The following is a 121,896-nucleotide window of genomic DNA, read 5'->3' as shown; positions in this document are numbered from 1 at the left end:
ACAGTGACAATACTCACCTCATAATCCCCAGTGTTCTAAAAGCATTATGTCAAAACAAAAGTATAAAAAGTATTTTTTAGGGTGGTTTTAATGTAACTAATTTAAGTTCAGTAACTGCTGTTATCCAGTGAAAGCTGTTGGATAATTAAATACATCTCTATAATTTTCTATTACAGTACATTGTTTTTGCTGGTACATACTGACCTCTAAGCAATACCACACACAAAAAAAAAAACAACCATCCCTAGGGTGGTTTGCAAAATGGCATCTTCCATTTTTCTGTCTTCCCAAGACAATAAAGTACTGTTTGTGGCAAAAAGCCTCCTAGCAATCTTTACGTAATCATTCAAAGCATCCGTGAATAAAAAAGGAAAAACATATCTCCTAAATCCAGCATGTGAAACATCTGTGAATTTTTCCACAATATCTGCCAAGCCCTGTCCTTTAAATACCAGGACCCCACTGTAGCTGCTAAACTGCTCAGGAGCAACCTATCCAGAATGTTGAAGCTTCTGTTACTTGCTGCATTTGTCCTCTGTGGTAAGTTATAGCTAGCAATTAGAATATATCTATTAGATTACCACATGACTTCTAAATAACCTGATCATACCTTGTTTTTGTGGTTCTTAATCTATTTGTTTTCATTGTTCCGTACCCTGTCTCCTTTGCTTTAAAGTGACACATCACAGAATCTGGACTTTCATAGCAATGGGCTATGAAACCAAACACTGGTAATAGTATTTTGTTTTGCTTGAAGCAAGGAAGGGTTGGAACCATGTCTGTCTCTTATTTTTGCTTAGGCCATTTTTTGGGGACTGTAAAGTTATGTGAAATCCTTGTGAGCGAGGGATTTTATTGCTGTATAGCCTTACTGTCCTGTGGACTCCCTGTGTTAACATAACTGTACATATCATCGAAACTACTTAGTGTATACAGATGGATCACACCTTGTTTTTTTAAGACAGATTGGGCTTTCATTTGGTGGTAAATGTTAATAGGTATTGTCTGATTTTGTCTTGTTATGAAAGGAAAACTGGCCCGAAATAGTAAAAAAAATCATCCTTTAAATTTTAGCCTTACAGTGGGTACGGAAAGTATTCAGACCCCCTTAAATTTTTCACTCTTTGTTATATTGCAGCCATTTGCTAAAATCATTTAAGTTCATTCTTCTTCCTCATGAATGTACACATAGCACCCCATACTGACAGAAAAACACAGAACTGTTGCCATTGTTGCAGATTTATTAAAAAAGAAAAACTGAAATATCACATGGTCCTAAGTATTCAGACCCTTTGCTCAGTATTTAGTAGAAGCCCCCTTTTGATCTAATACAGCCAGGAGTCTTTTTGGGAAAGATGCAACAAGTCTTTCACACCTGGATTTGGTGATCCTCTGCCATTCCTCCTTGCAGATCCTCTCCAGTTCTGTCAGGTTGGATGGTAAACGTTGGTGGACAGCCATTTTTAGGTCTCTCCAGAGATGCTCAATTGGGTTTAAGTCAGGGCTCTGGCTGGGCCATTCAAGAACAGTCACGGAGTTGTTCTGAAGCCACTCCTTCGTTATTTTAGCTGTGTGCTTAGGGTCATTGTCTTGTTGGAAGGTAAACCTTCGGCCCAGTCTGAGGTCCAGAGCACTCTGGAGAAGGTTTTTGTCCAGGATATCCCTGTACTTGGCCGCATTCATCTTTCCCTCGATTGCAACCAGTCGTCCTGTCCCTGCAGCTGAAAAACACCCCCACAGCATGATGCTGCCACCACGCTTCACTGTTGGGACTGTATTGGACAGATGATGAGCAGTGCCTGGTTTTCTCCACACATACCTCTTAGAATTAAGGCCAAAAAGTTCTATTTTGGTCTCATCAGACCAGAGAATCTTATTTCTCACCATCTTGGAGTCCTTCAGGTGTTTTTTAGCAAACTCCATATGGGCTTTCATGTGTCTTACACTGAGGAGAGGCTTCCGTCGGGCCACTCTGCCATAAAGCCCCGACTGGTGGAGGGCTGCAGTGATGGTTGACTTTCTACAACTTTCTCCCATTTCCTGACTGCATCTCTGGAGCTCAGCCACAGTGATCTTTGGGTTCTTCTTTACCTCTCTCACCAAGGCTCTTCTCCCCCGATAGCTCAGTTTGTCGGACGGCCAGCTCTAGGAAGGGTTCTGGTCGTCCCAAACGTCTTCCATTTGAGGATTATGGAGGCCACTGTGCTCTTAGGAACCTTGAGTGCAGCAGAAATCTTTTTGTAACCTTGGCCAGATCTGTGCCTTGCCACAATTCTGTCTCTGAGCTCTTCAGGCAGTTCCTTTGACCTCATGATTCTCATTTGCTCTGACATGCATTGTGATCTGGAAGGTCTTATATAGACAGGTGTGTGGCTTTCCTAATCAAGTCCAATCAGTATAATCAAACACAGCTGGACTCAAATGAAGGTGTAGAACCATCTCAAGGATGATCAGAAGAAATGGAAAGCACCTGTGTTAAATATATGAGTGTCATAGCAAAGGGTCTGAATACTTAGGACCATGTGATATTTCAGTTTTTCTTTTTTAATAAATCTGCAACAATGTCAACAATTCTGTGTTTTTCTGTCAGTATGGGGTGCTATGTGTACATTCATGAGGAAGAAGAATGAACTTAAATGATTTTAGCAAATGGCTGCAATATAACAAAGAGTGAAAAATTTAAGGGGGTCTGAATACTTTCCGTACCCACTGTATATTTTATGCCATTACCATGTATCCCCACCAAAAAATCCTGCAAAGTAAATTCTCTTACTCCTGACAATCGTGGTGACCACATATGTGTGTGTAATTTGTTCTTTGCACCTGTAGTAGGGCCAAGAAACAATAGTATGCATTTTCATTTTTTGGGAGTTTTTTCCCACCTACTCGCACTGAAACTGTCACTAACTGCCATTAACATTGCCACTAACTGCCGCTTACACTAAACGGCACTGACACTAATTGCCACTAACACTGACACCTACACTCACTAGTCTAGGTAAAGTATTGAACTAGGTAATTTTTATTCTCTTTAACCACTTTCAGACCGGAGGATTTTCCCCCTTAATGACCAGGCCACTTTTTTGAACTTGGCACTGCGTGACTTTAACTGACAATTGCGTGGTCATGCAATGTTGTACCCAAACGAAATTTACGTCCTTTTTTCCCCACAACAGAGCTTTCTTTTGGTGGTATTTGATCACCTCTGCGCTTTTTATTTTTTTTGTGATATTAATAAAAAAAGAGCAAAAATTTTGAGAAAAAATTTAATTTTCTACTTTGTCTTTTAAAAAATATCCAATATACTAAATTTTTGTCATATATATTTGGCCAAAATGTATTTAGTTACATGTCTTTGACAAAAAAAAAATCTCAAAAAGGGTATTTTTATTGGTTTGCGGACAAGTTATAACGTCTACAAACTATGGTGTAAATACTGGAATTTATGCAGCTTTTACTTTCTGACTGCCTATCTCATTTCTTGAAGTGCTAAAATGGCAGTGCAGTACAACCCCCCCCCCCCAAATTACCCCTTTTTGGAAAGTAGACATCATAAGGAATCTCCCGAGATGCATGTTGAGCCCATTGGATATTTAATGTTTTTGTCACAGGTGTTTGAATATGACTAAAAAAAAACATTTTTTTTTTTTACACAAAGTTGTCAATGAAATGATATATTGCTCACGCATGCCATGGGTATATGTGTAATTACACCCCAAAATATATTCTGCTGCTTCTCCTGAGTACAGAGATACCACATGTGTGAGACTTTTTGGGAGCCTAGCTGTGTATGGGACCCCGAAAATCAATCACCACCTTCAGAATTTCAAAGGGCGTAAATTTCTCATTGCACTTTCTCACTACCTATCACGGTTTCGGAGGCCCTGAAATGTCAAGATAGCACAAAACCCCCCCAAATGACCCCATTTTGGAAAGTAGACACCCCAAAGCTATTTGCTGAGAGGCATGTTGAGTCCATGGAATATTTTATATTTTGCCACAAGTTTTGGGAATATTACATTTTTTTTAAAAAAAATGTTTTTAACACAAAGTTGTCACTAAATTATATTTTTCACATACATGCCATGGGTATATGTGAAATGACACCCCAAAATACATTCTGATGCTTCTCCTGAGTATGAGGATACCCCATGTGTGAGACTCTTTGGCAGTCTAGCTGCGTACAGGACCCCGAAAACCAATCCCTGCCTTCAGGCTTTCCAAGGGCGTAAATTGTTGATTTCACTCCTCACTACCTATCACAGTTTCAGAGGCCATGAAATGCCAAGAAAGCACAACCCCCCCCCCAAATGACCCCTTTTCGGAAAGTAGACACCCTAAGCTATTTGCAGAGAGGCATGTTGAGTGTTTTGCAGATCTTACTTTTTGTCACAAGGTTTTGAAATTGGAAAATAGAGAAAAATAAATGCACTTTCCTTATTTTCCAAAATAAAATATAGCTGCAAAATGCTCACCATGCATTTTAGCAAATGCCCTGGGGTGTCTACTTTTCGAATAGGGGTCATTTGGGGGGGGGGGGGGTTGTTCTATCTTAGCATTTCATGGCCTTCAAAACTGTGATAGGTAGTGAGGAGTAAAATCAACAATTTACGCCCTTAGAAAGCCTGAAGGCGGTGATTAGTTTTTTGGGTCCTGTACGCGGATAGACTGCCAAAAAGTCTCACACATGGGGTATCCCCATACTCAGGAGAAGCAGAAGAGTGTATTTTGGGGTGTCATTTCACATATACCCATGGCATTTGTGAGCAATATATCATTTAGTGACAACTTTGTGTAAAAAAACAACAACAAAAAAAATGATTTTCCCGAAACTTGTGTCAAAATATAAAATATTCCATGGGCACTTCCGGTTCCGGCACTCATGCAGGAGGAGTGAGCCTCTGCAGCCTCGCTACACCCGACTCCGATCCGCCTAAAAATACAGGGACTGAGGCCGCCCGGAGAGCACCTACCTCCGCACTTCTCATCCCGCACACCGAGGGCTCTGGATGGACCGCTTTGTGGAGCGCCAGCGCCCGCCATCTTCTATCGGCACGGATCGGCCTGACGCAGACACTGCTCCTCCCACAGCTTCCAATATGGCCGCGGCAGCTAGAACAACGCGGGAGGGGGAGGTGAGTGACTCCCTCTCTCTCTCTCTCAAACTGCTTCACAACCCTCGGGTCTCCCGCTGCTCACCCCAGCCGCAGACAATACTCAGGCTGACCCGGCATATATAAAAATGGCAGAGGCTGTGGCACATATTCTATCCCCCACAATCAAGGCAGCTATTGAGACGGCCATTACACAAAGCCTGTCACAGCTACAGAAGGAACTGAGCTCTCACAGACATCAAATCCAGGAGGCTGAGCAGAGGATCGCCTCCCTGGAGGAAGAGACCCTGCTTAACAGCAGGGATATTAACAACCAAGACAAGGTGCTTCAGGCATTGCAGGACAAAATTGAGGACCTGGAGAACCGCTCCAGGAGGAATAACCTCCGGATCATTGGGACACCTGAAGCGGTTCAGGTGGCAGAGCTCCTTACTCTATGTTCAGACACAATTCCTAGAGCCCTGGGCCTGCCATCCCCCTGTATTGTGGAGAGGGCGCACCGGGTGGGGGCCCCAAATGAGTCCCGGAAAAATCCGCGACTCATTATTGCCCGTTATTTAAACTATGCGGACAAGAACGCCATTTTGATGTCATTCAGGAAACAAAGACCCATACACATCAAAGGCTCCTCTATTCTACTCTTCGCAGACTACTCCGCTGAAGTGTCCAGGTGATGTAAGGCATTTGCTCAAGTATGCTCCTCTCTTTTTCAACAGCAAATGCGTTTTACCTTAGCATACCCTGCTATCCTTCATGTTACTACACCTGGGGGTGAACGCCTGTCTTTCCATACACCATCTGACGCGGAGCACTATCTTTCGTCATTATCCACGCCGATGGAAGAATCCTCCTCCCAATCCAGACAAGATTTCTTGTTCGCAAGGCCCAATTGACACCTGATTAGGAACCCCCCAAAAAGGGCAAATACGGTCATTCCTCCGCCTGCATATCCATCATGTGAACTCTGATTGCCAAGTTCCAAGTGGACGACCTTCCTCAGGTACTGTTATACTGTTATACTACTAGCCCCAAGCCTCCTGCAAGACCAGACCGTTCGCAGGTATCTGGTTGGAACTTTATTGCCTGTTATAACACCCAGGTATCACATCTACCCTTACACCTGGTGTAATGTGTCATGTTTACGAGTTGGCTCATTTGCTTGTTATGTATTTGCTTAATTTTTGTTTCTAGTCCCAAGTTCTCAGAGGGATGTTAGTAGTTATCTCCTGGTCCCGTGTACTGAGCACCCAGTACATGGAATCATCGCTCCCCGGAGCGTACTCATGCTCTGATGCCCTTAAACACAGGCATATAGGTGTGAGGCTACGCTTGCACACTACCTTCTCACTGAGAAAAAAAGCAAAGTCTCAAGATTAGTTTCCCCCTCCCAGTACAACCTGAAGCACACCTTTCCACTGAACTCCTCTTCTGGAGCTACACTATACCCCGGCAAGGGCTCCTATCCCTTACCTCTCCACCTCCTGTCTTACACCTACAGCACTTGCCACATTATGTCCCCCCCTCCATGAGATTCCCTGCGACCGGTACATTCTTAACACTACCATCCTTTATCCATGGCCACCCTGAAAGTTATATCATGGAACGTAAAGGGCCTTAGATCACTGTAACGACACCCCAAATATAACAGGGGTTACAGTCGTCTAGGATAATCCGCTCCCGAACACCAGGACAGCTATCGACCACTCCAATCCGCCATACATGAAGCCCATCAATAATTCCCCCCAAGTACGAGACAAGGCTCTGTAGTGAGGTTCGATCAAGAGTAACTCTCTTCTACTTTATTGAAAGAAACACAGCATTTATATATACTTTGAGAATACCACATGCCTGTTTATTATGTATTCGGTATGACCAGACTATCGAGGTTGAGCAACCCTCCCGACCCCCCCACACACACCTGTACTCAATCAGTGTCCACCATCAAGTGGATATAGGAGGAGTCCCCTGTAGTGCATTGGCACAGCTTTCCCAGCAAGGAGTTTTGTCTCCAAGGGTTAGAAAGGTTGGATTCATCTCTTTTTCATGGATAGTGTAGGACCCACTGATAATGGGGTTCTTTGACGCAGTAGTGGGCTTGAGCACGATATGGCCATATGGTGGGACCAAACCCCCATTTTTATTTATGGACTCTCTTCAGATTTGGTAGTAATTTCTTTTGCATTTGCGCGCTATTCTTTTTTAATATACATGTCTTTTGGTTCATAGCTGCAGCAGCTTTGGAAATACATGGGTATGCTCCCCCAAATTTTTTGCCTGTTTATTATGTATTCGGTCTGACCAGACTATCGAGGTTGAGCAGCCCTCCCCACCCCCCACATACACCTGTACTCAATCAGTGTCCACCATCAATTGGATATAGGAGGAGTCCCCTGTAGTGCATTTGCACATTTTTCCCAGCAAGGAGTTTTATCTCCAAGGGTTAGAAAGGTTGGATTCATCTCTTTTTCATGGATAGTGTAGGACCCACTGATAATGGGGTACTTTGACGCAGTAGTGGGCTTGAGCACGATATGGCCATATGGTGGGACCAAACCCCCATTTTTATTTATGGACTCTCTTCAGATTTGGTAGTAATTTCTTTTGCATTTGCGCGCTATTCTTTTTTAATATACATGTCTTTTGGTTCATAGCTGCAGCAGCTTTGGAAATACATGGGTATGCTCCCCCAAATTTTTTACCTTCAAGTAGATGTCGCCAATTCTCCAGTGCCAGTTTTATGGCATGCAACTCCTTTTCACCCACTGGGTAATTCACCTCTGGGCTGCTTAGTGATTTTGAGAAGAAAGCAACTGGGTGGAGTGGTGAAGTATTTGTTGGTCGTTGGGAGAGAACTGCTCCTACTGCCATATTTGACGCATCTACTTCCAGAATATATTGGAGGGATGGGTCTGGATGGCGTAGTATGGGAGCAGAAGTAAAGCTTGATTTTAACAAGCGGAAAGCTCCATTTGCTTCTTCTGACCATTTTAATGGTTTCTTTATACTTGTAAGTTGTGTGAGAGGTCTCACAATAGCAGAGAAGTTCTTGATGAACTTTCTATAGAAGTTTGAAAATCCAAGGAATCGCTGTAATGCCTTACGAGTTGTTGGTATAGGCCAATCCAGAATACAGGATATCTTGCTCATATCCATCTTGATTCCGGTTTTGGATATGATGTATCCTAAGAATAATATTTCTTCTTTATGGAATAGGCATTTTTTTAATTTCACGTATAGATTGTGTGCGAGTAATCTGGATAACACAAGTCTTACATGTTTTATATGTTCAGACAGAGATCGAGAATAGATAAGTATATCGTCCAGATATACCACAACACAGACATCAAGTAAGTCTCTAAAGATGTCGTTTATGAACCTTTGAAAAGCTGCGGGAGCATTACATAACCCGAATGGCATCACAAGATATTCGAATAATCCGTATCTGGTTCTGAATGCTGTTTTCCACTCATCTCCGTCACGGATTCGGATTAGGTTGTATGCCCCTTTTAGGTCCAATTTAGAGAAGTAGGTAGCCCCACGCACTTGTTCAATGAGTTCAGGGATGAGCGGTAAAGGATAGCGATCCTTTATTGTAATGGTATTTAATTGCCTATAATCGATAATAGGCCTAAGACTTAAATCCTTATTGCGGACAAAGAAAAGTCCTGCAGCTGTGGAAGAAGTAGAGGGTCTGATGAACCCTTTTGTCAAATTCTCATCCAAGTATTCCTTGAGATGAGAGAGTTCATCCTGTGAAAGAGGATAAACATGACCGAAAGGCAATTTGCTGTTAGGGAGTAGATCGATAGTGCAATCATAATCCCTATGGGGAGGCAACACTTGAGCATTTTTCTCAAGGAATACTTCGGACAGATCCTGATAGCATAGTGGTGCAATCTCGTCTGACACCACAGACAGGATCTTTCCATAAGATGGGAGGTTACACGTAATCTCACAATAATGAGAAGGGAAAGTTAAAGTCCGTCTTTTCCAATCTATGATTGGTTGATGTGTGTGTAACCAGGGGAGTCCCAAAATAATGGGAAAATGGGGTGAAGATAGTATATCAAAGGAGGTGGTCTCCATATGACACTCGTTAGCAGTGACAAGGAGTGCTTGTGTCTGATTGGTGATTGGACCAGAAGATAGCGGGATACCGTTAATGAAACTAACAGAAACAGGTTTAGGTTTTTAAATAATAGGTATTTTATTTAAGGTAACAAAACGTGTATCGATATAGTTTCCACAAGATCCTGTGTCGATCATAGCCTTGGTAGTAATCCTAGTCTGGTCCCACTGTAATGTTAAATGAACAAAAAGATAAGGTTTAGAAAAGGAAGTCGTTAATCCCCCTAGCAAGACATGTGAACACTCACCCTCTTTTTTGCGGACAAGGGGACAAACGCTTATCGAATGATCCGGGGATGCGCAGTACATGCAGAGATTACTGGATCTTCTCCTGGCTCGTTCAGTAGTTGATGAAGGTGAGCGTATGGTTCCTACCTCCATAGGAGTAGGGTCAACGGCCGAAATCCGAGAAGGACTAGACAATGGCATTCCCATTTTTTCAGCCTTTCTTTCTCGCAGTCGCCTGTCAATGTTGATACTGAGTTGTATTAAGGCATCCAAAGTGCCAGGTAAATCCGCTCGGGCGAGCTCGTCTTTAACGGCTTCTGACAACCCGAGTCTGAACTGAGTTCGCAACGATGTATCATTCCACCCTGAATCAAGGGTCCATCTTTTGAACTCTGCTACAAAGTCTTCTACAGGTCTCCTTCCTTGTTTTAAAGCCCTTAATTGGATATCAGCAGTACTCTGCCTAATGGGGTCATCATATAAACTAGCGAGTTCCGCTAGGAATAAAGGATAGGAGTTGAGAAGCTGATCATTTTTCTCAAAGAGAGAGTCTGCCCAGGCCCGTGGATCACCCGTTAAGTATGAAATGACGGTACAGACTTTAATTTGATCAGTAGGGTAAGTACGCGGTTTTAGCAAAAAAAGCAATTGACATGCATTTTTGAATTCACAAAATTTTTTCCGATCACCGGTAAACACTAGAGGAGGGTTTATTTTGGGTTCAGGGGGCTGAGCAACAGTAAGCTGGGAAAGACGGGTTACCTGCTGTCTCAGAGTCTGATTGTCTTCTTTTACTTCAGTAAGAGCAAGTATTAATGCATTTACTTGTTGTGTTAATTGTGTCACTTGAGTGGGTAATTCTGCTGAATCCATTTTTTTTTTTTTTTTTTAAGGTTCGTTCAATCTGTAATGCTCCTGCGTTTTTATTGTAAGCTGGATTTGCAGCTGCAGAATCTCCACTCAGTAGTCATGTAGAGATGTGTTGGAATACCAGATCCAACTCTCCAGACTCATCACTGTGGGCCTGTCTGCTTCAGCATACAGATATACACACACTCAATAAGATGTTCCTGGAGTGATAGGATGTATATGATAGTAAGGAGGTGATGTGCTGAAGGGACAGGTGTGAGCAGTGACAGTAATGGTAAGCACTTGATAATAATATTCAGGAGAGTAGTAGATGGTAATAGGTAGAATGCAGATAGGTTAGTAATCATGTATGGTAACAGGTGGTAAGGACAGCAGATGACATAGACAGGATAGACTAACCCAGTGCAAGGATAGATGGTAGTAGACTCAAGAGCTAGCAATCTATGTAACAGTGCAGATGGTAGAATTAGTATGCATAGATAGTAACAGTCCTTAATGTGCAGAAGATGATAGTGTAAGTTAGTTATGGAGGATTGCCCTGTGGGGTACTTATCACTAGTGAGGTTTAGTAAGTAGAGGGGTCTAGTAGTGAGGGAGTGATCCGGTAGCGAGATACGGGATCAGTTGCGAGGTTCCGGTCTGTTCCAGGTAAAGGCAAATAGCTGGAGGTTCCGACAGCAAGACAAGGCTTGTGAGCATGTAGACACACATTGAACGAACAACGTGAGAGAGAATGCTGGCGATTGAAATAGCCGCTCAGCGGCGCTCAGCGATGACGTCATCCGTCTTAAAGGTGTATGCGTTCCACCTAACTAAAAAGGTGGGACGCAATGTTTTGAAAGGAAAATGCGTCCTACCAGAATCTTACAGTAGGAGGGGAGTAATTTTCCCTGGCGTCGCTGCTCACGGACAAGCGCTTCTTTCCAGAGTTCCCAGTGAATTAAATTACCCAAACGTAGTAGGACCTGTGCTGACCCTGGTTCCCTGCGATCTACTGGTATCTCTCGCAACCTCCTTTCGAATTCCGCTTCCATGGCTTGTGTCCTCTTGTAGCTGTCCTTCTGGGCTGTGGAAATCATCCCGCCGCTTGCCACCAATTGTAACGACACCACAAATATAACAAGGGTTACAGTCGTCTAGGATAATCCGCTCCCGAACACCAGGACAGCTATCGACCACTCCAATCCGCCATACATATAGCCCATCAATAATTCCCCCCAAGTACGAGACAAGGCTCTGTAGTGAGGTTCGATCAAGAGTAACTCTCTTTTCCTTTATTGAAAGAAACACAGCATTTATATATACTTTGAGAATACCACATGAACAATGACTGTGTAATTACCTCCCTTAGTAGACAGCCAGGTGAGCTCATTAACATGCTTATCAATAGTCTCAGACCCAATTAACATACTGTCCTATTTTAGACAAAAGCACATTCTTTAGGAGGGGCTGCTGGAAAAAATCCCCCCCTCTCTCTGCAGCTAATACACATGGATTAGCAGACACGGTTTCTCTCCTATTTACTGGACGCCCAAATTAGTAGTTGCACTTCCTGTGCCTTACAGTGTACAGGAATAAGGTAGATCTCCATATTTCCTGAGAGATATGGGTAATGCATATACTGTCCCATTTGAAATAGTCCAAACCATATTCTCAGTGTACACCACCCTCCCGGTCACCCTGCATCCATAAAAGATGCAGGGTGACTTAAACATAAGAAAGCCACACAAGGCTGGACATGGTGTCTCCCAGCCTCTTTAAAGAAATTTGGGGTCCACAACCCCCATGCCCAAAGTGACTCCTGTCACAATCACCTAATAAACGTATGATGATATTGCGCCATCTCAAGCGCTTGGGGGCGGATGTCGCTCTCCTCCAGGAGACTCACCTGGGGGAGGGAGACACGCGATTCTTGAAGAAGCTTTGGGTTGGGGAGGCGATATGCTCCCCTGCCACAGATCGCAAGGCTGGAGTAGCCATCTTGTTAAATAAAAAGATCCCCTATGAAATCCTGGACACTAGCCGGGATGATGCCGGCAGACGACTGTCTTTATTGATCAGACTCCCTACCCACACTGTACGGTTCTCAAATGTGTATGCCCCGACACCCCCTTCCGCCATCTTCAAAGGTGATACCGTGACATGGCTGCTTCAGAACCCCACTCCCTTTCATATAATAGGAGGCGACTTTAATGATGTCATGAACATGACGGTTGACCGTAAACAACGTAGGACGAGGTCCCAAATCTCCCGCTCCGCACATCACACTAAGGAAACCCCCCTGCACTCCATGATGTCTGCCCTATACTTGGTGGACGCGTGGCGCCTTAGCCACCCTACAGATCACGAATACTCCTTTTATCCCCCCCCCCCCAGGACTCCATGGCCAGACTGGACTATCTATTCCTTACCCCAGAACTTATAAGATTTCGGGACATACATGATATTGCCATATCAGATCATTCCCCGATATCCCTATCTATTTCATTAGCAGCTACCACCCCTCCCATAGGTACCTGGAGATTCCCAGTGTTTCTCATACATAATAAGGACTTCCAACATCACGTGCAATCAACCTGGCGGGACTATGCTACCCTGAACCAGGAGCATTTTACTCACCCTATCCTTTTCTGGGAAGCGGGCAAATCGGCCCTTCGAGGACATATTATGTCCTATGTCTCTACATATAGGAAAGCTCTTGCTAGATATTACCTAGAGGCGAGCGAAAAACTGCACCGAGCCCAATCCCTTCTCACCACTTCACCCTCCCCAGAGCTCAAGGACGAGTGGCACGAGGCAAAAAAGCACTTTGACCACTGGGCAGAAAAAATTGAGGAATCTAAATGTTCCTGATTTATGGCATCCTTTTACTGTTTCGGGAATAAACCGTGAAAATTACTTTCCAGACTGATCAGAGGCACCTACAAACCCACGCATATATTGACACTCAGGAACGAGTCAGGAAAGCTAACACATTCACCAACTGACATTAGCAACATTCTGGAAAACTACTACAGCACCTTATATAGCAAAGACCCGGTAAACCTTGAGGCCGCCAAAATTTTTCTGGACAATGTTTCTCTCCCCTCACTTACAGAAGCCCAATTGCTAGCAATCAATGCCCCAATAAGCTCGGAAGACATAGCTCACACCATAACTCATATGGCGTCCCAAAAAGCGTCGGGTCCAGACGGCTATTCGACTGAATTTTTTAAAACTTTTAAAGATACCCTCTTGCCCACTCTCACTGCACTGTATAACAATATGTGGCAAAATGGCACTTATCTTCCCACAGGCTCTCAGGCATACATAAAACTATTATCCAAGAAAGGCAAGGACCCCACTCAACCAGGCTCATACCGGCCAATATCCCTTTTAAACATTGATGCTAAAATCCTATCTAAAATAATAGCTTCCAAAATAGCACAGGTTCTCCCCACACTTATTCATCCTTCTCAAGCAGGCTTCGTCAGGGGTAGGTCGGCTACTGCAAATATACGCAAGGTCCTGGTGGTCCTAGAACATGCTAAGGCTAACCCTACTGGTCACTCGGCCATAGTGACTTTAGACGCCGAGAAGGCCTTTGACAATGTCAATTTGGACTGGCTCTTCCTGACTCTGGCGAAGTTAGGGTTCTCTGGCAAGATAACCGACTTCTTGAAAGCTCTCTATGCCTCCCCCTCAGTGCGTATCTTCACATCTATAGGCATATCAAACCCGATTCCGTTATACAAGGGCACACGTCAAGGCTGTCCCCTATCTCCCTTATTGTTTAATATGGCCATAGAGCCCCTTTCCAGACACTTGTTAACCTTGAATACAATTCACGGTATCCCACTGGGTCAAACAGAGCTCAAAACTGCCCTTTTTGCTGATGACTTGCTCATTTTCACATCCCAACCTAGTACTGACCTTCCTGTGTTCACTGTTAAAGGAATTCAGATTTATTTCTGGGTTAAAAATTAATTTCGACAAAAGTGAAGTCCTCCCGCTAACGCAACCGGTCATAGACCACTGAGTTCATTCCCTCCCTTTCCCTCTAAACCACCAATACATCACCTACCTGGGCATCAAGATTGGCAGACATACCTCTACACTTTACCAACTGAACTATGTTCCACTTTTAGAAAAAATTATTAAAGAACTGGAATTGTGGATGACTCTACCCCTCTCGTTTTTCGGAAGGTGCCACCTGGTCAAAACGGTCAGTTTCCCACGTCTGCTTTACCCCCTCCAAGCCCTCCCTTTCCTCCTCAAACATAAAGATATTAACACTCTGAATAAGGCCGTTACGGCTTTCCTCTGGAATAAGAGGAGACCAAGGATATCCATTGCCAAACTGCACCTTCCGAAGAGCGAGGGGGGAGCTGGCTTGCCCAATATTAGGTTGTATAATTTGTCTTGCCTACTACGCTATGGCCTGGATTGGATCACCAAATCCTCATTGAAACTCAACTAGCCCACCCATTGTGCCTACCTGGAGTGCTACACAGCACCTTTACAGCTTTGCCCGTACACTTTCAACGACATGTTCTCTTTCGAGACACTATGATAGCATGGAGGGAAGTAAGGAAACGTCTGGGAGTTCCCTCAACAATCTCCAAGCACTTGCCCCTCCATGGCAATCCATTATTTCCGCAATTTATGGACTATGCATCGTACTAACTCTGGGAGCAGAATGGATTGACATTGGCTCATTCTTTAGTCCGATCCTCTGATCTTTCCATAAAACCATACACGGAACTTGCAGGGGAATACCACTTGCCCTCATCCCATCTAGGGATGATCGAACGGTTCGGGTCGACCATCGGTTCGACTCGAACATTGGCTGTTCGAGGTTCGGCCGAATTTAGAACTTTTTGCTGAAAAAGTTTGGAATTCGGCAACCAGAACCGACCAAAATGCAATGGGACAGGAAATGGGCTTTAAAAGCCCGTGATTGGACCAGGACCATTAGTAACAGCCAATTGAGGGGGCAGGAGAATGCTAGGAATATGATTGGAGTGACTAGGGGGTCCCTAGACCAATCATTAGTGAATACGCCCCCCAGTATATAAGATAGCCCCGGCAAATTCCTAGCATTGTAATACAGGGACATGGAAGAGAATGGAAGCAGTTCTGTTAAATTTGCTTCAAAAGTGTCATTTAGCATTTATTAGTGTGAGGAAAGGGATATCTAGTGTAGTTAGAGTGCTCTTTTACACTTTAGTTAGATGCAAAAAATTTGTTTCTGTAGGGAAAGTGTTAAGTGCCAGGGTGACCGTAATGTAGTGTAGGGTGAACTGACACTGACTGCTATGGCAGGGTGACCAAACCCTTCCATATCAGGGTGACCGCTATAGAGAAAAGATCGTTTCTCTTAAGTCACATTCAGTGCACTAATATGGCTTCTCACCCGTCAGCTTGCTTTTTGGCTGCAGGCGTTGATAGGGATTTTTTGAGGACATGTTTGGAGTCAGGCATGACATCTGAACATGTGTATAGGGGGTATATATACACACCCATGTATGTATATATACACCTGCACATATATAGGTGTGAAAGGAGCAGAACACTATACTTGCGCTAATTAAATCATTTACATTAATATGGCTCTGCTCCTATAACACCTATATACATATGTGTAAGTGTAAAATACATATAAGGGTGTGTGTACATATATACCCCTATACAGAAGTTCAGATGTTTTGCCTGCCTCCAAAGAACCCAAGAAAAATGCCCAAAAAAACGCTAGCGCCAAAAAAAAAAAAAACGCCCAGGTGTGTTGTTGCAGGCATTTTTTTGGGTTCTTTGGAGGCAGGCAAAAACATCTGAACTTCTGTATAGGGGTATATATGTACACACACCCTTATATGTATTTTACACTTACACATATATAGGTGTTATAGGAGCAGAGCCATATTAATGTTAATTATTTAATTAGCGCAAGCATATATTCCTGCTACTATCACACCTATATATGTCTAGGTGTATATATACTGTGAGGGATTAGCTCGGTGGTAGGCGTGGATGACCCCTTGGGGAGTTCGTTTTCACAGAGAGATAGCCGAGAAGTGCTTGCAAACAACAGTTTGGTTGATTAATGCAATTTTCTTCACCAGACTGCAAGCGTTAAAAACAGCAAAATAAAATAAAAGACAAAATAAATCCTTGCCTCTGTGGGTGGCTACCTTCTCACACTGGAACCTACCTAAGAGTCTGTCTCCAACCTACTGTTGGGCAGACTTTCTTATCCTACAGCGGATACTCAACAGTCCATGTTTTATCTTCCCACAACAAATGTCCATTGAACAGGTCCCTTTACTCTTCACAATGAGAATGTCTCTTTGCTTGTCTCTTCACATGGCAAACATTCCTTTATTTCTTCCACATAGAAAGAGTTCGTTTTCTCACCTTGAGAAGTCCTCACAACTGGTTACCCTCCTTAGCGCACATCACTTCAGGGGGTCTTCTCCCATGCTCACACAGCTTGTCGGGAGGCACACGTCTGACTGTCCTCCTCTCCCAGCCCACACGGCTTCAGGAGACAGCTTCCGGAGGCAGCAATCCTTAGACTTCCTTTGGAGAAATTATAGAAGCCTTAACTTTCTCATTCCGAACAGCTGAAGTCTGTTCAACGTCTTTAGACCTTTCTGCTGGCTTCTGCAGCCGACACCCTATAGTAATTGGTGCATTGTATCTCCCATCTGTGACAACACTCACAGATTTACCTGACTTCCTGTCACATTTACTTGACGTCCTGTTACAATACATATAAGTATGTGTGTATATATACAGTACCCGTATACACAAGTTCAGATGTTTTGCCTGCCTCCAAGGAACCCAAAAAAATGCCCAAAAAACGTTAGCGCCAAAAAAAAAAAAAAACACCCAGGTGTGTTGTTGCAGGCATTTTTTTGGTGTTTTTGGAGGCAGGCAAAACATCTGAACTTGTGTATAGTGGTATATATACACACATACTTGTATGTATTTTTACACTTACATATATATATATAGGTGTGAAAATAGCGAAGCCATATCCCTGTTCTATAAGTGACATAATACAAACAATCTTTTTTTTTTCTGGTTCTGGACATGCTACAGAGCTGAAACTTCACAGGTACACTTTTTAGAACCCCAAGACACTAAATCCAAAAAATCTCATTTTTTTTTTTTTAATAATTGGCTCTCTATCAAAAATGACAATTTTTAAGAACTTTTTTTGTGTGATTAATAGTCCCTGGGGCATGACCCAGAACCCTAGGCACTTTTTAGGGGCATTTATTGGGTTTAAGGGCTTCAAAATGGTGTTTTTTGATTACCGAAGTTCGGGTCCCATTGATTTCAATGGGGTTCTGAAATCCGAGCCGAACTTTCCGAAGTTCGGATGTTCTGGCCGAACCGAACTTTTGAAAAGTTCGATCATCCCTAGTCCCATCAGCTATACTATCATCAGGCAATAGCCTATGTTAAATCTTGTTCACCCAGCACTGCTAAAAGTTTCCAAAAGTCAGTCTTGGATGATTTCATCAAGAACAAAAGTTACAACATTTCCATTGTCTATGATCAACTGCTTATACACTCTAATAAACTCTCCATGGATACCATGTTTGATAAATGGGGTACTGTCTTCCCCTGGAGGATATCACTCCGAAAATACTGCAAGGATACCTACGGATTAGAAAAACCGTGCTGATGGAGACCTGGTCTCAATTCAAATTGATTCACAAAGCCTTCGTCCCGACTCTGTATACCAACAATTAGAGAACTCCTGCAATCTACCCCCAGTGCGGTGGAGATAGACCGACGCTAGCCCATAGATTCTGGCATTGCCCCAATATTTTACAGTTTCTGGGACCAGGTGCTGACCTTTCTACAGGAGGTTCTGGGAATCCGACTGGAGAAATCCCCCCGCTTGTTCTTATTTGGATGCGAAGAGCCATCGCAGCCCTCAACTGATCCAGATTGGATAGGTAAATGGCTACCCCCTTGGACCCACTTATGCACCTTGGCAGCCAAAAAAGCAATTTTAAAGACCTGGACTTCTAACACTCCCCGGACGATCTCCATGGTTTGCAATAACCTCAAAGCACTTCTACATATGGAAAAAGGAAATCTGGACATTGATAAATTCTCGTCAATGGAAACATTTTTCTCCAGATGGCGCCCATTCGTGCAATATGCCTTCCATGCAGATGAGCTGAAAGCTATGATGATAGCCTTCCAATTCACGGAATGGTATTTAAAGGCCTCAATATCTAATACATTAGGAAGGTTGAGTGTATAAGGCAACACCTTCCACGTTCCCTCCTTCATAGGACCGTACCTATCACTTGTTTACTGGTTGCATCAAGCTGGATCTCATGGATACCACTATCCCTCTTCCCCCTACTCCCCCCCCCCCTATTTAAATTACAATGTCATAATATGAGTAGACTAGGTGTATTGTTCAGCCAGTAAGAGTCATCTTTTCTGTACTTAGTTATCCTTCCTTTACATAATTGACGTTCTCCTCACGTCCCATGCGAGAGTGTCAATCTCTTTCCTCATCCCGACTCCCTCCAATCCCTCCCCTCTCCCAGTGTCGTTCACACTACGTTCACTAATACCCTTGTGTATAATATTTGTGATACTGTTATTATAAAATGCAAGCACACTCTGAATGTTTACATAATTTTTTTTGCTGTTCTACGAAATGTGCTATTTTGCTGCACTACAGATCTTGTAACTGTTTCATATGTTCAATTAAAATATATTAAAAAAAAAAAAATATTCCATGGACTCCCCATGCCTCTCAGCAAATAGCTTGGAGTGTCTACTTTGCAAAATGGGGTCATTTGTGGAGGTTTTGTTCTATCTTGAGATTTTAGGGCCTCCGAAACTGTGACAGGTAGTGAGGAAGAAAAAAAAAGCAATTTACGCCATTAGAAAACCTAAAGGGGGTGATTGGTTTTCGGGGTCCCGTACACACCTAGGCTCCCAAAAAGTCTCACACATGTGGTATCCCTGTACTCAGGAGAAGCATCAGAATGTATTTTGGGGTGTAATTTCACATATACCCATGGAATGCGTGAGCAATATATCATTTAATGACAACTTTGTGTAAAAAAAAAATAAATAAATTGTCATGTTCCTGAAACTTAGGGCAAAATATAAAATACTCCATGAACTCAATGTGCTCTAAGCAAATAGCTTTAGGTGTCTACTTTCCAAAAAGGGGTCATTTGGGGGGTGTTTGAACTGTCCTGGCATTTTATGCTCAATCTTAGCCACACATCACCCACTCTTTTAACCACTTGAAGACCAAGCCTTTCCTGTGACTTTTTGTTTACATGAAAAAATATATATATTTTTTTTTACTAGAAAATTACTTTGAACCCCCAAACATAATATATTTTTTTAGTTAAATCTTATTTTATTGAAAGAGAAGGGTTTTACAGAGTTAGGGGAGAAGCATGGAGCATGAAACATACAGTAAAATAAGTTGTTCAGGAATGACATAAAGTAAACCGTGAGTAAGTGCATACAACAATCAACATCAATAAATGCCAATATGGAACCTAAATCACCAGGTCCATTAGAACCTGGCAGCAGCACAAGAACAAAATAACAGGAACTTGGGGTGTCAGGTGTTAACATAAATAAGAGAAAAATCAAAAGGCCAACACCGGTATAAACACTTTCATGGCTGGCGTCACTTGGGAAGAATGTGGAAAGTGTGGTAGGCATTGTTAAATATCTCGGTTTTCCAGTAAGAAACGCCTAAAAACAAAAAAATAAGCAAAGAGGATTGCCTTATGGTGTCAATGGTATAGCCAGAGAGGAGAATAGAGCTTAGAGGATGGGATAAAGCAGGAGAATGTAAAGAGGTATGCCAAGGGGGCAAAGAAGGTGGATGAAATCAGGAGGGGTCGCCCACGTCCCACTACTGCCCCCCAGCACCGGGTAGCACAGACGTCTCGAGCCAGGACTGAAAGGCATCCGAACACCGAAACATGTCCCAGGACCTCCAAGCAGCAGAGAATCGGTCCTCCCTGCCCCCCTCCCGCGCCAACAGGTTTTCCATGTCCCTAAGCCGGTCCAGTTCCAGAGCCCACTCAAGTTTAGAGGGTACGTGCTTGGTCCTTCAGTGTCTGGGTATCACCGTCCGAACAGCCACCAAGAAAAACCTCAGAACGTCTCTCTTGATCGACCGGAAGGAACCGGGTAACAAAGACAACAAGGCCAGTTCCGGTGTCGCAGGAACAATGGTCGCCTGGAGCCTGCAATACAGAGCTATGATTCCTGTCCACAATTCATGGATCTGGGGACATTCCCACCAGATATGGATAAGCGTTCCCCTCGAGGACAAGCACCGCCAACATTGGTCCGACTGGATTGGGTCAATGTAGGCAATCGAGGAAGGGCACCTGTACCATCTGCTTAAGAGTTTGAACCCCTTCTCCTGAACTTGGTTAGCAGGAGACAGCGAGTGGGTCATCGCAAAACATTTGTGCCAGTCGGTAGATGAAAGGGTTCGGCCCAGGTCCTTGTCCCAGACAGCAGTATATGTCGGCGGGTCAGGGCGGAGGGCGCACAGTAGCAAGGAGTATAAGAGAGACACCGTGTGCGTGTGGGGAACATCCTGGTGCAGGATAGAGTCCAACTCCGAAGGATCTCCCCTAACATCAGTCAACGAGGGCAGAGTGTGTATATAGGAGAGGGCCTGGCGGCGCTGCAGCCAGTTCACAAGATCACCACTGGGTGTGGCGGATGCAGGAGAAGTCAACAGGGACGGGTCAGCTCGGAGAATCTGGGCCACCCGTCGATGGTCCGTCGCACTCCAGGGGCCAAATCTGGAACACGAGGCCGCTGGAGGGAATGCTGGGGAACCAAAGAAGGGTGTCATGGGGCCCTGAGGACTTGACAGACGTCCCGATTTATTCAGTCAATCCCAGACCCGCAAGGTCTGACGCGTTAAAGCGCCGAAAGAAGAAGTGTGGCCACGGAGATGCACCGGGGTCCAGGGGAGTGCCCTGAGATCGAAAGGGGCCAGAAGGTGTTCAAGTTGCACCCACAGTTTAGTTGGGGCATTGTGAAACCAATCCACTAAGCGCGTCAAGGTCGCCGCTCGGTGGTAGAGAGCGAAATCTGGGATACCAGTGCCCCCTCTAGACTTTGGAAGGGTGAGAGTCGCATATTTTAAGCGGGGTCGGCTATGAAACCATACAAATCTCGAGAGTGCTTTGCGTAGCTTGTCAAAGAAGGAGGCAGGTATGTGGATAGGAAGCGCTTGAAAGAGGTATAAAAAATGAGGTAGAACGTCCATCTTCAAAACATTGATCCTCCCAAACCAGGACAAGCGTTTCGTGGAGTAGGTAGATAGGTCAGATAGGGTTTTAGTGAAGAGAGGGGCAAAATTGTCAGCGAAGAGTCGTGTCGGGTCAGAAGGTAGCTGGACGCCCAAGTAGAGAACGGAGGAGGATCCCGTCATAAAGGGATAAGCATCCGAGATACGCTGGAGAGTTGAGTTAGGCAGGGAGATATTTAGTATCTCCGATTTAGAGTGATTAACTTTAAAGTTGCTCACAAGGCCAAATTTGCGGAACTCGGTCAGGATCGCGGGCAGGGACTTTTGAGGAGAAGTGATATAGAGCAGTAGGTCATCGGCAAACAGTGCCAGCTTAGAATGTATGGGGCCAATGGTCAGTCCGCAAACATTGGGGTTGTTGCGAAGTGCAACGGCCAAATGTTCCATAACCAGGACATAGAGGAGCGGAGATAGGGGGCAACCCTGGCACGTGCCGTTGTGTATGCTGAAAGCAGGGGACAGGGAACCGTTAATTCGGAGCCTAGCGGAAGGCGACTTATAGAGGGCCATAATTCTAGCTAGCATCAACGGGCCTACACCGATTTGCTCCAGGGTAAGATGTAAAAAATGCCAGTCCACGCGATCAAAGGCCTTCTCCGCGTCCACTGTCAGCATGCATAGGGGTACAGCTTGGGAGCGGGCATAATCAGTAAGCAAGAGGGTCTTCAGGGTGTTGTCCCTAGCTTCTCGGCCCTGGACAAAGCCCACTTGGTCCTTATGGATAAGGTCTGGCAATAAAGGTTTCAGTCGGGTCGCTAGGATCTTAGCATAGAGTTTAAGGTCAATTCCAATCAAAGAGATAGGCCTGAAATTGGCGCACGAGGCGGGGTCTTTCCCCGGTTTTGGAATTAGAGATATGTGGGCCTCTAACGTCTGAGGTGGAAATGCAGAGCCGTCCGGAATCGAGTTAAATACCCGGGCTAAAAAAGGGGCCAGAAGGGAGCCAAACACCTTATAAAACTTAGCAGTAAAGCCATCGGGGCCAGGACTTTTACCAGTAGGGGAGGATGCAATCGCCGCCATAACCTCGTCAGCTGAGATCGGCACTTCTAGGTCTGATACGGCTTCATCAGGCAAGGATGGGAGGGCGGTCGTCGACACATATGCGGCCTTGTCGTCGAGGGAGGCCCCTGGGGCACCCTGGGGTAGGGACGCAGAAATATTGTAAAGCGACTGGTAGTAGGTTGCAAAGGATTGACCAATTTGCGTTGGGGTCGTCGCCAGGGACCCTGTAGGGTCACGAATCTGGGTGATAAACGTAGAGGCAGTGCGTGGGTGGAGAGCGCCAGCCAATGGGCGTCCACATTTATCCTGGGACTTGTATCTGTGCAGGGCCAGTTTCTGGTCAAACGTGTGGGCAGAGGCCACATATAGGTCTCTAAGTTGGGAGCGGGCCGTAGAGAGGTCTGCTAGAATGGCATCGGAAGGGGTCTGGCTGTGCTTTGTTTCTAGTTCGCGGAGCTTTAGAGTCGCAGCTGCAATGGAGGCTGATCTTTCTTTTTTAAGCCGGGTACCCATCTGAATAAAGGTACCCCGTAGCACTGCCTTGAGCGCCTCCCACTGACAAGGAAGGGGCGTAGGGTCATCAGCGTGGTCCGAAAAGAAATGGTTAACGACAGTGGAGATTGTGTCCACACAGCCCGGTGTCGCCAGTATAGAGTCATTAAGCCTCCAGGTCCACTCTCTCAGCGGAGTATCCGGGGGGGATAGTGTGAGAAAGATCGGGGAATGGTCGGACCAGACCAATGTCCCAACGCTATCCTCGGGGGACCAATCAAGGCAAGCATGATCCACGAAAAAATAGTCTATCCTGCTATAAGATTGATGGGCCGACGAAAAGTGAGTGTAGGTCCGAGAGGTCGGGTGGAGGATCCTCCCTACATCAACAAGGCGCATGCTGTGAAGGGCACGCTTCAGGGCGCGTAACTTCGTATAGGAGAGGGATGAGCGAGAGGAGGAGGTATCCAGCAGCGGGTCCAAAGGAAGATTGAAGTCGCCACCCAGGATGACCCTCCCCTCCGCGAACCTCGCAAGCAGTTCAAGGTATCGCAAGGCCGAGGCGACCTGATTAGTATTAGGCAAGTAGAAGTTGGCGACCGTGTACGTCGTCCCCCAGAGTGCAAACTTAACTAGCACGTACCTCCCCTGTGGGTCTGTAATCTGGTCAACCACACTGACAGGCAGGGATTTGTGAAAAGCCACAGACACCCCTTTGGACTTCTGAAGCGGATTAGAACTGTGAATCCATCGGTTGTAGTACCTGTTGGAGCAAGCAGGGACAGAGTCGGAGCAAAAATGAGTCTCCTGGAGTAGCAAGATATTGACATGGTGCTTATGCATATGATATAGAACTTGCCCCCGCTTAGAAGCTACATTGAGGCCCTGTACATTATAGGAGCCTAGGGTCAGTCGGGGGCGAGCACTTACCGTGTGGGCCATAGTGGGACGCGAGCGGGCAGGTAGAGGGTAGTAGGTAAACCTGGAAAATAGGAAAAGAAAAGAAAAAGAAAAATAGAGAAGAAAAGGAGGGGAAAACTAAGTGGTACACTGAGGAGTAGACAAGGGGGACTCCAGGAAAGGAGCCAAGGAAACTATGGTGCCTGAGTACAGCACACTGTACGTTACATACGATACGGGCACAGAACCGTGCTCAACCTATGGGCGGGTGGAAATGTGAAGAGGGAGTTAGAAGCACATGAGTGAGTCCGGCAACACAGCAGACCTAAAAGAATCAGTTATGAATACACCAAAAAAAAAAAAAAAATTGACAATATCAGAGCTCAATACAGGGAGAATGGGAAAGACGCAGAATTGCGGCTATCGGGGGTGAAGGTTACAACCTCATGACATATGGCAGATCAACAACGAAATAGCAATTGAAATACTATCTGATAAGACCAGATCCAACGGAATCATGCGGCGTCAGGTGCCCCCCCCCCCAAACCCCAGCTGGTCAGGATAACAGCAAAGGGCAGGGGTAAGGGCAGGTTAAAACAGTAAGTGCAGGAAGCCATGGGGCGATGAGCAGTAAATATGGAGAAAAAATACGTATACAAATTGTCACCAACAGGAAGCATCATCATTGTATATCAAGTAATACCAATAACATGGAACATAAAAATAACTAAGGACTGGTGGACCAGAAATCCCCAGCGGTAACGGTCTCTCCGCAACCCCCTCAAACCCCAGCCAGATATAGCAATAGCAAAGGGCAGAAGTAAGGTCAATCTCCGACGGTTAAGGCTGGTAGCTGTGGAGAGAAGCACGGTAGAGCGGGAGAGGGAAAACAGAGGGTCAACAGATAGGGTCCGGTCACATCAGGATAGTCAGTGTAGAGTGCGGTATATGCGGTAATCAAGCTTCCGGGGACTGAGGGCGGCTGGCCCCACTCCTGGGTATGGCAGAGCGCGAGCGGGAGCGCCTTCTTCTCTGAGGAAGAGGGCCAGATGTCTGTGGTCGCACCCATTCAGCAGGAGGATCCAGCCAGTTCGGAATGTCCACTGGAGTGTGACCCAGGAAGGAGAAGAAGTCAGTCAGTTGATCAGGATCCGCCAGCACAAACTTCCTGGAGTTGAAAGTAACTTTAATGCTGAAGGGGTGCCCCCATGTATAGGTGGCCCCAGTTTGGCGTAGCAAGTCCAGTAAGGGACGGACCACTCTCCGCATGTGTAGGGTGTTGCGGGATAGGTCGGGGTATAGGTGGATGGAGGAGCCATCAAAGTCCAGAGGACCCTGTTGCCAAGCCTTCCTCATTATTTCTTCCTTCAGGGTATAGTAGTGAACCCTACATAACACATCACAGGGACGATCATCACCCCTACCTCCTGGGCCCCCCACTCTGTGCACCCTGTCTAGTTCGATGGTTGTGGTAGGAGCTCTACCGAGAACCTGATTGAGAATGGCAGTCACAGTGGGTTTAAGGTCCGTACCAGAGGTGGCCTCAGGGAGACCCTGAATCCTAATGTTGTTCCTGCGACTCCTGTTTTCGCCGTCGTCAACGCGAAGTTGTTGCTGACGCAGGCGGCGGAGGTGGTCACGGGAAGCAGCCTCCAGTGCGGAAATGCGGGACTCGTGGGCTGCTTGAGTAGCGGTGACGGAGGCAACAGTGGAGTCAGTAGTGGAAATCTGCTGACGGATCGCATGTAATTCAGCATGCAGGGAGAGTTCCATTTTAGAGGCCCAGGAGTCGAAGTCCAACCTGAAGGCCGAGAGAAGGGAGGCTGCCTCCGACCGGAGGGTTCCTCCACAATCCGGGGCGTCTGGACCCCCATTTAGTGCAGAAGAGCTGGGCAGGAGAGATGAGGAAGAGGACATTGCTGGAGAAGGAGGTCGATCCGCACAACCCGCATCCACACTAAGGGAAGCCGGCTGAGACGGTGGAGGGGGGGTTTAGTTTTACCCACCGCGCGACCGGTCGCCATCTTGTCAGGTCTAGGGGAGCGGGGTTCCGTTGGCGCAGTGCGCAGTAGGTAACGTTGCATAGAGCTCTGTTGAAGGTCTGAAGGGTCGGCGGGGTGGGAATTGCCCGCCGACATGTATATGGTAGGTGTAGCTAGGCTAACACGTAACTGCTGGAGCCGGATGATCTCGTGGCTCAGCACCGCATGACCAGTGTCTTCAAATCAGTTGCAATGAAATCCACACGGGAGTGAAGACACGGGCAGGTAGTGCAAGTCTGTCAATGTAGGATAAGTTCGAGCTTAGCAATCCACAGCAAAAGAGGAGCAGAGAGACAGATGATCTGGTGCAGGTATTCGTGAGGCAAGGAGTGGAGGCCTGGTGCAATACTCTGCAGAGCTATGAGGATGTAGCTGAGGAGCCTCAGAAGCAGCAGATAGGTCCTTGTCAGGCTGAGGGGAACTCAGCAGGGACTGTGAGCAATACTCTGCAGGGGCTGTGAGCAATACTCTGTAGGGGCTGTGAGCAATACTCTGTAGGGGCTGTGAGCAATACTCTGCAGGGGCTGTGAGCAATACTCTGCAGGGGCTGTGAGCAATACTCTGCAGGGGCTGTGAGCAATACTCTGCAGGGACTGTGAGCAATACTCTGCAGGGGCTGTGAGCAATACTCTGCAGGGGCTGTGAGCAATACTCTGCAGGGGCTGTGAGCAATACTCTGCAGGGACTGTGAGCAATACTCTGCAGGGGCTGTGAGCAATACTCTGCAGGGGCTGTGAGCAATATTCTGCAGGGGCTGTGAGCAATATTCTGCAGGGGCTGTGAGCAATATTCTGCAGGGACTGTGAGCAATATTCTGCAGGGGCTGTGAGCAATATTCTGCAGGGACTGTGAGCAATACTCTGCAGGGACTGTGAGCAATGCTCTTAACTACGTTTTGCTGCCATTTGCAGCACTCTAGCCCTTTCCATTGGTGTTTTAGAGCCATTTTAGTGCCTGAAAGTCCGGGTCCCCATTGACTTCAATGGGGTTCGGTGTCGGGGAAAAGTTCGGCAAAAGTCCGGGACACGGACCCGGACTTTTTTTTTAAATTCGGCCGAACCCGCCGAACACGGACATCCAGGTGTCCGCTCAACTTTAGCCATCACTGGTGCGTGGCTGGGGGGATATGGAGGACACAGAGGATACACCTCCCACAGAGGACAGCTTTTCATTGCCTCTGGGCAGCCTGGCACACATGAGCGATTACATGCTGCAGTGTCTCGGCAACGACCGCCGAGTTTCCCACATAATAACTTGTGCTGATTACTGGGTGGACACCCTGCTGGATCCCCGTTACAAGGACAATGTACCGTCCTTATTTCCCTCACTGGAGCGTTATCGGAAGATGCGCGAGTACAAGCGCACGCTGGTAGACGCGCTGCTGGTGGCATTCCCACCTGATAGCGGGGGCACAGTGGAAGCACAAGGCCAAGGCAGGGGAGGAGGAGGAAGAGGTCGTCAACGCTGCCAGGGCACCGCCAGCACCTCATAAGGCAGGGTTAGCATGGCCAAAATGTGGAAAAGCTTTGTCAGCTTGCCACAACATGCAGCAGCACCAGCAGCTGATATGGAACGTCTTAGCAGGAGGCAGCATTTCACTAACATGGTGGAGCAGTATGTGTACACACGCCTAGACGTACTGAATGATGGGTCTGCCCCCTTCAACTTCTGGGTCTCCAAGTTGGGCACATGGCCTGAGCTTGCCCTTTACGCCTTGGAGGTGCTGGCCTGCCCTGCAGCCAGTGTATTATCTGAACGGGTATTTAACACGGATGGGGGCGTTATCACAGACAAGCGCAGCCGCCTGTCCAGAGCTAATGTGGACAATCTCACGTTCATTAAAATGAACCAGGCATGGATCCCACAGGACTTTTCCATACCTTGTGCAGAATAGACATGTATACCGGCCTTACCCAGCCATTGCTGGATTTGATCTTTCTTACTCTTTTGGGGTGTACCCGAATTTAAAATTTTTTTTTATTAAAAACCAAAACCAGTGATGGCTACCTCGTCCTCCTACTCCACTGCCGCCGCCACTACCACCTACACCGCCATATCCACTGCCACCTCAACCTCCTACTCCATATGGGCCTCGTCCTCTCCTACATCATTCAAGATGAATATTTTTTATTTTTCTGTTTTTTATGTTATTTTAACCACTTTACCACCGGAGGATTTTGCTGTCTTACGTCTGGGCCACTTTTTACGCGATTCGGCACTGTGCGAATTTAACTGACAATTGCGCAGTCATGCAACGCCGTACCCAAACGAAATTTATGTCATTTTTCCCCCACAAATAGAGATTTCTTTTGGTGGTATTTGATCACCTGTGCGATTTTTACTTTTTGCGCTATAAACAAAAAAATAGCGACAATTTTGAAAAAATAACAATATTTTTCACATTTCCAAATTTGTTTTCTGCTACATATTTTTGGTATAAAAAAATCGCAATAAACGTATTTTGATTGGTTTGCGCAAAAGTTATTGCGTTTACTAACTAAGGGAAAGATTTCTGTCGTTTTTGGTGGGTTTTTTTTTAACTAGTAATGGCGGCGATCTGCGATTTTTTTTTGCGGGACTGCGACATTGCGGCGGACAGATCGGACCCCTGACTGACATTTTTGACACTTTTGGGAGTACCAGTGACATTACTACAGTAATCAGTGCTATAAATATGCACTGTTACTGTAAAAATGACACTGGCAGCTAAGGGGTTAATTTTATTGGAGAGGGAGGGGTTAATGTATGCCTTACTGACATGTGTGGGGGGAGGTGACTGAGTGACACAGGGACAGATCGCAGGTTCAGCTATGCTGAACCCTGCAATCTGACCCTGCCTGTCACTTAGGAGATCCGCCCGCTGTGTTTACACAAGCGGGCGGATCTCCAGACTCGATTCCCCGTGCGCCGCCGAGAGAGGGGAATGTCTGGCAACGTAGGTCTACGTCGCCAGACGTTATCGACCACTTTGCCGCAGTAGAGCTCTAGTGAGCAGCGGTAAAGTGGTTAAGTTATTTCCCTATCCACATTTGTTTGCAGAGCACTTGCCATGCTCTTAAGATGATTTTGCTGCCATTTGCAGCCCTCTAGCCCTTTCCATGTTTGTTTTAGAGGCATTTTAGTGCTCAAAAGTACGGGTCTCCATTGACTTCAATGGGGTTCGGATCGGGGCAAAGTTCGGGTTAAGTCCGGTTCACGAACCCGGACTTTTTTTTCAAGTTCGGTCAAACCCGCCAAAACCAGACATCCAGGTGTTCGCTCAACTCTAGTCATTGCGTATTCTATCGGTCACTTGCATATACCGTATATTCATCATATCTCTATCTATATATAGTGCTATTGATTACATCATATCAGGTCATTGCGTATTTTATCGGTCACTTGCGTATACCATATACCCATCACATCTCTATCTATAGATATAGTGCTATTGATTACATCATATCAGATCATTGCGTATTTTATCGGTCACTTGCGTATACTGTGTATCCATCACATCTCTATCTATATATAGGGTTATTGATTACATCATATCAGGTGATTGACTACATTATCGGTCACTTGTGTATACCGTATATTCATCACATCTCTACCTATATTTAGTGCTATTGATTACATCATATCAGGTCATTGCGTATTTTATCGGTCACTCGTGTATACTGTATATCCATCATATCTCTATCTATATATAGGGCTATAGATTACATCATGTCAGGTGATTGAGTATTTTACCGGTCACTTGCGTATACCGTATATCCATCACATCTCTATCTATATATAGTGCTATCGATTACATCATATCAGGTCATTGCGTATTTTATCGGTCACTTGCATATACCGTATATTCATCACATCTCTATCTATATATAGTGCTATTGATTACATCATATCAGGTGATTGAGTACTTTACCGGTCACTTGCGTATACCGTATATTCATCACATCTCTATCTATATATAGTGCTATTGAATACATCATATCAGGTCATTGCGTATTTTATCAGTCACTTGCGTATACCGTATATTCATCACATCCCTATCTATATATAGTGCTATTGATTACATCATATCAGGTCATTGTATATTTTATCGGCCACTTGCGTATACTGTATTTCCATCACATCTATATCTATATATAGGGCTATCGATTACATCATATCAGGTGATTGAGTACTTTATAGGTCACTTGTGTATACCGTATATTCATCACATCTCTATCTATATATATAATGCTATTGATTACATCATACCAGGTCATTGCATATTTTACCGGTCACTTGCGTATACCGTATATTCATCACATCTCTATCTATATATAGTGCTATTGATTACATCATATCAGGTCATTGCGTATTTTGTCGGTCACTTGCGTATACCGTATATTCATCACATCTCTATCTGTATATAGTGCTATCGATTACATCATTTATTTATCAGGGTGAAGGCGCCTAGTTTTCCTTTCTAGCCCTATGTATGCTCTTTTTTATTTTATGGTAAAATACCATAAAAACAACAAATGTTAAAACTAATGAAAAAAATGAGCGCTGGTAATATGGTGGGCTTGTGTGTATATCTTGTGATGATAAATAAATATATATTCAAGATAAGTGATATAAATAGTATCTGTATCAAAAATGTATAACCAATGTATAAATTGTTTATGATACCTAATAAAATGATAAAATATACCAAATGATATACACACTGTAGTAATATATATTGTGACTTAGGTGATGATTTAAGTCATAAATGTGACAATGGTGATAAAATGTAAATAATTAAATTACTGGATTTGCATAAAATCGCTTGTGACTTAGGTGATGATTTAAGTCATAAATGTGACAATGGTGATAAAATGTAAATAATTAAATTACTGGATTTGCATAAAATCGCATATGGCTGACAGTACAATCCTTAATATATAAAATTATTAGTGCAGCTGGTGAAATAGTCCATGATAGTAAATAAATAAATAAATAAATAGAAACTTCAAAGTACTTTTGTGCTCCAATTTTGTGCTCTTGGTAAAAGTAGGCAATTTTTGCTTCTTACCAGATCGCTTTAGGTCGCAAGGACCTAAATCGCCTTTGATCCCTTTAAAGGATAGCATACAGCTGTCTTCAAGGGATGGTTTTGATTCCCCAGAAACCCCAGGAGTTGTACGTGGTTGGGGAGAGGTTGCTCCTGCTGACAATGTCATCCTTAATGACCCAGAGGACTCAGAAGCTCAAGCCTCCTCAAACTTACGTTACTGGTTGGTAACCCTTCTAAATCCGTATTACAAGGGTAAAGTTGCAGAGCTCATCCTGCCTTCACATAGGGAGCAGATGATGAAATATCTTGAGGAGGCCTTAAAAAAAATTGTGTACCACCTTTCCAGACACTGGGAGGTCAACATTCTCTGGACATATTTCTGAGGCATCGTTCAACCAAAGGAGGAGTGGTGGAGAAGGCAGCCGGTGATCGATGCCTTTAACCACTTGCCGACCGCCGCACGACTATCTACGGCGGCGGTCAGCCCCTCACAGGCAAAGTGACGTAGGTCTACGTCGCTCGCCTGTGAGGGTTTAGGGAGCGAGCGCGCGCCGCCGGAGGCGCGCTCCCGCTCCCGCGTGGTCACGGACCCCCCCGCGCGTGTGACAGGCGGACCCGATCGCCGCCGGCCACTCTGCGATCGGCGGGGGAGAGGGAGAAAGTCAGGCAGCTTGTGTAAACAAGCTGCCTGTCATTCTCCTCTCTGTATGAGAGATGATCACATGGATCTACTATGTAGATCCATTGATCACTCTGCATACAGTTGAAGCCACAGCCAATCACAGTTAGAATCACGCCCCTAGGGACACACACAGCCCCTCCCTCTCAAATAAAGTTAACCCCTTCACTACCAGTGTATTTTTACAGTAACAGTGCATATATATAGCACTGATTACTGTAGAAATGTCACTGGTAACCCCAAAAGTGTCAAAAATGTCAGTCAAGGGTCCGATCTGTCCACCGCAATGTCGCAGTACCGCAAAAAAAATCGCAGATCGCCGCCATTACGCGTTAAAAAACAACAAAAATGACAAAAATCTTTCCCTTTGTTAGTAAACGCAATAACTTTTGCGCAAACCAATCAAAATACGCTTTTTGCGATTTTTTTTACCAAACATAGGTAGCATAAAACAAATTGGCCGAAAATATTAAAAAATTTTGATTTTTACATTTTTTTTTGGGGGAATTTCATATAAAAAAAGGGAAAAATATTGCTATTTTTGCAAAATTTACGCTCTTTTTTTGTTTATAGCGCGTGATCAAAAAATCGCACAGGTGATCAAATACCGCCAAAAGAAAGCTCTGTTTGTGGGAAAAAAAGGACGCCAAATTCGTTTAGGTACAGCGTCGCACGACCGCGCAATTGTCTGTTAAAGTCACGCAGTGCCGAATCGCAAAATACCCTCTGGTCGTTTAGCAGCCAAATCCTCCGGGGCTTAAGTGGTTAAACAGTTCTTTCGCCCTCAGCAGCACCCAGGGCTGTTAGGTTAAAGCAACCGTCGGCAGCGTCTCCATAATATGCGCTAGGGGTCTGCCATCCCTTGAAGATTGCATATGCTGCCTATCCTATAGTGTATTTATATATATTTGTATATAAAAAAAAATTTGTGTGTAAAAAAAAATATATATATATATATATATATATGTTGCAGGATCCACACAAAAATCAAGCACAAAGATCTGATTGCACCGGGACTGAAGTCTAATGTCCTTTACAGAGGAGATCCTTTTAGGACTCCCAGGGATTCTTTTGCCACAGACATTTATTCTACAAGGATGTCTCAAAAGCTGCCAGTTCTGGCTGTTCTGTCTGGCAGGGGTGCCTCAAATCACAAAACTGGCAGAATAACACATTTTTGGTAGGTGGAAGCAAGGTGCTGAAAACAAGATTTCAGTAGTTCCCCCCTCTTTTCATTTTGGGGTATACCTGTAATATCTGGGGCGAAGTTTTCACCTCCACGGGACAACAGGGAGCCAAAGAACTGGGGGAACATCCAGTATAGACACAGTTGCTGGTGGAAGGATATCCAGTGGTTATTTATACCTATGCCTTAATTTGATCTGGTAAGAAGATATACACTCTTGATTTTTCACGAGGTGGGCAGAGCTGGTTTGTCTTTATCACTGCACTTATGCTCGTTTGGAGATTCTATTGCACCTTATTTTCACCGTCTGGTAAGGGGAATACCTGCACTTTTCAAAGCAAGAATTTTTGCTGCTGAGTTCACTTGTTGGAATGGGATCCTTCATATAAGCACCGATGTGATTAATTGCACTTTTAGGACTTTATGATTTTTTATGGACAGTTTGTGTTCAAAATCCCAATTTATTAATTTCAGTCATTTGGTTGTTACACCTACTCTATGCACTGTTTATAATTTTAGCGCACTATATATATATATATCAATTTGTACACATATTTATCCTACAGGGTAATCGGATTTAGTTGCAGCTTATACATATATATATATATATATATATATATATATATATATATATATATATACTGTATATATACAAATACACACTGCAAGTTCCTTTTCGCTACTTGTAATTGGGACTTTGTAGATCATAAGATGGCCAATAATGCTGGGCACATGTCCATAAGCCCCGCCTCCCAGAAGAGCCAATCCTAAGGTGGTCACCTCATCCCTTAAAAACATAGCAATTACACCCGTTCGGAGGCAAATGGATTGCAGATCCAGCATCGAGGGAGTTTCATTAACACAGGAATTTGCCACAGAACCTGTGTCATTAATATGTGGATGTTTTTAAAGGGATGTGGTGCCAACCATAGCAAACCCCTTAATTTGACATTGGTAGCCTATGCCAAGGGGTTAAGGATGTGCTACGTCAAAACAGAAAAGCCAACATTTGCATTTAAAAGTGTGTCTGGGCGTTCGCCTTACTCTAATTAGAAAATGCTACTGTATCTTTACCAAGTGTCACCCAAAATTGCATAGGTAAAGATTCCTCAAATTTGAAAGAGTGGCTTTTTCATGACAGTAGAAAAAAAAAAATTCTCAAACCCCCTACCCCCATCAATAAAGATGGTGGCCTTTGTTGCTTGTATAGCTTTTAAGAGAAAACCCATGCCAAAAGGTAGCATAAAACAATGTCATGGGTGCCCCCCCCCCCCCCCAAATCCAGAGCAGACCTGCCATCACTACCTGTCATGAATCAGTTAAAAATCCACAACTGATACAATCCACCTGTTCCCATACACGTGTAATAATATCTCTCACCCACAGGTGGTTTAGTGAGTTTTTTTTTATGCAAAGATGGCTGCCGCATATTCAATGAACCATGTGTTTGTGAGGGATGTGTAGCCATGTGTTGATGACCTCACTCACAAAATGACCTGTGAGTGGTCAAGAGGAATGACCATATCCTGTGGGTGGTCTTTTGTATACAGGACTATAAAAAGAGTAATTAGCATGAAAAAAGGCCTCTTTGGGTCTGAGCTGTGGATCAGCCATGATGCAGCCAGGATTTCTCAATGCCTTGCTTCTCCAGAGATCCAATGGAAGCTGTTGAATTTCAACTACCAGAGCTAAGTATTTATTTGATATTCTTGGGACAAGGGTTGCTTTCTTTAAGACGTGGTAATTTTAGGCGTATTTCTGCTGTTTACAGACCATAGGCTGTTCATTTGTTAGGCAATGTTATATCTGCCAGTTTTGTATTATGTTCCTAATATTGTAATAGTTTGTATGTACAGCATGTTTTGTATAGTAAAAGCACATTTATACACTGCAGAGTTCTGAGCTTCCTTGTTTATTCCACAAAGTAACCTTGCTAGATAGACGCAAGCAAAACAAAGCACTTTGTCCATATGTTGATGGGGACATATGTTGATGGGGACATGGGGCTCTTCCCTAGAACCTAGGCCAGTGGTTATGTCAGCTCTGCGCCCAGAAGACTTTGGGATGTCTGAATGCCTCCTTTAACAAGTGTGTTACCAGATCATACCTTCTCCCTCGTGTGAATGAGTGTGGGTTGTGTTAAGCAACAGCTAACTAAAGGAGTTATTACACATGGGGGGCAGGATATGGGTGACACCTTGTAAAGGGGGCTTGATGATCCATGAAAGCCCCCCCCCCCCCCAAACACTGCCCAAAGTGATGTGGAAAAGCCTCCACATGGGGACAAGATACTTTGAGGTGGGTGTTTAGGGCCCCCTTTCCCCAATGCAACCCCCTATTGAGGTCATCACCACTGTATGGTAACATAAGGCATGGAGATAGATGTTTACATAGATGTATGTGTATCACTAGAAACTGTAATCATTGGTCACAAATCTTATGTATGTTTTAAGCTTTGTTAACACATTTTTATGGTCTTTTAGTAAAACATAAATTGCTGTTTCCACAGACCCTCCTCCTCAGGCGCTATGATGGGTACATCAAGCTCTTCGCCCAGCAGACCATCATGCGGGCTCTCCAGATGAAGCTGTGGAGGAGATTCTGCCACCGCACATCAGTGCAGGACCTTCAGCGCTCTTGGAGCAATGTCAAGAGGCGCAACCCAAGAGCACTGAAGAAGGCCGTGACGAGAATCTCTGGTAAGTCCATATGTGGAAAAATTATGCCAAAAGATGTGTGTGTGTTCACAGCCTTTTGAACTCCCTTTAGAATTTGTCATTAAATGATATCCTCTTTGTCTTCTTGTTCTAGACACAGCTGATGGGGACAAGCGGTGATCTGTTTGGTGAAGAAGGGGAGGAGGAGGACTGAAACAATGGAGTATGTGGCCCCAGGGAGTGAGCCATTGGAGTGGCTCTGATTTATTGATGGTAAGCAGAAGCACGTTAATTTTAAGATGTTTATTTCTAAACATGCCCAATGAATCTCATTGATGTCATTGCTCCTGTATGTACTGAATTGTAGGGGCATTGAGTGTAATGCTACCATGTGGCTAAGTAGCTGGATATTTGAGTCCTAAAATTGTGTCTAACTTGTGCTGTTCTTTTTTGTAGAGACAAGTGAAGATGAGCAACAGGAGACTCATCCCTCTCAGGCCTACTGTAAGTACTTTGACTGTGAATGTGTTCTGTGTCTTTGTTCTAACTTGGAGAACTGCATTTTTGGTGTATTTTTTCTCTTTTGTGGTTTATGTAGCTTCAGCGAAAGGTGAGGAGGAGGAGGGCGAGGAGGAGGAGGAGATGGAGGAGGTGGGGACGAGGGAGCGGAGGAGGAGGAGACAGATGCTTAGTGGGGTGAGGAGGACACCTGCCCTGAAGGTGAATGTAATTACCCTCCATGTGTTTGTGTCTTCTCTGAGTCCCTGTTTTAACTGGAAGGGCTGCAATGTTTATGTTTTTCTTGGTTTTGGTTTATGTAGCAGCAGACATCTATGATGTTGGGGAGGACAGGGGAAGAGCAGAGGCTGCCTACCCAGCCCACTGTAACTACCTTCAATGGGTTGGCCTACTTTCTGTGTCCCTTTTCAAAATTGCTGTTATTAAATGATTTTATTTTTTCTTAGTGTTTCTAGTATCTGCCACGTGGTCACCCCGTGGGGGGGAGGAGGAGGCCGATGGAGAGGAGAAGGAGGCAAGCTCCCCTCAAGCACACAGTAAGTACATTCAATGGGATTTTCACATGTAATGTGTATATGTGCAAATTTAAGTTTATGGAAGATCCAGTGTATTTTAACTAGATGTGACAGGAAGGTTGAAGTGGAGTTTGACATGGAGGATTATGAAGGTCAAGGATAGAGAATATCCCATGAGGGCCAATGTAAGGCCGGCCATCCTGGATTTTTGAGGATCTTCTAACAATGACCACTAATTGCAAGTTTATTTTGGGCAACACAGTCAGAGTGGAGAGGGTAGTGGTTAACTTTCCCTATTGGAAGGTGGTAGTGGGGAGCATTACTGGACATTTTAGTCTTTAGTCGGTTTCCTGACGCCACCCTCTTCTAATTTTTGGTTGGTTTCCTTGAAGTGTACATGCCGTATTTTGTAACTCTATGTTCTTTTTGGCCATGTTAACCTCATCTTGTCCTGGTGTCTACAACATTTAAAACGGAGGTGGCTTGGCTTCAACATTGTGTGTGTTCTTGAGTTTCTAAATGCTTAGCCCCTGGAATCTAACAAATTGGAGTTCACATTTTTTAATGTTTTTTTTTAACCACTTGCCGACCGTTCACTGAGCTGGTACTGCGGCGAAGTGGCTCGTTATCGCCAAGCGACGTAGACCTACGTCGCTGGACTCCTCCCCTTCTCGGCGGCGCGTGCGCACCACCGGAGGCTCGCTCCCGCTGTATTCAGACACAGCGGGAGTCGGGCCAGGGGAGGAGAGGCGGTGATCACCGCCGCTCTTCCCCGATCGTCGGGGATCGAATGAGGAAATCCGCCCGCTGCTGTAAACAAAGCGGGCGGATCTCCTATGTGAAAGGCAGGGACAGATTACAGGATTCAGCATAGCTGAACCTGCGATCTGTGCCTGTGTCACACAATCCCCTCCCCCCACACACGTCAGTAAGCACCAGGCATACATTTAACCCCTTGATCACCAATAATGTTAACCCCTTCCCTGCCATTGTCATTATTACAGTAACAGTGCATATTTATAGCACTGATTACTGTAGTAATGTCACTGGTACCCCCAAAAGTGTAAAAAATGTCAGTTAGGGGTCTGATCTATCCGCTGCAATGGCGCAGTCCCGCAAAAAAAATCGCAGATCGCCGCCATTACTAGTTAAAAAAAAAAACAATAAAAATGACATAAATCTTTCCCGTAGTTAGTAGCTGCGATAACTTTTGCGAAAACCAATCAAAATACGCTTATTGCCATTTTTCTTACCAAAAATATGTAGCAGAAAACAAATTGGCCTAAAATGTTAAAATATTTTGATTTTTACATTTTTTTGGGGGGGGGGGGTTTCATATAAAAAAATGTGAAAAATATTGTTATTTTTTCAAAATTGTCGATCTTTCCTTGTTTATAGCGCAAAAAGTATAAATCGCACAGGTGGTCAAATACCACCAAAAAAAGCTCTATTTGTGGGGGAAAAAAGTACATAAATTTAATTTGGGTACGGCATTGCATGACCGCGCAATTGTCCATTAAAGTAACGCAGTGCCGAATCACAAAATATGGCCTGGTCAGGAATGGGGTAAAATCTTCCGGTCTTAAAGCGGTTAAAAATACGCTCATTGAGAATTTTTTTGTCAAAGACATGTCGCTAAATACATTTTGGCCTAAATATATGACAAAAATTTAATATATTGCATATTTTTTAACTGTCAAAGTAGAAAATGTAAATTTTTGCTCTTTTTTATTAATATCACAAAAAATGAAAAGTGCAGAGGTAATCAAATACCACCAAAAGAAAGCTCTGTTTGTGGGAAAAAAAGGACGTAAATTTCATTTGGGTACGGCATTGCATGACCGCGCAATTGTTAGTCAAAGTTGCACAGTGCCAAGTTGCAAAAAGTGGCCTGGACGTAAAGCAGGAAAATCCTCCTGTGATTAAGGTTCTGACAACCAGAGGCCATCCACCTCGGAGGCCCATGGCCAAGTGGTTGAAGGTAAGTAATCTGTGCTTTTGCTAGAATGTCCAAAATTTGTTAGGGTCGAAAGTCTAAATGTGTATGGGACAGAGCAGACTTAAAGTGGTTGTAAAGGCATCAGTTTTTTTCTCTTAATGCATTAAATGCTTTAGGATTAAAAGTCTGTTGTGTGCATCAGCCCCCTTATACTTACCTGCGCCCATCTCACCCAGCAATGTTGCAGGAGAAACTTGGCTGGTCCAGACTCTCCCTCCTCCTTGGCTGAGATGGCAGCATGGCAATATTGCCTCCTGCTGCTGTCAGTCCAAATCATTGAGACAACCGGGAGAGAGAGGGGGCAGGGCCGGTTCACAGCTAAGTGCCTGAATGGACACAGGGAGCTTGATTTGATCTCAGGTGCCTCCATAGCAAGCTGCCTGCTGTGGGGGCACTCAACAGGAGGGAGGTGCCCAGAGGGATGTAGAGGGACCTGTGAAGAGGAGGATCAGCGGGTAAGTCTAACCAACAGATTGTTTTTTTCAATTGTCAAAAAAGGAGATAGTCAAAACACTTTGATGTTGTTGGTGCCTCAGCCACACCTTTTCAGAGAACCACCTTCAGCACAGAAGCATGGAGTACATATATTTAAGCCTACATGCTTCTCCCTGAAGCAGGAAGCTTGCAGTTAAGGTTGAGCGGACACCTGGATGTCCGTGTTTGGCGGGTTCGGCCGAACTTGAAAAAAAAGTCCGCGTCCGTGTCCCGGACTTTTTCCGAACTTTACCCGGACACCGAACCCCATTGAAGTCAATGGGGACCCGAACTTTCAGGCACTAAAATGGCTCTAAAAGACCAATGGAAAGGGCTAGAGTGCTGCAAATGGCAGCAAAATGTAGTTAAGAGCATGGCAAGTGCTCTGCAAACAAATATGGATAGGGAAATAACTTAAAACAACAAAAAAACACAGAAAAATAAAACAATTTTCTTCATCTGTGAAGGACGAGGCCCATATGGAGTAGGAGGGAGGTTGAGGTGGCGGTGGATGTGGCGGTGTAGGTGGAAGCGGCGGTGGAGGGGGACGAGGTAGCCAACACTGCTTTTTTTCAGTCATTTTAAATTAGGGTGCACCCCAAAAGAGTGAGAAAGATCAAAAATATAACAATGGCTGGGTAAGGTCGGTATCCATCTCTATTCTGCACAAAGGTACGGAAAAGTCCTGTGGGATCCATGCCTGATTCATTTTAATGAACGTGAGCTTGTCCACATTGTCTCTGGACAGGCGGCTGCGCTTGTCTGTGATAACGCCCCCAGCCATGCTAAATACACGTTCAGATAATACACTGGCTGCAGGGCACGCCAGCACCTCCAAGGCGTAAAGGGCAAGCTCAGGCCATGTGCCCAATTTGGAGACCTAGAAGTTGAAGGGTTCTTCTGAGGTGCTGGTGGTGCCCTGGCTGCGTTGGCGACCTCTTCCTCCTTCTCCTCCTCCCCTCATCTGCCTTGGCCTTGTGCTTCCACTGTGGCCCCGCTGTCAGGTGGGAATGCCAGCAGCATCGCGTCTACCAGCGTGCGCTTGTACTCGCGCATCTTGCGATCACGCTCCAGTGAGTGAATTAAGGATGGTACGTTGTCCTTGTAACTGGGATCCAGCAGCGTGGCCACCCAGTAATCATCACAAGTTAGAATGTGGGCAACTCGGCGGTCGTTGTGGAGACACTGCAGCATGTAATCGCTCATGTGTGCCAGGCTGCCCAGAGGCAACGAAAGGCTGTCCTCTGTGGGAGGTGTATCGTCTGTGTCTTCTGTTTCCCCCCCAGCCACGCACCAGTGATGGCCATGAGCTGGCCTGGGTGCCACACTGCTGTGAACATGGTTCCATCTCCTCCTCCATCTCCTCCTCATCTTCCAGAACTGTGCCCCTGCTGGACAATTGTGTACCTGGCGTTTGTGGGTGCAGGAACCCACCCTCGGAGCCACTTGTGAATGACTGCCCTAAAAGCCATGGAAATTATCCCTCTTCCTCTTCCTCCTGTGCCACATCCTCTTCCATCATCGCCCGATGCGTTTTTTCAAGGAGGCATAGAAGTGGGATAATTAAGCTGACAACGGCGTCATCGGCACTGGCCATGTTGGTGGAGTACTCAAAACAGCGCAACAAAAGCACACAGGTCTCGCATGGAGGCCCAGTTATTGATGGTGAAGTGGTGCTGTTCCGCAGAGCGACTCACGCGTGCGTGCTGCAGCTGAAACTCCACTATGGCCTGCTGCTGCTCGCACAGTCTTTCCAGCATGTGCAAGGTGGAGTTCCACCTTGCATGTGGGCACATCACATATGAGGCGGTGAGCGGGAAGGCCGAAGTTACGCTGCAGTGCTGACAGGCGAGCAGCAGCAGGGTGAGAACGCCAAAAGTGCGCACAGACGGCCTGCACTTTCTGCAGCAGCTCTGACATATCGGGGTAATTTTGAAGGAACCTCTGCACCACCAAATTCAGCAAATGCGCCAGGCAAGGGATGTGCGTCAAACCGGCTAGGCCCAGAGCTGCTATGAGATTTCGCCCGTTATCGCACACCACCATGCTGGGCTTGAGGCTCGCTGGCATCAACAACTCAATGGTCTGCTGTTCCATGCTCCTCCACAACTCATGCGCAATGTGGGATTTTTCCCCCAAACATGCAAGTTTTAAAACTGCCTGCTGTCGTTTACCCCTGGCTTTGCTGAATTTGGTGGTGAAGGTGTTATGCTGACCGGATGAGGAGGCGGTAGAGGATAAGGAAGCGGAGTAGGAGGAGTTAGGAACAGGATGTAAACTGAAGCTCCCTGCAATCCTCGGTGGTGGAAGGAGATGCGCCAAACAAATTGGAAGGGTGTATCTCACACGTACACATACAGACTATGCCGCAATTTGATTTTTTTCACCTGCATGGGTGTATATTGAATAGCGGAATAGAACAAAAGTATATAAAAGGGTGTATCTCACACGTACAGACTAGGCCACAATTGAATTATTTTCACCCGCATGGGTGTATATTGAATAGCGATATAGAACAATTGTATCTAAAAGGGTACATCTCACACGTACAGACTATGCCGCAATTTAATATTTGTCACCCGCATGGGTGTATATTGAATAGCGGAATAGAAAAATAGTATCCAAAAGGGTGCATCTCACACATATAGACTATGCCGCAATTTAATTTTTGTCACCTGCATGGGTGTCTATTGAATAGCGGAATAGAACAAAAGTATATAAAAGGGTATATCTCACACATACAGACTAGGCCACAATTGAATTATTTTCAACCGCATAGGTGTATATTGAATAGAGGAATAGTTCATCCAGGAGGAAACTGCTTTGCAGGTTTTCTGGGAGTGCCCCTTTGCACAGAGCCTGTTTAGGGCCTTGGAACCTGAACTTAAGGACTTTGTACCACAGACTGCCATCACACACTTTGGTGTGCTAAATGGATTATTTGGTGGAACTTTTTCCCAAGAGGACATTGACAACGCCTGGCAGGTTCTGTGTTCCTTTAAGGACGCTTTATGGTGCGCCAAAAAGTGCCTTATCTACCAGCGAGAGAGGATGCCCATTGAGGACTGTCGCAGACTGGTCCATAGTCTGCTCAGAGACTATAACCTAATGGATCTCATGGAGGAAGAGAAGTTCTAGCGATTTCCCCTTCCCCAACTCTCCCTTGTGTGTTTTTGTCCTTTCATTAAAGCTTCGGGCTTGCACTTCTCCACCTCCCTTTCCCCCACTCTTTATTGTTTGTGTGTTTCACGTTTGTCTTTTTGTAATGTGGCGGTACACTTTATTTGCACACATAATCTGATTAGTAGGGTGTAGGTCCTTGGGACTGTCCCTGAATGTCTTGGGGGGGGGGGTATGGATATGGCCTTTTGGCTTGGTTCACCCACCTAGTACTTTGCCAGTGTAAGTACACCAGTCCCTGTCAGCAGCCTTGCGCCACGGGGGATCAGGGTCAGGGTCCTTCCTCTTTCGAGAGGAGGACCATGTGTACACCCTGTGTACTTTTTTATGCACCCGCCGGGTGATAGTCTGAGTGTGTTCACACACCACGGGCTTATAAAAAAAAACGGCTGGTGGTCCTGGCTTTTGTGGCGTGCCGACAAACCTTTTCCACATTTCATACATGCTAACCCTGCTCTCTGAGGTGCCAGCGGTGCCCTGGGTGCGTTGGGGACCTACTCCTCCTCCTCCTCTGCCTTTGCCTTGTGCTTTCAATGTGCCCCTGCTGTCATATGGGAATTCCACCAGCATCGCTTCTCGACCTTTTGGCTAAGATCAAGTGTAGTATCAGTTGTTATAAGTTATACAGTGGGGGCGCTGTGATGCCATTCTGCCTGACCAAGATTGGGTGGCGGCTATGGAAACCTGCTGGAGTGATGGGGGCTTGGAAGGTTTGATGTGTGGCCCTCAGGTTCCTTCCTCCTGGGGGGGGGGGGGGTGGGGGGGTGGTGTTGGGGGGGTGGGGGGTCTCTCTTTGGGAGAGCACCCCTGACCTAGTATTCGAGGTGGCTTCGGCTACCATGAAGAACGGGGTTCTGCCAGGCCTTCTGGCTAGGCAGATCATGGAAACCCTATGTCCCCGTCAGGAGACTTGCCAACCAGTAATCAGCACAAGTTAGAATGTGGGCAACTTGGCGGTCATTGCGCAGACATTGCAGCATGTGATTGCTAATGTGTGCCAGGCTGCCCAGAGGCAACGAAAGGCTGCCCTCTGTGGAAGGTGTATTGTTTGTGTCCTCTGTATACCCCCAGCCACGCACAAGTGATGGCCACGAGCTGTCCTGGGTACCACCCTGCTGTGAACATGGATCCTCATCCTCATCCATCATCCAGCAATTTTTCAAAAAGGTATACAAGTGGGATAGTAACGCTGAGAACGGCGCCATAGGCACTGTCCATGTTGGTGGAGTACTCGAAACAGCGCAACAAGGCACACAGGTCTCCCATGGAAGCCCAGTTATTGGTGAAGTGGTGCTGTTCTGCAGAGAGACTCACGCGTGTGTGCTGCAGCTGAACCTCCGCTATGGCCTGCTGCTGCTCGCACAGTCTTGCCAGCATGTGCAGGGTGGAGTTCCACCTTGTGGGCACGTCACATATGAGGCGGTGAGCGGGAAAGCCGAAGTTACGCTGCAGCGCTGACAGGCGAGCAGAAGCAGGGTGGGAACGCCGAAAGTGCGCACAGGCGGCCCGCACTTTCTGCAGCAGCTCTGACATATCGGGGTCATTTTGAAGGAACCTCTGCACCACCAAATTCAGCACATGCGCCAGGCAAGGGATGTGCGTCAAACCGGCTAGGCCCAGAGCTGCTATGAGATTTTGCCCGTTATCGCACACCACCATGCCGGGCATGAGGCTCGCTGGCACCAACAACTCATCGGTCTGCTGTTCCATGCTCCTCCACAACTCATGCGCGGTGTGGGTTTTTTCCCCCAAACATGCAAGTTTTAAAACTGCCTGCTGTCATTTACCCCTGGCTTTGCTGAATTTGGTGGTGAAGGTGTTACGCTGACCGGATGAGGAGGCGGTAGAGGATGAGGAAGCGGAGTAGGAGGAGTTAGGAACAGGATGTAAACTGAAGCGCCCTGCAATCCTCAGTGGTGGAAGGAGATGCGCCAAACAAATTTAAAAGGTGTATCTCACACGTACCAATACAGACTATGCCGCAATTGAATTCTTTTTACCCCAAAAGGGTGTAGATTGAATAGCAGAATAGAAAATATGATATAAAAAGGTTTATCTCACACGTACAAACCCAGACTAGGCCCCGATTACAATTTTTTGTACCCTAAAGGCAGGATGAGGAGTAGGAGGAGTTCGGAACAGGAGGCAAACTGAAGCATCCTGCAATCCTCGGCGGTGGAAGATGCGCCCCAAAAATTTGGAAGGTGTATCTCACACGTACCGATACAGACTATGCCGCAATTGAATTATTTTTACCCCAAAGGGTGTAGATTGAATAGCGGAATAGAAAATATGATATAAAAAGGTGTATCTCACACGTACAAACCCAGACTAGGCCCTGATTACAATTTTTTGTACCCTAAAGGCAGGATGAGGAGTAGGAGGAGTTCAGAACAGGAGGCAAACTGAAGCACCCTGCAATCCTCGGCGGTGGAAGATGCGCCTCAAAAATTTGGAAGGTGTATCTCACACGTACCGATACAGACTATGCCGCAATTTAATTTTTTTTACCCCAAAAGGGTGTAGATTGAATAGCGGAATAGAAAATATGATATAAAAAGGTGTATCTCACACGTACAAACCCAGACTAGGCCCTGATTACAATTTTTTGTACCCTAAAGGCAGGATGAGGAGTAGGAGGAGTTCAGAACAGGAGGCAAACTGAAGCACCCTGCAATCCTCGGCGGTGGAAGATGCGCCCCAAAAATTTTGAAGGTGTATTTCACACGTACCGATACAGACTATGCCGCAATTTAATTTTTTTTTACCCCAAAAGGGTGTAGATTGAATAGCGGAATAGAAAATATGATATAAAAAAATGTATCTCACACGTACAAACCCAGACTAGGCCCCGATTAAAATTTTTTGTACCCTAAAGGCAGGATGAGGAGTAGGAGGAGTTCGGAACAGGAGGCAAACTGATGCACCCTGCAATCCTTGGCGGTGGAAGATGCGCCCCAAAAATTTGAAAGGTGTATCTCACACGTACCGATACAGACTATGCCGCAATTTAATTTTTTTTACCCCAAAAGGGTGTAGATTGAATAGCGGAATAGAAAAAAGTATATAAAATTGGTGATTTTTCAATAGCACATGTGAACACAGCAGTGTCTTCTGTTTTATGTCACAGTCAGCTCAGCAGCAGGCTATGAAGGGAAAAAAAAAAATTCCCTTTTAACTTTGTAATTTTTAAATAGCAGATTAGTACAGACTATGCCACAATTTATTTTTTTTTTAACCCAAAAGGGTGTATATTGAATAGTGGAATATAAAAAAGTATATAAAATTGGTGATTTTTCAATAGCACATGTGAACACAGCAGTGTCTTATGTTTTATGTCACAGTCAGCTCAGCAGCAGGCTATGAAGGGAAAAAAAAAAAACTTCCCCTTTAACTTTGTAATTTTTAAATAGCACATTAGTACAGACTATGCCACAATTTGTTTTTTTTTTTTTTAACCCAAAAGGGTGTATATTGAATAGTGGAATAGAAAAAAGTATATAAAATTGGCGATTTTTCAATAGCAAATGTGAACACAGCAGTGTCTTATGTTTTATGTCACAGTCAGCTCAGCAGCAGTCTATGAAGGGAAAAAAAAAAAAAATTCCCCTTTTAACTTTGTAATTTTTAAATAGCAGATTAGTACAGACTATGCCACAATTTATTTTTTTTAACCCAAAAGGGTGTATATTGAATAGCTCAGCAGCAGGCTATGAAGGGAAAAAAAAAAAATTCCCCTTTAACTTTGTACTTTTTAAATAGCAGATTAGAACAGCAATCTGTAGTAAAATATAGCTGAACGCTGCACACAACAGACTGATAAAAATATATTTTTTTCTCCCTCCTCCTCCTCCTCCTCCTCAGTGGGCTCAAGTGAGGGCAAAAAGATTGTTCACTGCACCACCCCCCACACAGCAAACTCGATGTAGATCGCTAACGGACGATTGTTCTGTCCCTGCCTAATCTCTCCAGCCTGTCCCTAAAATGCTCAAATATCTTTCCCTGCCTACACTCTGATCTGTCCCTGCATTCTTTTTGGGCACAATTTTTCACTGTCTGTCCCTAATCAGCAGCAGCCAGCACGTATGATGTGTGCTCTCTCCCTACACTACAGAAGAATGACGCACCGCGCTGTGGCTCTCGAACTTATAAAGACATGGGTCACATGCTTCAGATGGCCAATCACAGCTACTGATACATTTGTAGGCATGGCTGGGATGGCTTAAGGCACACCAGTTAAACGCTTGTTGATTGGCTGTTGAAAGCCCGCCATTAAAAGCGCGCCATTACATACAAAACAGGAAATAAAATTACCAAACACGGATTTTAAACCCGAAAATACATTAAAGTTTAAACCAGAATAATACAGTCTGTGTTCGCTCAACACTACTTGCAGTGTAGAAATCAGCTTTAGCACTGAAAAGGTGCAAAAAGAACCCTTTCAGGGGAGGGTGGAGGGGGTAAGGAGAGAGAGAGAGAGAGAGACATAGGTGGGAGAGAAGAGGATGGGAGAGAGAGAAAGGTGTAAAATGGTAGGGGGATTTAATGGGTGAACATTTAGAGACAGAGAAAAGAGGGGGAGGATGGATATGGTGGGGATAGAGATGAGAGGAGTGGGGGGTTTGATGTTTTCCATGACTGCCTAACCTCCATTTTGTTTTGTGAAATTCATTGCTAATCTTTTTTTCTCTCTCTCTTCACACAGTTTCTACAGACATAAGTGGGGCTACTCAGCAGCAAAACCAACCCCATCCACGTGCCCACCTCTGGCTACTGAGTGGTGAGTCCCTACAATGTGTCTCTTTAGATATATACATAGCGAGAGGGAGAGAGAACTCAATCTGCATTTAGTTTGGGATAGAGAGAGATGTGTGCACATGTATCCTGGGAAGCAATTGAACGCAACATATACCCTCATTACAAATGTTTGTTTGTCTTAACCTATTGAGGTTGACATGGCAAGCCTTTTACATTGCTTTTGTTGAACAGCTAGTAAAATAAAAATTCATTTTGTTGAACCTTTAGAACACTTTCCCCTGCAAGATTTTTCTCTAGGGTATGGCCCCTTAAAGCTGGAGCATCTAGGATTTACCTGTTAGCCCAAACAAAGTCCTTCCTCCACTGTGATCTCTACCATCTTCAGGCTTCAATGCTAAGAGATGAAAGACCACACCTCAGCTTATTAGGAGCTGGGCCTCCTCCCTTCCAACACATCTGATTAATCAAACCATCAGGGCAATAGGAAACTCTGATCCTGTGTGGATCGAATTGGACAGCGTTCCGAACATAGATATATCTTTAGAGGTTGAAGTTCAAAATGTCTTCTTGTTGGCCAAGGAATTCACCTTACACCTGCCCCAAACATGTTTGTGGATTAAGCATTTGAGTGTAACTATGTAGACCAGCAATCTATCATGTTTGAGCAAGAATGTAGAGAAAACAGGGCAAATGTACTCCAGTGCCTAGTTTGTGATGTATTGGTTTTGTCAGTCCTTTGTTTCAGCATTTGGTCTCAAGGTAATTATCTTGTCTCTTTTTCTCCCCAAGGGTCCAGGACATCACTTTGCCAATGGCCCTATTGGTACTGAAGTGGTGCAGTGACCGCATCCAGCTTTTGAAGCAGCTGGCGGGTGTTGATCCTGCTGCTGACCAGCCCTTTATTCTGGACTGTTTCTAGTTTTAAGTTTTTAAATTTGTGTTATTTTTATATTTTTATAATAAAATATTTTTGTTACAAAATAAACTAGTTTGTGTGTTTTTTTCCCCCTAGAAAATACAAATCAAATCCAGCACACAACTGATTCAGAGTGGTGGGGTCTGGAATTGGTTGTGTGTTGGATTTGGTTGGTGTTCTCCCTGAGAAATTAATTGGAGAAGAATTAAAAGGGACACCTTTTAGGATTTCATTATGTGAAGATTGTGTTTAGCAAGTCGAAATGTAACCAGATGTTTGCAGTAAGAGAAGCACCTGTGTAAAAAAGGCCTACATTAACAAGCCAGGGACATTTCTTGCCCAGCATCCCCCCCTCCAAGAAAAATAAAATGTATTATCAAAAAATAAATCCAATTTAAAATATATTTATTACAAACAATATCCAAATTATTACAAACAGTAATGACAAACACAAAAACCATCAAAAATATAAAAACAAAAAAACCCCTCAAAATATAAAAACACAAAAACCATCAAAAATATAAAGACAATAAATCCCTTTAAAAATATGGAAACAAAAAAACCCTCAAAAACAAAAAAAACCCATCAAAAATATAAAAACAAAAACCCTCAAATATTTAAAAAAACATTAAAATATAAAAACAAGAAACCCTCAAAAATATAAAAACAAAAAAACCCTCAAAAATATAAAAACAAGAAAAACCATCAAAAATATAAAAACAAAGAAAACCCTCAAAAATACAAAAACAAAAAAAAACAAAACAACCCAAAATATATATATATATATATATATATATATATATATATATATATATATATATATATATATATATATATATATATATATATATATATATATATAAAAAAACATCAAACATGAGGTGGTGGCTCAGGAGGTTTGGGGGGGGGGGGGCTGCTGCTGCTGTTGCTGCAGCAAATGTTGTAGCATCTGCTGCAAGTGCAGCTGTCCCTGATGCAGCTGTGGCTGCAGCATTTGCTGTGCCAGCCTCATCAGACACTCCAGCTGCTGCTGCTGCGACCACGGCTGATGCTGTTGATGTTGCTGCTTCTGCTTCTGCTGTGGGAGATTCTGCTGTTGCTGCTGGTGGTGTGAGGGGATTGAATATGGGGTAGGGATTGTGTTGTGTTGTGTTGAGGTGTGTGGCAAGGGGGAGTGTTGGACTATGAGGGGCTGTGTTGGTAAGACATGTTGAGGGTCCCATACCGGACACATATTTGCCTGGTGTGCATAAAATGATCCATCCATTGTAATGTCTTAACGATTGCAGCTCCAAATAAGGATGCCCACACCCATACGTTTCAAATTGGGATTGTGACATCTGTGCCATGCATAGCTATGCTATGTTTTGCCCCCCCCAAAAAAGTATCGTATTGAAACTTCATCCAAGTGATGTCATGGTTGTGATTTGAACCCATAACCTAGGTGCTTCTGGCTAAGCTGCAAAGCAGTAAGCTACTATGCAGAATAGAGTTATATGGGGAATAAATAGAAAGGAGTCATATGAGCCAAAAATGCACATATAGCAATAGTACTCAATATTAATTTCAAATATGAATAAGACATTCAAAAAGTTGGATATGTAAACATATAATAGCAATATAAGTCTAACATCATTGCTAAGAATAGAATTAGCTACAAAATCAGTCCTGTGTGATAATGTATACAAATTGAGCAACAATGCAGGATTGAAGGAGAGTATAGATTCTGTGGATGTATGTTGATTGATGAATCATAGCTATAACCTCTCTCACCATGGGTTCAAGTCCCAAAGAAGGCATCACCTACTTTGGTTTGAAAGTGAAGGATATAGTTAAAAAAGTGAAGCTTTAATTAACACCACCACCCATATGAATTTCAGGGGAGCAGAATGGCATCAATCTGTAGAATTGCAAAAATCAGACAGTATTGAAGACATTTTACTGGGCATTGTGTTGAGATGGATTTGTGAAATGGCTCCTGCAGTTAAATATTGGCTGGTTGCAAAATTGCATAGGACCACCTGCTATTGCACACATAACTGCTTGCTCCATGGTGTAGTGGTTATGAGTGCGAAATAGGCTGCAACCATGGGTTCATAATTCCCAGAAAGATCACATACTGAAATAATGAAACAGCAGTGAATGCTGTCACTTGGCGAATGCGCAAATGCTTCACATGCTTCATCTTAGCTGCATGTTTTTATCAGTAATTTTACCACCTTTTACAATCTGTAGACATAACCCCCCCCAAACACAACTGAGGTGATGATGCTGGGTATGACTAGAACCCATGACAGATCAGTCAGAGTGTATGTGCAAGATACCACTACACCACAGTGCTGAGTGCAAGCCCTGCCTGTCAGCTTCATATGAAAGTGCTAATTGTAAAAGCCGCAACTGACAAAAACGCCGCTCTAATCGGATATCACTATTGACTTTCACGATCTCAAATTCGCCCACACGTCACGGACAGCCTGATCTCAGTGGTGGGAGCGTGTGATTGAGCATGCTTCCATTACAAACAAAATAATTAATCTTTATGATGCCCCGGATTAAAGGCTCCATTCACACCCGAGCGTATTGTTTTCAGGCATTTTTTTCTGGCTATTTTTAAATGTTTTTTTGTAGGTGTTTGGAGTCAGGCATTTCATTCTAACAAAAACGCTTGTAATCTGCCAAAAAAGAATCTCATGTCCTTTTTAGATTTTCAGGCTTTTTGCTTCAGGTGACAAAACGCTCATATGTGAACAGGGGCCATTGAAATGACTAGGATTTTACTTGTTGGGCGTTTTGAGACTTTAGAGATAAGCGTTTACCGAGCTGAAAAATGCTCTGGTGTGAACAAGGCCTTAGTGTGAAAGGAGCCTTACATGTCTGGATTCACCTTTGTTCACCAACCTTCTGCCAGTATATCCCCCAACATGTTGGATCATTGTAATTGTGATCTGATAGGGTGAATGCCTTTTATGAAATTTGTTTTCTTTTTTCCAAAAGGACATTGCCGTGATGATGTTATTTACATTGAGGATGCTGAGGAGAATGCAGGTGTAGTGGGAGGAACCAATGCTGCCCTAAATGCATGGCCTTTTCAGGTAAAATAGAGAGGATTAAAATAAACAGTGTTTTTAAACCTGTAAAAAACACCCTCTGTGCACACATTACAGACATAATAATTTTTAAGAAGAGCACACAAAAAAAAAAATAAGGCTATTAAAAGGTAGCAGCACATGCATATGCTGCAAAAATACATGTGCCAACAACAAGTTTATATGTTAGTATGTGATACTGTTCTTAAAGGGGAAGAACCAGCCATTTAAAATTTGGTCACACACATTTGCAGCTAAGCTTCCCCACCCCCACTATTGTACCAAATCCATTTCCAAAGATACAATGTTAAGTAATTACAAAACGTCACTTTCTCAAGTTTTTGAGATTTGTACCTTCACATTTGTGCCACTAGAACTGTTTTTAGAACTGACCAATTTGTTATACTAATAAAGTGTTTTTTTTCTGTATTTTATCTTTCGTTATTATAAAAACTCCAACAATTTTTTTCCCCTAGCTTTGGAAAGAATGTGGAAGGGTTAGAAAACCTCTGTTTGGTTTCTATTGGTAGAAGAAGACAAAGCAAGAGTGCAACAGCAAATGTTTAGTGGTCCAAAGGTATTTACTTCATCATATAAAGTTCAAAGACAACAAGCCATTGCCTTTGTTTCAGGGGCTATATGATTCTCTTCTTCATCAGGGCTTATTCTGTTGATTTGAAACAAATATTGGACTTGTATGGGTTATTTGAGGGATAGTCCAACTCGTAAATAAACTGGCTCTTTTCATCCAAATGCATATTTTAGCCGGCTGATTGTATAAAAGCTCAATTTAGCCCTGAAATACATTGGTTTGTTGTCTTCAGCCTCCTATGATGAAGTAAATTATCGTGGACTGCTACTGGTATGGGGTCTCTATTTTCCCTACACCTTCTAGAAATCACCCAAGGTGTCTATGACCTTTGTCTTGGAGAGCTGCCTACCCAGAGTCATTATACTCTACAAAATAGACTTATCTTCACACTGAGGAACTAAACCAATTTCCTATTCAGCATCCCCCAATCTAAATATTTAAGGTTTTTATTGGTGTTTTGACTTCTTTATGGAGATTTTCCCTCATTACTTATCAGGTTGATTATTGTAAAAGAGAGAGAAAGAGAGTAGTGTTGAGCGAACACGGACTGTATTATTCGTGTTCGTACCGAATAATTGGATTTTTTTTACCCGAACACGGACACGGACACTTTACTGTATGTTCGGGTAAAAATCCGTGTTCGGTCGTTTTATTTCCGGGTTTTGCATGCTTTGGCGCTCTTTTCATGGCGGGCTTTCAACAGCCAATCAACAATCGTTTAACTGGTGTGCCTTAAGCCATCCCAGCCATGCCTGCAAATGTCTTAGTAGCTGTGATTGGCCGTCTGAAGCATGTGACCAAGTCTTTATAAGTTCGAGGCAGCCGCCGCAGCAGCGTCATTCTGCTGCTTAGCTAAGGGACAGAGCACACATCAATGTGCTGGCTGCTGATTAGGGAAAGATAGGCAGGAAAAAACCATTTGTGTCCGGATAGAATTGAGGGACAGGTCGGAGTGTTTAGGCAGGGCGAGTTGTAGGCATTTTAGGGATAGAGTCTGCTGAATTATAGGGTCAGTGTCTTCTACAAACTACAATCGATATTGCTGTGTGGGGGGTGGGGTGAATCTGCACTCAATCCTGATCTACGATCTCTTCTCAATCCTGTTAGGGACAGAGTCTGCTGAATTTTAGGGAAACTGTGTTCTACAAACTACAATCGATATTGCTGTGTGGTGTGGGATTGGAGATAGGCAGGTGTCAGTGATCCACATCCATTTTTCTGTGTGTGAGCTGCAGTGAACACAATCTTTTTGGGCTGCAGTGAACACAATCTTTTTGGGCTGCAGTGAACACAATCTTTTTGGGCTGCAGTGAACACAATCTTTTTGGGCTGCAGTGAACACAATCTTTTTGGGGTGCAGTGAACAAAATCTTTTTGGGGTGCAGTGAACACAATCCTTTTTGGTGTGCAGTGAACACAATCTTTGTGGGGTGCAGTGAACAAAATCCTTTGTGGGGTGCAGTGAACACAATCTTTTTGGGGTGCAGTGAACAAAATCCTTTTTGGGGTGCAGTGAACAACATCCTTTTTGGGGTGCAGTGAACACAATCTTTTTGGGGTGCAGTGAACAAAATCCTTTGTGGGGTGCAGTGAACACAATCTTTTTGGGGTGCAGTGAACACAATCTTTTTGGGGTGGAGTGAACAACATCCTTTTTGGGGTGCAGTGAACAAAATCCTTTTTGGGGTGCAGTGAACAAAATCATTTTTGGGGTGCAGTGAACACAATCTTTGTGGGGTGCAGTGAACACAATCTTTTTGGGGTGGAGTGAACAACATCCTTTTTGGGGTGCAGTGAACAACATCCTTTTTGGGGTGCAGTGAACACAATCTTTTTGGGGTGCAGTGAACACAATCTTTGTGGGGTACAGTGAACAGAATCTTTGTGGGGTGCAGTGAACACAATCTTTGGGGGGTACAGTGAACACAATCTTTTTGGGGTGCAGTGAACACAATCTTTGTGGGGTGCAGTGAACACAATCTTTTTGGGGTGGAGTGAACAAAATCATTTTTGGGGTGCAGTGAACAACATCCTTTTTGGGGTGCAGTGATCAAAATCCTTTTTGGGGTGCAGTGAACACAATCTTTTTGGGGTGCAGTGAACAAAATCCTTTGTGGGGTGCAGTGAACAGAATCTTTGTGGGGTGCAGTGAACACAATCTTTGGGGGGGTACAGTGAACACAATCTTTTTGGGGTGCAGTGAACACAATCTTTGTGGGGTACAGTGAACAGAATCTTTGTGGGGTGCAGTGAACACAATCTTTGGGGGGTACAGTGAACACAATCTTTTTGGGGTGCAGTGAACACAATCTTTGGGGGGTACAGTGAACACAATCTTTTTGGGGTGCAGTGAACACAATCTTTGTGGGGTGCAGTGAGCACAATCTTTGGGGGGGTACAGTGAACACAATCGTTTTGGGGTGCAGTGAACAACATCCTTTTAGGGTGCAGTGAACACAATCTTTGTGGGGTGCAGTGAACAACATCCTTTTAGGGTGCAGTGAACACAATCTTTGTGGGGTACAGTGAACAGAATCTTTGTGGGGTGCAGTGAACACAATCTTTGGGGGGTACAGTGAACACAATCTTTGTGAGGTGCAGTGAACACAATCTTTGTGGGGTGCAGTGAACTCAATCTTTGTGGGGTACAGTGAACACAATCTCATACTTCTGAAGATTTGAGGGTGCTGCCTGTTCCATACTCCCCCTACTCCTCATCTAGCCTTTTAGGGGTACAAACAATAGTAATTGGGGCCTAGTGTGGTTGTGTACGTGTGATATACATACACTTTTTTTGGATCATATTTTCTATTCCGCTATTTAATCAAAAACCTTTGGGGATCAGTTAAATTGGGGGATAGTCTGTGTTGGTACGTGTGAGAGAGATCCACCTTTCCAAGTTGTTGGGGTTCATCTCATACTTCTGAAGGTTTGAGGGTGCTGCCTGTTCCATACTCCCCCTACTCCTAGCCTTTTAGGGGTACAAACAATAGTAATTGGGGCCTAGTGTGGTTGTGTACGTGTGATATACATACACTTTTTTTGGATCATATTTTCTATTCCGCTATTTAATCAAAAACCTTTGGGGATCAGTTAAATTGGGGGATAGTCTGTGTTGGTACGTGTGAGAGAGATCCACCTTTCCAAGTTGTTGGGGTTCATCTCATACTTCTGAAGGTTTGAGGGTGCTGCCTGTTCCATACCCCCCCTACTCCTCATCTAGCCTTTTAGGGGTACAAACAATAGTAATTGGGGCCTAGTGTGGTTGTGTACGTGTGATATACATACACTTTTTTTGGATCATATTTTCTATTCCGCTATTTAATCAAAAACCTTTGGGGATCAGTTAAATTGGGGGATAGTCTGTGTTGGTACGTGTGAGAGAGATCCACCTTTCCAAGTTGTTGGGGTTCATCTCATACTTCTGAAGGTTTGAGGGTGCTGCCTGTTCCATACTCCCCCTACTCCTCATCTAGCCTTTTAGGGGTACAAACAATAGTAATTGGGGCCCAGTGTGGTTGTGTACGTGTGATATACATACACTTTTTTTGGATCATATTTTCTATTCCGCTATTTAATCAAAAACCTTTGGGGATCAGTTAAATTGGGGGATAGTCTGTGTTGGTACGTGTGAGAGAGATCCACCTTTCCAAGTTGTTGGGGTTCATCTCATACTTCTGAAGGTTTGAGGGTGCTGCCTGTTCCATACCCCCCCTACTCCTCATCTAGCCTTTTAGGGGTACAAACAATAGTAATTGGGGCCTAGTGTGGTTGTGTACGTGTGATATACATACACTTTTTTTGGATCATATTTTCTATTCCGCTATTTAATCAAAAACCTTTGGGGATCAGTTAAATTGGGGGATAGTCTGTGTTGGTACGTGTGAGAGAGATCCACCTTTCCAAGTTGTTGGGGTTCATCTCATACTTCTGAAGGTTTGAGGGTGCTGCCTGTTCCATACCCCCCCTACTCCTCATCTAGCCTTTTAGGGGTACAAACAATAGTAATTGGGGCCTAGTGTGGTTGTGTACGTGTGATATACATACACTTTTTTTGGATCATATTTTCTATTCCGCTATTTAATCAAAAACCTTTGGGGATCAGTTAAATTGGGGGATAGTCTGTGTTGGTACGTGTGAGAGAGATCCACCTTTCCAAGTTGTTGGGGTTCATCTCATACTTCTGAAGGTTTGAGGGTGCTGCCTGTTCCATACTCCCCCTACTCCTCATCTAGCCTTTTAGGGGTACAAACAATAGTAATTGGGGCCTAGTGTGGTTGTGTACGTGTGATATACATACACTTTTTTTGGATCATATTTTCTATTCCGCTATTTAATCAAAAACCTTTGGGGATCAGTTAAATTGGGGGATAGTCTGTGTTGGTACGTGTGAGAGAGATCCACCTTTCCAAGTTGTTGGGGTTCATCTCATACTTCTGAAGGTTTGAGGGTGCTGCCTGTTCCATACTCCCCCTACTCCTAGCCTTTTAGGGGTACAAACAATAGTAATTGGGGCCTAGTGTGGTTGTGTACGTGTGATATACATACACTTTTTTTGGATCATATTTTCTATTCCGCTATTTAATCAAAAACCTTTGGGGATCAGTTAAATTGGGGGATAGTCTGTGTTGGTACGTGTGAGAGAGATCCACCTTTCCAAGTTGTTGGGGTTCATCTCATACTTCTGAAGGTTTGAGGGTGCTGCCTGTTCCATACCCCCCCTACTCCTCATCTAGCCTTTTAGGGGTACAAACAATAGTAATTGGGGCCTAGTGTGGTTGTGTACGTGTGATATACATACACTTTTTTTGGATCATATTTTCTATTCCGCTATTTAATCAAAAACCTTTGGGGATCAGTTAAATTGGGGGATAGTCTGTGTTGGTACGTGTGAGAGAGATCCACCTTTCCAAGTTGTTGGGGTTCATCTCATACTTCTGAAGGTTTGAGGGTGCTGCCTGTTCCATACTCCCCCTACTCCTCATCTAGCCTTTTAGGGGTACAAACAATAGTAATTGGGGCCCAGTGTGGTTGTGTACGTGTGATATACATACACTTTTTTTGGATCATATTTTCTATTCCGCTATTTAATCAAAAACCTTTGGGGATCAGTTAAATTGGGGGATAGTCTGTGTTGGTACGTGTGAGAGAGATCCACCTTTCCAAGTTGTTGGGGTTCATCTCATACTTCTGAAGGTTTGAGGGTGCTGCCTGTTCCATACCCCCCCTACTCCTCATCTAGCCTTTTAGGGGTACAAACAATAGTAATTGGGGCCTAGTGTGGTTGTGTACGTGTGATATACATACACTTTTTTTGGATCATATTTTCTATTCCGCTATTTAATCAAAAACCTTTGGGGATCAGTTAAATTGGGGGATAGTCTGTGTTGGTACGTGTGAGAGAGATCCACCTTTCCAAGTTGTTGGGGTTCATCTCATACTTCTGAAGGTTTGAGGGTGCTGCCTGTTCCATACCCCCCCTACTCCTCATCTAGCCTTTTAGGGGTACAAACAATAGTAATTGGGGCCTAGTGTGGTTGTGTACGTGTGATATACATACACTTTTTTTGGATCATATTTTCTATTCCGCTATTTAATCAAAAACCTTTGGGGATCAGTTAAATTGGGGGATAGTCTGTGTTGGTACGTGTGAGAGAGATCCACCTTTCCAAGTTGTTGGGGTTCATCTCATACTTCTGAAGGTTTGAGGGTGCTGCCTGTTCCATACTCCCCCTACTCCTCATCTAGCCTTTTAGGGGTACAAACAATAGTAATTGGGGCCTAGTGTGGTTGTGTACGTGTGATATACATACACTTTTTTTGGATCATATTTTCTATTCCGCTATTTAATCAAAAACCTTTGGGGATCAGTTAAATTGGGGGATAGTCTGTGTTGGTACGTGTGAGAGAGATCCACCTTTCCAAGTTGTTGGGGTTCATCTCATACTTCTGAAGGTTTGAGGGTGCTGCCTGTTCCATACTCCCCCTACTCCTAGCCTTTTAGGGGTACAAACAATAGTAATTGGGGCCTAGTGTGGTTGTGTACGTGTGATATACATACACTTTTTTTGGATCATATTTTCTATTCCGCTATTTAATCAAAAACCTTTGGGGATCAGTTAAATTGGGGGATAGTCTGTGTTGGTACGTGTGAGAGAGATCCACCTTTCCAAGTTGTTGGGGTTCATCTCATACTTCTGAAGGTTTGAGGGTGCTGCCTGTTCCATACCCCCCCTACTCCTCATCTAGCCTTTTAGGGGTACAAACAATAGTAATTGGGGCCTAGTGTGGTTGTGTACGTGTGATATACATACACTTTTTTTGGATCATATTTTCTATTCCGCTATTTAATCAAAAACCTTTGGGGATCAGTTAAATTGGGGGATAGTCTGTGTTGGTACGTGTGAGAGAGATCCACCTTTCCAAGTTGTTGGGGTTCATCTCATACTTCTGAAGGTTTGAGGGTGCTGCCTGTTCCATACTCCCCCTACTCCTAGCCTTTTAGGGGTACAAACAATAGTAATTGGGGCCTAGTGTGGTTGTGTACGTGTGATATACATACACTTTTTTTGGATCATATTTTCTATTCCGCTATTTAATCAAAAACCTTTGGGGATCAGTTAAATTGGGGGATAGTCTGTGTTGGTACGTGTGAGAGAGATCCACCTTTCCAAGTTGTTGGGGTTCATCTCATACTTCTGAAGGTTTGAGGGTGCTGCCTGTTCCATACCCCCCCTACTCCTCATCTAGCCTTTTAGGGGTACAAACAATAGTAATTGGGGCCTAGTGTGGTTGTGTACGTGTGATATACATACACTTTTTTTGGATCATATTTTCTATTCCGCTATTTAATCAAAAACCTTTGGGGATCAGTTAAATTGGGGGATAGTCTGTGTTGGTACGTGTGAGAGAGATCCACCTTTCCAAGTTGTTGGGGTTCATCTCATACTTCTGAAGGTTTGAGGGTGCTGCCTGTTCCATACTCCCCCTACTCCTCATCTAGCCTTTTAGGGGTACAAACAATAGTAATTGGGGCCCAGTGTGGTTGTGTACGTGTGATATACATACACTTTTTTTGGATCATATTTTCTATTCCGCTATTTAATCAAAAACCTTTGGGGATCAGTTAAATTGGGGGATAGTCTGTGTTGGTACGTGTGAGAGAGATCCACCTTTCCAAGTTGTTGGGGTTCATCTCATACTTCTGAAGGTTTGAGGGTGCTGCCTTTTCCATACCCCCCCTACTCCTCATCTAGCCTTTTAGGGGTACAAACAATAGTAATTGGGGCCTAGTGTGGTTGTGTACGTGTGATATACATACACTTTTTTTGGATCATATTTTCTATTCCGCTATTTAATCAAAAACCTTTGGGGATCAGTTAAATTGGGGGATAGTCTGTGTTGGTACGTGTGAGAGAGATCCACCTTTCCAAGTTGTTGGGGTTCATCTCATACTTCTGAAGGTTTGAGGGTGCTGCCTGTTCCATACCCCCCCTACTCCTCATCTAGCCTTTTAGGGGTACAAACAATAGTAATTGGGGCCTAGTGTGGTTGTGTACGTGTGATATACATACACTTTTTTTGGATCATATTTTCTATTCCGCTATTTAATCAAAAACCTTTGGGGATCAGTTAAATTGGGGGATAGTCTGTGTTGGTACGTGTGAGAGAGATCCACCTTTCCAAGTTTTTGGGGTTCATCTCATACTTCTGAAGATTTGAGGGTGCTGCATGTTCCATACTCCTCTTCCTCATCCTCCCTTTAGGGTAGGAAAAAATTTAATCGGGCCTAGTCTGTGTTTGTACGTGTGAGATACACAGTTTTTTATCCTATTCCGCTATTCAATACACACCCTTTTGGTGTAAAAAACATTAAATTGCGGCATAGTTTGCATATTTGACATTTGCATATATTGTGCCTTGTTGCGCTGTTTTGGGTACTCCACCAACATGGCCAGTGGCAATGACGCCATTCTCAGCTTAACTATCCCACTTCTATGCCTCCTTGAAAAAACAATTTGGGCGATGATGGAAGAGGATGTGGCACAGGATGAGGAGGAGGAGGAGGAGGATGAAGAGGTAACATTTCAAAGGCTTTCAGGGCAGTCATTCGCAAGGGGCTCCGAGGGTGGGTTCCTGCACACACAAACGCCAGGGACACAATTGTCCAGCAGGGGCACAGTTCTGGAGGATGAGGAGGATGAGGAGGAGGAGGAGCTGGAGGAGGAGATGGAACCATGTTCACAGCAGGGTGGCACCCAGGCCAGCTCATGGCCATCACTGGTGCGTGGCTGGGGGGATACAGAGGACACGGACGATACACCTCCCACAGAGGACAGCCTTTCGTTGCCTCTGGGCAGCCTGGCACACATGAGCGATTACATGCTGCAGTGTCTCCACAACGACCGCCGAGTTGCCCACATTCTAACTTGTGCTGATTACTGGGTGGCCACGCTGCTGGATCCCCGTTACAAGGACAACGTACCGTCCTTAATTCACTCACTGGAGCGCGATCGCAAGATGCGCGAGTACAAGCGCACGCTGGTAGACGCCATGCTGCTGGCATTCCCATCTGACAGCGGGGCCACAGTGGAAGCACAAGGCAGAGGAGGAGGAGGAGGAGGAGGTCGCCAACGCAACCAGGGCACCGCCAGCACCTCAGAAGGCAGGGTTAGCATGGCCGAAATGTGGAAAAGCTTTGTCAGCACGCCACAACAAACAGCAGCACCAGCAGCTCAGATGGAACGTCTTAGCAGGAGGCAGCATTTTACCAACATGGTGGAGCAGTATGTGTGCACACGCCTACATGTAGTGAATGACGGGTCTGCCCCCTTCAACTTCTGGGTCTCCAAATTGGGCACATGGCCTGAGCTTGCCCTTTACGCCTTGGAGGTGCTGGCTTGCCCTGCAGCCAGTGTATTATCTGAACGGGTATTTAGCACGGCTGGGGGCGTTATAACAGACAAGCGCAGCCGCCTGTCCAGAGACAATGTGGACAAGCTCACGTTCATTAAAATGAACCAGGCATGGATCCCACGGGACTTTTCCGTACCTTATGCAGAATAGCAATGGATACCGACCTTACCCACCCATTGTTCCATTTTTGCTCTTTCTCACTCTTTTGGGGTGTACCCTCATTTAAAATTTTTGAAAAGAAGCAGTGTTGGCTACCTCGTCCTCCTCCTCAGGGCCAGATTAATGTAGGGGCTATTGGAGCTGCAGCTCCAGGCCCCTACCTTTTATATAGGCCCCGGGTTGGCCATATTCACTGTTACCGCTCTTCTGTCACTTGTAAACACAGAAGTCTGGCTTCTATGCTCGCTTCCCCAGGCAGCACCCTCAGAACCTCCCCACACAGCGTGAAGGCCGGACAAGGAGGGACAGTTGGCGATGCATGGATGTGTTTATGGGCTTCAGAGACAGCATCCCATGTTGAATTAGGCATGCATGGCTGCACCCTTCCTCCTCTGGGTGCATGGCAAGGCACGGCCCTTAAGGCCCTTCAAAATCCTCAGCACCAAGCCCATGATGCTGTTAATCCGGCCCTGGTCCTCCTCCACCGCCGCTTCCACCTACACCGCCCATAGGTGTGCGCAGCCTATTGCATTAAGGTGTGCACCCCAAAGTTGAAATACACATGCATGTGTTTGCCAGCAGGGAGAGTAATGTATCGGGGCCATGTACCTGTAGGCAAGGAGAAATAGAGCAGAGCAGGTCCCAGGGAGATCTTTCCCATCTCCTCACTGGCAATGCTATGTGCCCTAGGTGATTAGGGTGTGCCCAGGCACACCCAGCACACCCTGTGCGCACGCCTATGTCACCGCCACATCCACCACCACCTCAACCTCCCTCCTACTCCATATGGGCCTCGTCCTTCAGAGATGAAGAAGAACATTGTTTTATTTTTCTGTTTTTTTTTGTTGTTTTAAGTTATTTCCCTATCCACATTTGTTTGCAGAGCACTTGCCATGCTCTTAATTACGTTTTGCTGCCATTTGCAGCACTCTAGCCCTTTCCTTTGGTGTTTTAGAGCCATTTTAGTGCCTTAAAGTTCGGGTCCCCATTGACTTCAATGGGGTTCGGTGTCCGGGAAAAGTTCGGTAAAAGTCCGGGACACGGACCCGGACTTTTTTTTAAAGTTCGGCCGAACCCGTCGAACACGGACATCTAGGTGTCCGCTCAACCCTAAAAGAGAGGAAGAATATAAAGTTTTATAGCTCTCGTTGAAACTGTGTAGCAAGAAAAAGTATCCAGCATATTTTCACAGGTCTTCAGTTATTTGAAATAGCACTAAAACAAACTAAAACAACAGAGCAACCAGCTGACATGTTTCTGCCTCAAAGGGCATTCATCACTGAAACAGTAGTAGAGGGTAAATCTTTCAGTAGGGAAACTGGTTCCTGAGACAATAAAGGTGTAAGCCCTCGGTCCCACCAGTACGACTTCAGGCACGACATACAATTTACAAATCGTACCTGAAGTAGCATCTAATGTGTTTCTATAGCAGTGTCTTAAAAGATACGATTTCAAGTAGTACGATTTGAGAAGTAGTTCATATATTACTTTTTGAGGACTTCAGTACAATTTCACTGCCATAGACTATAATGTAAATCTTGCTGCAAATCGTACCTTTGTCTATATCAGCAATACTTGGGCCCTGAAAGAAGTTAAATATTAACCCTTTGCTAGTTAAACTTTTGTTCATCACATCACTGTTCCTCAATGTGACACAGACAGCCCCTACCACTGAAGTAGCACTGAAGTCTTATCAAACAGATAAAAATCTCACAGAAGTAATCCTGAAGTAGTGCTTGAGTAGTGTTGAAGTTGGACTTTTAAATCACACTACTTTAAGTCGTACCCCGTGTGACCACAGGCTTATTCTCCCCATTTGGGGGAACTTTCTATTTACTTGCTATTGTATCTCTTGGGACAGGAAGTGCAGGATAATCCAATTTATGGAGATATAGACAGCAAAAAAAGTGACAGAGATTCTAACAATTTTCCCAATTCATTTGTAAGCTTTTTAACAGATGTTAGAATGTGATTAGCCTAAAGAATAAATAAACAAGCTCCCAATATATAATCTCCTTTCCTGTTAAAAGACAGACCTCAAATGAAATGCTCTCCTTGGTCACATTGCTGTAGCCTCCCCATATTCAGGTAGTGTGTTTGGAGTTGGCAATCCAAATGGTACTGCACATTAGGGGTGAGCTTCGAGTTCGAGTCACAGGAAATTTGAGCACCCGCATCCATAATGCACTGTGCGCATGCATGCAGTACATTTTATGATTGGCCAAAGCATTCACCCTGACCTCCATGCTTTTGCCAATCAAATCATCTCTGCCATGATTGGACAAAGGCAGGCTGCCTTTAGCCAATCATGGCTCAGGGGCTAAGTACACGCCCCACACTATATAAAGGCTGCTCACACACCAGCCATGTGTAGTGTGTGACTATGCGGACGAGATAGGAAGTGGTTGAGGCAGGGAGAGGATCGTGATTGAGGCAGGGAGAGGAAAGTGATTTGCAGTTTATCAGACAGGGCAGTGTTGTCTAATTAAGAAGACATTGCTAGTAGCAGTCAGTTAGGCAGGGAGAGAGATTTGTGCTTTTTACAATTTAAGAGATCAGATAGTGAAGTATATTCAGCAGTGCAGTATATACCTTAGACCATATACCACATATATATATATGTATATGTAGCACCCTCTCAGGTAGGTGCTAGGCAAACTTATGGGTGGTCCTGCCTGCTTATCAGGGGGGCCCTGATTGTTCAGCAGTCGGCCTAAGAGGACAGAAGGTTGAGCTGAGCTGCGGTAGGATCCAGTGTGCTGTGGATTGAGCGGAGCTGCTGGGGCAGAAGTTTTCGAGAAAGCAGTGTCGTGAGTACTGTAAACTGCCCAGGGGTCCGCTTAGAATAGGGGACCACTCCGGAAGGTCACAGGGATCCAGGAGCCAGCTAACTGGTAGAGAAGGCTTAGAAAAGGGGGTGCCAGAGTCTAAGCCCTGAAGAGAAGTCTGTGAAAGAGGGTGCCAGTGTGGGCCCTGAAGTGTTAAGAGTTGCAGCAGTATTTACAAGTAGCTACTTCAGCCAGGCGGGCTAAAGGAAGCAGTGCAAAGGACTGTCCCATTTACATTGTTATAGTTGAGCCAGAGGAGTATCCCACTCATTCCCTTCTCCCATCCAAGTTCCTAAATAAATACAAAACCCAAGGATGCTGGACTGTTTCATGTCTCAGTGCTCACACTTGAAGAACATGCTTAAATGTGTTGTTGTTGCTAGCGGTAACCATGGCGGACCCACATCCAGCAAATGGCTGGGAATCCTGCTATATATATATATATATATATATATATATAGACAATTGAGTATATATTAGGCCATTGCGTATCTATCAGTCAGTTTAGTATAGAGCATACACTGATATCTATATCTATATCTATATATATATATATATATATATATATATATATATATATAGAACAATTGAATATATACAGTGCATTGCGAAAGTATTCGGCCCCCTTGAACTTTTCGACCTTTTGACACATTTCAGGCTTCAAACATAAAGGTATAAAACTGTAATTATTTTTGAAGAATCAACAACAAGTGGGACACAATCATGAAGTGGAACGAAATTTATTGGATATTTCAAACTTTTTTAACAAATAAAAAACTGAAAAATTGGGTGTGCAAAATTATTCAGCCCCCTTAAGTTAATTCTTTGTAGCGCCACCTTTTGCTGCGATTACAGCTGTAAGTCACTTGGGGTATGTCACTATCAGTTTTGCACATCGAGAGACTGAAATTTTTGCCCATTCCTGCTTGCAAAACAGCTCGAGCTCAGTGAGGTTGGATGGAGAGCGTTTGTGAACAGCAGTTTTCAGTTCTTTCCACAGATTCTCGATTGGATTCAGGTCTGGACTTTGACTTGGCCATTCTAACACCTGGATATGTTTATTTGTGAACCATTCCATTGTAGATTTTGCTTTATGTTTTGGATCATTGTCTTGTTGGAAGACAAATCTCCGTCCCAGTCTCAGGTCTTTTGCAGACTCCATCAGGTTTTCTTCCAGAATGGTCCTGTATTTGGCTCCATCCATCTTCCCATCAATTTTAACCATCTTCCCTGTCCCTGCTGAAGAAAAGCAGGCCCAAACCATGATGCTGCCACCACCATGTTTGACAGTGGGGATGGTGTGTTCAGGGTGATGAGCTGTGTTGCTTTTACGCCAAACATAACGTTTTGCATTGTTGCCAAAAAGTTTGATTTTGGTTTCATCTGACCAGAGCACCTTCTTCCACATGTTTGGTGTGTCTCCCAGCTAGCTTGTGGCAAACCTTAAACTACACTTTTTATGGATATCTTTAAGAAATGGCTTTCTTCTTGGCACTCTCCCACCTCAGCTGTAGATCTCTGCAGTTCATCCAGAGTGATCATGGGCCTCTTGGCTGCATCTCTGAAAGTTTAGAGGGATGGCCAGGTCTTCGTAGATTTGCAGTGGTCTGATACTCCTTCCATTTCAATATTATCGCTTGCACAGTGCTCCTTGGGATGTTTAAAGCTTGGGAAATCTTTTTGTATCCAAATCCAGCTTTAAACTTCTCCACAACAGTGGATGGCTGTGCGACTGAGAGTGTTGTGCGACTGAGAGTGTTGTGCGTCTGACCGGGCTGTGCGACTGAGAGTGTTGTGCGACTGAGAGTGTTGTGCGACTGACCAGGCTGTGCGATTGTGAGTGTTGTGCGACTGAGTGTCAAGTGAGTGTAGCGGAGTACCAGAGGGTGAGAAGGTAGAGTTAGGAAGCCAGGAAACAGCCCCGCAGGACAGACTTTAATTACTAAATCCCAATTAGATTAGATTAGTAGGTACAATGCCCGGCGGGTGTGGAGATGCGACTCGGTGTACATCTTGTGATAGGTATGCGTTCTTCGATCATGCGATCGAGGGCAAATACAAATGCGCAAAATGTAAGCACGTTGCTTCCCTGGAAGCTCAGGTCCTGAATCTAGGGAGGCAACTGGCAACACTGAGCCAAATGTCCATACCGAAGGAGAGCCAGGATCGTACCAGTCAGGCACAGGCAGGGGCCTGCACAGAGGTGGTCAGAGTATTGGAGGTGCAGGCATCAGAGCAGAGTAGAGGCGTGACAGTTAGGAGGGGTAGAAGGGGACAAGGCAAGGAGGCTGGTCCCTGGCTGGAGCACCCCAATAGATACGCCCCGTTGCATGATGTTGGGGAAACCAGTCAGGGACCAGCATTGCTGGAGCAGAGCGACGCCCCTAGCTGCCAGGGGAAGAACTCCTCCAGTGAGGCCGGGAGAAAGGAAAAGAAAAGACAGGTGCTGGTGGTAGGGGACTCAATTATTAGAAGGACAGACAGTGCAATCTGCCACAAAGACTGTGTGCGCCGAACAGTCTGTTGTTTAACGGGCGATCGGGTTCGGCACATCGCGGATCGGGTGGACAGATTACTGGGTGGAGCTGGGGAAGACCCAGCTGTCATGATACACGTGGGTACCAATGACATAGGCAGAGGAAGATGGAGAGTCCTAAATGATTTCAGGGACTTAGGAGCTAAGTTGAGGAGTAGGACCTCCAAGGTAGTATTTTCAGAAATACTACCTGTACCTCGAGCCACACCAGAGAGGCAGCAGGAGATTAGGGAAGTTAACAAGTGGCTGAGGAGCTGGTGTAGTAAGGAGGGTTTCGGGTTCCTGGAGAACTGGGCCGAAAAGTTAGAGGGGCTTTTAAACTAGGTGATGGGGGGGAGGGTACAGATGCAGAATTAGCCAGTGGAAAGCAAGATTCAGAGGGCAGAAATGGGGACATTAGCGGTAGGGTATTCGGAGCTCCTAAACCCAGGGGGGTATGGGTAAAAATCAAGAAAGCAGCCTAAAAACATCAAATGAGGATATATGTAACTGGTCAAAATGATGAGGCTTGTATACCAATGGCAGAAGCCTGGCTAACAAGATGGGAGAGCTGGAGCTGTTGATGTTTGAGGAGGACTTAGATTTTGTGGGGATAACTGAGACTTGGTTTGACAGCTCTCATGACTGGATGGCGACCATTCAGGGGTATTCCCTTTATCGCAGAGATAGGGAAGGTAAAAAAGGGGGAGGGGTATGTCTGTATATTAAGAACAGTATACTTGTAAATATGAGGAATGATATTACTAATGGAGCTATGGACAAGGCAGAATCCCTATGGGTAGAACTTCAAAGGGAAGGCACTGTGGGGAAGGTAATATTGGGCGTATGCTATAGGCCCCCCAACCAGAGGGAGGAGGGGGAGGCGGACTTCCTTTTACAGATAGGATTGGCAGCAAGGATGGGAAATGTCATTATAATGGGGGACTTTAATTATCCAGATATAGACTGGGCAGAAGGAATCACGCATTCAGCCAAGGCTCAGAAGTTCCTAAATGTTTTGCAGGACAATTTCATGGGTCAGATGGTGAATGCACCGACAAGAAACAATGCAGTTCTTGACCTACTGATTACCAACAATACAGACCTGCTCATATAGAAATACGGGACAACTTAGGAAACAGATACCATAGGTCAATTAGTTTCAGTATTAATTATAGTAATAGTAAACACAAGGGCAATATAAGGACACTGAATTTCAAAAGAGCCAATTTCCCAAAACTGCGCTCTCTGCTAGAAAATATCAAATGGGATAGAACCCTGGGAACAAAGTACACGGAGGAAAAATGGGAGTGCTTCAAAAGCAAAGGGATTGACCAGTGCATTCCAAAGGGAAATACATTTAAAAGAGCAAAACTAAACCCTGGGTGGCTAAACTCCAACATAAAAATGCATAAAAAAGGCCAAAGAAAAGGCCTTCAAAAAACACAAGACTGAGGGCTCATTGGCAGCATTCAAGCATTAAAAAGAGTGTAATAAGAAATGTAAAGACGAAATCAGGGTGGCTAAAATAGAACACGAGAGACATATAGCGGAAGAGAGTAAAAAGAACCCCAATAAATTCTTTAAGTATATAAACAGTAAGAAAGCGTGGCCAGAACACATTGGCCCCATAAAAGACGATAAGGGAATTTTGGCCGCAGAGGACAGGGAAAAGGCGGTAGTGTTAAATCATTTCTTCTCTTCAGTCTTCACAAAAGAATTGGGGGGCTACACTAACCCAGCTTGTAAGGCCAAACTAAACAACACACCTCAGGAAATACCGCCATGGCTAACACAAGATAGACTTAGAACTAAACCAGAGAAACTTAACATAAATAAATCACCGGGACCGGATGGCTTGCACCCGAGGGTTCTTAAAGAGCTCAGCCAGGTGATTGACAGACCATTATTCTTGATCTTTAAGGATAGTTTACAGACGGGTATGGTGCTAGCTGATTGGAAAAAAGCCAACGTGGTACCAATATTTAAAAAGGGGCCAAGATATATCCCGAGTAACTATAGGCCGGTCAGCCTAACATCAGTAGTCTGCAAGATTTTGGAGGGGATGTTAAGGGACCACATACAAGAATTTAGTAATAAAAACTGTATTATTAGTAGTAATCAGCATGGATTCATGAAAAATTGTTCTTGCCAAACCAATTTATTAACCTTCTATGATGAAGTGAGCTGCCACCTAGATAAAGGTAAGCCTGTGGATGTGGTGTACCTGGACTTCGCAAAGCCCTTTGACACCGTTCCCCACAAACGCTTACTATTCAAACTAAGGAAGGTAGGTATGTACATATAAGGTGAGTACCTGGATAGAGAACTGGCTCCAGGGGAGGTTGCAAAGGGTGGTGATTAATGGGGAGTACTCAGATTGGGCGGGTGTGGAAAGCGGGGTCCCCCAGTGTTCTGTCCTGGGGCCAATCCTGTTTAATTTATTCATAAATGATCTAGAGGAGGGGATATCGAATAAAATCTCAGTATTTGCAGATTATACTAAATTAAGCAGGCCAATATCTTCTGGGCAGGATGTGGAAACCTTACAAGTGGACCTGAACAAAATTATGGGGTGGGCAACTACATGGCAGATGAGGTTTAATGTTGAAAAATGTAAAGTAATGCACCTGGGTGCCAGAAACCAGAAAGCAAGCTACTCACTAGGGGGGGAACCTCTGGGTGAGTCTAGGATGGAAAAGGACCTGGGGGTACTGGTAGACAACAGGCTTGGCAGTCACATGCAATGCCAAGCCGCTGCAAGCAAAGCCAACAGAATACTGGGATGTATAAAAAAGGGGATTCACTCCAGAAATAAAGAGATTATTCTCCCACTCTACAAGACTCTGGTCCGGCCACATCTGGAGTATGCTGTCCAGTTCTGGGCACCGGTCCTCAGGAAGGATGTGCTGGAACTGGAGAAAGTCCAGAGAAGGGCAAGAAAAATAATTAGGGGAATGGAGGGCATCAGCTATGAGGAAAGAGTACAAGCACTAAACCTATTCTCTCTGGAGAAGAGACGATTGAGGGGGGATATGATATCAATGTAAAATATTGTACTGGCAACCCTAGCATATGGAAAAACCTATTCAGAGAAAGGGAATACAATAAGACACGTGGCCACTCACTAAAACTAGAGGAAAGGCGGTTTAACCTTAAAATACTCAGGGGGTTCTTCACTGTGAGAGCAGTAAGGATGTGGAATTCTCTTCCGCAAACAGTGGTATCAGCAGGGAGCATTAATAGTTTCAAAAAACTATTAGATGGGCACCTTAAAGACCACAACATAGAGGGGTATACAATGTATGGTTAACAGCAAACACACACACAAATCATAGGTTGAACTGGATGGACTGGTGTCTTTTTTCAACCTCACTAACTATGTAACTATGTATCTCAGACCTGCCTGGTGTGTTTCTTGTTCTTCATGATGCTCTCTGTGCTTTAAATGGACCTCTGAGACTATCACAGTGCAGGACTCCATTGCACCTTATTTTTTTACATGGATTGTCACCAATTTGCATTAAGAAGCACCTAAGCACATTGCACTTTCACTGGCTACTTGCTTAAAGAATTGAACTTTTTTTGGAACTTTATTTATTTATTTATTCGAGGAATTATATATATGCACTGTTGCAATTTTATTGATTTATAGATTGCAATTTATGCACTATCAAATCTGCTTTTGTACTTGATTTACATTATTGAAGCATTTATATTATAATTCTTTTTAGGGTGATATTCTATTGTATTTTTGCACATTTTTATTTATTATCCACACATATGCACAGTTGCATCATTTTATTTATTATCCACACATATATAATTTTTTTTTTTTTTTCAATAAAAGCTTTATTGAACAGCCATAATAAACATGTACAGTATTAACAATAGCAATATAACATCTTTGGTATAACTGTACAACAGGTACAAATATTACATCATCATGTCATGTTGTATCGAGATTAGTGCAATAACATTGAATATCTGAGTCAATTCAAGAGGTACAGTGAGGGCATCCAAATTTGATGCCCCCCCTCAAATGAGACAGGACCAAAGACATATGCCTGTCTCAAGAAAGGCCACTGGGGCCAAAGAAGGAAGCACAGATAGAAATTAAAGGAGAGACTTAGAGGGAAAGAAGGAGATGGGGGAATAGAAGAAGGAGAGGGGGAAGGGGAGGGAAAGGTAATGAAGGATTATTGACAAGTGGTACTTGATCAGATAGCTCATCGTAGAAATGTAATCGAAAGTTCCAGGTGGGCTATGAGGATTGAATAGAAAAAATAGTGCAGCGCTAATATTCAAACTTGAACAAATAACACAAACAAAATGAGATAAAATTGAGAAAAATTAAGAAAAAAATGAGTCCATGCAATGCCCGTGAAGTAAGGGTGAGGAAAGGGGTCCTGAATATAACAGTTGGTGCTCTTAGTGCACTGATATCCACCACCTTCTAAGTTGGCCTCTCACCTTAATAACACTTGGATTAAGCATGTAATTCCTCTCTCAGAATGACTCCTCGATAATACATCCTCTTAAACTAGCATAACAGGGAAGCCCCAATCAGAGAACGCTGTAAGCCTGTGACCACTTCCTGGATCAGCTCAACTCAATCACATGTAATGGGGAAACATAAAGGGCAGACCCATAGTGTAATACTGTTAACTTCTTTATTGAAATAGCATAAAAGACAGCCTCTTACTTTTATGTGGATAAAAGCCAGCGATAAAATGACAGATGATCTTGTCTTGGAGAGTCCTGCTCGGACCTCACCAGACTCCAGATGGCAGCGGGTGACGTCGGTAGCTCCACCTTCCCCCCGTACGCGTGGCGTCTCCCAATGGGCGGAGACTTCTTCAGCGGTTTAGAACGATGTGCGGGACGTCACCCCTTATGTGTCACGAACTGCCCGCTGATTGGTCGGGCAATCCGCATATCCTCATTGGCTGGTCGAGGTCGGCATGGATACAGAGACGCTGCGCTCCACTAGAGAGAGGAAGTGGCTGTACCAATACCGTAACATACGACCATGGATTAGAAAAACAGCTTATCTTGATATCTATGGCAACCATAACCGCATATTCCGCTAAACCGGAAGTGAAAGCAGGCTAGTGCCGAATACTACTAAGAAAAGCCGCACACTTATCTGTATTTATTGAAGCAGGTTTCAATGTACAAGAGGACCTGGACTATGTGTATTATAGCACAAACTCCCCAGGCCATACATGTTCTAAAAAAGGAAACACTGCCGGCACAGACAATTGTCTGTAAATACGGAATAAATATATAAATAAAAACATTTTCTCTCATGTGTGTATCATGAAGCTAAAAAATGAAACTAAAAATCTTCATATATAAAAACTTCATATATAAAAATTCATCATATAAAAAGACTTCATCATATATAAAAATCATGGAGCTTAAGACGTTTCCGCTGTCATCTGGATTACAATAATTAATTTTTTAAAAAAATTCTTTATACACTCAAAAACAACTGCACCCTAAAAATCCCAAAATGTATTAAAACACCTAACGATCAGAAATAAAACAATTTAAGTCGAAATCGACATTCAATCCCCGGGGGACCCCAACTTTGGTCTCGTAAATCCAAAAAGATTCCCGCTTACTGAGCTGCCGTATAAAATTCCCTCCTCTCCAATGTTTCTTAACCCTTTCCACTCCCCAAAATTTGAGGCATCGTGGATCTTTATTATGATACTTTTTAAAGTGCTGGGTTACATGATGAGGTGTTTTTCCTTTTTTAATGCTCCTTACATGCTCTGCTACCCGGGTTTGTAAGGCCCTAGATGTCCTACCTATGTACTGCAATCCGCAGTCGCATTCGAGCATATAAACCACGCCTGTAGTAGAGCATGTAATCAGGTCTTTTATGTCGTATGTCTTTCCTGTGGCATTGGCTATAAAATCTTTCCTTCGTTTAGAGCCGGTTCACACTTCTGCGTGTGCCGGGTTCGCATGTCATGTCGGAGCGCACTGCTCCGACATGACATGCGATCAGCTGTGCGGTGCGAGTTTAGCCATACAGTTTGTATGGCTAAATTCGCACCGCACCCGCAGCAAAGACGCACAGGAGGCATTTTTGCTGCCGCATCAGGATCGGATCGCACAGCGGTTCACACTTGTGCGATCCGATCCTGTGCGAACTGCACGATCGCACTGCGATATGCGATCAAACTGGGGGTGTCGTTAAGATTACATTGACACCCCCAGCGGATCGCATATGACAGTGTGAACTGCCGGGGGTGCGTGTGCGATGCGGGAACAGGCTGCGAATTTGCAGCCTTCCCGCATCGCAATAGTGTGAACCGAGCCTAAAGGTTGGATTTAGCCGTGCGGCATACCACACATTTTCCACAGGCATAGAATCCTGATAAAAAGGAAAATAATCTATTGTTATTTTGCACCGGTGGATCAACTACTCCAGGAGCTATGAGGTTCCTGAGTGTAGGTGCTTTTTTATACACAAAGGAGGGTCTGGCTGGCAGTGTTGTCCCTAAGGTCTTATCTTGTTGTAAGATGGTCCAATGTTTATTTATTATCTTTTCTATTTTCTTATACTGCACATTATAGTTCAGTATAATCCTAATCCCATCGTCCTTGTTGTTTTGTTTCCTCGGAACATTAGACAGTAGGGATTCTCTCTCTATGGCCTGCACTGTCAGCCTATCATTCTCAAGCTTCTCTGTGCAATATCCCTTTTGGGCAAACCTTTCGGCCAGTAACTTTGACTGAGTGTCGTAGTCTGCTGCTGATGCACAGTTACGCCTAAGGCGCATGAATTGGCCCTTAGGGATATTGCATAACCAGGTACGATGATGGCAACTATCCAGCGGGATATATGCATTACGATCGGTGGCTTTTGAAAAGTTACAGGTAGTATACCTGTTGCCATCTTTAGAGATGACTAGATCTAAAAAAAACCACCTTTTCTTGACTTATGGTCCAAGTTAACCCTATATTTTTATCGTTCTTATTTAATTTGTCCATGAATGTAAGGAGACCATCAGAGTCCCCGTTCCAAACAAGGAATAAGTCATCAATATATCTCCTGTAGCAGAGTAACTCCGGAGGGCGGTTCTTAAATACAACTTCTTCCTCCCAGTGGGCCATAAACAAATTGGCCACACTGGGAGCGAAACGTGCGCCCATCGCGACACCCCTGGTTTGCAGATAATACGTATTATCGTACCAGAAATAATTTCTGGACAGGCAAAACCAAAGACTACTCAACAGGAAGCTTCTCAACTTCCTGGGGAGACTTGAGTGTGCAAAAGCCCATTTTACGGCTGCCTCTGCTGCATTATGGCCGATAATGGTATACAGGGAGCCTACATCCACTGTAACCAATATCGATGAGGCCGTGCAAGGTAATTCCTGCAAAAGTTGTATAATATGTTTAGTGTCCTTTAAATAGGCTTCTGTCCTGGTCACTAAAGGTTGGAGATGCACATCAATAAATTGGCCTAGTCTGGAGGTCACTGACTCAATGCCGTTGACTATCGGCCTTCCCGGTGGGTGCTCTTTGTCTTTGTGGATCTTTGGCAGGAAATATATGATAGGGGTACGGCAGAATAAGGGGTCTAAGAATAGGGATTCCTTCTTATTCAAAACTCCCTTCCTTTTTCCTGATTCGACTAATTTGTTTAGTTCTCCTTTGAATTCAGGAAGAGGGTCTTTTCTCAGAACCTCATATGTTTCCCGGTCCGAGAGTAGACGTGCCATTTCGGTCTTGTAATATTCCTTACTTAAAACAACTAGGCCTCCCCCCTTATCTGCAGGTCTAATAATAATCTGTTTGTTTTCCTCTATTGATTTTATCCCTGCTTTAATAGATTGGGGATCTGCAACTTTTCTAACCTTCAATTTTTCCAGATCTTTAAAGACCATATTCTTAAAGACATCTATATATTTGTTGTCTTTATTCTGGGGATTGAAGGTAGATCTATTTCTAAGGCTTGTATGTGAAAATTGCTCCCCAAATGAACTAGTTAGAGTGGAGGTGCCTGAGAGAGGGACAGAGGAATTTTTCATAATAGGATTCGACATGCAGTATTTTTTCACATTCAAAGTACGTACAAACTTTTGAATGCCAACATAGGTTTGGAACTTGTTCAGGTTCCGTACCGGTGCAAATTTGAGGCCTTTGTCTAAAGTCCTCAATTCATCTTCTCCTAATTGTACTCCACTTAGGTTAAAGATACCCGCCCCTACCGGGATCTTTTTCCTCTGGACCCTCCGGCCTCCTCTGTTTCCTCTCTTCCTCTTTTGCCTCCTGGGGTACCTACTCCTGGACCTCTCCACCAGTTGTCCATCTGGTTCGGAAAGGGAAGAGGGGGGCCCCTCTCTTGACCCCCCATATTCCCTAAAAAAGGCTCCTCATGGTGGTTGTTACGCAGAGGCTCAAACCTGTTTTGAGTGACTATTTGTGCGTAGGAATAGTTGTTCCCTCTATTGGGGTGTCCTCTATTGGACTGTGCGCCCCTTGGGGGATAGATAAAAATTCCCTCCTCTTCCCCTATTATTGCCCCTTGTATACTGCATAGGGGTCTGGGGGCGGTTCCACTGGGTGGCTGCGTATTGGTCATTCTGATGATAATTGGCTTGATTATTATGATATTGATCTTGTCCCCTCCTGGGGGTACTATTTCTCCCTCTACCTCCTCTCCCACCCCTCTTCCTCCCTCGGTTAGGGTGTCCAAACTGGGGACCCGTGGCCTGATGGTCGGGGGCAGGAGAAGCTCTCCAGACCTCATTAGTATTCTCTCTAATTACCGGGGCGGGGGTAGTGGGTGGGTTTTGAGGAATATCATCTCCCTCCTCTCTTGGGTTATTGATATTCCTTTGCCACTTAAATATATCATCTACCTCAAAATCACCAAAATCTCTTAAGTATTTTTTCTTTTTCTTGTTTTGTGTCTCAGTGTCCCATTTAATCAATCTATTTTTAAGGATCCCCGAGAGTCTGACAAACTCTTCAGTCTCCTTATGTGGTTCAAGGGAAGTCTGTAACTCTTTAATCTGGGTTTCTATTGATTTTAACTTGCGTTTTTTTCTTAGAAGTAGAAACTCTATAAGCTCTAATCCCTTTTTGATGAAAAAAACTTTCCATTCCTCTGTGGATTCTTCATCTAAAAGCCCGTCATTAGGTGGCACATCCCACCTTAGGCGTCTGGGGATGAGCTTAACACGCAAGTAATACTCAAAAGTCGTGATATCCCACCACAGTTTGATTTTCTTCTCTAGAGCATATCCCAATTTCTTAAAGGCGGTAAAGGCTATGAGGATTGGTTAACAGACTACTAGTCCTCAATCAGCTTTTTGAAATCCGGGGAAAGAGTAAATATCAACCATGGTCTCCACATATCATGGAAGGATCCACTGTTTTGTTTTTTGATGGCCAGGGTTTCCTCCATCTCATATATGGAAGTCACCCTATCCAATTGTGGTATAGTCTGTACTAATCTATTTAAAAATTACAAACTTAAAAGGGGAATTTTCTTTTTTTTCCCCTTCATAGCCTGCAGCAGAGCTGACTGATATAAGACACTGCTGTGTTCACATGTGCTATTGAAAAATCACCAATTTTATATCATATTTTCTATTCCGCTATTCAATCTACACCTTTGGGGTAAAAACAATTAAATTGCGGGATAGTCTGTATCGGTACGTGTGAGATACACCTTTCCAACTTTTGGGGCGCATCTCATACCGCCTAGGATTGCAGGGTGCTTCAGTGTGCCTCCTGCCTGTTCCGAACTCCTCCTACTCCTCATCCTGCCTTTGGGGGGTACAAAAAATAGTAATCGGGGCCTAGTCTGGGTCTGTACGTGTGAGATACATACACCTTTTGATATCATATTTTCTATTCCGCTATTCAATCTACACCCTTGGGGTAAAAACAATTAAATTGCGGGATAGTCTGTATCGGTATGTGTGAGATACACCTTTCCAATTTTTGGGGCGCATCTCATACCGCCGAGGATTGCAGGGTGCTTCAGTGTGCCTCCTGCCTGTTCCGAACTCCTCCTACTCCTCATCCTGCCTTTGGGGGTACAAAAAATAGTAATCGGGGCCTAGTCTGGGTCTGTACGTGTGAGATACATACACCTTTTGATATCATATTTTCTATTCCGCTATTCAATCTACACCTTTGGGGTAAAAACAATTCAATTGCGGCATAGTCCGTATCGGTACGTGTGAGATACACCTTTCCAATTTTTGGGGTGCATCTTATACCGCCGAGGATTGCAGGGTGCTTCAGTGTGCCTCCTGCCTGTTCCGAACTCCTCCTACTCCTCATCCTGCCTTTGGGGGTACAAAAAATAGTAATCGGGGCCTAGTCTGGGTCTGTACGTGTGAGATACATACACCTTTTGATATCATATTTTCTATTCCGCTATTCAATCTACACCTTTGGGGTAAAAACAATTAAATTGCGGGATAGTCTGTATCGGTACGTGTGAGATACACCTTTCCAATTTTTGGGGCGCATCTCATACCGCCGAGGATTGCAGGGTGCTTCAGTGTGCCTCCTGCCTGTTCCGAACTCCTCCTACTCCTCATCCTGCCTTTGGGGGTACAAAAAATAGTAATCGGGGCCTAGTCTGGGTCTGTACGTGTGAGATACATACACCTTTTGATATCATATTTTCTATTCCGCTATTCAATCTACACCCTTGGGGTAAAAACAATTAAATTGCGGGATAGTCTGTATCGGTACGTGTGAGATACACCTTTCCAATTTTTGGGGCGCATCTCATACCGCCGAGGATTGCAGGGTGCTTCAGTGTGCCTCCTGCCTGTTCCGAACTCCTCCTACTCCTCATCCTGCCTTTGGGGGTACAAAAAATAGTAATCGGGGCCTAGTCTGGCTCTGTACGTGTGAGATACATACACCTTTTGATATCATATTTTCTATTCCGTTATTCAATCTACACCTTTGGGGTAAAAACAATTAAATTGCGGGATAGTCTGTATCGGTACGTGTGAGATACACCTTTCCAATTTTTGGGGCGCATCTCATACCGCTGAGGATTGCAGGGTGCTTCAGTGTGCCTCCTGCCTGTTCCAAACTCCTCCTACTCCTCATCCTGCCTTTGGGGGTACAAAATATAGTAATCGGGGCCTAGTCTGGGTCTGTACGTGTGAGATACATACACCTTTTGATATCAGATTTTCTATTCCGCTATTCAATCTACACCCTTGGGGTAAAAAGAATTAAATTGCGACATAGTCTGTATCAGTACGTGTGAGATACACCTTTCCAATTTTTGGGGCGCATCTTATACCGCCGAGGATTGCAGGGTGCTTCAGTTTGCCTCCTGCCTGTTCCGAACACCTCCGACACCGCATCCTGCCTTTAGGGTACAAAAAATAGTAATCAGGGCCTAGTCTGGGTCTGTATGTGTGAGATAGATACACCTTTTGATATCATATTTTCTATTCCGCTATTCAATCTACACCCTTGGGGTAAAAATAATTAAATTGCAGCATAGTCTGTATCGGTACGTGTGAGATACACCTTTCCAATTTTTGGGGCGCATCTTATACCGCCGAGGATTGCAGGGTGCCTCAGTTTGCCTCCTGTTCCGACCTCCTCCTACTCCTCATCCTGCCTTTAGGGTACAAAAAAGTGTAATCGGGGCCTAGTCTGTGTTTGTACGTGTGAGATACACCGTTTTATACATTCTTTTATTTTCTGCTATTCAATCTACACCCTTTGGGGTAAAAAGAATTAAATTGCGGCATAGTCTGTATCGGTACGTGTGAGATACACCTTTCAATCTTTTGGGGCGCATCTTCCACCGCCGAGGATTGCGGGGTGCTTCAGTTTGCCTCCTGTTCCGAACTCCTCCTACTCCTCATCCTCATCCTGCCTTTAGGGTACAAAAAATTGTAATCGGGGCCTAGTCTGTGTTTGTACGTGTGAGATACACCGTTTTATAAATTTTTTTCTATTCCGCTATTCAATCTACACCCTGTTTGAGGGTAAAAAGAATTAAATTGTGGCATAGTCTGTATCGGTACGTGTGAGATACACCTTCCAATCTTTTGGGGCGCATCTTCCACCGCCGAGGATTGCAGGGTGCTTCAGTTTGCCTCCTGTTCCGAACTCCTCCTACTCCTCATCCTCATCCTGCCTTTAGGGTACAAAAAATTGTAATCGGGGCCTAGTCTGTGTTTGTACGTGTGAGATACACCGTTTTATACAATTTTTTCTATTCAGCTATTCCATATACGAACTGTTTGAGTGTAAAAAATTAAATTACGGCATAGTCTGTATCGGTACATGTCATATACACCTTTTTAAATTTGTTTGGTGCATCTCTTTCCACCGCCGAGGATTGCAGGGCGCTTCAGTTTGCTTCCTGTTCCGAACTCCTCCTACTCCTCATCCTCATCCTGCCTTTAGGGTACCAAAAATTGTAATCGGGGCCTAGTCTGTGTTTGTACGTGTGAGATACTCCGTTTTATAAAAATTTTTCTATTCCGCTATTCAATATACACCCTGTTTGAGTGTAAAAAATTAAATTACGGCATAGTCTGTATCGGTACATGTGAGATACACCTTTTTAAATTTGTTTGGCGCATCTCCTTCCACCACCGAGGATTGCAGGGCGCTTCAGTTTGCCTCCTGTTCCCAACTCCTCCTACTCCGCTTCCTCATCCTCTACCGCCTCCTCATCCGGTCAGCGTAACACCTTCACCACCAACTTCAGCACAGCCAGGGGTAAACGACAGCAGGCAGTTTTAAAACGTGCCTGTTTGGGGGAAAAACCACAGACCGCGCAGGAGTTGTGGAGGAGCATGGAACAGCAGACAAAAGAGTGGTTGCTGCCAGCGAGCCTCAAGCCCGGCCTGGTGGTGTGCAATAACGGGCGAAATCTCATAGCAGCTCTGGGCCTAGCCGGTTCGACGCACATCCCTTGCCTGGCGCATGTGCTGAATTTGGTGGTGCAGAGGTTCCTTAAAAATTACCCCGATATGTCAGAGCTGCTGCAGAAAGTGCGGGCCGTCTGTGCGCACTTTCGGCGTTCTCACCCTGCTGCTGCTCGCCTGTCAGCGCTGCAGCGTAACTTAGGCCTTCCCGCTCACCGCCTCATATGTGACGTGCCCACAAGGTGGAACTCCACCTTGCACATGCTGGAAAGACTGTGCGAGCAGCAGCAGGCCATAGTGGAGTTTCAGCAGCAGCACGCACGCGTGAGTCGCTCTGCGGATCAGTACCACTTCACCACCAATAACTGGGCCTCCATGCGAGACCTGTGTGCCTTGTTGCGTTGTTTTGAGTACTCCACCAACATGGCCTGTGCCGATGACGCCGTTGTCAGCTTAACTATCCCACTTTTATGCCTCCTTCAAAAAACGATTCGGGCGATGATGGAAGAGGATGTGGCACCGGATGAGGAGGAGGAGGAGGAGGAGGATGAAGAGATAACATTTCCAAGGCTTTCAGGGCAGTCATTCGCAAGTGGCTCCGAGGGTGGGTTCCTGCACCCACAAACGCCAGGGACACAATTGTCCAGCAGGGGCACAGTTTTTTCTCGAGGATGAGGAGGATGAGGAGGAGGAGATGGAGGAGGAGATGGAACCATGTTCACAGCAGGGTGGCACCCAGGCCAGCTCATGGCCATCACTGGTGCATAGCTGGGGGGATACAGAGGACACAGACGATACACCTCCCACAGAGGACAGCCTTTCGTTGCCTCTGGGCAGCCTGGCACACATGAGCGATTACATGCTGCAGTGTCTCCACAACGACCGCCGAGTTGCCCACATTCTAACTTGTGCTGATTACTGGGTGGCCACGCTGCTGGATCCCCGTTACAAGGACAACGTACCGTCCTTAATTCACTCACTGGAGCGCAATCGCAAGATCCGCGAGTACAAGCGCACCCTGGTAGACGCGATGCTGCTGGCATTCCCACCTGACAGCGGGGCCACAGTGGAAGCACAAGGCCAAGGCAGAGGAGGAGGAGGAGGAAGAGGTCGCCAACGCAACCAGGGCACCGCCAGCACCTCAGAAGGCAGGGTTAGCATGGCCGAAATGTGGAAATGCTTTGTCAGCACGCCACAACAAACAGCAGCACCAGCAGCTCATTTGGAACGTCTTAGCAGGAGGCAGCATTTCACCAACATGGTGGAGCAGTATGTGTGCACACGCCTACATGTAGTGAATGCCGGGTCTGCCCCCTTCAACTTCTGGGTCTCCAAATTGGGCACATGGCCTGAGCTTGCCCTTTACGCCTTGGAGGTGCTGGCGTGCCCTGCAGCCAGTGTATTATCTGAACGTGTATTTAGCACGACTGGGGGCGTTATCACAGACAAGCGCAGCCGCCTGTCCAGAGACAATGTGGACAAGCTCACGTTCATTAAAATGAACCAGGCATGGATCCCACGGGACTTTTCCGTACCTTGTATAGAATAGAGATGGATACCGACCTTACCCAGCCATTGTTCTATTTTTGATATTTCTCATTCTTTTGGGGTGTACCCTCATTTAAAATGACTGAAAAAAAAGCAGCGTTGGCTACCTTGTCCTCCTCCACCGCCGCTTCCACCTACACCGCCCATAGGTGTGTGCAGCCTATTGCATTAGGGTGTGCACCCCAAAGTTTAAATACACATGCATGTGTTTGCCTACATGTATATGGTCCCGGTACATTACTCTCCCTGCTGGCAAAGTGATATAGAAGTGTGTGGCACTTCTCTTATGGCAGAACAGGTCCGAGGGAGATCTTTCCCATCTCCTCACTGGCAAACAGAGAGATAATGCTAATGTGCCCTAGGTGATTAGGGTGTGCCCAGGCACACCCGGCACACCCTGTGCGCACGCCTATGACACCGCCACATCCACCACCACCTCAACCTCCCTCCTACTCCATATGGGCCTCGTCCTTCACAGATGAAGAACATTGTTTTATTTTTCTGTTTTTTTTTTGTTGTTTTAAGTTATTTCCCTATCCACATTTGTTTGCAGAGCACTTGCCATGCTCTTAACTACGTTTTGCTGCCATTTGCAGCACTCTAGCCCTTTCCATTGGTGTTTTAGAGCCATTTTAGTGCCTGAAAGTTCGGGTCCCCATTGACTTCAATGGGGTTCGGTGTCCGGGTAAAGTTCGGAAAAAGTCCGGGACACGGACCTGGACTTTTTTTTCAAGTTCGACCGAACCCACCGAACACGGACATCCAGGTGTACGCTCAACTATAATTATGTCACAATTCCACCAAATGTGTAGAAAAGTGCCTGCGTGAGCTAGACATCTCCAACATCTTCCAGAGTATTGAGGGGACCACGTCCTCATTTTCGCAGGTGTTATGTACCATTGCGTACGGATTTTATATGATGTATCTTGAGTTTTTGTGCTCAGGAAGCATTTGTGTGTGAATACACAAGCCTTCTCCCATTCCTTGTCAGAAATTTTGCACGACAAATCGTGTTCCCACAATTTCTTGTATTTGTCGACATAATTCGGCGGCGGGGCTAGAAGCCACTTATATGCCATCGATGTCGTTTTTGATATTGGGGACTGGCTCTCACATATCCTTTCGAAAGATGTCAGTGGTCTAGCCCATAGAGTTTTCTTTTTATTATTTTGAACAAAGCTGTGCAGCTTGATATAATTCCATTGGTTCAAAGAAATGTTTTGGGGTTTTAGGTTGTTTAGGTCATAAAGAGATAGGATTTTTTGGTCACGAATGCAATGTTTAATGAGCAAGGGGTGGTCAGCAGAGCAGGCTATATTGAGACCCAGAACAAAGTCCGGATTATGAGAAACCGGGGTTAGAGGCCTCGGGATGGTGGATAGGTTGTGTGACTTTGCCAACTTGTGATAAATGGTGAGAGTGGTGGTTATTAAAGTGTGTTGCCTAACCTCAGGAGGGAAGTTGTGGGGGTCCGTCCATAGCAGGAACTGGGTAAGATACCGGGAGCAATGCCTCTCCAAGTCCACCCAGTCCTTTTGACTTGAGTGGCAGTGCCAGTCAATCGCTCTAATTAGTCAGGTGAGTGGCTTGGTAGTATTTATAATAATCCGGGACCCCCATACCCCCGTTGATCTTGGGTAATTGCATGTATTTAAGTTGTATCCTAGGTCTTTTGTTGGCCCATATAAATTTCCTTTGGATAATCGTTAGCTTCCTGAAAAAAGAGGAGGGTATTGTGATGGGTAAAGCATGAAAAAGATAAAGCAGCCTAGGCAGGATGACCATCTTTAAGATGGCTGCTCTGCCGAACCAAGAGAAGTGTTTGATATCCCATTTACTCAGGTCATTAGTAATATTTTTCAGAATTGGGGTGAAATTGGCCTCATAGAGGGCATCTAGAGTTGGGGTAAGTTTGATACCTAAGTATTTTAGTGAAACATTACAAAAAGGTTGGGACTTTGAATGAGAGACATGACAGAGTAAAATTATATCATATTTATTGATACATAAAAGGAGGTAATGATGTATTGCACATATAGGCTGAGATGATATGGTGACAATAAAATAATGAAGTACATGGTGTACACCCCAACAGTTACAATCTCAAAAGAACCAACATAACAATGAAATAGTATTACAGAGTAATATGACATCATAACATCCATTGACTGACGCGTTTCGTGGACTAAGGCCACTTCTTCAGAGTCGGTGTATAGTCATATCTATAAGTAAATAGGTATATGCGTATGAGTACATTGCATTGGATGGTAATTAGGAAATTGGGGGAGAAGGGCAGAGAGAGGGGATAGGGAGCAGAGTCCCCATGGCCCCAACACTTACCCAGTCACTCCAACAGTGATAGGCCCTGGAGGTGGGGGCATCACCCCAAATGTCTCTACCTATTTACTTATAGATATGACTATACACCGACTCTGAAGAAGTGGCCTTAGTCCACGAAACGCGTCAGTCAATGGATGTTATGATGTCATATTACTCTGTAATACTATTTCATTGTTATGTTGGTTCTTTTGAGATTGTAACTGTTGGGGTGTACACCATGTACTTCATTATTTTATTGTCACCATATCATCTCAGCCTATATGTGCAATACATCATTACCTCCTTTTATGTATCAATAAATATGATATAATTTTACTCTGTCATGTCTCTCATTCAAAGTCCCAACCTTTTTGTAATGTTTCAATTGACATTAGGGATGGAGGCGCACGGCTAATCCAACCGTGCGTTTCATTTAAAGTCCCGCCCTCCCCCCTCCTTTATCCGAATTAGGGATGGAGAGACATGACAGGTTGATACATTTTTGTTTCACTGTGCTTTGACTGCACATATTGGCTTACATTTTTGAGCCTAAACGTGCCGTGTCAATTTAGATTCCCCACGGCTTGCTGGGGGTTTCTTGGCACTTTAGTTACAGGTATCAACCATTGCTACATCTATATATTTATATATATTTCATACTGGACACAATGTTGATTTTTTGCAGGCTGACATGTGACCATATTTTTAGCTTTCCAGTGTCCTCCAGCTGTGTTGTCTGGCGGTGGTGACTCTCTCCCCTTTGCTAGCCTCGGGAGCTGCGATGTGCAACTGGTGCCCTCCCCTTCCCTCTATGCTCCTTCGAGTACGGCGGATCGGGTGGGCGGTCCCGATGCACATCGGCGTCACGCCCTGCGCCGACGTGTGACGTCACCGACGCCACACGCCGACGGCTGTTGTTTCATCCTGGTGCATAAGAGGAGGCCAGCGGGGCGGTATGGCGTCTGCCTCCGCTCTGCGGCTACATGTCGATGCATCTCGTGACGCTGGGCGTTTGACGGTCGGCGGGCTTGGGCGCCATTATGTCACACTTCTATCCCCTGATTGGATTTATTCTTTTACAGGTTACTCTAAATCATCTTTATACCATCTACCATTCCACTGCATCTCTTTTTCTTTAATTCTCTCCTCACTCAGTCACCATTATACTGTTCCAACCAGGCTGAGGGGTCAGCCGGGTTGTATCTGACTTCACTCCTATTTATTGCTTCATCTATCATCTTTTTATTTCACCATTACATCACTTCCTCCTCTTTTTTTGCTTCATTCAGTGCACCTTATCACTCATTCACCCCCCCCCCCCTTTTTAATCATTCAATATTTTTAGGTCCAAACACTTAGTTACTCCCCCATCATATACATCATTTAGCAGCATTATTATTTTTACTAGTATACAATCATACAGGTATATAATCAATATACATACTATTCATGTAGCTTTATAATCTCTATATAATATATACTCATGTATGACAGTTAATACTTATACTCATTTTATATAGACATACTCTGGCTACTTAGTTACATATCTAATTTAATTATGACCATTTCATATTTTTCCATCTTCATCACATCCCCTCACTCCACCTTACTCATCTCTCCAAGTTCACATCATCCTTTCCTCCCCTCCTTTCCCCTCACTCTCATACATCAGCTAATATTTTTACATTGTGTATCCGACACAACTACTCATTATTATTACCATTTACTTCATTTAGATATACTCTGCCTACTCTATTATATCTTTACAAATTTACTCTGTATGTGACGCCTTCGCCTGGCCCGCGGGCCCCACATGCCCTCAGCTCCCGGGGGAGACATTTGGGGTGATGCCCCCACCTCCAGGACCTATCACTGTTGGAGTGACTGGGTAAGTGTTGGGGCCATGGGGACTCTGCTCCCTATCCCCTCTCTCTGCCCTTCTCCCCCAATTTCCTAATTACCATCCAATGCAATGTACTCATACGCATATACCTATTTACTTATAGATATGACTATACACCGACTCTGAAGAAGTGGCCTTAGTCCACGAAACGCGTCAGTCAATGGATGTTATGATGTCATATTACTCTGTAATACTATTTCATTGTTATGTTGGTTCTTTTGAGATTGTAACTGTTGGGGTGTACACCATGTACTTCATTATTTTATTGTCACCATATCATCTCAGCCTATATGTGCAATACATCATTACCTCCTTTTATGTATCAATAAATATGATATAATTTTACTCTGTCATGTCTCTCATTCAAAGTCCCAACCTTTTTGTAATGTTTCAATTGACATTAGGGATGGAGGCGCACGGCTAATCCAACCGTGCGTTTCATTTAAAGTCCCGCCCTCCCCCCTCCTTTATAAGTATTTTAGTGAAGTCGATTCCCATTTGTAGGGGCAGTTAGATTTAGTTAATAGTTTCATTTTGTCGGGGAGTGAGATGTCCATGGTCTCTGATTTGGAATGATTGATTTTAAAATTCGATACGTATCTGAAGGTGCGAAAATGTAAATTCAGCTTTGGGATAGAGATATGTGGCTGTGATATATAGAAGAGGAGATCGTCTGCGTAAGTAGAAATTTTGAATTCTCTATCTTTAATGCAGAAGCCATGTACATCTGTGTCTCTATTAATGTGTCTGATCAGTGGTTCTAACGCCATTATAAAGAGGATGGGTGACAGAGGACAACCTTGTCTAGTTCCATTCTTCAAAAGGATAGGGGCGGAAAGGATTTTGTTCACCTTAACTTTGGCTATGGGATTAGAGTAGAGGATTCCTATCCAGGATAGCATGTGTCCTCTCAATCCTATGTGTTCACATACCATCAACAAGTAGTCCCAGGCAACTCAATCGAAAGCCTTTTCTGCGTCGGTGGAAATTAAAAGACCTTCAATTCCGAGTTTGTGGGCTCCGTGTATTAAATTCAGAGATCTGATGGTATTAGTGTATCTCTAGCCTCACGGCCTGGCATAAAGCCTACTTGTTCAGGGCCTATAACCTGTTGTAATAGCGGTCTCAGTCTATTAGCCAAAATTTTTGCCAACAGCTTCACATCAAGATTTAGTAAGGATATCGGTCTATAGCTGGCGCAGTTAGTCGGATCTTTATCCGCTTTTGGGATAACTGTGATGTGGGCAGTGAGAAAATCATGAGATGGCTTATGTTGTTTGGTTAGTATATTCAATGCGTTTGTCAAGGGGGCAGTTAAAGAAGGTTCAAACATCTTGTAATATTGGGAGGTTAGCCCATCTGGACCTGGGCTTTTCCCATTTTTAAGATCCAGAATTGCCATTTTGGTTTCTTCTGGAGAAATTTATTTTTCTAATGCCTCCACGTCTCCATCTGAGATCTGGGGGAGACCACTGTCAATAATATATTGTTTCAAGATTGAGTGTCTGGGACCTATGAGGTCATTAGGCCTGTTCTGAAGGGGCAAATTGTACAACTTCTCATAAAAAGAGCGGAAAGATTCCGCTATCTTTCTCGGGTCGTGCGTTAGTTTGTTAGAATTGTCCCTTAGTGACATGATATGTGTGGAAGCTTGTGTGTCTTTTAGCGCCCTTGCTAGGTATTTGCTTCCTTTATCCCCGAATTTGTAGTATATTGCCTTTTTAAAAAAAGTGATCTCTTTATTTTGTTGTTTAAGATTTCCGACAAGGACTTCCTAAGGGATAACAATTCTTGATGATGTTCTTTGGCTAATGACATTTTATGTTGAGCCTCTAGGGCAGATATTTTTGTGATCAGATCGTGGACCTGTTGCTCCTTCTCTCTCTTTCTCCTGGCCCCGTACTTAATGAATTCGCCTCTCACCACACATTTGTGGGCCTCCCATAGGGTCATGGGGGAAATTTCAGGAGATTGGTTTTCATTGAAGTAGTTTGTGATTGTTGTTTGGATTTCATTTTGTATTTTAGTGTCTATTAAAAGAGAGGGATTCAACCTCCAGTTGAATACTGGTTTGCAGTGCGTGGTTGAGGAGAGCGAGAGCGATAACGGAGCGTGGTCAGATGATGAGATGACCCCGATATTAGCGTCCGTGAGGTTGGGAAGATCCCTCTGAGTAATGAACAGATGATCTATTCTTGTGTATCTATTGTGTGGCGCTGAGTAGAAAGTGAAATCCCTATCATCAGGGTGCAACGATCTCCATGAATCCTCCATTTTTGATTTTTTTCAGTGATTGGTATTTAATACATGAATGGCCTGAGGATGTGTCCTGAAGGGGGTTTAGGGGGACGTTAAAGTCTCCGCCTAAAATGATACAGCCTCTGGCAAAGCATTTTAATTCATCAATAATTCTTGAGCAAAAGGACACATGTGCCTTATTTGGGAAATATACGTTTGCTAACGTGGTTGGGCGTCCGAATAGTGTCCCTGTGAGGAATAAAAACCTGCCTTCTGGATCTGAATGTTGGTTATCAACTACGAAGGGTGCAGATTTGTTTAATAAAATGGCGACTCCTTTAGTCTTAGTGATGGTATTAGATGCCTCATAGATTTTAGTGAAGTTTTTGTCTGTTAAGGTAGGGATCTTGGGTCCCTTGAAATGCGTTTCCTGTAAAAACACAATTTGAGCTTTTGATTTTTTTAGCTCATATAACAATTTTCTCCGCTTTTCTGGAATATTAAGGCCATTCACATTATGGGAAATTATCAAGGGATTCTTTCCCAACTGCGAATAGGCCATGGCTAGTCAGGGGACAGAAGGGCGGTGAGCACGGGTAAAGGGGGAAGGAGAGATGGATAATGGAGAAAGGGCAGGGAGAAGAGAAAAAGAAAAGGAAGAAGGAAGAGTAGACTAGTAAGTAATTTCACCAACACAGTGATCAACTAATCGTGTGGGTGAAATTCAAGGTTCAAGTCAAAAATTATTTAACGTTGAGTGAAATACTTATTGTATTCCCTATTGGGGGTGAGTGGAAGGAGCACAGCCAGAACAACCTGACAAAACACTGTGTAAATTTGAATAAATTTCGGATACAATGCCAGTCTAATGCCGGACAACTCCCCATCAAGTATTTAAAAAAGAGAAAAAGACTTGATGAATGCCTAGGGTCAATATGTAATAATGGGCAATGGATTGTTGTAAGACTGCAAGATATGATAAACTTTGGTGAAATACCAATATATATATATATATATATGCGGCGGTAGCACCTAGAAATACATAAAAAAAAAAAAAAGGAGGGATTTTAAAATAAGAAAAATTAAGGTAGATACAGTAAAATAAAGTATGACTTCATAATTTAATAACAAATGTAACACATATCAATCCCTGTGACATGAGTCTGAGATCTGTTCATCAATTTTGGAGCAAATGAGGGCAGGTGTCCCCCTATAAACGAGGAAACCCCCACCCTCAAACGGGGTAACGATAACTATTAAACCACATATAGCCACTGCATCGAATGAACCAGTGCTCTCCTATAATTTTAAGCATATTTATATATATGCATATATATATATATATATATATATATATATATATATATACAGTGGTGATCGAAAGTTTGGGCACCCCAGGTAAAAATTTGTATTAATGTGCATAAAGAAGCCAAGGAAAGATTGAAAAATCTCCAAAAGGCATCAAATTACAGATTAGACATTCTTATAATATGTCAACAAAAGTTAGATTTTATTTTCATCATTGACACTTTCAAATTTACAGAAAACAAAAAAAGGCCATTGAGTATCTATCAGTCAGATCAGTATAGATCATACATTGATATATATATATATATATATATATATATATATATATATATATATATATATATATGACAATTAAGTATATATTAGGCCATTTAGTATCTAGCCATCAGTTCAATATAGACCATACATTTATATCTATACATATATAGGGCAATTGAGTATCTATTGGTCAGTTCAGTATAGACCATACAATGATACCTAATAAATATAGGCCACTTGAGTATATGTTAAGCCATTCAGTATCTATTGGTCATTTCAATATAGACCATATATTGATAGCTACATATATATATATAGGCCACTTGAGTTTATATCAAGCCATTCAGTATCTATCGGTCGGTTCTGTATAGACCATACATTGATATCTCTATAGATATATAGGCCACTTGAGTATATATCAGGCCATTCAGTATCTATTGGTTGTTTCAATATAGACCATAAATTGATATCTATATACTGTAGATATATAGGCCACTTGAGTATATATCAGGCCATTCAGTATCTATCGGTCAGTTCAGTACATATCAAAAGGGCATTATATATATATATATATTATATATTGATTAACCATTAATAAAACCCCCCCAAAATCCACATCATGTCCGAAAGGCTGACAGGGAGAGGCAAATGCTCACAGGCCACGAAAAGAGGGCAAGCAGCCTTTGTCTCCACAGTGAAAAGTGGTGGTCACAGACATGGTGCATCCTCTGCAGGGGGCACACCCTTCCTTTTTTTCCGGTGCTGGCCGTGTTATTCAGCCAAAACATGTAGAAGAGTTGGTGGAGTGGATAAATAAGTCGTCCTCATCTTCCTTGTCCTCTGACACCCACGCTCATACTAGTTTGCCTTCCACCGCAGCTGCCAAAGCGGCCCATTCCACAGGCTCCTTCTCCACAGCTACTCCTTCTGTCGCCCCACCATCATGCATGGAGGAGTCACTTGAACTATTCATCATAGTGTCAGTGACATGCTGCTAGAGGATGCGCAGCAATTTGAATGCTGTGATGTTGGTTCCCAGGTTGATGAAGGGAATAACGTGAGCCTAGAGAGAGGGGGTGACAATGACGGGCAAGAAACTAGCAGTCATGTTGCCACAGCTGCAGCATACTGCAAAGTTTGATCCAGTGACGAGGAGAGAGGGGATGATGAGGTCACTGACTGTACTTGGGTGCCTGAAAGGATAAAGGAGAAAAGTGAGGGGGAGGAGGAGGAGGCACAACTCCAACGAGGCAGGATGTGCTCCAGGGGCTGCCATAGGAGTAGCCAACCTATTGCATCACAGCACAGAGCTCCACGGGTGCAGGGTGCTGCAAACTCCCCGCGGTCTTCCAAAAGTTAATTAGTGTGGGCTTTTTTCAGCACATGTGCAGTAGACTGCAGAATTGCTGTTTGCAACATCTGTCTGAAGCGGATCAAGCGTGGCCAGAACACCAGCCGCTTGAGCACCATATGCTTGACAAGACATATGACGACCTGCCATGCAGTCCGTTGGCAACAGCACCTGAAAAAGCCACAAGATAAAAACAAGCATACTTCACCTTGCTCCTCATCTGGGATCTCTATCCCTACTATACCTCATGTTTTTTTCAAAAACCTGCATTGAAAGGGATGATGGTATTGCAATGAGTGCCACAGAGACTTGCACTCAATCTGCTAGCAGTACACCACCGCTTGATTTGAGTAGCAGGCAAATTTCACTACCCCAGTTGCTGAACCATAGAAAGAAATACTGTCCCAGCCATCTACATGCTCAGCTAGGCCAAGCTAGCATTAAGACGCAATTGACTACAATTGCTGTCTTTTCATCTGGTACACTCTGCTCCCTTTCGCAAATTTGTGGAATGTGCTGTACCACAATGGCACGTTCCAAAAAGACATTTCTTTTCACGTAAGGCCATTCCGTCTCTCTACCGTCATGTGGAAGATAGTGTTTTGACTTAGTTGGACAGAGCAGTTAGCAGGAAGGTTCACATTACTGCTGACTCCTGGTCCAGCAGGCATGGACAGGGACGTTACATTTCCTTCATGGTGCACTGGGTAACTCTGCTGGCAGCTGGGAAGGATGCAAGACAGGGTTCAGTGCTACAGCTTGTTTTGCCACCACGCCTCCAAAATGTTAGTGCTGGTTCTGCCACATCTGGCTACTCCACCACCTCCTCCTCTTCTTCTTCTTCCTCCATGTCCTCTTCTGCCCAATTGTCCTCTGAAGCAGCAGTGCTCCCTAAGCGTTCAAGGGGCTACGCAAGCAGTCAGGCTAAAGGATGCCATGCAGTGCTTCAGTTGGTCTGTCTAGGGGATAGGAGTCACACCGGGGCAGAGATTCTGTCAGCTCTGGAGGGGCAGGCTCAGAGATGGTTGATGCCACGACAGCTTGATCCAAGAAAGGTTGTATGCGACAATGGCACCAACCTTCTACCCTCCAACAGGGACACTTGACACATGTTCCATGCTGTGTCCAAGTCTGTGGCCATTTCCGACGTTCATACAATGCCAGTGCTCGGCTATCTGACATTCAATGGGAATTCAACCTGCCCACTAACAGCCTCATTTGTGACATGCCCACCAGGTGAAATTCAACATTGGCAATGCTGCAGCAGCTGCACACGCAGCAGAGGGCCGTCAATGAGTACCTGTTTGAGTATGGCATAAGGACAGGCTCAGGGGAGCTTGGCTTTTTTTCACCACGCCAGTGGCTTTTGATAAAGAATGCAAGCACAGTCCTGTCACCATTTGAGGAGGCCACAAGGATGGTGAGCCGAGACAATGCATGCATCAGTGACACTATCCCTCTAGTCTACCTGCTGGAGCACACGCTGCGTTGAATCATGGACAGGGCACTTGAGGAAGAACAGCGGGAGGAAGAAGAGGACTTCCTTTCCTCACAAGGCCCACTTTATGCACATATCATGCCTGCAGGGACACAAAACACACAGGAGGAATATGAGGAGGAGGATTGTGGCAGCATGGATGTGGAGGATAGCATACAGCAGTCTTCAAGGGATGGTTTTCATTCCCCAGAAACCCCAGGAGTTGTACGTGGTTGAGGAGAGGTTGCTCCTGACAATGTCATCCTTAGTGACCCAGAGGGCTCAGAAGCTCATTCCTCCTCAAACTTACATTGTATGGGCTCCCTGATTCTGCAAAGCCTGCGAAAGGACCTGAGGATTCATGCTATCAAGAAGAGGGATAATTATTGGTTGGCAACCCTTCTAGATCCACGTTACAAGGGTAAAGTTGCAGAGCTCATCCTGCCTTCGCAGAGGGAGCAGAGGATGAAACTTTTTGAGGAGGCCTTGAAAAAAAATTGTGTAACACCTTTCCAGACACTGGGAGATTAACATTCTCTGGACATGTTTCTGAGGCTTTGTTTAGCCAATGTAGGAGTGGTGGAGAAGGCGACCGGCTGACTGATGCCTTTAAACAGTTCTTTAGTCCTCAGCAGCACCCAGGGCTGTTAAGTTTAAGCAACCATTGGCAGCATCCCCATCATTTGGTGCATGATTATCTAGGGGCAAGAGCAGACATGGATACCTTTCCAACTGAGCATCCACTGGGTTACTGGGTCACTGGGTCTTGAGGATGGACCACTGGCCAGAACTTGCTCAATATGCAATGGAGCTACTGGCCTTTCCTGCTTTTCCAGCGTGCTTTCCGAACGGACATTCAGTGCTGCCGGAGGTTTTGTGATGGACAAAAGAGTGTGTCTATCCATAGACTCTGTTGACCAGCTGACGTTTATCAAAATGAATCAGTCCTGGATCAACAGCAGCTATCAAGCCCCCTGATGCTGATGTAACTGTTTGAATTTGCTAGGGGTGTGCCATCCCTTGAAGACTGTATATGCTGCCTATCCTATTCCTCAATCTTGATTCTGCTAGCTTTCAACAATGTTTTTGGTTTAGGTCACCACCAACACCCAAGGCCTAATTTTTCTTCACTTGTATGAACGATGGATACAATTTTAATTTTGTATGTAATTTTTATCAGCAGGCCCTGTCCCTGTGCCCTGCACCCAGCAAGAGTAGCTGTGAGGGGTTACGGTGTTCAGGCATCACCAACACCAAAGGCCCAATATTTCTGCACCACTATGACAAGTACATGCAATTTCAAATTTGTATGGAATTTTTACCAGCAGGGCCCGTTCCTGCACCCAGCAAGCATAACTGCGAGGGGTTTCGGTGTTCAGGCACCACCAACAACCAAGGCCATATTTTTCTGCACCTGTATAACAAGTACATGCAATTTCAAATTTGTATGGAATTTTTACCAGCAGGGCCCGTTTCTGCACCCAGCAAGAGTAACTGTGAGGGGGTTACGGTGTTAAGGCACCACCAACAACCAAGGCCCAATTTTTCTGCAACTGTATGACAAGTACATGCAATTTCAAATTTGTATGGAATTTTTACCAGCAGGGCCCGTTCCTGCGCCCAGCAAGAGTAACTGTCAGGGGTTACAGTGTTCAGGCACTTCCAACAACCTAGGCCCAATTTTTCTGCACCTGTATGACAAGTACATGCGATTTCAAATTTGTACGGAATTTTTACCAGCAGGACCTGTTCCTGCACCCAGCAAGAGTAACTGTGAGGGGGTTACGGTGTTCAGGCACCACCAGCAACCAAGGCCCAATTTTTTTGCACCTGTATAAGTACATGCGATTTCAAATTTGTATGGAATTTTTACCAGCAGGGCCCGCTCCTCCTGCACCCAGCAAGAGTAACTGTGAGGGGTTATGATGTTCAGGTACCACCAACAGCAAAGGCCCAATTTTTCTGCACCTGTATAACAAGTACATGCGATTTGAAATTTTGTATGTATATTTGTATATGACATTTTTTCCTTTAGAAATGTCAGTATTGCTGCAGCAGGCTACATACATCGTACAGATGCACTACTTTACAGGCACGATAAGGGGACCCCCCCAGGCACGATATTTAAAGGAATTTTTCATTTTTATAATTTCACTTTAAGCCTCATTAAGTCAGTAAATCACTGCTCCTTTAAAAGCGATTGTTTTTAAAAAAAAACTTTTGCATTGGTACATGTTCCCCAGGTCAGCACCCGGACCCCCATACACTCTTTTTGGGCAATAACTTGCATTTAAGCCTTTAAAATGAGGGCTTTTGATTCTTGAGGTTTGAGTCCTAAAGACTTCAATGGAGTTCGTTTGTTCGAACAAACTTTTCCCCTGTTCGCGGTATTCTGGTGCGAACAGAACAGGGGGGTGTTCGGCTCATCACTACTGCACATGTGCTTGACTAATCAGCAAGCTGAATAGATTACATAACTCATTAGAGCATATGCCGGCAAATTACAAAATTATTCTTGTAAACTGGAAAGTTTCTATCTCTTCCCATTATTAAACATCTAATGTTCCCCAGCTCCCACCATAGGTGGCATAGATCGCATGATCTCTTGCTACAAATCACAGACTGTTTTTTATTAGCAAGATCAGGGAATCAACATGGCTGCTTTATGTACATAGTTAATTACATTTTATATAGAAACAAGACAGTATATACATTAATAGACCACATTAATGCATACATTAAAAGGATTATAGTCCTCTTTTAAAAAGGTTTTTTTTTTTTTTGTACAATACCAATTAGATTAGACACTCTAATACAACAAAAAAAAAAAATAGGTAATATTGTTTATACAAATTACTATCATTTTCTACCTCTAGGTATCTCTCCAAGATAGCTCTGGCAGCAGCTGGCGTCACAAATGCGGAGGTTCCCTAATCCGTGCTAACCGTGTCTTGACTGCTGCTCACTGCGTGGACAGGTAACCAAAACATTGCTACATACAGTTTTTTGGTTAGTATTAACTAGTTAAAAATCGCACTGGAATTGGGATATATTATGAGGTGACCTGTATACTTTGTCTTAGAAGCAGGAGCACAACAAACAAGCTAGTTCATGAAACACTGTAATAAAACAATAGTAAATGTTGATTAGAAGCCGTGTAGATACAAGATGTGCAGGCATGTGGATTTATTATCAACCCTTATTTTTGTCCAGTGATGCTCAGACCATGCAACAGCCATTCTAAGGCTTGGTTCACACCTATGCGTTTTTTAATGCTTTTTGAAGAAACTCACTACAGTCCATTTAACATGGTTTTCTATGGGGTACGTTCAGACCTATGCTTTTTTCAGCCACTGTGTTTATGGAAAGAGTCAGAGACCTTTTATTAAAGCAAAATGGTTTATTTTCAGTTGAATAGACTTCAATGGAGAAGCTTCAGAAAAGCATGAAGTGCGATTTTGCCGCAATTTGCGTTTTGGATTCTTTAATCCACCCAACAACAAATTAGTAAATTAGTAAAAAAAAAAAAAAAAGCATAAATGCAAAATGTATCAAAAAAGCAAAAACGCAAAATGCAATGCAGAAATCACTGCAGAAATGGATCAAAAGCATACTGCATAGGTGTGGACCAAGCCCAAAATTTTGTGAGAAACAGTGAAGGCGATGCACTTAAGGGCTCTTTCACACGGGCGTTCCTTTTTTTTTTGCCCGATCAGGTCCTTTTTTTTTTTTTGTAACGGACACGGATGACACTTATGTCATCCGGTCCGTATGTCCGTTTTTCATCCCATCCGTTTGCGGATGAAAAACTGACATAATGCATGTCTATGTAAATACGGATGACACCACTGACATCCGTTTTTGCTTCAGTTCCGTTTTTTGAAAGGAAGACAAAATAGGGTTCTCCTCCGTTCAAAAAAACTGAACTGAACTGAACTGAACTGACAAAAAACGGATGTCAGAGGATGATCATCCGATGACATCCGTATTTACATAGAGATACATTATGTCCGTTTTTCATCCGCAAACAGATGGGATGAAAAACGGACATACGGAACGCCCGTGTGAAAGAGCCCTAAGAGTTTAAAACCCTTAATTTATTTATACATGTCATAAAAAACAGATCAGTCTGCATGTTTATTGATCCAAAGCAACAAGCAATGGTCACAGGCATGTAGGGTAAGAAAGATCTAGTAGATGCTAATAGTTTTAGTAATAACTGTTGTGAGCTGATTGGAAATACTGATTGGAAATACGGGCTTCCATTTTACCTAGCGTGGATGTTAAGTTCCTCCAACCCTTCTTTCTCTCTTTTTTCGTTTCTCATTTTACCATTTTCTTCACATCTGTTTCTTTCTTCTTTCTTCTTAATTCTTGCTCAAAAGATTTTTATTATGTTTTCAAGGTAGAGAATTGCTAAAAAAGAACATCAAACACTAACACGATAATGACATTGAATGTACAATTAGATGAAACATAAAAGGGGTCACTGCAGTGATGTAGTGTGGAAGGGCAGCCAGTGCAGTCGCTTCGGATGCAACATTTAGACAAGGCGCAGACAGGGCCGGATCCACCAAAAAGGTAGCCCAGGCAGTAGGTAAACTAAAACCTCTACTCTGCATCCAGTAAGAGAGAGAGGGTACAGCTTAGAGAGTTTAGTTTACCCGCTGTTTAGCTGTTGTCACCGAGAAAGAAGGGAGAACAGATCCAAGCATGCAGAGGAGGGCAGAGCGGTGGGCAGATCCCAATTCCAAGTGTGTGCAGGCAGTGAGCGCCATGCAATTCAGGGGGGGGGGGGTCAGACCGGGGGTGCTAATGAAGGAGGGGGTTAGGGTTGAGGAGACTCCCCGCTGGTTGCTGCAGCTGCCACTGCCACCGGAACTCCTGCTGGAGATATTCTTCTCCCTGTGCCTGGTGCTGCAGCACATTTCAGATGTGGGGGGATTTATGTTTGATGAGGGAGAGGGATATCTGGGGGTTGTGATCAGAGTGGAGGGATCTGAGGGGATCTGGAGGTGTGATCAGAGTGGAAGGATAGGGGTGTGATCAGAGTGGATGGAATATGGGGGTATGATAAGAGTGGATGGAATCGGGGGAGAGGGGAGTCTGGGGAGTATCTGGGGGATGTGATTAGGGTGAGGGGGTATCTGGGGGTGTGATCAGGGTGGGGGTATCTGAGGGGTGTGAATAGAGTGGGGATAGCTAGAGGATGTGACCAAAGTGTGTGTGTGTGTGTGGGGGGGGGCTATCTGGGGTGTGTGATATGAGCAGGGGGTAACTGTGGGGTGTGATCAGTGTGGGCAGTATCTAGGGGGCTGTGATCAGAGTGGGGGTATCTGGGAGTGTGATCAGATTGGGGTTATCTGGGGTTCTGTTCAGGGCGGGTATCTGGAGGGTGAGATCAGGGTGGGGGTATCGGCAGGTGTGATCAGAGTGGAGTTATCTTTAAATACAGAGTATGTAGACAAAGGACACAACTCTATCACATTCCCAGTTGCACAGACTACAAAGAATCTCCTCAAAATGATTTCAAGCAATTATTTTATCCAATCTAACCAACAAGTGTTTTTTTCACCATTATGTTTCCTTTTAAGCAAGATTTTAAAAATAACAAATGCAATCATTTATAGCTCAGACATAAACTTTAGTACAATAGTTCAATATAACACTTTTGATAGTTAAATATTTTGTTTATAGAGGTCTATATATCAGACCAAAAAGAGGGACAACTGAGAAGGAATGAGAAGCAGAGGGAATTGTTCCCAAAGAGGTAGTCCCACAAAGTCAATGGCAGTTGGGTGCTACAGTATATGGATAGCAGTAAAAAACCAACAGCAGGAGTTTTAAATCTTTCCTCACTTTGTCCAAAAGCTTTTTGCTTGACATATGCTTTAGTCATGTTTTGCACAGTTTATTGCAGGACAAGATCAGGACAGAACAGTGTCCGATAGCTGCCATATTGTTTTTGGCACATATGCTGTGCCATTGGGGTTGATTTACTAAAACTGGAGAGTGGAAAATCTGGTGCAGCTCTGAATAGAAACCAATCAGCCTCCAGGCTTTATTGTCAACGTTTAATTGAACACGCTGAAGTTAGAAGCTGATTGGCTGCCATGCAGAGCTGCACCAGATTTTGCACTCTCTTATTTTAGTAATTCAACCCCATTGTTTCCCCTTAACCACTTTACCACCGGAGGATTTTGCTGTCTTACGTCTGGACCACTTTTTGCAACTCGGCACTGAGTGAATTTAACTGACAATTGTGCGGTTATGCAATGTGGTACCCAAACGAAATTTACTTCCTTTTTTTCCCACAAACAGAGATTTCTTTTGGTGGTATTTGATCACCTCTGCGCTTTTTATTTTTTGCGATATTAATAAAAAAATATCGAAAATTTTGTGAAAAAATGACATTTTTAACTTTGTCTTTTCGAAAATATGCAATATACTCAATTTATGTCATATTTTTTGGCCAAAATGTATTTAGCTACATGTCTTTGACAAAAAAAAATTTCAATGAGCGTATTTTTATTGGTTTACGCAAAACTTATAGTGTCTACAAACTATGGTGTAAGTACTGAAATTTAGGCAGCTTTAATTTATGCCTGCCTTTCTCATTTCATGAAGTGTTAAAATGGCAGGGCAGTACAAACCCCCCCCAAATTACCACTTTTTGGAAAGTAGACATCCTAAGGAATGTCCTGAGAGGCATGTTGAGCTCATTGAATATTTCATTTTTTTTGTCACAGGTGTTTGAAAAATGACTAAAAAAAAAAATTTTTTTTTTTTTACACGAAGTTGTCATTGAAATTATATATTGCTCGCACATGCCATGGGTATATGTGTAATTAGAAAAAGGGGAAAACTGCGCAAAATATCAGGAAAAAGAATAGCAGCAACTTAGTATGTGACAAACATCCTGGAAAACAATATGTGAGGAAAGCTGCGCTAAATGACAAGAACCATAAGTGATATTAGGTCCAGAAAAAGTCCCAAAAAAAATATATAATGAATAAGTATTGCTGAATCAACAAAGAAAGTCCAAAACTTCAACCGAAAATCCACAGGTGCAAACAATGGGTGTAATTACTGCTTACCAGTCACCTCTACGAGACGCTCAGGCGGGTGTTTGAAGCTGTCCGGCCGGCAGCTTTGATTCAGCGCTACTATTCGTGCTTTCCTGTAAGTGCAATTCTTTTAATTTGTTCTTAAATAAATGGTTTTACACTATGGGATTCTCCATTATTATTTATATGTGAACATCGGAGCCCTATGTGCGGGTCAGCCTCATTGAATAAGGGACCGGATTACTCACAGTGAACAGGATTATATACCCAGTGCCATCTGGATTTGGGATATATGCAATATTATTGCCTATTTCTGGTAAGCGGGGATATATGGTGACGGTCCTATTGGGGTCACGAGTTGATTTGAGTAGTTACCTACACCTGACTTACCTGCACAAATCCGGTAATTAGATTGTGAATATGGTGGTGGCTCATCTCGCGGCTTAATATTCCATTCATTTGGGATTCTATAGATTGATGTGCCTATTGTACTTTTATTCTGGTAAGCTGCCTGTGTTGGTGGTGGTTTCTATCAGCACTTTCTTTTCCTGACACACACGGGAGTGGTTATTGCATACTTTCAATATACAGTATCACGCTATGTTTTTGTGTTTGTTTTTTACTCCAATATCCACCAATTTGTGCTCCTGGGTCGGCTACCGTTGGTGAGGAATCCCCTACAGATTTTCATCCGGCTTGGCCATATATGCTCAAGGCTCATTATACTGCTGCATCTGGTAAGCAGTAATTACACTCATTGTTTGCACCTGTGGATTTTCGGTTGAAGTTTTGCACTTTCTTTGTTGATTCAGCAATACTTATTCATTATATATTTTTTTTGGGACTTTTTCTGGACCTAATATCACTTATGGTTCTTGTCATTTAGCGCAGCTTCCCTCACATATATGTGTAATTACACCCCAAAATACATTCTGCTGCTTCTCCTGAGTACAGGGATACCACATATGTGAGACTTCTTGGGAGCCTAGCTGTGTGTCAAAAACCAATCCCCACCATCAGAATTTCAAAGGGCGTATATTTTTCATTGCATTTTCTCACTACCTATAACGGTTTAGGAGGCCCTGAAATGTCAAGATACCACAAAACCCCCCAAATGACCCCATTTTGGAAAGTAGACACCCCAAGCTGTTTGCTGAGAGGCATGGTGAGTCCATGGAATATTTTATATTTTGCCACAAGTTTTGGGAAAATTAAAAATTTATTTTTTATTTTTTTTTAACACAAGGTTGTCACTAAAAGATACATTTCTCACACATGACATGGGTATATGTGGAATGACACCCCAAAATACATTCTGCCGCTTCTCCTGAGTATGAGGATACCCCATGTGTGAGACTTTTTGAGAGCCTAGCTGTGTACGGGACCCGGAAAATCAATCACCATCTTCAGGTTTTCTAATGGCGTAAATTTTTGATTTTACTCCTCACTACCCATCACAGTTTCGGAGGCCCTGCAATTTCAAGATAGCACAAAACCCCCCAAATGACCCAATTTTGCAAAGTAGACACCCCAAGCTATTTGCTGAGAGGCATTGTGAGTCCATGGAATATTTTATATTTTGCCACAAGTTCCAGGAAATATATTATTTTTTTTTTTGTTTTTTTACACAAAGTTGTCACTAAATGATATATTTCTCACACATGCCATGGGTATATGTGAAATGACAACCCAAAATACATTCTACTGCTTCTCCTGAGTACAGGGATACCCCATGTGTGAGACTTTTTTGCAGTCTAGCCGAGTACAAGACCCCGAACATCAATCACCACTTTCAGGCTTTCCAAGGGCGTAAATTGTTGATTTTACTCCTGACTACCTATCACAGTTTTGGAGGCCATGAAATGCCAAGACAGCACAACCCCCATCCAAATGACCCCTTTTCGGAAAGTAGACACCCTAAGCTATTTGCAGAGAGGCATGTTGAGTGTTTTGCAGATCTCACTTTTTGTCAAAAAGTTTTGGAAATTGAAAAAAGAGGGAAAAAAATGCATTTTCCTGTTTTTTCTTCATTTCATTTTCTTCCTAAAGACTTCAATGGAGTTCGTTTGTTCGAACAAACTTTTCCCCTGTTCGCGGTATTCTGGTGCGAACAGAACAGGGGGGTGTTCGGCTCATCACTACTGCACATGTGCTTGACTAATCAGCAAGCTGAATAGATTACATAACTCATTAGAGCATATGCCGGCAAATTACAAAATTATTCTTGTAAACTGGAAAGTTTCTATCTCTTCCCATTATTAAACATCTAATGTTCCCCAGCTCCCACCATAGGTGGCATAGATCGCATGATCTCTTGCTACAAATCACAGACTGTTTTTTATTAGCAAGATCAGGGAATCAACATGGCTGCTTTATGTACATAGTTAATTACATTTTATATAGAAACAAGACAGTATATACATTAATAGACCACATTAATGCATACATTAAAAGGATTATAGTCCTCTTTTAAAAAGGTTTTTTTTTTTTTTGTACAATACCAATTAGATTAGACACTCTAATACAACAAAAAAAAAAATAGGTAATATTGTTTATACAAATTACTATCATTTTCTACCTCTAGGTATCTCTCCAAGATAGCTCTGGCAGCAGCTGGCGTCACAAATGCGGAGGTTCCCTAATCCGTGCTAACCGTGTCTTGACTGCTGCTCACTGCGTGGACAGGTAACCAAAACATTGCTACATACAGTTTTTTGGTTAGTATTAACTAGTTAAAAATCGCACTGGAATTGGGATATATTATGAGGTGACCTGTATACTTTGTCTTAGAAGCAGGAGCACAACAAACAAGCTAGTTCATGAAACACTGTAATAAAACAATAGTAAATGTTGATTAGAAGCCGTGTAGATACAAGATGTGCAGGCATGTGGATTTATTATCAACCCTTATTTTTGTCCAGTGATGCTCAGACCATGCAACAGCCATTCTAAGGCTTGGTTCACACCTATGCGTTTTTTAATGCTTTTTGAAGAAACTCACTACAGTCCATTTAACATGGTTTTCTATGGGGTACGTTCAGACCTATGCTTTTTTCAGCCACTGTGTTTATGGAAAGAGTCAGAGACCTTTTATTAAAGCAAAATGGTTTATTTTCAGTTGAATAGACTTCAATGGAGAAGCTTCAGAAAAGCATGAAGTGCGATTTTGCCGCAATTTGCGTTTTGGATTCTTTAATCCACCCAACAACAAATTAGTAAATTAGTAAAAAAAAAAAAAAAAGCATAAATGCAAAATGTATCAAAAAAGCAAAAACGCAAAATGCAATGCAGAAATCACTGCAGAAATGGATCAAAAGCATACTGCATAGGTGTGGACCAAGCCCAAAATTTTGTGAGAAACAGTGAAGGCGATGCACTTAAGGGCTCTTTCACACGGGCGTTCCTTTTTTTTTTGCCCGATCAGGTCCTTTTTTTTTTTTTGTAACGGACACGGATGACACTTATGTCATCCGGTCCGTATGTCCGTTTTTCATCCCATCCGTTTGCGGATGAAAAACTGACATAATGCATGTCTATGTAAATACGGATGACACCACTGACATCCGTTTTTGCTTCAGTTCCGTTTTTTGAAAGGAAGACAAAATAGGGTTCTCCTCCGTTCAAAAAAACTGAACTGAACTGAACTGAACTGACAAAAAACGGATGTCAGAGGATGATCATCCGATGACATCCGTATTTACATAGAGATACATTATGTCCGTTTTTCATCCGCAAACAGATGGGATGAAAAACGGACATACGGAACGCCCGTGTGAAAGAGCCCTAAGAGTTTAAAACCCTTAATTTATTTATACATGTCATAAAAAACAGATCAGTCTGCATGTTTATTGATCCAAAGCAACAAGCAATGGTCACAGGCATGTAGGGTAAGAAAGATCTAGTAGATGCTAATAGTTTTAGTAATAACTGTTGTGAGCTGATTGGAAATACTGATTGGAAATACGGGCTTCCATTTTACCTAGCGTGGATGTTAAGTTCCTCCAACCCTTCTTTCTCTCTTTTTTCGTTTCTCATTTTACCATTTTCTTCACATCTGTTTCTTTCTTCTTTCTTCTTAATTCTTGCTCAAAAGATTTTTATTATGTTTTCAAGGTAGAGAATTGCTAAAAAAGAACATCAAACACTAACACGATAATGACATTGAATGTACAATTAGATGAAACATAAAAGGGGTCACTGCAGTGATGTAGTGTGGAAGGGCAGCCAGTGCAGTCGCTTCGGATGCAACATTTAGACAAGGCGCAGACAGGGCCGGATCCACCAAAAAGGTAGCCCAGGCAGTAGGTAAACTAAAACCTCTACTCTGCATCCAGTAAGAGAGAGAGGGTACAGCTTAGAGAGTTTAGTTTACCCGCTGTTTAGCTGTTGTCACCGAGAAAGAAGGGAGAACAGATCCAAGCATGCAGAGGAGGGCAGAGCGGTGGGCAGATCCCAATTCCAAGTGTGTGCAGGCAGTGAGCGCCATGCAATTCAGGGGGGGGGGGGTCAGACCGGGGGTGCTAATGAAGGAGGGGGTTAGGGTTGAGGAGACTCCCCGCTGGTTGCTGCAGCTGCCACTGCCACCGGAACTCCTGCTGGAGATATTCTTCTCCCTGTGCCTGGTGCTGCAGCACATTTCAGATGTGGGGGGATTTATGTTTGATGAGGGAGAGGGATATCTGGGGGTTGTGATCAGAGTGGAGGGATCTGAGGGGATCTGGAGGTGTGATCAGAGTGGAAGGATAGGGGTGTGATCAGAGTGGATGGAATATGGGGGTATGATAAGAGTGGATGGAATCGGGGGAGAGGGGAGTCTGGGGAGTATCTGGGGGATGTGATTAGGGTGAGGGGGTATCTGGGGGTGTGATCAGGGTGGGGGTATCTGAGGGGTGTGAATAGAGTGGGGATAGCTAGAGGATGTGACCAAAGTGTGTGTGTGTGTGTGTGGGGGGGCTATCTGGGGTGTGTGATATGAGCAGGGGGTAACTGTGGGGTGTGATCAGTGTGGGCAGTATCTAGGGGGCTGTGATCAGAGTGGGGGTATCTGGGAGTGTGATCAGATTGGGGTTATCTGGGGTTCTGTTCAGGGCGGGTATCTGGAGGGTGAGATCAGGGTGGGGGTATCGGCAGGTGTGATCAGAGTGGAGTTATCTTTAAATACAGAGTATGTAGACAAAGGACACAACTCTATCACATTCCCAGTTGCACAGACTACAAAGAATCTCCTCAAAATGATTTCAAGCAATTATTTTATCCAATCTAACCAACAAGTGTTTTTTTCACCATTATGTTTCCTTTTAAGCAAGATTTTAAAAATAACAAATGCAATCATTTATAGCTCAGACATAAACTTTAGTACAATAGTTCAATATAACACTTTTGATAGTTAAATATTTTGTTTATAGAGGTCTATATATCAGACCAAAAAGAGGGACAACTGAGAAGGAATGAGAAGCAGAGGGAATTGTTCCCAAAGAGGTAGTCCCACAAAGTCAATGGCAGTTGGGTGCTACAGTATATGGATAGCAGTAAAAAACCAACAGCAGGAGTTTTAAATCTTTCCTCACTTTGTCCAAAAGCTTTTTGCTTGACATATGCTTTAGTCATGTTTTGCACAGTTTATTGCAGGACAAGATCAGGACAGAACAGTGTCCGATAGCTGCCATATTGTTTTTGGCACATATGCTGTGCCATTGGGGTTGATTTACTAAAACTGGAGAGTGGAAAATCTGGTGCAGCTCTGAATAGAAACCAATCAGCCTCCAGGCTTTATTGTCAACGTTTAATTGAACACGCTGAAGTTAGAAGCTGATTGGCTGCCATGCAGAGCTGCACCAGATTTTGCACTCTCTTATTTTAGTAATTCAACCCCATTGTTTCCCCTTAACCACTTTACCACCGGAGGATTTTGCTGTCTTACGTCTGGACCACTTTTTGCAACTCGGCACTGAGTGAATTTAACTGACAATTGTGCGGTTATGCAATGTGGTACCCAAACGAAATTTACGTCCTTTTTTTCCCACAAACAGAGATTTCTTTTGGTGGTATTTGATCACCTCTGCGCTTTTTATTTTTTGCGATATTAATAAAAAAATATCGAAAATTTTGTGAAAAAATGACATTTTTAACTTTGTCTTTTCGAAAATATGCAATATACTCAATTTATGTCATATTTTTTGGCCAAAATGTATTTAGCTACATGTCTTTGACAAAAAAAATTTCAATGAGCGTATTTTTATTGGTTTACGCAAAACTTATAGTGTCTACAAACTATGGTGTAAGTACTGAAATTTAGGCAGCTTTAATTTATGCCTGCCTTTCTCATTTCATGAAGTGTTAAAATGGCAGGGCAGTACAAACCCCCCCCAAATTACCACTTTTTGGAAAGTAGACATCCTAAGGAATGTCCTGAGAGGCATGTTGAGCTCATTGAATATTTCATTTTTTTTGTCACAGGTGTTTGAAAAATGACTAAAAAAAAAAATTTTTTTTTTTTTACACGAAGTTGTCATTGAAATTATATATTGCTCGCACATGCCATGGGTATATGTGTAATTAGAAAAAGGGGAAAACTGCGCAAAATATCAGGAAAAAGAATAGCAGCAACTTAGTATGTGACAAACATCCTGGAAAACAATATGTGAGGAAAGCTGCGCTAAATGACAAGAACCATAAGTGATATTAGGTCCAGAAAAAGTCCCAAAAAAAATATATAATGAATAAGTATTGCTGAATCAACAAAGAAAGTCCAAAACTTCAACCGAAAATCCACAGGTGCAAACAATGGGTGTAATTACTGCTTACCAGTCACCTCTACGAGACGCTCAGGCGGGTGTTTGAAGCTGTCCGGCCGGCAGCTTTGATTCAGCGCTACTATTCGTGCTTTCCTGTAAGTGCAATTCTTTTAATTTGTTCTTAAATAAATGGTTTTACACTATGGGATTCTCCATTATTATTTATATGTGAACATCGGAGCCCTATGTGCGGGTCAGCCTCATTGAATAAGGGACCGGATTACTCACAGTGAACAGGATTATATACCCAGTGCCATCTGGATTTGGGATATATGCAATATTATTGCCTATTTCTGGTAAGCGGGGATATATGGTGACGGTCCTATTGGGGTCACGAGTTGATTTGAGTAGTTACCTACACCTGACTTACCTGCACAAATCCGGTAATTAGATTGTGAATATGGTGGTGGCTCATCTCGCGGCTTAATATTCCATTCATTTGGGATTCTATAGATTGATGTGCCTATTGTACTTTTATTCTGGTAAGCTGCCTGTGTTGGTGGTGGTTTCTATCAGCACTTTCTTTTCCTGACACACACGGGAGTGGTTATTGCATACTTTCAATATACAGTATCACGCTATGTTTTTGTGTTTGTTTTTTACTCCAATATCCACCAATTTGTGCTCCTGGGTCGGCTACCGTTGGTGAGGAATCCCCTACAGATTTTCATCCGGCTTGGCCATATATGCTCAAGGCTCATTATACTGCTGCATCTGGTAAGCAGTAATTACACTCATTGTTTGCACCTGTGGATTTTCGGTTGAAGTTTTGCACTTTCTTTGTTGATTCAGCAATACTTATTCATTATATATTTTTTTTGGGACTTTTTCTGGACCTAATATCACTTATGGTTCTTGTCATTTAGCGCAGCTTCCCTCACATATATGTGTAATTACACCCCAAAATACATTCTGCTGCTTCTCCTGAGTACAGGGATACCACATATGTGAGACTTTTTGGGAGCCTAGCTGTGTGTCAAAAACCAATCCCCACCATCAGAATTTCAAAGGGCGTATATTTTTCATTGCATTTTCTCACTACCTATAACGGTTTAGGAGGCCCTGAAATGTCAAGATACCACAAAACCCCCCAAATGACCCCATTTTGGAAAGTAGACACCCCAAGCTGTTTGCTGAGAGGCATGGTGAGTCCATGGAATATTTTATATTTTGCCACAAGTTTTGGGAAAATTAAAAATTTATTTTTTATTTTTTTTTAACACAAGGTTGTCACTAAAAGATACATTTCTCACACATGACATGGGTATATGTGGAATGACACCCCAAAATACATTCTGCCGCTTCTCCTGAGTATGAGGATACCCCATGTGTGAGACTTTTTGAGAGCCTAGCTGTGTACGGGACCCGGAAAATCAATCACCATCTTCAGGTTTTCTAATGGCGTAAATTTTTGATTTTACTCCTCACTACCCATCACAGTTTCGGAGGCCCTGCAATTTCAAGATAGCACAAAACCCCCCAAATGACCCAATTTTGCAAAGTAGACACCCCAAGCTATTTGCTGAGAGGCATTGTGAGTCCATGGAATATTTTATATTTTGCCACAAGTTCCAGGAAATATATTATTTTTTTTTTTGTTTTTTTACACAAAGTTGTCACTAAATGATATATTTCTCACACATGCCATGGGTATATGTGAAATGACAACCCAAAATACATTCTACTGCTTCTCCTGAGTACAGGGATACCCCATGTGTGAGACTTTTTTGCAGTCTAGCCGAGTACAAGACCCCGAACATCAATCACCACTTTCAGGCTTTCCAAGGGCGTAAATTGTTGATTTTACTCCTGACTACCTATCACAGTTTTGGAGGCCATGAAATGCCAAGACAGCACAACCCCCATCCAAATGACCCCTTTTCGGAAAGTAGACACCCTAAGCTATTTGCAGAGAGGCATGTTGAGTGTTTTGCAGATCTCACTTTTTGTCAAAAAGTTTTGGAAATTGAAAAAAGAGGGAAAAAAATGCATTTTCCTGTTTTTTCTTCATTTTCCAAAAAAAATGAGAGCTGCAAAATACTCACCATGCATCTCAGCAAGTAGATTGGAGTGTCTACTTTGCAAAATGGGGTCATTTGGGGGGGGTTTTGTGCCATCTTGGCATTTCATGGCCTTCAAAAGTGTGATAGGTATTAAGGAGTAAGATCAACAATTTACGCCCTTAGAAAGCCAGAAGGTGCGGATTGGTTTTCCGGGTCCTGTACGCGGCTAGACTGCCAAAAAGTCTCACACATGGGGTATCCCTGTACTCAGGAGAAGCAGCAGAATGTATTTTGGGGTGCCATTTCACATATACCAATGGCATGTGTGAGCATTATATTATTTACTGACAACTTTGTGTAAAAAAACAAAAAAAAAAAAAATAATTTTCCCGAAACTTGTGGCAAAATATAAACTATTCCATGGACTCATCATGCCTCTCAGCTAATAGCTTGGAGTGTCTACTTGGCATGCGTGAGCAATATATTATTTAGTGACAACTTTGTGTAAAAAAAAAAAACAAAAAAAAAACAAATTGTCATTTTCCTGAAACTTAGGGCAAAATGTAAAATACTCCATGGACTCAATATGCCTCTCAGCAAATAGCTTTGGGTGTCTACTTTCCAAAAAGGGGTCATTTGGGGGGTGTTTGAACAGTCCTGGCATTTTATGCTCAATTTTAGCAACACATCACCCACTCTTCTAACCACTTGAAAACCAAGCCTTTTCTGTGAGTTTTTGTTTACATGAAAAACATTTTTTTTTTCACAAGAAAATTACTTTGAACCCCCAAACATTATATATTTTTTTAAAGCAGAGGCCCTACAGAACAAATTGGTGGATGTTGCAATTTTTTTTGTCACACGGTATTTGCGCACACATTTTCCAAACGCAATTTTTGCGTAAAAAAAAAACTTTTTTTTATATTTAATGCAGAAATACACTATATAATGCCAAATTGTTTGGTAAAAATTTAAAAGATGATCTTATGCCGAGTTCATAGACACCTAACATGACATGCTTTAAAAATTGCACACGCCCGTGCCGCGGCAACAAACTACGTAAAGTTTTAAAAGCCTTTAAAAGTCTTTACAGGTTACCACTTTGGACTTACAGAGGAGGTCTAATGCAAGAATTACTGCCCTCGACCTGGCGTTCGCGGCGATACCTCACATGCATGGTGCAATTGCAGTTTACATATGACACTAGACCAACGCTTGTGTACGCATTTGCGCGCAAGCACGGGGGACAGGGGGGCTTGATTTTTTTTTTCTATTTGCTTTTTTGTTATTTTGACACCTTTTCTTTCATTTTTTTTTTTTTTAATCATTTTTATTGTTATCACAGTAAATTTAAATTTCCCCTATAATAGCAATCTGTAGTGACAGGTACTCTTTTTTAAAAAAATTGGGGTCTTTTAGACTCTAGATCTTTCCTCTGACCTTAACGCATCTGACCACACCAAAATTGGTGTGATAAAATGCTTTCCCAATTTCCCAACGGCGCTGTTTATTTCTGGCGAAACAGAAGTCATGAATTGCTCGTAGCTTCCGATATCTTAGGCCATAGAGATGATTGGAGCCATTCTCATCTCCAATCAGCTCTATGGTTAGATAACTTAACCACCGGCTGCACTCTCGGGTTAACCGGTGGGACAGGAGAGCCCGAGAAAAAACGTGGAAGGCGGCAGGAGGGAGGGGGGAGTCCCCTCCCACTGCATGTAAAATAAGTCTAGCGACCAATTATCCGCTAGGATTGCTTTTGCATGTAAGCCGACCGCTGGCTGTAAAAAATGATACCAAGATGATGCCTAAATCTGCAGGCATCATCCTGGTATAACCACTCAAAGTCCAGCAACGCACCAGTACATTGCTGGTCCTTGTTTGGCATATAGGTTTTTTTTTTTTCATGCAGCCTGTGGGCTGAACGAAAAAAAAGAGAACCTATCAGAAATCAGCACACTAATAATGCGTAGTATTACTCATCATTAACCACCCAAACAACCACCCACTGAATTTAATGATGGGTATACACGACACTATCCACGTATACCAAAATAGGATTTTAACTGCAGTGCTGAAATCAGAAAATCACCACAGCTGCTCCCAGCAAAGGTATCCATATATGCTGAGCGCAAACACTGTTTGTGTCAGAATATATAAAATCAATGTCGTGGTAGCCGATGAGTACCTGCAAGAGAAACAGGTCACAAAAGAATGAAAAAACAAACAAAGTACATTAAAAGTACATAGGAAGTGTAGAAGAACATAAAAAATGAGAAAAGAGACGACAACTATTTTTGGATTTTATGTATTTTTTTTTTTTCTTCAAATGTCGAGTTCCAGGTTCCAGGTTCGGGTCTCTCAAAATGACGATAGCCATCGAACATCTTTTGAGACCCTGTGTAAATGTGCCCTAAACTGTGCCGTGCTGTACCCTACGCTAATAATCCACTAGTGTGTGGTAGCGACGGAAACAGTCACCGTGGCAAAGACCAGATCGGTCAGGACAGTCGGGACAATAATTCCGGGTGTCACGCCTAAATCCGCGCTTGCTGCAGACACGGCATCTTTTTTGGGGGTATCGTTGGGTAGGGGTACTCGGGAGGTATTGCGGAAAATGCCTCTCATACAGCCGGCTCACTGCATCTGGTTGGGGAATTGGGGCAGGAGCACCACCTGGATACAGGAGGGCTCTGATTATCTCTTCTTGGAATTGAAAGAAGGATAATGTTCCGGCAGATGCTTTGTATAAGACAAAAGCGTTGTAAATAGCCAACTGAAATAGGTATACAGACACTTTTTTGTACCAGCGTCTGGCCTTACGGGCAATTAAGTACGGTCCCATCATCTGGTCGTTGAAGTCCACCCCTCCCATTTTACGATTATAGTCGTGGACACAGAGGGGCTTCTCAACAACAACACCGGTGACCGTAGTAATTTGGACTGCCGTGTCTGGGTGAATGGAGGACAGCACGTAAACATTTCGTTTGTCCCTCCACTTCACTGCAAGCAATTCCTCGCACCTCAAGCAGGCTCTCTCCCCCCGAGCTCAGTGGGGCATTTACTAGCCGTTGGGGGAAGCCCCGGGGATTAGATCGCACGGTGCCCCAAGTGCCAATTTGCAATTGAAGGTGTCTAAAAAGTGGCACGCTTGAATAGAAATTGTCCATGTACAAGTGGTACCCCTTTCCGAATAAGGGTGACACCAAGTCCCAAACTATCTTGCCGCTGCTCCCTATGTAGTCTGGGCAATCGGGGGGCTCCACAGTGCTATCTTTTCCCTCATAGACACGGAAATTAACTGTATAGCCTGTGGCCCTGTCACACAGCTTATACAACTTGACCCCGTATCTGGCACGCTTGCTGGGGAGGTACTGTTAGATAGCAAGGCGGCCAGTAAACTTAATCAGGGACTCGTCAACGCAGACATCTTGTTGGGGGGTAAACAAGGCTGCAAACCGCTGATTGAAGTGGTCTATGAGGGGCCAAATTTTGTGGAGCCGATCATATTCAGGGTCTCCTCGAGGACGACAGAGTTCATTGTCATTGAAATGCATGAACCAAAATATTTGTTCGTATCGAATCCTGGACATAACAGCAGAGAACACGTGCATTTGATGAATTGGGTCAGTGGACCAATATAACTGCATTTCATTCTTTCTTGTAATGCCCGTGTTAAAGGAAAGGCCCAGAAACTTTTTAAAATCGGGAATAGGATTCCAGGCGAATGGTCTGGCAAGGGGTGAATTTGGGTTGGCGGCGATGAATTGTTGAGCGTATAAATTTGATTGGTCCACAATAGATCTGAAAAGATCTTCTGTGAAGAACAGCTCAAAAAAGTTAATGGGATTAAAACCAGCTGTCTCCACGTGGATTCTAGGTTGGGCTGTGAATGGGGGAAGTACTGGCGCTGTGGAATCTGTGGGCTGCCAAATAGGAAATGCCAGCGCTTCAGGGAGGGCACTATGGGCTCTACAGGCCTGTCTTCGGATACGCGGTGGCTGCGGGCCACTACTCGTGCTAGCCACCGCACCAGCTTCAACTGCACTTAGTTGACTCGCCACGTCACCAGGTGATACTGCAGTGCTGGTTGAAGGTCCAGGATGTTCTAGGCCGCTCGTGCTTGCTAGATCACGAGAAGTGTGAGCGGCACTAGTACTGGCACTCTGCTGCATACGAGAAACTCCCGGTTCTTGCAAATCAGCAACTCCAGAATGGGGTCGGGTACGCCTGACCTTAGCAGGGACCCCTCTGTCGGAGCTATCTGTCAGGGAGCCTCTGCTGTCATCTGGTTCGTATATTGACCCCGATTCTGCCAGTGAGGCTTCCCCATCGCTCTCACCTGACATGGCCATTATACTGTAGACCTCTTCACCACTGTACCAACGTTTGGTCATTTTAGTACCTAAATTTACCGGTACAGTAGTGTGACTACTAGGTAATAAAAGCACCTGGTTGTCGAGGACTATTTGGTCGCTACAAAAAAATAAAACTGCTAGTGCTATCAGAGTTCAGGCCTGACTCTGCTAACGCAGCGGTTTTGTGTGATTTGTGTTTTTTGGAAGTGTCAGTAATCTATTGATTACTACACTTGCCTGGGTAAGGTGGTCTGGGCAAGGGGGCTAAACGCAGGTGCTAGCAGGAATCAGTGCTGATTGTGCAAACACTGCGTTTTGGGAACACTAAATTATGAGGACGCTAGTATAGTTCTGATCAGATCAGATATTGATCTGTTCAAACACTATACTAGTAATGGAGGTGTGTGTTAGTGTACTTGACTCTAACTGACGCTAAGTAACGGTGGTGTAGTGGGACCCTGACGCTAACTAGCTAGCCTAAGTTGTGTCACCCGTGACGCTAATACAGTGATCGGTAATCACTGTATATAATGAACACTGTGACAGGGCAGTGAAGGGGTTAACTGGGGAAGATCAAGGGGTTAAACCTTTATAGGGGATAGATGGCGGGTGGCCTAAACCTATTTGGGCTTAGCGCAAGCACAAATTAGGGTCACAAGTGACACTAAATACAGTGATCAGTAGTTATCTGATATACTGTATATATTAGTGCACTGTGTGATAGGTAGTGAAGGAGTTAACTGGGGGAGATCAAGGGGTTAAACCTTTATAAGGGATAGATGGCGGGTGGCCTAAACCTATTTGGGCTTAGCGCAAGCGCAAATTAGGGTCACAAGTGACACTAAATACAGTGATCAGTAGTTATCTGATATACTGTATATATTAGTGCACTGTGTGATAGGTAGTGAAGGAGTTAACTGGGGGAGATCAAGGGGTTAAACCTTTATAAGGGATAGATGGCGGGTGGCCTAAACCTATTTGGGCTTAGCGCAAGCGCAAATTAGGGTCACAAGTGACACTAAATACAGTGATCAGTAGTTATCTGATATACTGTATATATTAGTGCACTGTGTGATAGGTAGTGAAGGAGTTAACTGGGGGAGATCAAGGGGTTAAACCTTTATAAGGGATAGATGGCGGGTGGCCTAAACCTATTTGGGCTTAGCGCAAGCGCAAATTAGGGTCACTAGTGACACTAAATACAGTGATCAGTATTTACCTATATACTGTATTTAGTGCACAGAGTAATAGGGTGTAAAGGGGTTAACTGGGGCTGATCAAGGGGTTAAAACTTTATTAGGGGATAGGTGGCGGGTGCCCTAACCCTATTTGGGTCTAACGCAGGCGCAAACTAGGCTCACAAGTGACACTTATACAGTGATCAGTAAAATATCTGTATACCACTGTATATAGTGTTCACTGTGAGGGGTTTGGGGGTGATCAGGGGGTTATCAGAGGTGATCAAGGGGTTAAATGTGCCTATGTGAGGTGTGTCAGTGTAGTGTTGGTGGAACTCACGTTTTTGATGTCTCTCTGTCTTCTCCTGGAACCGAAAGGACTCCAGGAGAGACAGTGACATCACTTCCCCTGCCTGTGTTTACATTACACAGACAGGGGACAGATTTCTATTGGCTGGGAACGATCGCCAGACACTGACCAAAAATCATTGGTCAGTATCTGGTGACTGATCGGTTCCCTACCGAATCCGATCGGAATCGGGACCAGCGGCGCGCGGGAGCGCGCTCTGGGAGCCGAGATCGCGCCCGACGTAGGTCAACGTGGTCAGACCTACAATAGCCACTTTGCCGCAGTAGTATCAACGTGAGCAGTGGTAAAGTGGTTAAAATACCATAAACATGTGTAATTATTTACTTAATAATTTTGTTACTGGTTTTAGAATGGCAGGCTAACTATTTTTACCAAGGTACTTTTTTGGCTCCCTGGGTTGAATCTGAGGCAATGACACATGTGGGGTCATTATGACTCTGGTATACATAGGCTTTGAGGCACAGGTAGTCTTGAAAATGCAAAGGTTCATCTTCTGTTATGAGCAAACAGTATCTGTTAATATGTGTAAAACCAGATTTCTGTATACTTACTTTTTAATTATATTTAACTGACTTTCCCTTTGATTATGTTCAGGGTAACCCCCTATCGTGTGGTGTTGGGAGACCACAACCTTAGCGTAAATGAAGGAACTGAACAGGTGATCTCAGTGTCTGGAATACGTATTCATGATTCATGGAATACCAACAATGTTGCTGCTGGGTAAGAACCAAGCAGATGCCATCTAAAGCAAAATTTCCATTTGCCATTCAAATATCACACTTAATTTAAAACATGTACTGCATAATACGCAAACTAGGAATTTATGCATGTGTAACAGTTCCATTAACCAACACAAAGTTCAACCAGAGCATTTCATAATAGGAAAATCTACATTACATAGAATTTTGGCATAAAACTGATGCTTCAGTTTGAAAGATTCTTCATGTCACCTAACAAAATCCTGTAGATCTGCACAAGAAGACTTTAGCACGAACACAAAAATGCCATGCAATATAATAAGAACAAGAGGCACAGCCACCATCAGAGAAGTGATAATAGCCTAACACATCAAGAAATCTTACTAATATTAAAGCTGAACTCCAACCTACAAAGAATTTGTACTTCTGTCCATATAGTTGGTCTAAGATTTACCAAGCTCTGCCACACAGCACAGCCCTGTCTGGCAAGGAAGGGAACCTGATTTTTCTCTGCAGCAGTTAAGAAAAGTCTTGTTAGCACATGAGCACTGTAGCACAACCAATTGGTTACTTGTGATGTATCTCCTTTTACCAGTCCCATGTACAGAGTTATGCTGTACATGGGATTGCAAGAGGCTGACACCAAGTTGAATTTAGCAGCTTACAATGCTTGCATTTAGAAAATACAGTGCTCTAAACTTTTGTCTTTTATATCTGCTTGAAGTTTAGCTAAAAATGTTACCTGGGTTCCAAATATTAGACTGTACCTATACACTGTTGTCACGTACCTAGTAGGTAGAGCCTGAATGTGTGGAGGAAGGCCTCTCTTACACCTCAGAGCCCCTGAAAGTGCTGGTGGACATGCAGGCTGCAGGACAGCTGGTAGTGTAGAGTTCCAGAAGGAGGCAGGTGTCCTGGGAGTAGTTGGACCAATGCAGCAACTAGGAAGCCTCGGGGAATACTGGAAGCAAAGCAGAGTCAGACAAGCCAGGTCATACACAGAAAGGTCAGATCAGGTACAAGTGGAGAGACTGGAGAATGGTCAAAGAACAGGCTGGGGTCAGTGCAGGCAGAGAACTGGAGAAGTCAGAGGCAAGCCGGGTCAAGATTTCAGGAACAACACAGGTAATAGGAACCAGGACTGGCACGGAACACTGTAGATGAGACAGCACTGATCCTGGGAGCAGATCCAGCTTAAATAGCCCTTTTGGCACCTAAACTGTCATGAGGTGCATCGCACACATTGGCGTGTGCATGCAAACTAAAATTCACATCCTGATGCTTGCGCATTAGCCAATGCGCCAATTAGCGCGCACTAACGCGTTGGTGTTAGCTAAATGCACTTCTTACTTGGGAGATTCGAGGGTCAGGACCTTGCCTGCAGTTGCCAACTTGTCTTCTGGCAGGACCTTCCTGACAACTGTGCATTTGGAAAGTATGTGATAAAAGCTAAATGCTTATGTAACAGAACCACGAGCAACACTGTGCTTGTGGACTTTCGTAAGTATACAGCTTCCTTCAGTCTTCAACATACTGTAGATATCAGATTTTCCAGCCACCCCCCATACAAAGCTAGCTGACTACTTAGCTTGTTCTGGAACCTTCTCCTTTATTGAACAGTCACACAGTTTATATACAGCATGGACATCCCCCTCCTGATCAGATTACTCCATCAGGTCAGGGATTGCCTGATTACATTATCATATGCAGATGAAATTGTATACAGACATAGAATTAACCTGAACTAATTATCTAGCCATTTGGACTGAAACAATATGTAAGTTCATTAACAATTAACAATGGGACAGACAGGCTTAACAGAATACACATTACAACTCAACACACAGACAATAGGAATGGACCGCCAGTGACAGACTGTTCGTCTCCTACATTGAAGCACATGGAACAGAGGCCAATGTGATTAGCTCTTTCAATCAACATGTTCAGAATCAACCAGGCCAGGAATAGTCTTCACATATTTCTTGAGATACATGGCTGACAAATATCACTGTCCCATTTGAAGTAATTCAAACCATATTCTCAGTGTCCATTAAGTATGTGTCTTTCACTCCCAGTGGCGGTGAGTACTGTCACAGCTTAGTTTGCTAGCTTAAAGCCCAACTCCAGCCAAAACATTTACTTTTCAGATGGTGGAGTAGGGACTCCTGTCAAGTCTAAAATGCTTTCTGTTTCTCTGCTTTAGAGGTTTCAACTCACTTTCTTTGTAGTCCCAAGGACAATAAATAATCAGAATCTATCAAATGAGGGTAGAAATAAAAAAAAAAAAAAAAAGCAATTCAGTGGAGAGGACCTAGAACATTTGTTTGTGTTTTATAGTTTCCTGTTTTTTCATTGGGGAGATTTCCCTTTACTTTTGTGTGGCTGCAAGAAAAGGTAGCAAAGGGGAAATATCCTAGTGAGGTAACAAACAGCAATATAACATTGATACTAGTTGTATACTTTCCCCACTGTATCCAAATGTAAAAAAAAATGTTTGGCTGCTGCATTTAACTGTATATGTTATACTTTGTCATTGCAGTTCTGATATTGCCGTCCTCCATCTGGCTGCTAACGCTACTCTGAACAACTATGTAAAACTGGCTTCACTACCAGCTGATGGCACTGTCCTGGCTAACAACTCCAACTGCATCATTTCTGGATGGGGAAGAACAAGTAGTAAGTTACTGCAAAATAGGTTTACAAATAAAATAATCTGATGAATGCTATATCATGGCTAGGTTCACCATTGTGACAAACTCACTCAGGACAGGGGCTTTTGGACGGGACTGCAGGCTAGCCTCTTGCCTACTGACTATGGGCCCTGGCTTGTGAGGGAACACTGCTCTTTGTGGGGTGTATGCTGGGGTAACCCTTGGGGTAATGTTATTTTGGATTCAAGTCCACATCTCCCCAAGACACACAGACTCTAGGACTCTAGGCCTAGGATCTATGTTAAAGGCCTAGCTGCCTATTGCCAATAGTGGACTGCTCCACACAGTTGGACTCATGGCAGATGCTAAAATCATCAGCTCAACCACCTGTCTTCTAAACATTGTTGATTGTGGTGATTAACTCACCTATTGTCTACTGTGGGGATGTGTTTATACTTATAATAATGTGTATTGTACTTCATGAGCTTGGTGACGGCAAGTTTGCTAGTTAATTAGCTCAAGCTAATTAAATCACTGTCATCTATTAGTTGCTAGTGGGAAAGTAGAATACTGTTTGTGTTGGTTGTTCCTTAGAGATGTTAATTATATTTCTGTACACAATTTCATCTGCATATGATAATGTAATCAGGCACCTGACCTGGTGGGGTATATATAAGGTGTGAGTTTGTTCAATAAATGTTCCAGATCTTATACAAGCTATTCTCGGCTAGTTTTGCATGGGGGGGGGGGGGCGGCTAGAATATCTGATATCTATGTTCAAGCCTGAAGTAAACGGTATTCTGAAAGAAGCACACAAGCTGTCAGGTACCTGGTAGGTAGAGCCTGAATGTGCGGAGGAAGGCCTCTCTTACACCTACATATTCTCCAGGTCAGGACGCGGACCCCCATACACTTTTTTGGGGCAATAACTTGCATTTAAGCCTTCAAAATGAGGCCATTTGATTTTCGAGGTAGAGTCCCATAGACTTCAATGGGGTTTGTTTGCTCGAACAAACTTTTCCTCTGTTCGCGGTGTCCTGGTGCGAACCGAACCGGGGGGTGTTAAGCTCATCACTACTGAGCATGTTTATAAAGTGTTAGCATTGTATGAACATAACAGAAGTCCTTTAACAGGTGACCATGGACATGCTGAAATGTTCTGCTTTCCACATTATAATATTGTTCTACTTCACTGGGAATTGTCCACTGACTCCACTCCAATCCACTGTCTAGCTGTTGCCTAGCTTTTTTTCTAGCAGTTTTGCACTGACTGCTATAGTTGCAGGGAGTGCCCTACTGCTAAGAGTCCAATCCAATGTGTAGCTGTTGCCTAGCTTTTTTTTTCTAGCAGTTTTTCACTGACTGCTGTAGTTGCAGTGAGTGCCCTACTGCAGAGGTAGTCCAATGACTCCAATCCAATCCACTGTCTAACTGTTGCCTAGCTTTTTTCCTAGCAGTTTTGCACTGACTGCTGTTGTTGCAGTGAGTGCCCTACTGCAGAGGTAGTCCACTGACTCCAATTCACTGTCTAGCTGTTTCCTAGCTTTTTTTCTAGCAGTTTTGCACTGACGGCTGTAGCTGCAGTCAGTGCCCTACTGCAGAGGTAGTCCACTGACTGCAATCCAATCCACTATCTAGCTGTTGCCTAGCTTTTTTCTAGCAGTTTTGCACTGACTGCTGTAGTTTCAGTGAGTGCCCTACTGCAGAGGTAGTCCACTGACTCCAATCCACTGTCTAGCTGTTGACTTGATTTTTTTCTAGCAGTATTGCACTGACTGCAGTAGTTGCAGTGAGTGCCATACTGCAGACAGAGGTAGTCCTCCACTGACTCCAGTCCAATCCACTGTGACATGTGTAGCTGTTGCCTTGCTCTTTTTCTAGCAGTTTTGCACTGACTGCACTGCATTAGTTGCAGTCAGTGCCTTACTGCAGAGGTAGTCCTCCTCTGACTCCAGTCCATCCAATCCACTGTGTATGTGTATTTTGTGTAGCTGTTGTTGTTGCCTAGCTTTTTGTCTAGCAGTTTTGCACTGACGGCAGTGCATTAGTTGCAGACAGTGCCTTACTGCAGAGGTAGTCCTCCACTGACTCCAGTCCATCCAATCCACTGTGTATGTGTATTTTGTGTAGCTGTTGTTGTTGTCTACCTTTTTTTCTATCGGTTTTGCACTGACTGCACTGCAGTAATATATTGCAGTGAGTGAGTCCACTACTGCAGCACTTTATTATGCATTAATGCACAATCAGATGATGTGAAATGCAAAGCAAATGTCTCTGCAATTGAAGTTTTCCTATCAGTTTTTATGCAGTTAAGGTGTGAAGAATGAGCACTTAATGTTAAAAATGTTAATAAATAAAGATTTATTAAGAGATTTGTGTCGATTTTTGTGTTTTTTCGGCAAAGTTTTACATGTGTGAAAATATCGGCCAATATCGGCCGATACCGATATGTGATCGGCGAAATATCGGTATCAGTATCGGCAATGAAAAACCGATATCAGTCGATCACTACTTTACACCTTTGTGACTTGTATCATTGAAAGTCCAGTTACAAGATATAACTAGTAGCTATGAGCTAGTATGTGAAATATTCATACTAGTAGTGCTAAAAATTGTAATAACTCTTTTTTTTTCTTTTTGCAGCTGGTGGTTCTCTGCCTTCCATCCTCCAGCAGACTCTACTGCCTGTTGTTGATCACTCAACTTGCTCTACCAGCTCCTACTGGGGCAGCACTGTGAAGACAACCATGGTGTGCGCTGGTGGCAATGGAGTCCAGGCTGGTTGCAAAGTAAGTAAAACTGGTCATAAATGTCTCAGACCCATCCCTGATCAAAAGACCAACATGACAGACAAGCCATAGGCTGTATAGTAATATAAATGTGTATACTGTGCGACAGATCCCAAAAATTATATATAATGATACCCTTGCTGCTCTTCCCACATCCCCGCGTGATACGTATAGTGCTAATAAACAGCATACTAGGTGTTAATATGTGATATATACGCAAACTACCTGAACATGTGAATTTATCAGCTAAAAACGACCCTTATAAAAATGTCCCCAAATAATCGTGATAATAAAAATTAAATCCAAGAAAATTGTGCAATGAATTATATATAAAATCATTCAATCAAAAGTACATAAATAATAAGAGTGCCAAAGTCCACAAAGTCCAAGAGCAAAGTGTTTTGCTCATGGACCAGTCCAGCGTGCTCAACAGTCTTCATGTAAAAGAGACAGCCTGTCTCCACTCAATGTTCCTCCATGCACCCTATTCCCCTGTGCAATGCACACTCACCAGATCCCTTGACTCAAAAGAAATGGGTCTCGTAATGCTTTTTTGGGAGCCTTAAACTAGGACAGCAGGTGAGACCAGTGTCTACTATCTTCCTCCGCAGATCCCTATATATAAAAGTAAACCGCAGACAGCAAGATCATAGTGCAACCCATTTATAAAAACTTCTTTGCCCACAGAAAGTATAAAAATGTCTACTTACATTTCATCATGCCCAGCAGGCACTACCAGGATATAGCAGTGTATTTCTAAATCCATATAATTGTCCTGGCCCACCAACAAGATGGCGGCCTGGGGTGTGTTCCTCATTAACCTAAAGTAAAGTCAGACATAATGTGTCCCCGCCTCAATGTATTTCGCCACCCACATCATCTTTAGGAAGCCCTAGGTGAGTATGATTGTTTTTTTTTTTTTTCATGTCCCGCACTTCTCTTTTAAGCCAACATGAAAGCAACAGTGGTAAAAACAATAGATGGGGTTCTATATGAAAGACTTTTCCAGCTAATTTAGCTCCTACTTTTTTTTTTTAGGGTGATTCTGGTGGACCTCTGAACTGTGCTGTCAATGGCATGGTGCAGGTCCATGGTGTCACCAGCTTTGTATCCTCCCATGGTTGCAATGCTTACCAGAAGCCCGCAGTGTTCACCAGAGTGTCCACTTACATCTCTTGGATCAACAGTGTAAGTTACAAATTTTAAACCTAACACATAGCATCAGCATTCTTACAATTTACTGTTTAGCTTATCTTCCTATTTCAGATTGGAATTTTCTTTGTGCTATAGACATGTGTTAAGTTTTCCTTATTATTCTGCTTTGCTTACGTTAATGACATTTTATTTTGTGTGCATTCTTTGTTAAGTTTGTCATAACCTGCCATTGTAGTTAAATAGTTGGTTGGGGGGGCTGTTCTTCTAATTGGATGTTTTAAGCATAGGTGTTTACTGGCCTGCAAAGGAAGAGGGTGTAACATGCTGGTATTGAGGTGGTTAAAACAATGCAAAAATACAATAAACACAGGGGGAATACATTTTTTTACAAGATTTAATATAATCCCTGAAGTGCATTTTCCAAAATTTTGAAACTTTTACTACAGGCATTATAGCACATTTTGCTAAATTGGAGTATTCTTTGAAAAGAGAAATGTGGGGTATCAAAAATATAAACATACATACTCACGTATGTATGCAGCTGCCCCCGCCGTCTCTTTGACCAAGAACTGATCACTTAGTTCCCAGTCTTCACTGAGCACCAAGTGCACTGAGAGGCCGAGCCAGCTGAACCAGCTGTCAGTCAGGCATCTGGGTGGTGATCAAAATTACCTAAATTTAACACTAAGCTTCACGATATTTTGCTGAATAATTAAAAGCCAAGTGTGAACACAATTAGTCACAGAAAAGAAATTCTGAAAATAGTTTTGAAGCTCCGCCCATGTTACCAGTCCCTGGGCCTCTCTATGGTGTTTGGGATAGTTGGGAATTCCCACAGACTTCTGAAAAACCACTTATGTTGATTGGGACATTGCAGCACAAGAAGAACACGTTTTTGAACATTCTTTGTAACCACACAGTGTGACAGCAACATCTGAGTCTACTTTATTCATTAAATATGATTTTCTTCTAGAACCTGTAAGAACATCATTCTAAGAACTGGTAAAGGAACACATCTGAAGACATCTATAAAGATAAAAATATTGAAAGTTTCTTTCTAAAACCAATTATGTAATAAAATATCCTTTTCCCTCTGCAATTTGTGTGGATTTTTAATTTTATTATGAACTGTTTAGGTTATCTGTTATATACCTACTTTCTGTAAAATCCTTATGTTATTTTAAAGCTGTGATGTAACTTATTATAAATTACAGTCTGGATTATGTATGAAATGCCTCCTCCCTCCTGGGAGAAGGAGCAAAAGTTCATAGCAATAAATTAGATTTTTGGACTAGATCTGCATCCTAATGCCCCCTCACACTTACCCTCTCTAGAGCCTTGAACCTCACGTTATCTTCCCTGGAACCCTAACCCTTGCACAAACTCTCTTCCTGGAGCCCCAACCTTCA

At 43.7% G+C, this 121,896-nt stretch overlaps 1 protein-coding gene across 1 annotated transcript; it reads left to right on the top strand.

Annotated features, from left to right (window-relative positions):
* The first annotated feature begins 485 nt into the window (after positions 1-485).
* Positions 486-121,571, top strand: LOC309545936 (chymotrypsin-like elastase family member 1). The gene is made up of 8 exons (XM_082245380.1): positions 486-540; positions 51,018-51,115; positions 101,076-101,176; positions 113,789-113,914; positions 116,432-116,568; positions 119,187-119,332; positions 120,371-120,520; positions 121,461-121,571. Exons 1-8 carry the CDS (start codon positions 501-503, stop codon positions 121,467-121,469), a joined length of 807 nt encoding a protein of 268 aa, XP_082101506.1. The 5' UTR covers positions 486-500; the 3' UTR covers positions 121,470-121,571.
* Positions 121,572-121,896: the final 325 nt, after the last annotated feature.

The sequence above is a fragment of the Pelophylax lessonae genome (assembly GCF_965119305.1).
Source record: "Pelophylax lessonae genome assembly, chromosome: 2".
NCBI lineage: Eukaryota > Metazoa > Chordata > Amphibia > Anura > Ranidae > Pelophylax > Pelophylax lessonae.
This window is presented reverse-complemented; position numbering and strand designations above follow the sequence as displayed.

Bases quoted from the DNA above. Each gene is read 5' to 3' on its own strand.
- LOC309545936 (XM_082245380.1), top strand. From the start codon at position 501: ATGTTGAAGCTTCTGTTACTTGCTGCATTTGTCCTCTGTG. The intron at 51,116-101,075 runs GTAAAATAGAGA...TTCTACCTCTAG, and splicing joins TAAATGCATGGCCTTTTCAG to GTATCTCTCCAAGATAGCTC. The intron at 119,333-120,370 runs GTAAGTAAAACT...TTTTTTTTTTAG, and splicing joins GAGTCCAGGCTGGTTGCAAA to GGTGATTCTGGTGGACCTCT.